The following is a 144,179-nucleotide window of genomic DNA, read 5'->3' as shown; positions in this document are numbered from 1 at the left end:
ACTTACAGAGTACCTACCATGTGCCAGGCATTGGGCTAACATTGATGAATGAGATAAAACACAAAGTTCAAGTATAGTTCAATGTTTATAGAAGAATTTTAATAGGAAAAGAAAAACAAATCTGACTCCATAATAAATCTGTTCCTTTGGCTTTAACCCTGTGCTCTGTTTCCTAGACTTAGTCTTGCTGTTCTGCATCATTTGTAAAAGAATGCTGCCTATAGCCTGAAATATATAGGATAGCCCATTCTCAAGGCTCTGACCTTTAAGGGTATTAACACTTTTCCATTCATATAAAGACAAAAAGGTGCAGGATAGAAAATAACATTTGTTTTGTTGGAGGTGTACAGGGATACCATGACCTGACCCACATAGACAGCTGCAAGAACAAAGGATTCTGACATCAAGTTTGCAACAACTATACCTCCTTCCCTTTTTAATATAAAAGGAGCCTGAATTCTGATGTGGCAAAGATGGCTCTCTAAGATGTTAGTCTGCCATCTTCTCGGTCTGCCGGCTTTCTGAATAAAGTCGTTATTCCTTGCCCCAAAACCTCATCTCCCGATTTACTGGCATGTCATGAGGTGAGCAGAACAAATTTGGACTCAGTAACAGTATGGCCTACAATAGCCAAGATATGGGAGCAATCTAAATGTCCATCGACAGATGAATGAATAAAGAAGATGTGGTGTGTATATATATCTATGCAGGACTCAGATATGGGCAATGAGATTACTGGCCACAGTAGAAGCAGTATGGCAGAGTAGCTAAAAGCCTAGATTCTGGACTTAGACTCTGTGGGAGACATAAACATCATAGCAGCTCAAAATCTCTTGACTATTCACTCCATGTTTTGATAGTTCCTTCCGTTGTCAATTTCACCTTCCCAAGGTAGCATAAAAACAAAAACAAAAAGCTGCATTTCCCATTCTCCTCTGTAGTTAGTGTCTAGATATTAACTTAAATGATACAAATTTGCTGCACCAAGGAAGACCTTGATGTAGAAATGAGCTATGGAAGGAAACAGGCTGGTCACAAGGCATCATTCTACAGGCTCCAGAGTGGATGGCAGAAGCCAACACTTTTTAAGAATCAGCAGTGGTAACAACTTCTTGATTCATCCAGCTCTTGAGTATGATACCGAAAGAATCCTGACTAAGACAAAGCTTCAAAACTGGCTGCCCCAGCTAAAAGCCTGTGCTGTAACACCCAACACAGGTATTTCCTCTATGATACTTTTCCTAACTCTGGTAAATCAATCTCATCCTCCTTTCTGCCCTATTTTAACAGTGATAATTATTTTCAGGACATTGATAATTTTATAGTAGTTTCTTTGGAGACTGTTTATTCTGGAAGCTTATATGTAAAAATTGTCAGCACTGAGATAATTACACAAGGGGACTTTGGCACACAATTTCACTGAACCTAATGGAACTAACCTAATGAACTGAACCTAATGTTTGTGATGTGGTCCCTCTAGGACTCAGCACAGCAATTGATTCTCAGACCTTAGTATCCATAAAGATTATGTGTAGAGCTTGTTAAAATGTATATTCCTGGGCTTTACCCACAGAGATTCTGATTTATTTGGGCTGAGAGGGGGCCCAGGAATTGCAGGTTATGTAGATGGAGGTGTTCCATTGGCTATACTTTCTTTTTCAAATCAAAGTACAGTTGATTTACAACGTGTGTTAGTTTCAGATGTATAGCAATGTGATTCAGATATATATATTATATTCAGATTATATATATCTGTTCTTTTTCAGATTCCTTTTCATTATAGGTTATTACAAGCTACTGAATATAGTTCTCTGGGCTATACGGTAGGTCCTTGTTGATGATCTATTTTATATCTATTTTATATGTAGTAGTATGTATCTGCTAATACCAAACTCTTAATTTATCCCTCCCCTCACGTTTTCCCCTTTGGTAACCATAAGTTTGTTTTCCATGTCTATGAGTCTTTTTCTATTTTGTAAATAAATTCATTTGTATCTTTTTTTAGATTCCACATATAAGTGATATCATATGATATTTGTCTTTCTCTGTCTGACTTACTTCACTTAGTATAATAATCCCTAGGTCCATCTATGTTGCTGCAAATGGCAAATGATATTATTTCATTTTAATGGCTGAGTAATAGTCCATTTTATATATATTCTATATCCATAGAATATAGGAGGTTGTCTTAATATGTTCTGGTTTCTGTAACAAAAGTACTATAAACTGGATAGCTTATAAACAACAGAAATACTATTTTTCACAGTTCTGGATACTGAGACATCCAATATCAAGGCCCCAGAGATTTGGTGTCTAATGAGGGCCCACTTCTTGGTTCATAGACTGTATGTTTTCCCTGTGTCCTCACATGGCTGAGGGATCTGCCCTCATGAACTAATCATCTTTCAAAGTTGTTGCCTCCTAACACTATCACCTAGGGGACTAGGATTTCAACATATGAATTTTGGAAAGACATAAACATTCAGTCCATTGCAGAAGTGTTTGGAGTAGGAAGACATGAGCACTTCACAGAACATATTCTAACCCCAAAATGGACTTAATATAACTGTCTTTAAACCCCCTCTCCACTAATACCAAAGCAATCAGACCTAGCACAGTAAATGCGAAAGCAAAATTACTTCCATCTGCTAATGACCTAAGACCACAAGAAGTAACTGAATTTGTTGACCAACTGCTTCAGAAATTAATGATCCAATATTAAGTATGCCAAGGCCAAAATATTCATTTTCCACATACAAATTTCAGCAGCACTCAAATGGAAAATACTAAATAATTCAATAGGTCAACTAATGTAATTATCTGAGGTTATATCTTGAAGATAACTTGGCAGGCTTATCAGGCTGCAGACCAGGTCAAATTAAAACATTGCACATGATCCCTATTAAAGTTCCATACAAAAAGCTGGTAACTATTGATACTTACCAATGGAATACGTGTTCTTTGCTTGTGATATAAAATTTAGGAATTCAACAGAATGCTTGTCTAAACATTTAAGCACATAAAACACCCCGTGGGATAGATGTGTTCCACTGGGGTGGGTGTTCTATTTTCATAAAAATGTCATCATCTACAAGACTCATTTTTTAGATCATACCTCAGTCCTGCTCCATGAACTTCAACAGTTCCTCCTTTGTTCCTGAGCTCATATTAACTGTCTTGGTAAGGTTACTGACATCCAAAAAACTGCTCCAAGGGGTTTAACAATGGGAAACTATGTACTTTACTTTTGCTTCCAGAAAAAACATGGTTTCTTCATGGTCATTATAAGAGTCAACCTAAAAAAAAAAAAAAGGAGTCAACCATATTAAGAATATTTCTGACTTTTTAAAGTCCTTTAGAAAATGTTGCCCAGTGTGGTGCTTAATGTTCCTATGTGAAAATTCTCACAGAAGACTACCCTCCTGCTTGTAAAAATGTGTAGTCTTCTGACAGGCAAATATTCTTCCATTTATGACATAATGAAAAGTATATAGCACATGCACTGTTCATTTTTATTTTATCTACCAGAAACCTTGAAGCCAAATTTAGTGCTCAATGACAATAATTATCTTTAGCTGTTTGGGGGTGATAATTAACTTTTTTCCTTTATTATTTGGTTCATAGTCTCTTAATAGTGTGTTATTAATTTCAAAGTCTCAAATTATTTTTTTCTACTGGTTAAATCTAACATAAAATTCACTCACTTTAAATGTACGGTTTGATGAGTTTTAATTGTACATAATCAACTGTGGATCATCACTACAGCCAAGTTATAGAATATTTCCAGTACCCTAAAAAATCTCCTCTTTGCAGTTGATCCCTTCCCTTGACACCGAGCCTCAGGCAACCACTGATCTACTTTCTGTCACTACAGTTTTACCTTTTTTAGAATTTCATGTGAATGAGATCATACAGAATATAATTTTGTGACTTCTTTCACTTAGCACAAGTATTTTGTTCCCTTTTTATTACCAAATAAAATTCCATTGTATGGTTATGCCACAAATTTATTCATTATTCAATTGATGGACAACTGGATTGTTTCATTTGAGGCTATTATGAATAATGCAGTTGTAAATTTTTCTATGGACATATGTTTTCATTTCTCTTGGGTCAATACCTAGGAAGCAGGACTGCTGGATCCTGTGGTAAGCATATGCTTACTGTATAAGGCAAAGCCAAGTTGTTTTCCAAAGTAGCTGAACCATTTTGCAATCCCACCATTAATGTATGAGCATTCCGACTTCTCCACATCTTTATCAACACTTTGTTGCCAGGCTTTTTAATTTTAGCCATTCTACTGAGTGTGCAGTGATTTTAATTTTCATTTCCCTGATGACTAGTGATATTGAGTATCTTTTCATGTGCTTATCGGCCATATGGCCTTATTTTTATATTCTTTTTTAAAGTATCTGTCCTTTATCTACTTTTATTAAGTTGTTTGTTTTCTTATTATTAACTATATGAGTTCTTTATATATGCTGAATCCAAGCCTTCTGTCACATATATGTTTTGCAAATACCTCCTCTTACTCTGAGATGCCTTTTCATTTTCTTAACTACATCATTCACAGAAAAATGTTTTAAATTTTCATAAGGTGATTTTATCAATTGATTCCTTTTATGATTCATGATTTTTATTATCTATTTGAGAAACCTTTGATTAACCCAGGCTTTTTCAACCTCTGTACTGTTGATAATTGGGATCAGATAATTCTTTGTTGTGGAGGCTATCCTGTGCATTGCAGAATGTTTATGAGCATGTCTTGTCTCTACTCATTAAACAGTATGCTCCCCACTGCAGTTGTGACAATCAAAAATTTTTTATTTTGGTTATCACAACTGACATTGCCAAATGTCCCTTGAAGGACAAATTACTCCTGGTTGGGAACCACTGGCCTAACTCAATGTCACAAAGATTTTTCTCTTAATTTTTTTAGACATTTTATAGCTTTAGCTTTTACATTTAGGTCTGCAGTCCATGCCAAGTTATTTCCTGTGCAAGGCTGATGTAAGAATCAAAGATCATTTTTTCCAGACAGATATTCAATTGTTCTAGCACCATTTGTTGAAAAGACTACCCTTTTCCTCATTGGACTACCTTGGCATGTTATTGGCAAATCATTTGATCTTATAAATTGGGATCTATTATTGAGTTCTCTATTCCATTCTGTTTCCATATGTCTATCCTTATGCCAATACCACACAGTCTTGATTATTGTAGCTTTAGAATAAGTCATGAAATTAGGTAGTCTATATATCTTATTCTTCTTTAGCAAAATTGTTTTGGCTAGTCTAGGTCCTTTGCTTTTCCATACATTTTAGAACAAGCTTTTCAATTTCTTTTTCTTTAATGAACTTTTTATTTTGTAGTAATTTTAGATTGGCAGAAAAGTTGCTGGGAAAATTGGATAGCTACAGATAAAACAATGATATTAGAATGTTTCCTCACACTATATACAAAAATAAACTCAAAATGGATTAAAGACCATGATGCATGAACTAAAACCATAAAACTCCTAGAAGAGAACATAGGCAGAACACTTTTTGGCATAAATCATAGCAATTTTTTCTTGGATCTTTCTTCTAAGGCAAAAAAAAATACAAGCAAAAATTTTTAAATGGGATCTAATTAAACTTAAAAGCTTTTGCACAGCAAAGGAAATCATCAACAAAACGAAAAGAACCTACAGAATGGGAGAAAATATTTGCAAATGATATAACCAACAAGGGGTTAATGTCCAAAACATATGAACAGCTCGTACAACTCAATGTTGAAAAAACAAACAACCCAGTCAAAAAAGGACCAGAAGACCTAAATAAGACATTTTTCCAAATAAGACATACAGATGGCTAATAGGCACATGAAAAGATACTCGACATTACTAATTATTAGAGAAAATGCAAATCAAAACAATGAGTTATCACCTCACACCTGTCATAATGGCTATTATTGAAAAGTCTACAAATAAATGTTGGAGAAGTGGAGAAAAGGGAACCCTTGTACATTGTTGGTGGGTATATAAACTGGCAGAGCCACTATGAAAAGCAGCATGGAGATTCCTCAAAAAACTAAAAATGGAACTAACATATGATCCAGCTATTTCACTCCTGGGTATATATCCAGAAAAAAAAAAACAAAAAAACTAATTTGAAAAGATATATGCACTCAGGGTTCATAGCAGCACTATTTACAATAGCCACAATACTGAAGCAACCCAAATGCCCAGCAACAGACAAATGAATAAAGAAGATGTGTGTGTGGGGTGTGTGTGTGTGTGTGTGTGTGTGTGTCTGTGTACACAGTGGAATATTACTCAGCCATATTAAAAGAATGAAAGCATGCCATGTGCAGCAATGTGGATAGAGCTAGAGAATATTTGGCTTAGAGAAATAAGTCAGACAGAAAGACAAATACTGTGATATCACTTACATGTGGAATCTAAAAAAATAAGACAAGTGAATGCATATGCAAAACAGAAATAGACACAGAGAACAAACTAGTAGTTACCAGTGGGGAGAGGGAAGGAGGTAGGAACAAATTAGGGGTATGGGATTAACAGATACAAACTATGTATAAACAGATAAGCAACAAAGATATATTGTATAGCATAGGGAATTATAGCCATTGTCTTGGAATAACATTTAATGGATCAAAACCTGCAAAAATACTGAATCAGTATGATGTACATCTGAAATTAATACAATACTGTAAATTAACTATACTTCAATAAAAATAAATAAAATGATTTTATGAAAAGCTTTCACTATTATAATATTAAGTATACATATATGCTGTATGAGTTCAACTCTAAGTTTTTTAAGTACAGAACAGAAGACTAGAAGCTACTATGCCATAATCTTAATGGTGGTTAGTGGGACTGTAGTTGTTTTCTTTTTCTTCTCCCTACTTGCTATTTTTTAACAGTGAGCCAAGAAAACAATAACATTTTTTATTTTTTATAAAAATATACCTTACTGTTGAATTTCTGACCTGGCAAAAAATTTAGAAAGTTAGTTCACTCTATGTACTTCATTGATAAGAAAATTTCCTTATCATAGGAGTCACAGAGAGTTTAAAAAATATTTATCTAAGTATACAAGGTGAGTTGATAGCCCTCTAAAAATTGACTGTCTCCTGACTCTTGATATATCACATTCTGATCATTTTCGTTGTGTTTCAGCTTTCATTTCTAGGGTTAAGGAAATGGCATGGTTCACATGAGCAATATTTAATTAAAACATTTTAAACTTTATTAAATAGAATACCTCAAACAAGCTTAATTTTAATATAAATGCTCTAGAACCTGAAAAATGGAAGGAAATTTAGAGTTGTTTTCCAATGAATATTTTAAATGTAAATAAAAGTGGAGTTTTATTCTAGAAAGCTTTCCAGTTTTGAGATTTAAGATGAGTAATAAAGAACCCTATAGTACATTTTATTTATTAAAAGCTCATTATTCCCTTGTTAGAGTTACTACTGTTTGTTTACAGTTGTCCAAACAGAAATGACAGAGTACAATGTGATCTTATAAATCAGGACTTTCTGTTATAAACTGTTCGACCTTTATGGTTCAACTCTCAGGATTTAAATGATATAGTACCAGAATTACTGATAATTATCTACATTGGACATAACAACCATTAACTTGGTTTCAAATATCCCAAACAATTTTTCCTGAAGTCTTTCTAAATATAAAAAAACATTTCTAGTTTAACATTTCATGGCACTGGAAGATAATCCAAAGAGAATGTTTAAGGTTAGTAGAGTGTTTATCTTATCCAAAGTCGTCTGGTCTCTTTGGGTTACTGTTTGGATTCTAGCTAATCAGGCCTATTTACTAGTTTAAGAACTTTCAGCAATTACCGTATTCAAACAGCACCAATCTGCTATGTTATTTCAGCTGGGAAAGCAGTTATATGAACCAATACAGCGTCCTTACTAAAAATAAATGATAGCACTTTCCACTCCCTAGGGAGTTAGTTTTTAAGTATGTCACACTGTCACACTGCATAACAAAATCAAAGAGTGTGAAACTTCTAAATAATACAAAACCCAAACGACATGCCATGTTTTCAGATTTAAAAAAAATAATAAAGTAACTGCCAACAAAAACATCACTGCAGGAAGACAAAACAAATATAAAGAGAATTTAAGAGGTAGGTTGTGGCCTCTTTTCCTTCATGAACCACTACCTTCCTTGTTTTTAAGACTGCTTGGCTATACTAGCAATTTTTAGCACACAGTAGCTCAAATCAACAATACATTTGCTCTTCAGACTTTGACACTTCCCCAGCTGCTAGGCCTGTGCTTAACCAAACAAGTACAGTAGTGCAAGTAGAACATTTATGTAACACAGAGACTATAAATGTTCTTTGAGAAACAAAGAGATCTACTCATTCTAGAAGATATGACAAAGGGATAAGAACATTACACTTTAAAACAGATTTAAAACTCCTATGAGGAATTATATGTATCTCATAAACTTGTAGCTAAAAGCATCACACCATTTGTTTACTGACAATAAATTATCCTTTCTTTTCTCTAAATAATTTTTAAAAATTCATTTAGCAGCTATCTGGTGTTAGATACTATACTAAGAACTTCACATGCATTCCTTCATTTAATCCTTGAAACAATCCTATGAGGTGTACTTTTATCTTCATTTTGTAAATGGAGAAACTAAGACATAAGGTCATTCAACTATTAAATACTGGACCATGGTTTGAACTCATGAGGTCTGACTTCAGAGCCTGTGTTCTTACCACTGTGGACAAATCAAAATGACACTAAAGAATTTTCAGAATAAAAGAGATATCAAAATACCTGAAATAAACATTACTGATAATAAAATCATAAAACACATCCTATCTATGGCCTTTCTTTTCCCACTGACAGATATTTAGTGACTTCCCTTACCAACACTAACTCCTCCCCCTTTCTGCCTTTTTCTCTTAATACACGTGCACGCACGCACGTACGCACACACACAGCCACACTAATAGTACCTGTCGTATTAAAAAATACAGCAGGAAAAATGTTCTACTTCAAAAAATGGACTAAATGCTAAGTGAACTTATGGGGTAGGGAGACGAAGAGAGATCCTTATTTAAACAATTGATTAGCTGTTCCCACTTGTGTGTTTACTGCTAGGTAAACTCATTTACAGGTACATAGGAACAAGTAAAAAAGTCTCCCCAGACGATCTGGTTCCTGGATTTCCTTCACTTCTCTGCTCAAGTCAGAAGGCCTGCTCTTTACCTGACAGAAACAAATGCAGTGGGTTTTCCAGAACAGAGTTAAAAATGAATTTTCTCTGAATAAACTTAGCTCTTACTGAAGCAGATCCTGTAGACTATCATTTTCCAGCCTACAGAACTTTCAGTGATGAAGGAAATGCTTAACATCTCTGCTGTCCAATACAGCAGCCACTAGCCACATGTGGCTACTGCGCACTTGGTATGTGGCTAGTGCAACTTAGAACAAACTTTTTAACTTATCTCATTTTAAACAATCACGTATAGGTAATGGCTATCATTTGGACAGAACAGCTATAGACTCATCTCAGTAACTACCATACACTGAGTGTCTATTATGTGCTACAAAGCTACCTTTGAGGAAGGTACAATTTTGTCCCCACTTTACAGATAAAGAACTTGAGGCTAAAAAAGATTAAGTGACTTGCTCATGGCTTTACAACTAATAAGTGGTAAATTCTGGATTTTACACCCATGTCTGTCCCTCTCATGGCCTGAGACTTTCACTATCAGTGGTTCCCAACACTGGCTGCATATTAGCTGGTGTGCTTTTCAAAAATGCTCATCCTCAAGTCCCACGTCTCAGTAATTTTTATTTAATTGGTCAGGGACAGAGCTCAGGGACATGCATATCTCTGAAACTTCCACTGTGCAACACCACAGGTGTGACCAAGGCCTCCTGGCAGTGGATGACCATTTTCGAATGGGAGCTAAGATGAAGTTCTACTTCTACCTCTTCTCTTAAGCCTGGTTAACATTTTAAGGCTAAAAAAGGTCCCAGCCCTTCTTTTTGCAGATCAGAGTAAATATCTAAGAGAGTTATTCTGAGCTAGGGTGAGGTCACATAGCTGGTGTTTTGATGGAGAAGAGACCGGCCTTGGGCATGAATTTATATGTAAATGCTCCAGCTTTTGGTGTTGTGGGGACAGCAAACAAGCATAGGTCAGGAAAGCTGTTAAGGGACTAAAGCCCTATGCAGCAACTCAGAAGCCCAATGGCAGACAAAGTCTGGGAGTATGTAGCATTTGACTATTTCTGGAGGTGGGGATACTGGGCTCTCCCAGACTTAGTTTTATCTTCTGCATCCTCTCTTTCTATCGCTCCAGTGTCCTCAGGAGTGGTCTAAGGGCCTTTATTCAACTTTCTTCACTCTTCCAAGGTTACTTCTTTTTGTGTGTGTTAAGATATAGCTGACATATAACATTACATTAGTTTCAGGTGTACAGCATAGTAATTCATCACTTGTATGCCTTACAAAATGACCACCACAATAAGCTTGGTTAACATCAGCATCAAACATCATTACAAAAAAATTTTTTCCTTGTGATGTTATAAACTGTCAACATTAGTCTTTTTTGCTTGTTTGTTTTTCCCTTTAACAGAGGCACTGGGGATTGAATCCAGGACCTCATGCACACCAAGCACATGCTCTACCACTGAGCTATATACCCTGTACCCCTGTTGATGTTATTTTTAACAGAGATACCCTTACCTTTGCACTTAAGCGGTGATTAAAATTATGACTGTGAAATAAATGAAAGCAGATTTTGGGATTCAAGAGACTGAGATTCCTCACTTTCTGGATGAGTTCAGGTATCTGAATATGTATTTGGTAAATAACTTTGAAAAAATCAAAACAAAAAAGTTCCTTCAGAACCTTTGCACGTGACTCACAAAAGTAGGTAAAGAAGATGACATCAGTCTCTAGGGCAGGATTACAGGTTTACCTCCTTTTATTGTACTTTGTAGGTACTGTATTTTATATAAATTGGAGGTTTGTGGCAATCCTGTGTCAGGAAAGTCTATTGACATCATTTTTCCAATAGTATTTGCTCACTTCATGTCTCTGTGTCACATTTTGGTAATTCTCAAAATATTTCAGATTTTCCTTATTATAACAATTGTTTTGGTGATCTGTGTTCAGTGATATTTGATGTTACTACTGTAATTGTTTTGGGGTGTCATAAACTGCCCATATAAGATGGCAAACTTAATAAAGTTTGTGTGTGTTCTGACCTGCTGTTCCCCCATCTCTCTCCCTCTCCTTGGGTCTCCTTATTTCCTGAGACACAACAGTATTGAAATTAAGCCAATTAATAACCATGCAATGGCCTCTAAGTGATCAGTGAAAGGAAGATTCGAACTTCTTTCACTTTAAAACAAAAGATAGAAATGATTAAGCTTAGTGAGGGAGGCATGTTGAAAGCTGAGATAAGATAAACAAGTTCCTTCTATATAGCACGGGGAACTATGTTCAATATCCTGTAGTAATCTATAATGAAAAAATATGAAAACAGATATATGTATGTGTGTGCATGACTGAAACATTATGCTGTACACTAGAAACTGTTACATGGTAAACTGACTATACTTCAATAAGAAAGAAGAAAGCAAGCAAGCAAGCAAGCAGGCAGGCAGGCAAGCAAGCAAGCAAGCTGAGATTGGCTGAAAGATAGACCTCCTGCACAAAACATTTGGCCAAGTTGTAAAGTCTAAGGAAAAGTTCTTGAAGGAAATTAAAAATGCTACTCCAGTAAACACATGAATGATAACAAAGCAAAATAACATTATCGCTCATATGGAGATGTCTAGTTATAGTAGTCAGCATAGAAGATCAAAAACCAGCCACAAAGTTCCCTTAAACCAAGCCCTAACTCCCCTCAACTCTATGAAGGCCAAGAGAGGTGAGGAAGCTGCTGAAGAAAAATTTCAAGCTAGCAGAGGCTGGTTCATTAAAAAAGAAGCCATCTCCATAACATCAAAGTGCAAGGTGAAGCAGCAAGTGCTGATGTAGAAGCTGCAGCAAATTATCCAGAAGGTCTAGCTGAGATCTCTAGCTACACTAAACAGTAGGTTTTTCATGTAGACGAAACACCTTCCCAATTAGAAGAAGATGCCATGCAGCACTTTCATAGCCAGAGAGGAGAAGTCAATGCCTGGCTTTAAAATTTCAAAGGACTCACTTGTTAGGGGCTAAGGCAGCTGGTGACCTAAAGTTGAAGCTAATGTTCATTGACCATTCCAAAAATCCAAGGGCTCGTAAGAATTATGCTAAATCTACTCTACCTGTGCTCTATAAAATGGAAACAGAAAAGCCTGGATGAAAGCACATGTGCTGACAACATGGTTTACTGAATATTTAATACTCACTGTTGAGACCTACTACTCAGAAAAAAAGATTCCTTTCAAAGTATTACTGCTCATTATTATCTGGCCACCCAATAGCTCTAATAGAGATGTACAAGGAGATTCATGTTGCTTTCAATATCTATTCTGCAGCCCATGGATCAAGGAATAATTTTGACTTTCAAGTCTTACTACTTAAAAAAATACATTTCATAAAGCTATGGCTGCCATAGATACTGATTCCTCTGATGGATCTGGGCAAAGTAAATTGAAAACCTCCTGGAAAGGATTCACCATTCTGGATGCCATTATGAATACTGGTAATTAATGGGGAAAGGTCAAAATATCAACATTAACAGGCGTTTGGAAGAAGCTGATTCCAACCTCCATGAATGATTTTGAGACATTCAAGACTCAGTGGAGAAAGTAACTGCAGGTGTGGTGAAAACAGTAAGAAAACCAGAATCAGAAGTGGAGCCTGAAGATGTGACAGAATTGCTGCAACCTCATGAAAAAAACTTAAACTGATGGGGATTTGCTTCTTATGGATGAGCAAAGAAAGTGGTTTCTTGAGATGGATTCTACTCCTGGTAGAAGCAGATTCTGGGGTAGAAGTAGATTCTGGTAGAAAGAAGATAATGTGAAAATTGGTGAAATGACAACAAAGAATTTATAATATTACATAAACTTAGTTGATAAAGCAGAGGCAGGGTTTAAGAGGATTGACTCCAATTTTTAAAAAGTTCTACTGTAGGTAAAATGCTATATCAAACAGCATAGTATGCTACAGAGAATTCATTTGTGAAAGCAAGAGTCACAAGGAGTCACATCTTTGTGGCAAACTTCATTGTTGGCTTATTTTAAGACAGGCATCAACACTGAGGCAAGACCTTTCACCAGCAAAAAGATTACAACTGCCTAAAGGCTCAGATGATAGCATTTTTTAGCAATACAGTGTTTTTAAATTAAGGTATGTACCTTGTTTTTTAGTTCTATTGCACACTTAATAGACTACAGTATAGCGTAAACATAACTTTTATATGCCCTGGGGAAACCAAAAAATATGTGTGACTCACTTTATTGTGATATTTTCTTCACTGTGGTGATCTGGAACCAAACCTAGGATATCTCTAAAGGTATGCCTGTATGTTTTGTTTCAGGGACTGTAAAGGCTTAAAAGTGATAAACTAAGAAGAGAAAATGAGAATACTGGCAAAAAGTTAAACAGAGGAATTGATACTGTGCTCATACACACTCCAAGAGTCCTGGTAAGCACTGGAAACCTGCATTTATCCTTGTCTTGGGTTCGGAGACCTCTAAATCGAATTCTGGGGGTTGAAAAGAAAATCAACAATGCAAATGAAACTCGTAAAAATTTCAAATGCTGCTGTAAACGTTACCCTCTTAGACTAGCCAAGTATGTCTTTCTCTCCTACTATAACAGAGGAAAAATAAAAATAATTTGTGATTAAGATTCTCCTCAGGAATGGTGTGTGGCTATAAAATGCACTATGGAAATCATCTCTCAGTTCAGGAACTCAGCACAGCTGCTCCAATAAGAAGGTTGTCTATGTTCTGAAGCTCAATGAACTTGTATTCTAAGAATATGCCTTTAGAAGTAACAGCTCTGAAAGCCATGAGCAAAAAAATCTCAAGGATGATTGCAGCAAATGGCTTCAAATAAAAAAATCTAGTCTGTTGGCAAGTACCCTTTAGAAGGCAGGACTTGAATTCTCTTGAAACAAAATCACCAATCATTCTTATGGCCTGCTGCTTACGAAAGTAGGGAAAACAGGTTTTTGGAGCTACAGCTGCAGATTCAAAAATGAGTACCAGTAGATTTTGCTTTAGTAATGTAAAAAGTAAAACATTCCCAAAGGGAACAGAAAGAATTAGCTAAGGGTGTTTAGAGATGTGAAAGAAGATAATGGTAGAAAAAGCCACTTCAAATATCTCCAGACTTGAATTTCAAGCCAAGGTTTCTTTTGAATCTTATCTGTCACCCCAGGCCTTTTTTTCTTTCTTTCTTTCTTTCTTTCTTTTTTTTTTTTTTTTTCTTTTTTTTTTTTCCTTTCTTAATAGTAATACATGCCCAGGGCTTAAAAATAACACAGAGGTGTGTAAAACTAAACTGTTAAAATCTTCTGACCTCTATCTACTCCCAATCCTGTTCCAAATCTCTAGAAATTTCTTTTTTTAAATCATTGCCTAGCTCTTAAGGTTAGGTTAAAGAAATACCTAGTCAGATATGCGTAAGTCTGTTTCTCTGATCTCGAATTTTCTATTAGGGGCCAGTTGTGTAAGCTAGAAGATAGGAGACAGAATCAAAAGATGGAAACTCTACTGCTCACTTCTTCCCAATCACTTTTGTGCCTTTGAGCAAAGAACTTCCTCCCTGGAATGCTTTTCAGATGGAAAGTAAGAGAAGTGAAAACACTGATTCCTGGTTCACTTTGAATTTAAATCTTCTGTACCAGTGCTATACAAGAGAAGCCTAAGTGAGCAACAAATGTGAGTAACATTAGTCACTTTAAGTTTTTTCATAACCATTAAAACTAAAAAGAAGCAGGTGAAGGTAATTTTAATAATTTTTTCATAAATATATTCAAAATAGTATCATGTCAACATGTAAACAACGTTAAACATTAAAATTTTAACAACATAAATAATAGTTTCCATTCTATTTTTCCAACTAAGTATTCAAAATCTAGTGTATTTGACAAAAGACATCTCAGTTCAGACTAGCTACATTTCAAGTGTTCAGGAGTGACATGTGGTTAACTGCTACTTTCTGAGTAGCACAGCTTTACATTAGGGCTGGACATTATTTCAGAAAAGCTCTCTTCCAGTGAATAGCTCACTTCTGCATCTCTATACTTGACTGCCTCTGCTGTCAACAAAACATTATTATTGATTATCATTTGTTGACAATATTTAATTATCAACCAGAAAGTGTTGAATCTACCTAGACTTCTCATAGAGATTCAGTTATCAGATCTTTGATTAATACCAGTGCTGTTTCCACATAATATATTTAGTCTTCAAGTGAATTTTTTCTTGTCTGGCTGTGTCATTCCTATTGAATTTTAGATCATTTACCCTGAGCTTCACAGAACAACTGGGACATAGTATTATTGTTAATTAACAATTTGAAAAGGAGCCTAAGCTTTTAAAAGCAGATTAAATCACTCACTTGTATCCTATCAATAATGTTCTCCACCTCTCAATTCTTTCACTAAAAACACACCTAATATTAAAAAGCATAAGCATTACCGAGCAATGGAAGTCTAGTAGGTAAAATAGCATTTAACCATTGTACTGCTCACTTATAAATTCAACAAACTCTTAAATACCTTCCAAAGGCCAGGACCTGTGCTTGATTTTGAGGATTCCTACCTTGGTGGTTTAATTTCAAAGATTCCATCAGAGTAGCCCATTAACAAAGGCTCTGGCATTTATGTATTGGGGTAAGGGGTAGATTTGTAATCTAGGGTATCTTCCTATAGACAAGCCTTCACCCCCACCCTCCTTTCAGACACATTTTTAAGTAGATCCCTTCCTTTCTCTCCAAGTCTATTCTGCCTATAAAACAAAATTCACTGACATATACTATATACCACATTTGGTGTGTGCTATAAATTTAAAAGTAATACATGTTCATTGTAAAAGAAAATATTCAAACAACTCAGAAGTATATAAAGTAAAAAGTTCTCCCCTCTCATAGTGCATTATTCTCAGGTGCACTCTTCAAAGGTGACCACTGTTAAGAATTTTACAAATATCATCCCAGAATTCTCCAAGTATATATAAACATGTGTATACATATGTATACACATATGTATTGAGAAAGTATTTTTAAAGTAACACATGATTATGAAGATAATTCAGTTAACACAGAAGCATATAAAAATGGAATGATCCATATTCACATAGAATATCTGAGGGAGTATTTTTAAACAAAGTACCACAATTATGGAGAAAATGCAAATTATGGTAAAATGCAAATTGTAAAATACAAAGTGAAATTTTCCTTATCTCACATCCCCACTACCCAGAGGTAATAAAAAATTCCCATAGCTCTTTTTGTGTGGCATCCTTTGTGAAATTTTCGATGAATACACAAGAATATATATACACACACATACATATATATGCCCAACATACATATGAATATATAGAGAATATATATATATTTAATGTAGTTATGAAATATAGTTTTTATTATGAAATCAATATATTCATAGGTAAGTGTACAAAACAAAGTACACCCCCTTGCAATCACCACCCACATTGCCAGCCCCTTAGAAGCCCTCTTCATGACTCCTAATCACTACCCCTCCCACCCACCTCTCAAAGGTTTCCACTATTCTGACTTTTAGAGTAATCAATTCCTTGTTTTTCTTTTTAATATTACCATCTAAGCATGCATCATTAAGGACTATAACTTTTCTAGCTTTTAGATTTTTAAATAAATTGAGTCATACCATATATATTCTTCTGTGTCTTGCTTCATTTATTTGTAATATTTATTTATTTTTAGCTTAATACATCTTGGGCATCTCAGTCAATATATAATTACCTCATTCTTTTAATTCCATGATATAAAATTGAACAAATGACCTGATAAATATCAAATTATTTTCACTCTTTTTGGTTATTATGATAATGTTATAAAGAACATCTTGGACATTCATTTTCATAAATCAATTATTTTAACTTAAAAAGTAATCTTGCTGCTAATGTAAAATGAAATGAGGTGGCAGGTTAATTATTTCAGAATTCTTGAACAAAGTTCAGTTCCAGTATAATAAAATTTTATCAGGGGATGACCCTTTTTTCTAAATTCTAGACCCCTTTTCAAAACTTACATTTTGCTTAGAGGCAAGGAGACATCTTTAGACCAAACTGGTGTGTTTTTCAAAGTATAGCACCTAGATTGCTGGCATCACAGTTACAGGAGGTTCTTATTAAAATGTGTATTTCCCAGCATTCAACATCTTTGGAAATGAGCCTGATAAATCAGTTAGGATACAGTCTAAACTGTTCTAACCAAGAGATTATAAAATATAGTGGCATCAACAAAATAGAAGCTTACTTTACTTCTTCTTACTTACTGGACTGTTAAGTCCAGTACAGTACAAGGTGGCCAACGTAGAGAAGGCAGCTCTACTCCATAAAGCTATCCACAGAATCAAACTAATGCTGTCTTGTTGCCTGCATAGTAAAAGCTGGTCCCCAACCATGTCTATGGGCTATCACATTCTCAGCAGAGGGAAGGGGAAAGCAAAGAAGTAGAGCGCAAGCAATTTGTCAGGAAGTGAAGAAGTTGTGCACATTCCATTGTCAGAAAAATATGTACAGCTAGTTACGAGGCAGGCTAGGAGCATGTGGTTTCTGGCTCTGTTGGCCATGTGCCCTTCTAACATTGGCAAGGAGCAGGGTTCAATTACTAAGAGGAAGAAGAGGATGGATATCAGGGGGCAATTAGTAGTCTCTGCAACACCTGGGAATCTACATTGTTAGGTGTTCCAAGTCCTCTGTCTTCAAGGTGTGACCGGTCACTGGGCTGGAGAAATGCTCTTTTATATTTGGTTTAACATCATTTCTCCCAAGTATCCCTGGAACTTCGTGAGCTAGCTATACTTATTGAGAAAACCAGGAACAGCCAAGACATGGAAGCAACCTAAATGTCCATCGACAGATGATTGGATAATGAAAATGTGGAGTGTATATATATATGCAATGGAGTACTTCTCAATCATAAAAAAAGAAATAATGCCATTTACAGCAACATGGATGGACCTAGAGATTACCATACTAAATGAAGTAAGTCAGAAAGAGAAAGAAAAATACCATATATAACTTATATGTGGAATCTAAAACAAACAAACAAAAAGACACAAATGAACTTATTTACAAAACAGAAATAGACTCATATAGAAAACAAACTTATGGGTAACAGGGGGAAAGCAGGGGAGGAGTAAATTAGGAGTTCAGGATTTGCAGATACTAACTACTATACATAAAATAGATAAACAACAGTCATATTGTATAGCATAGGGAATTATATTCAACATCTTGTAATAACTTATATTGAAAAGACTATGAATATATATGTATAACTGAATCACTATGCTGTACATCAGAAACTAACACATTGTAAACTGACAACACTTAAATTAAAAAATTTTTCAAAGATTCCCTATCCTTAAAAATCTATATATGTTCAACATAGAAGTTATTGAGATCAATAGTTTGGATATAAAGAAGCAAAATTTGGGGCAATTGTTGAAAGACAGCATCCAAGGCCAGCCCAGTCCTAACATTCATGATACTATTAATTGACACTGAGCATTTACACTCTGCAAGGCACTGTTCTATGTGCTTCACTCTTGCAAGGATCCTAAGTTAGGTCCTCTAATCAATCATCTTCAGTTTACAGATAAGGAAACTGGGGCATAGAGATGTTAAGTCACTTGACGGGTCACACAGCTGATAAGAGTAATGTGCTTAACCACTAGCCTATACCACTAACATACAAAGAGAAGCAGGCATAGTCTCTTGGAACTACTGATAATTATGAGTCATGTTTACCAAAGTTCTGATATATATTGCCTTTATACAGAGTATTTCTTAAGTAACAAGTTTTATTTTATGCGTGAGGTTGGAAGCTGTTTTATGCACAGATAAAGCAATTAGCAAGTCCTCTGAACACTATGATGACAAACATCTTACGTCATCATTATTAATTAATATTTACCAATTTCTATTCTGAGTCCTGGAGATCTACTGGGTGGATCTGGTTCTTATTTTCATCATGGATCCTTTAAGTAAAATGATGCCCCCAAATCTGCATTTGACTTCAGGCATGCAAGACACACTCCAAGATGAGTGGAGGGTTTACTAGGACAAGGAATGCTGTATTTCCCTCCAAAGGCCAGTGTTATTTTTGCCCCTTAAGCTTCATCTCATTTTATTGCTTCAGTGCACTTAGAACTGTTAAGCTCATGGTTTGCTGCATCCTAGAAACAATTCTGACTATAATAAAAGAATAGACATTATTATTATACAAATTATTGAGAATTTCCAATCTATTGTATACATCTTTGCAGGGCATGAATTAAAGGGGTAGCATGAAGAAGTTCCTTTGTGCTGAGAGAACAGTTTCATACATTGGTTGTGGTGAGAGGTACACAAATGTATCATGGAATGAAACTACATCCCATACAAACACACATACATGCACATAAATGTATGCAAGGAAAAAATAATGAAAATGGAATCAAGTCTGTAGTATAGTTAACATTATTGTACAATGTCAATTTCCTATTTTTGGTGTTATATTACAGCCTTTACATATAAGATGTCACCACTCAGAGTTGGGTGAAAGGTACATAGGAGACTGTGAACTAGTTTTTGCAACTTCTTGTGAGTCTACAATTATTTTCAAATAAAATGTTTTTATGGTGGGGCTGGGGGTGGCAGTGGAAGGGTGGTTCCCAGACCAGCTTTGGCATCAGCTGGGAACTTGGTAGAAATAAAGAAACTCAGGCACTACTCCAGACCTACTAAATTAGAATCCACATTTCAACAAGAACCACATATGATTCATATGTACATTAAAGTTTAGAAGCATTGCTATACAAGAAAAAAAAAGTGATATTCAAGTATTTCTCACTCCTCTTGAAAAGTTTCTTCATTTCAGTGTCAGAAGGTTATTTTAGAGGCCCAGGACTGCTTCATTGGAATGAAACCAGTTCAGCAACACAGCGTACTGGCTCAGAAGACCCTCCTCCTTCCATGAGATTTAATACTCTATCTTGAATTCTTAATAATTTTATCTTTATGGTTTCTAAGTGAAGTACTATGAGACCACAGCACACATACTAGGAGCTTGGAGTATCAGCCCACTTCCCTGCCTCGCTGGGATGGGTTTTTAGCTGCCCTGGAACTTAAGAACCCCTCAGCCTCCCCCTTCCAGGTCCTCACCCAGCCATTGCTACTGACAGCCATTGCATTGCTCCCTGAGATATCTCAGAGCAAGGCATGGTGGCAGCCATCCCCGTCCCAGATGGACAGCACCACAGGGTATTTATCAGTGACTGGTGGGCGGAAGAGAAACTTTCACCCACCTCCAATCCAGGTATCTAGCAAATTCCAGCATAGAAGTTGCACTACCCTCAGGGGTCCCTCATCCACCATAGGTTCCGATGGGCTATAAGCACAGGGGAAGAGATGTCTGACCCGACTTCTCTGCCCTCTGCCAGGACATGGGTCTGTCCAGCAGCTGGTGGAAGGAAGAACCCAGCAACATGGGTGGTTAGTCACAGAATCGGGCCTTATCAGAATCGGCATTTGCCAGGCAAGTGTCCCCAGGCCTGAGGATATGAAACATTAATTAAGAAATAAAAACATTACAGATTGGAAGGACTAGAAGGGGAAAGCTTTATATTTTAATTTTCTAGCTTTTTGAACAAGGGTCTCCACATTTTCATTCTGTACTAGGCCTAGCAAATTATGAAGTCAGTGTTTCAGAGGGTACGGGGAATCAAAAACTGAACTTTCAGCACCTGCATGGCAAGCACCTGGGCCCAATGGTGAACAAACTCTAATGGGTACCAAATGCAGCCTTCATTACAAGATAGCTCTGGGAATCCTTCAGCCACATAAGGTTTTCTTGTCCTTCTCTTCAAAGACTTTCCAAAATGGAGAATATCAGCCAGCACCAAGAATTGTAAGCACAGATCTCCCAACTCTTTGTGTTTATACCTACTAGTACCCAGGTGGGCTTCTATATTTTCTATATTAAAAAAAAAGAAAAGAAAATGTAATATAATCAACAGTAAATCTTCCACTTTTAAAATTCCTAAGTCACAGAATATAGGGAAGGGAAAAGAGATTTTTGAGTAAGTCTGGGGAGAGAGAGAGAGACAAAGAATTTATGGTTTTAGAGGCTATATTTATATTCCTATGTGTTTAGTTCTTCCTTAATTCATTCATAAAATACTCATTGAGCCACTCCTTAAAAGCTCACTAGTGAACCTTAAACTGTATTTTTTCCATAAATAAATTTAAATCCCTGACTTTTTCAACCCTTCCTCATAAATAATTTATTTACAAATAAAAAAGTGATATTCAGAAACAGCACCTATTATTTACTCTTCTGTCTTGTTTTTTTATTTTTCCTTTTACTTATATCCTTTATCTTGAACTTATTATTTAGCGTATCTCATGTATAACTGAGGAGAAAGCAAAAGTTCAAGTCATGTTGTCTTGCAAGGTGCTCTCAGTGAGTTTGTTTAATGTGATAAATGCAAAATTTTATCTGTAGTTACAACTTCTATTTTAATCTCATGAATATACATAATTGTGGCTGGGAGGAGCTAATAAAGTTCTTAGTAATGGTTGTTTTAGGGTACAGAATTACAGGTGATTTTAGTTTTCTTTCTAATTCTGTGTTTTCCCAGTTTGTCTGCAGTGAATATTATAGGGGACATTAGCAACATTAAATGATAAGGCCCTAATGCCTCTGATACTTATTATTCTTTGATATGAACTACTTGGATTTTTCTTTTTTTTTTTTTTCCATAAATGTACTTTGATCTTTTGGATACTGCCACCAGTTCACTAACAGGAGTGATGAAGCTAAGTGTGAACTTTCCACATTTAAGGAGTGTTAATGCATTCAATAGCCCAATTAAGTCACCACTTGATAACCCAATTCATTGCAGCGTATCAGACTCCAAACACCCAATTAATTTGCTTTTCTGCTCTACATGAGCAGACGTATCCTAACTTTGTTACTGAATCATGAAGTTTTTTTTTTAAACCAGTAATTTCCATATTATGTTGTAGGACAATGAGTTGAAGGAGCCTAAAAACTCCTTATTACATTTTCAGTTGAAAAATTTTTTGATTTAGAATCCAGGGGTACCTACCGTAATAACAGTATGGTATCTAGTATGTACATATTAAATAATTGTAACTGTTAACTTGTCCTACTTTTAACAGTTTTCAAATAACTTCTGTCTGTATTTTTCAGATAGAACTTAAACTGAAAGGACAGGAAGCATGAGCACATAAGCTGGTACCGCTGTTAGTGACTTTGAGAATAATCTAGTCCAGTGATTCTCAATCCTCATTGCATCTTAGAATTACCTAGAGTTTTTTAAATAAACAGATGCCTGAGCCCCACCCTAGATCAATTTAACCAGAATCTTAGGGTGGGGCTTGGGTATGGTAGTTATTTTGAATACTAGTTACCATTCTGAGTGCTTTTACCTAATCATTTTCTTCTGCACTTCATGACACAAGTACTATTATTCTCTCCATTTTACTTGTGAGGAACTGAGGCTCAGTGGGGTAAAGTGAGGTAAGTGGCAGATCCAGGATCATTCCAGGCTGCATCACAGCCTGCGTTATGCTATGCAGTTTCACACTATCTTTCCAGAGGCTGGAGCACTGCCATATAATTCTTAGCCAGAATATATATATTCAGCAGATAGAGTCAGAAGTGAATAAATTCAGAAAATGCAGATTGATTTTAGGGAGAATTAAAGGCACCACTGAAAACAGAGATGACAAGAGTCTTGTAAAAGACACCCTGAAATGATGACAATAAAAGAGCATGGGCGGGCTGGTAGTGATCAGGATCATGCTATCATTTACTGAGTTCCATTTTACAGAAAAGAAAACTAAGGCACAGAGAAGTTAAGTAACTTGCCCAGGGTCACACAACTAGTAAGTGGCAGGGCAAGGATCTGAATTGAGGAAATGTGGCAGCCAAATTCATGCAGCTGGAAAATAGGAATGAGAAAAATAAGCCATCTTAATGATCACACTCACAAATATTTATTTAGGCCAATTGTGCAAAATGAAGCCTTCTTCCTCAAGAAGCTGAAACTGATTATTAGCATAATTTCATGTTGATTAAAAATAGGAGCATATGAGTAAAATAGAAATTTCTTCCTCAAGAAGCTGAAGATTAAGTTGAAGAGCTACAGTAGAAGTAAGATTAGATTCAAAAATTAGGTAAGAGATGGGATTGGATATTCTTTAAAGTACCTTCCAACTCCGGAAGATTCTGTCCATCTCTTTGCCTTGTCAAACTTTTGCTTTGAAAAGTTAAGAAAAATTTCATGAGGTAGTACATAAACCACAGGCACAGGGCTTCCAAAGAGGGAGAAAGAACCTCTGGTTTGGATGTTCTAATTCAGCAAGCTGCAGAACTTTGAATTTGAACACCAAAGCAGCAAATCTGCTTCCCTCTGTTATGTACAGGAGAAAAAAAAAAAACAATTTACACAGTATCATATTCATTTGTGCAGTTGCTTTGAGTCCAGAAACTAGAAATTCTCCATCTTATCTAAATAACACTAAAGATAAGGGAAAATTCTACCCAAAATATATTTAAGTTGTTGGTACAGCAAATGGAAAGGATGCAATGCTAGGTCTACAGAATACCTGGTGGGGAATCTGGATTTTGATTGCTTGTGTTTGATGGGATTTTCAAATTAGTTTTAAAAGTAGGTCATAGGTGCCTGCCTGAATTAGAGGAGGGCTCTCCAGGGACCCCTGCTGTGTTTTAAGAAATCTTTGAAACACAGGCAGCCTTGTCCCCAGAAAGGATTACAGGCAGTTTCTATCTCGTCTCCAACATGACCAGAATGGAGTGGAGATACAGGATTCGACACCCTCTGGCTATTGTCTAGGGACCAATTACAATATTCACAGCTAACTTAATGGGATCCTGAGTAACACCATTAAGGGCACAGTAGGCAATAAATGATTATAAAAAACCTTGTGAAATTCCCTAGGTATCTATGCCTGGTCTACCTCCCTTATCTAATACCATCTGTGGATGTGCAGATGACCTAGAAATGGAAATTGGGTAACTAATAACTTCTAATTGAAAGAAATCTAACTTAAGCCTTTGTATACTGCTCATTGCATGTTATATCTTAGTTCACACCTAGGGAATCTAAACTAGTTATTGCTAACCTCTTTGGAACTCTGAAGCTCAATTATTAGGTTTCACAACACCTACTTGTACTAAGTGAAACAGTATTTTAAAAATTTAGTTGAGGAGCAACAATTTTTGTTAGGAGAACGCTGCAACTTCTTGAGAGGTGACTCAGGGTACCAAACACAGTGAGGCTGTTGTTAAAATGCAGATTCTTGACCACTACCCAAACCAGCTAAATCCAAACCTTTCAGGGCTGGAGCCTAGGGACCTAAATTTTAACAAGCTCCCCTGGGGATTCTTATGTACTTTAAAATTTGAGAACTTTTGCCCTAGGGTATCACCAAAACAAAGCTAAAAATCATTTGTTACTACCAAATGTTATAAAATGTTGAATTATAGCACAAGTTTAATTAGCTATAGGAAATCAGCACTCCTTAGTTTTAGAAATAATCTAAATTATTATTATTTAGAAATAATCCAGTCATAATCTGACTTTCTCATATTTAGGGGCATGATTCAGCATGTAGCAAAGATGCTATACAGCATCACTATAGAAATCTGGCCCATCCTGTAGGAGGCTGCACTGCTGTTAACAGGCTCGTTCCCTACCACCTCCCCCCAGTACACACACACACATGACTGGTATGCCCCGAACTTAATCACTGTCTTTCTCCATCATCATGCTCTCTTGTTTTCTCTAAAGTAAGGATGACGTTAATGTGAGGTGACACATAAAAACCAGTATACTGTTTCCTTACCAATATTTAAAATTTTTTTCTTATATTGTACTTTTCAGTGTATTTACTGACTGACTGGCACAAAAAGTTGTCCCTAAGGTAGTAAACTTCTTTGACCTCCTAACAAATATTCTGCTTTTAAATGACATCATAAGTCTATCTGAACTAACAAGATGACCCCCAAAAATCCCAAACAAATAAACAAACAACAAACCAGGGATAAAACTGGCTTCAGCAGCCCAAGAGAAAGATCATATCCTCAAGATATATGAAGCTATCCCCCTAGGCACATGAGATTTATTTCACCAAATCCAAAATGTAACAAGTCATACCATGGGCAGAGAACTTTTTGTCTTTTGGAGAATATCAGAAACTTGAAAACTTGTTAAACTATTAAAGAATTGGTAAAGCAAGAACCTTTTTTTTTTTACAGATGTTTCCAAGCTTGCTTGTTTTTCAGGAGGAAATAACAGCTAGAACAAACACTTGGTGAAAACAACACTTATCCATCTAACCGAATTCACACAGAAACTGAAAACTGGAACATACCTGTTAAAAAATAAAAAGTTCAATTGCTGAGGCACTAGAAATCAAACCTCTTTCATAAAGAAAATTCTCCCAATCAGACACCATTCAGCCTGGCTCTGTTAGTGTCACTATTCAAAAGGCAGAAATCTTAAATGGTATGATCATGACAACTGGCTTCCACCAAATGCCACTCCACCAGACAGGAAGCTGGTTGTCAATGGGTGGTAAGATGTCATTACTGTCCAGGCAGCTCAGGCTGGGTGGTGGGGCCCATGAGACGAGGGGAAGCCCATCAAGGGAACTTTTGCAGGTATTAGCTTAGTAAGTGGTTCTTTAGCACATTTCTGAATTTGTAGAGAAAGCGCTAGTTAAATGTCATAGTTCACAAGGGTCTTTTCCTTCTAGCCAGGGAAGGGATATAAGAAGTATGGCTATAGCCCATTCTGAATTTATAATCAATATATACACTTCAATACAAATGAAGATAGAAGACACTTAAATTATTCAGAAATAATCCATCTGATTGGATAATAAGATTAAAAAAAGAATGCTACAGCGAACTTGTTTATTTCTAACCAAGATGTTTAAAATTAATTCTATAAAGCTACAATAACCATGACAATGTGTGGTATTGGCAAATGGAAAGAGATAGATCAATAAAGAACAGAGTCCAGAAATACACCCACATAAATAGTATGGCCAATTGATTTTTGACATGGGTTCAAAGGCAATTTAATGGAGAAAAACCCACCTTTTCAACAAATGGTGTAAATCTTTATGTAAAAAAAAAAAAAAAAGAAGAAGAACCTAGACATTTTTCTCACACTTTTTACAAAAATTAACTCAAAATGGGCCACAGACTTAAATGTAAATATAAAAAAACATTTAGAGAAAACAGACGGGAAAATTTTTGTGACTGAGCTAGGCAAAGAGTTCTTAGATATAACACCAAAAGCACTATCTTTAAAAAAATTGATAACTTGGACTTTATCAAAATTAAAAACTTTTTTTGCTCTACAAAAAGACAGTTTGCTGGGCAAAAGATACTTCAGAAGAATTTAAAAAAACAAGCCAGAGGTTGGGAGAAATTATTTGCAAATCACATATCTGACAAAAAACCTGTATTCAGATTTTATAAAGCATTTTCAAACCTCACCAACATGAAAACAAACAACCCAATTTTTAAAATTGACAGAAAATATAAAAAGATCCTTCAACAAGAAAATAAAAGAATGACAAACACAAGAAAAAATACCCTACATCATTAGTCACTAGGGAAATTCAAATTAAAACCACAATGAGATACTAATATGCATTCTCTAGAATGATTAAAATTAAAAATGAAAAACAAAAAGTTGACAATACAAAGTGTTGGTAAGTACAAACTGAAAACCTAACTCTCAAAAAAACAAAAAAAAAGGGAAAGCCACTTTGGAAAATAGTTTGGCAGTATATTATAAACTATTAATAGTTTGGAAAATAGTCAGTAAATACTCTGAAAAGGACAACATATACACTTAATATATGAATTTAATCCCACTCTTAAGTACTTGCCCAAGAAAGATAAAAACTTACATTCACATAAAAAACATTTGTGAATGTTTATAAAGCTTTATTCAGAATCACCAAAAATTAGATACCATACAAATGTCCTTCAGCTAATAATCAAACTATAGCACCCAATAATGAAATACTATTCAGCAATAAAAAGGGATAAACTACAGATACATTCAACAACATCAATAAATCTCAAATGTATTATGCTAAGTGGAATAAACCAGACCAAAGAGGCTACATGCTGTATGATTCTATTTATATGACATTCTGAAGAAGCAAGACTGTGCGAATAGAAAACTGACCATGGCTGCCAGGGTTAAGAGTCAAAGGAAGAGGGTCTGACTACAAACAAATGGGATGAGGGAGGTTTTTGGGGCAATAGAACTATTCTGTTTGTCAAATGTATAAAACAAAAAGAGTATATTTTACTTCATGTAAACTAAAAATAAATTTTAAAAAGTTTATTCTGAAGAGCTAACAGTTGAATATTTTACAGTAAACTTCCTGGAATAATTGCCATTCCAAAACAAACAAATAAAAAATGCCTTCAAATCTTCTATTTTTAAAGTAAATTTCCAATGCCACATTTCTTGGAAAATATTCAAAATATTTTTAAAATATTCACTTGATCTATTCAAGTGAATGCTTAGAGAGAATGTGTAAAAGATAGGTTAATTTTTAAACCACAAGATAGAAACTTTTCTTAAAAAGATTCAGGAAACTAAAAATGAAGCAAAGATACTGATCAAGTCAAAATCTATATAGGACAGACTTCTCCATGCAAAATACAAGATATATCAATATTTGACAATGCTAAATCATGCGGCTTGGCTTTCTATACTATTGAAGTCTAATACAATTTGCTGACTCCAGTACCATTTTTTCACCATAAGTCAGAGTTACAATAGATTGTTAACATTCTGGACCATTGTTGTTTTTAAGAAATGTGAATATCCCTATTAGAGGCTAATACTCTTTTTTTTTATGTTGAGATATAAATTATATATAATATTGTGTGAGTATAAAGTGTACAGCATACAGATTTTGATACATTTATTTGCAATTTGAAGCTAATAATCTTTCGCAGATAGATCAAATTATACCTTACAGTTTTAATATTTTTTATGTTGGCTCAATTGAGAAATAGTGAAGAGAATATCACAATTCAAATAACCAGAGTATTTAAATCACCTAAAACAATTTCACACATAAGAGAAGTGATTTATTCAAGGCAAAGATTAGAGGTACAGAATCATCAACAGAGAGCAGTTCTCCTTATTTTCAGTTAATGGCTCTGTTTCCAAGATCAAACACATTACAGATTATCAAACACATTCCTATTAATTAGTCATCGTTAAAATTAATTTGCTATAAAAATGTAAAGGAGGCATTACTGCTTTAAGTACTATAAAACAGCACCAACCCTTGGAGACAATTGTATTCCTTCTCTTTTCCAGTTGTATAATTTTCCCTAGAACTGAACTGAAATTTTAATCCACTCAGGATGGACAGTATTCAACATACAGCCGGGAACCATTATTCAGTAAATATGTGACTACTACCAGTAGCAACAATCTCTTACTTTTAAACGCCTTTTGCAAATTATCACTTCAGTTTTACACTGTTCATTATTTCCACTGAGAGTACCCTATTTCAAATTCCCATATGATATAGAGCCTCCTCTGATCATTGGTCTTCCTGCTTACTTTCTCCCCACAATCTCTTGTTCCTTGTTCATTTCAGTTCAAAGTGCCTTCAGGCTCCCCCCATTACCGCCTATAATACCTACTTTCTGTCATAACATACTCAATGGATGAGGTGTACAAGGCAACATACCTTCATGGTAGGCCCTGAATAAGTGCGATGCCCAAAGCGGCAGCTGTTAATTCCACCTCTTTTTTCTCTACTTCAAAACACATATTTGAATGGCAAGTGACTGAGAGTAATGTTACTCTTGGGAAAAACCTTAGAAAGATACACAAGGACACACACACACACCTTAGGCATAAGATACCCCTGTCAGTAGTGTGGCCCACCATTGGCATGATTCTAAATGAGAAGGGGGTGTACAGCCCTTACAATGGGCATGGTTTGGAAACACTCTTTCCTTTCTTATCCCTTTTCCTCATAACCTCTCTCACAAAACTTATCCAATTCCATGACTCCTACTATTATCTCGATGGGACTGACTCTGAGGCACATTTTTAAAACCCACACTTTCAAATGCTTGCCAAATATTTTCACACATATATCCTACCACTTCTAACTGAAACCAGCTTCTTCTCCTGATTTCCTTATTTCTTTTCCTATCAATGCCATCTTCTAGTAAACCAAACTTGATGCTAGTAGTTATTTTTGGTTTCTCATGCTCACTCACCTCTCTCACCCAAATAAACCTGTCAAACTGGTCAGCTCTACCCTCACAGAGCCCTTCATGGCCTCGTCCTCTTCTCTATTCCCATTATCAATTCCATTGCACAGCCTTATTATTTTTTGTCTCCTAATTCAGCTTCCTTTTTCCAGTATTCCCTCACTCCAATCCATTACTCAGACTGTTATCACCTCGATAGTCCTAATGTATTGATTTAATTATGCCACTTCCTGGTCAGAAGCCTCCAAAGGATTCCTATTGCTCACAGATTTTTATCCATACTCCTTAACCCAATATTAAAAGCTCTCTCTACAATCTGTCCCCAACCCATCTTTTTAGCTCCATCTGTCACAGGCACCTTCATGTGCCCTGTATGCCAGTTAAACCAGATTACTGTCTTTCCCCTAGACCACTTTGTGATAGCAAATCACTGCTTATGAGATTCCTAAACTTACAATGTTTCAATCCTCTCATTATCACAGCCACATACCTTTGATGTTCCAATGTTAACTTTTCCATGAAGCCTTTACCAACACCCTGAGCTGAATATGTTCCAGCACTCCAGAACTCTGATATCACTAAATTAGTGCCTGAATGGTGCTTCCAATCTAATATCCCTTATCCTCATATCTTACATCCCCTATTAGACTATACTGCCCTGTCTCTAATTCTGAACGTATTCTAAACTGTAAATTCACATTGGTTCTTAAATTTCCAAAATCCAAAGCAACAGCAAAAGCTCCCAAATAGTAGGCCATAACAGATCAAAAGATTAAATATGATAAGTATGATACCTGAATAAATGGCTGACTGAAAATAAAATGAGACCAGGGTGACTACAATTCTAATTCTCTAAGTAGAAACAGAAAAGTCTTCTGTGTTCATATGTGTGATATATATATTTTCTACTTTTTGCCATAATATGGTCTGGAAACCATGTTATAAAGTGAGTGGTATTTTCCTATGAGAACAAGTGGTATTAGCAGGGATTGTGCTTTTGACCAAAGGTTCATTATCAAATAAATCATAGCTATGAATAACATACAATAAAAGCAAAGCTATAACAACTGTAAATCCATATAACTTAAAATTATAAAATGAACACTTTCAAATGGGCACATATGCAAATACTTGTGATACCAAGGGCTCCAATATATCACAAATCTATGCCACACATAAAAAGAGAATTAACTTTTGTAAATCTCAATGAAGTCAATATGTTAGCCATAATAAACTAAAGCTAAAGGAATTATTTTATTTACCTCTTAACTGTTTAATACAATATTTAATGTTTGTGTAGAAGGAGTGATTCAAATGACTTAAGACTTGTTTTCAAGATCAACAACAAAACCAACCTCCAATCTGCCCCCAAAAGGAGAACCAACCATTTCCTTTTTACTACTTTTATTGTGACAATCTGACCCATTCTGTATAATTCTTCAGATCTTAGAGCCATGTTCAAAATAGAAGTGCTAGATTTGGAAAAGGAAATTTTAGGTTCTGACCAAGCTCTGTTACTTCCCAGTTGGGTAATACACTGCCTCTCTGAGACTCAGTTACCTTTAAAGGTAAACTGAATACAAAACAACTATCGCACAGAATAGAGAGAAAATTAAAAAAGATAATGTAACTTGTTTTTAAACTGCAAAGCCCCATCAGGAATAAGCTATTATTAATTAGCAATGTTTTTTGATGTTGATGGCATTTGGTTCACTATTAGCATGTTTAAAAGTGAAAAGCTGAAGAGGCATTCTGCCCCATCTAGTCTTCCTACCTCTTCATTTTACTCAGAAATACATATGCTCCTTTTTAGTATAAAATAGTATGGAAACAGGGTTGTGAGGTCATTCTTTACCACCCTTTCTTATTCTCAGATCTTATTTGACACCTTTCAGGGCACTTTGCACTATGCCAAATGCCTTAAAGACAATTATCATGTGGGAGAAAGGATCACTTTTGTCACAATATTGTACAATTCTGTGGACAGGACATTTTTCTCAAACAGTACAGAAGAGAGTTTTCTTGGTGTGCAAGAGCATTAAACTTGAGTCTTTCTGCTTTCAAAGGACATACAACTTCCTAGAGGCTGCTCTTAGGTAGAGAAAGGCAAGGAATAAAGAAGGAAAGATGCCCAAAAAGATGTTAGTCAAGACTGATATCTCTTAGGAAGCCAGAGTTGTATTTTCAATATATCTGAAAGAGTGAAAGATATTCCCGGCCACCTCACCTACAGAGCACCACCAAGAGTTAAAAAGGAACTTGAACTAGAGGGGAGGATGTGGAAGGGAGTGGGAGGTGGGGAGGGGGATACTTTCCTTACTCCTAGATCACAATTTTTGTAAAGAACCAGAGGGTCCTAGGAGGAGGAAAGGACTTTGGAGACTAAGAGAGTGTAGAGATAGTAGTCTAGAGCTAGGATAGCTACCCCCAAGATTGGGAAAGGGCAGAGGCTGCCAGTCCCAGGAAGGTCCACTGTCTTTTCAGCTCCCCAGGAAAGTGCACACCTGCAGAGGACAGTTGGGCATGGTACCGCAGCTCCCAGATGAGCTATACCTTTCAGGAAATCATGTAGACAATCATCATAAATGTTTCAGTGCCAAGCGGTGGCTAGGGAAATTTGCAGCCTCGCTTCTCATAATCCCTGTCAATGCCACCCTCAACCTCACGGCCAAATAAACACATAATCTAAGTAAAACCAGTATGTTTACTATGTAAACCCAGCTTTAATTCAGATCCCCTGGTTCCTTCATCTAGATCGCACCCAATCTCAAACACTTCCTTAAAGGGAAATTCTTGAGCTTCCAATGGATTATATCAGCAGTGATAGACATAGACCAGAGAAAGTCCACCCCATATTATTCTGGGTCCTTTGTAAAACCTATGGATTTATTGTTCTACCACACAGTGAGATGGAGGCTTAGAGCCAGATTTAGCAATAACTATGATAATGATAGTAATAACACCATGTGACATTTCTTACACTTGAATGGAATGGAGTTAAAAATAATCACACATGATACAACAATTGTTCAGCTTAAAATCTGTGTTTAAGCAACAAATACATATGTCCCTCCTGTTATTTCGCTTTTATTCTGTATAAACATTTAGCAAAGTTCCTTTAAAACCATCAAGCTCCTACTTCAGTTGTGTCCAAGGAAAGGAGGAGATTTTTGCACAGGACTAGGCAAAGTCTTGAAAGAATAGTGTAATGGTGCAGGGTCAAACATAATGGGGACAAGGGGCTTCAGCGAGAGAGAATTCCAAGAGGAAAGAACTCCCACCTGGGAATTCTTCCAGAGAGCTTCTCTGCCATACTTATAAGGTTCTCTATCCTCTTTTCATAACAGAAGTCATTGCCTTGTATTAAGACATTAGTAGGAATTATTTTACAGGTGCTTTAAGAAATAACTCACAAAACTACTAAGACATGTATAAAATAGAATGGCCTTCTACACTGGAAATCGCTAAAGCAGAGATTGAAAACTAGAAAGCTGAGGGCTAACTGAGGCCCAAAGAATTTTTCAATGTCCACAAAATGTTTACTGAAATTTTTAGTTAGGTGCCAACAAACAAATATCAGAAAGCTCATGTAAAAATCTTTGATTTACAGCATTTCTTGAAAAATTAGAAGATTGCACAACACTGGGCCCCTGCAGGTTCAACTGACAACAATCAGCTGAACCAGGAAAACACCGAGCCCTTTTAACACCCTCAGCTCACTACAATCCAGCACCTTCAGCCCCTGTGACATAGTGTCTAGTCTGCTTTACTCATTTGGGGTACCTAATGGTCACTGAAGGCATCTGAATCGGTGACTTCAGCTCCAAAGGAGAAGTGAGAAATGGTCGTTAAATATGTGGTAACCAAGAATGAGCAGTGATCCAGCACTTGAAGGCCAGCGAAGGGCTTGATGTTCACACATCCTCTGTCTGCAATGCACACTAGACATCAGAGATGGAGCAGGCCCTGCATCAGGTTACTTCTTTTTTGTCTTTGTCCTGCATTGAATTATCATATAGGATGGATTTCTTCTTAGTTATTAAGTCCAAACAAAAGCTACTCAGTGTATATAGTGACTAGAAGGACTCTTAAAAGAGCTGACTCATATCCTGCCTCTCCCGGTTGTAAAAGGTTAGGCAGGTTGCTTTTAAATTAACGGTGTCTCAGTTTCCTCATTCATAAAATGAATGAATTCAGCCAGAATTATCATTAAGATCACTTTTAGTTGGCCTTTCCTCATGTATACAACCTCTACTTATCTAAAATCTATTCAGCCCTCAAGAAATGTTCAAGTTCCACGCCTCCACAAAACCTCTCTAGACTTCTCCTTTCTTTGAAGTTTTAAGCTCATCACCACCACCACCCAAATTAGCATTTACTAATTCTGTAATTTCTCTGCTTTGAATATCTTGGTTCATTCCCCATATTTAAACATAAAATCTCTTTAAATATGAGACTATGCTGTTTAATTTTCAAATCTTCCACAGCATTTTACATTTATTTAGCATTCAATAATTGTTTATCAATTATTTAAACTGAATAATGATACAGAAAATATCTAAAAAATGGCAAAATTCCCAAAGAGCAACTTTCATCAGCTCCCTCAGAACAAATTACCCTTATCAGCATCACAACTTGCCCATTTGATTCAGGTAGGCATAATGTGTACTATGCAATGAAGAGACACACTACTAGATTACCAAATTACTTTGTACACGGTCATTGCTTCCTTCCATAGTTGAAATGCTGAAAAGGGGGAAAATACAAACAATAACTCACCATAATAATATATTACCAAAAGATTAGGTTACTAACTAAAATAAGGCATGAGAAAAATTTTCCTACCACAATTAAGAAAAGAAAATCAATTACTCTTAAGGGTCTGCAGGTCAGACATTTGAAAACTACATTGAAAACCACCCTTGCTCTTCCCCAACCCCTTGGATGTCATCAGAAATTCTGAGTAAGAGGAGGCCAAGTTAAGATGCCATGTGGGTGGGGATTTACCCACCTTCAACGGAAGACAATGGGATACAGGTTTTACTCTTTCTGGTCAAATCCCCTCCACCTCATCCCTAAATAATTAAAGCTTTAGATATGTGGTCAGTCCTTCGCTATCAAAGTAAAGCAAACACAAGAAAAGAATGGTTCAAGTACAAAATTACTTTTCAAAATTTTTTTGTGACTGCCTTAATGTATTCAATGAACTTAAGATAATTAACACTCTAGTAAACTAAATTAACAAGTGTTAATCACGTCTTAATAGCTAGCTGAATCTAGTGGATTGAAATTAAGTCAATTTTTAAAATGCTCTCCTGTGATGTAACAACATTTAATACAGGCGTTTCCACTTAACCCATATTCTATGCAAGGAGAATTCATTCTGTAATTCATATTACACACATACAATGCTTGAGAGTCTGAATCAAAAGGTAGTGTATATGTAGGCTGGAGGATTTTTAATAAATTGGTGGGAGGTGAGTCATGACAAACTCTCACTTGGACCTTTCTAGAAAAGCATAGCCCTACCCTATTTAAAATGATGGGAAATATTGATTAAATGCCTATCAATTGTTCTGGGGAACCCCTGTAAAACTCAACATTGTTTAACAATCTGAGGGAAACAATCGCCTCAAATTAAAAAAAAAAAGAAAGCAAACTTTAAAAAAACAGCCTTGCAACAGTTTCAACCATTTATTGGTTTGTTTTAATCTGGTGTTTCTCAGTTAATTCACCTTCTCTGACAGGAAGCCTTATCAGTCTATCCACACTGACACAGATACAGCCTGAAGAGGGCTCTTTAGGCTCCTTCCTTTAGCCACGCCTACACAGAGAGCATCGCGAGGAATGGAAGGTATGCCCAGCCTCCGCTCCCCCTCACACACCCACCGGTCTCCTCAACTTAGCATCAATAGTTTAAGCCCTAGCTAGGTTTTCCCACATCTCTGTCAAAGTCAAATAAAATGAACGAAACTCGAACGAGCCAGAGAATGAGAGGTGTCGATGTTTCTCTTAATTTAGGTCAAGGCCAGTTATACTCTTCTACCGCCCTTTGAAAGGAGATACCACCCCAACCCTAACTGCCTCTCCAAGTTCCATAAAAAGGCACAACCCTGCCCCTAGGACGAGCTCTCAAGGAACGGAATATGTTCCTCTGGTATCACAGCAGGGCATGACGTGGGAAAAACCTTTAAATTCCGTTTTCTATAGTACTATATCCACCACACCAAAGGGATTTAAGCCTCAGGCATGGTGTTGCACTTAAGACGCTCCACAATCTAACACAGCTCATAAAGCCCCCCTTGGCTTTCTATTTTAGGCTTTCAAATGTAGGGTTAAAAGAAGGGCGCCCTCTCCAATTTCCTCAGCTCAAGAATAGCAGTTAGTTTTGGGGAGAGACTCTCCAGTGACTCCGCCTACTGCGTCGTTCCTCACACTCACACACCAAACTATACCAGGTAACGCAGCCGTCGGGGGACGAATTCCTTACTTGGTCACACATTTAGGGGGGGCTACTCCTCTCCAAGGATCCTCAGCACAGGAAGAGACTCTCCCCTACCTTCCCGACTTTCCACATCTATCCCCCAAGGGGCGGGTCTCCGACTCCAGGTAACCAGACCAGGCAACCCGGACACCCAATTAGCGGGGGATCCCCCAAATCAGCTTGGCCAATCGCGGCCAGTGAGCCAAGACGACTAGACGTGACGTCAGATGTGATTAAGTTGGCGCGTCACCTCGACGTCAGCCTCTCACCTCTCGGACGTCCCGTCCCGGGAGCAAAACTCCGGCGACTTTGGGCTCCGCCCCCGTGAGAGTGAAAAGCGGCCAATGAGGGCGTCATGAGGGGGATCGGGCCAATGAGGCGAGCCCGGGGCGGGGCGCGAGGCCTGAGGGTGGGGCGGGTGGCGGCGGTGGCAGCCCGAGGTCTGGCTGCGCGCAGTATATGACAGTACGTCAGCAGCGGGATGGCCGTAGCTGTGGCGGCGGCTGCAGAAGCCCGAGCAGCCGCGGCCGCAGTGGAGGCTAGAGCCGGAGCGGCGTCGGCGGCGGCACCCCGGGGAGTTTAAGATGGCGGCGGGGGGGGCGGCGGGCCTGAGGGAGGAGCAGCGCTACGGGCTGTCGTGCGGGCGGCTGGGACAGGACAACATCACAGTACTGCATGTGAAGCTCACCGAGACGGCGATCCGCGCGCTCGAGACCTACCAGAGTCACAAGGTGAGCCTGGCGGCCGGCCGACCGACCGACCTCGGGGAAGAAGAGGGCGTACCTCGTCGCCCTGGCTTGCCTCCTCCTGGCCCCCGCACCTGGCTTGGGGCCGGCGGAGCGGTGGCTCGCTGCGGGTGGCGGCAGGGCTGGGCAGGGCTGGACCGGGTCGCTGACGCTGCCGACCCGGACTAGCCGGGAGCCCGGCCGTTGAGAGGCGGACGAGCGGGCGGCCCCTGGCGGCGGGGCCGAGGCAGCCGCATCCCTGGCTCGGCTGCGCAGCCGCTGCGGGACTTTCCGACGGCGCCCGCGGGTTTTCTGGTCTTTTCTGCCCGCAAAGAAGGAGAAAGGCTCTAGGGAGAAAAGTGAGATGGCTACGCTACCCACGGCGTGGGGGAGTGGGGTGGGGAGGGGGGCAGCGTCCGGGTAGCGAACCCGAGGGGACCGGTGGGCACAAGCCGTCGGCGTTTTGGGGGTAACGCCATGGACCCGCAGAGACCGGGAGGCAGGCTTTCCGCGTATGAAGGTGGGACGCACATTGTACTCACTGGGACTTGGGGACACAGGCGCTTCGCGTATGAAGGTGGGACACACATTGTACTCGCTGGGACTTGGGGACACAGGCGCTTCGCGTATGGGGCGGCGGGAGGCATACCGTGTACTCGCAGAGGCTGAGATACAGACGCTCCGCGGACGAGTCAGGAGGGGGACACACCTAACACTTGCAGAGACTCCGGCGCTTCGCCTTCCCCGAGACGCAACAACACGGCTTACCGGGAGTCACATACACCCAGCGCTCACCCGGGAGCAAAGAAATCAGTTACTGAGGAGAGAGATTTCTCCATGACTCCTCCTCATACCCTAAAGACGTGTCGCGTCTCAGGCGGATTCACAGAGACGTGGGCTCAGGCCGGGGGGGTTGGGTGGCGGAGAATACACCGCACCCCGGACAGACCGCAGCTCGTCCCGGAGAGACCTAGGGACACACACAACTCGAGCGCAGCGAAGGCTCACAGATTCAGCAGTTGGAGGACAAACCAAGAGAAGCGTTTTCACTTTAGAAAAAAAAAAAGTGAGAGGAAAGTGGAATGTATATAGCAAAGGGATGTCGCTACCGAAGTGCCTGGGGAAGCCGTTATGGACATGCAGTACTGTGCATGGATGGGGGAGACAGGAGTAGACATCGCATAGGAGGAAAGATATCCATATGAAGGATGAGTAACATTCACTCTGAGAGGAGAGACAATCGGGAAGGAAGAGATAACCCACGGGGCATCCTGGCAAATAGCTAGGTCCATACCAAGGAAACACGCTCCGATTAAGTGATCTCATAAAACAGGCACAGAGGGACACCCATTTGCAGACTCATTCAGATAAAAGTGGAGAAAGGAATTAACATCTGTTGAGCTCCCACTAGTGCCAAGCACTTTAAATGCTTAGAAGGAAGGCAGAGATGGAGGCAAAACCGCAGGATACATGTGAACCTGGGCCAAGGGAGACTTACCTTCAAAGAAGCCCCCTTTATAAGCGTGAACACAGTGGGAAATACATAATGGTGAATAGCTTGGGAAATACATGAACTCACATGACAGTGTACATGTAAACTGCAGGAAAGACTCCCGGAGATGAACATGCCCTCAGGATGGCACTCACAGAATTGAGTGGACACATGGATGTACATTCCAGGGCACATATGATACTGGAGAAGCATAGGTGAGAACACTCAGACAGGGGAATGGAGGGAGCATGCACAGGGAGAAAAATCCTTTTCCTACATGCCAGGAAATCCCAGAGAAAAGGAGTCTCATGTGTGGTTGGAAGGTCAGTGTACACTCAGCAATAGGAATGCAAGGAGATATAAGAAGTAAAAACTGCATATGTCAGTAGCTACTCCCAGACAGGTGCATCTGCAAGGAAGAGACCAGCACTAGCATGGAGTGGGAGGCCCATATGGGGGAAGCCAGATAGGCAGGCAGAGGGACACAGGCAGACACTGGAGAGAAACTCAGCCCTGCAAGATGGAGAGATAAGCTTGCCTGTTCCAAGGGGAGGGCATGGGTAGGAATGATAGTGGGAAGAAGGTAGGTGAGGGTATGTAAAGAGAAAAACACAGAGGCTAGAGAGAAAGCAACCAGCAGGAGGAGGCCAACCTCCAGTCAGAAACAGATCCAAGGAGCAGATAAAGACTGACACACAGGGGTAGGGAGAGGCATCTCTGAGGACAGCAGGTCAGCCAGCCACCTTGGAGGAACAACTGGTAGACAGCACACTTGATTACAGCAAGATTGACAGGCACTGTATATTTGGCAGGGAAGAGGTGGGTGAGAAGGCCCACACCCATGGGAAGGGATGGTACCCAGGGAGAATAAGGCGACAGAGAGGCCCCCAGTGCTCACTGATGTGCATGACTGTTGGCGCCCAGGGAGAGAGTGCTATTTGTTTTCTACCTTCATTTCTACCTCCTAAATATACACTTTAGTGTTGTTATGCTTAGAATTAAAGTTGGAGTGCTCTGACTCTTAAGAGCCCCACATTTATATACCAGTGTCTTCCAAGAGATGAGATCAAAAATTCTTTCTCTTCTAACCCAGCACTTAGTTCTTGATTTTTTTATTTTCCATTTTTAAACTTTTTTATAGTCAAAGGTACCAAAGTCTATGGGTTTCTTTGCTCCTGACTATTATTACCTAGCAATATCATTGCTATCTGTTCCCATCTCTGTGCATGCAAATTAATGGGTCTGGTCAATCTGTGTAGAGGCAAAGAAGGTAAAGGGAAAAGACTTTTCTAAGTCCTTCTACTTTTCTGAGTGTGGATACAGGTAGATTCAGGTAGTCCTAGAATTCCTTTTCTTCTGAAAAGCTGGTGGTAGCAGTAGTATGCAGAGAAAGAGGAAGAAATAAATAAGCTGACTTGGCCTTTGCAATTGGACACTGCCTTGTTTCTGACTTAACCAGTTTCTGTCCTCAGACCTCATTGTTAATAGTTTGCAAGGGGTTTGGAAAAGCAGGAATTGGGATGAGACTATTCATTTCAGATGGATAAAAAGTGGGAAGAGATTGAAGAAAAAGAAATGTACTGTTGGTACTTACTGCAGTATCCTCTGGCACGTTCAGCTAAGCTTCTCACGAATGTGTCTTCAGTGCCCCTCCTCCTGGCTGGGGCCAGTCCAGGGCTCCCCTATCAACAGAGTAAAGCTGTCAGCAGCAGGCATATGGCTGAGCTTTTATCCTCCAGTAGAAGGATACGTACTTGGTCTTTTACACTTTCTAGCCTGGAAGAAGGGCTCCTAACTTTAAATTGTAGCTACTGTTTGGAAGTATGTTGGCATGCATTGACTAATTGGGAAGAAGTTTCTGGTGGTCAAGCCTATTCTCTCCAGGTGGGGAAAATGGCTTTAACTTCTCTCCTAAAACTGCTCCCACCATTCCTTGTGCTTAGATAGGAAGGTGCTTGATGCTTGACAAGTGGCCTCCAAGTGGCTTTGGCCTGTGGAAGGTTATGACTATTATTCCTCTTCTTCTAATGACTTTCTAAGAGCCAGAAATTTCAACAGGTTAATTCCCTAAATTAAGTAACAGAGTTATTTTTATCGAGATTATTTTGTCCCTTGGATTTACTCTCCTAAACTTGACCTAAGGCTTTAAGGAGGTAAATTTAGGAATTTTAGGAAACTATGATTTAAGCTAATACGGAAGTTCTTCAGATATAATTGAGCAAGTATACAAAATTACTAGCATTTGTGGAAACAGAATCTTTAATTGGAAATAATTTCTCTCTGTTTCAAAAGACAAACATACCTAACTGACCTTCATTATTTAAGTTTTCTGTTTTTAGAGAAGAAATAAAGTATGCTAGCTTGAGAACTTTTTTAAACAGGGCCTGGGGTGGGGGACAGAGATGTTCTAAGTCCAGGAATAGGAGCGATAGTTGGAGCAAATATCTCCTAAAAGTTGTTTTTCACTCAGTCTGAATACAGAAATAGTTTCAAGTTGATTATATATAAAAAAGTATTAACTGGAAAGTTATTTTCATGGTTTGCAGATGAACTCAGACATGCTAATACAGATATTTAGTTTATAATGAAAAACTCCTTTTTTTCTCTGTAGGTTATTTTGAATGAACGTACAAGTTACTAAATAAATTCTCAGATTACAACTTTATAATCATTCTAAATTGATGTTTGTGATTGTGTGCTCTATATAAGCTCTACATATTTTAAATGAGCATATATTAGTATAATTACATATTTCTCCCAAATGTGTCCTAAAACTATACTTAAAATTAAATCCCAAAATTCTGGAATTGATTTTAGCTAATTTCTTCAGTAATGTATAGCTGGCTTTGACATCTGAGTAACTCATTTTGTAGTAACAAAAACCTGATGAAAATGTTTTCAGATTCTGTCATTGCTGACCCTATCATTTTTTTAAAAATGTTTACTTAAAGTTTCAAAGGTGATGCCTCAAATAATATTATCACGTTTATCTAACTATTACATAAAAAGTCTGCATAGACATGTTTGGAGGTAGGGGCCATTCACTCTCTATGCCTGAAAATGAGAAAGGAGATGTCTTTAAGAAGTATTGGGTTAACATTTTCTCTTGTCAACTCTAATTATTGGCTTTAAATGAATTTTCCTGCTTTGATTAGTGTCTTCTAGGAAAATGATAATGTTTTGAAAATGTGTACAAATATACTTAACATTTAATTTTGCATGGGGAACTCAGTCTCAGCATTTGATTCACTGTGGTTTAAGGCACAAAAAAAGAGTCATACTTTACTTTTTCCTATCTCCTCCATTTTGTGCCTGCCCTCAAACAACTTTTGAGTGTGTACATGTGTGTTCAATAATCTGCTTTATAAATGTGGAAGACCCTGTTCTCCTTAAGGCACCCCTCAAGCATCCAGAGCTACCACTGCTGCTGACATGTTTACAAAGTAAAATAATGAGGCTTGCCTTAGCAGATTCCTTTTGTTGCAGTTTTTAAATGTAGCAAGTTTTAATTTAAATAAATTAATCTTACTGACTTTTACCTTAGACTCATCTTTAGGCTTAACTTGATCTTAAAATGCTTTTTATCAAGTAAAGTCAAGTTTGTGCCCTGTTTTGCAACCAGTATTTGAAAAGCCTATTCAAATAATCAGGTGTTCAGTACCAAGAAGGGTGCTCCTCCTAGTGAAAAGCAATAGCCAGATTGCCTACAAAGATGAACAGGGAACCTTGGCACCAGAATTGAGAGGAGAAAGAAAGAACATATGTGAAGGATTGGAACATGTTCAAAAAAAGAATTTAAAAGGAAAGGGGCGTAGAATTCTTGGAATGATTTACAGGAAAGCTTATTGAGGACAATCACCAGATCTAGCCTTTCCATTTGCTCCATTTGCACTTGTAAAAACTATGGAAGCTGTGCTCATAGCGCTTGTTAGGTAATTTGTGCTAAAGCCAGCAGAATGAGGAAAATGAGAATTTCAGCAGAATTAATGCTGGGTCATTTTTAACAATTTGTGGTGACAACAGCTAGAGTCAAGAGCCTGGCACCACAGTTCAGTTCAATTATTCGCCAGTTTGGGTCAAATGTATTTGGAGTATTTGAGAAGATGTCCCTGAAATGTGAATTTTAATGTGAAATGGGCATTTCTCCATGTCAGATGAGCTAAATTTTAGAATAAAGAAAACAGCATGTTTATAACTCCACGTTTGACTCTCCTGCATACTCAACTCCATACGACATATCCCATGACTTAATGCAAAAATCTAGAAAAGCAGGTCTGGAGTAGAAGACAATAAATTAATGACTGTGTCTCTACAGCCAAATTCAAGCTGAAAAACATGGCATAATTCAGGTCAGGTTTACAGAGGAAGTTTGTTCTTTCTTTTCTTTCCCTCTCTCCCTTCCTTTCAATTAATCTACCTATCTATAATTTCTGTTGCGGCATTATAACTCTTGAGAGCCATGTTAAATCTTTAGGAAGAACTGGTTTAAGGGCCTCCAGTAACACTGCCAGCAAAGGCCAAACCTGGAACTTCTCTATAAATTGTACTTAAGACCATAATAGAGTGCAGGTAATATGAAAAGCAAACCAAAAGGTAATCATGAGTCCATAAAGCTTTTGTTATACATATATATTGTCATGGACACAATCTTATGGGTACTTGGTTCATGGTTCATATTTCATGGAGATATCCTTTGCCAGAAGACTCTAACAGTGAACAGCGAGCTTGTTCAACGGTGGAGCCAGGCTTGAACTTTCCATTAAAATTCTCTGAGATACTTTAAGATCTAAATATGCTTACCTGGGAACTTAAGTGTTAGCATATTTTTAAAAAACATTTACTCAATATCATGGCTTTTGGTTTCATTACTGGTTGTCAATAATGCCTCGTGATGCCTCAGAGAACCAGAAAACACATCCATGTAGTAAAAACTCAGTTGAGTGTCTTAAGATGGTTTTTCTTTAAAAAAAAAAGATGGGAGTCAGAATTAGAACTACCGCATATTCATTTAGCCAACATTTATTTATCTTCCAACATGTGCCAGGCATAGAAGTAGGCATTGGAGATAAAAAAAAAAAAAACTGAGTAAGTCATGGATGGTCCCTGCCATCAAGAAAGTGTTCATGCTTTATTAGAAACAAGCATACATTAAAAAAAAAATGCAGTAAAGTCTGTGATGAAGGGGACACCTAAAGAGGGAAGGATTATGTTTGAGAATGTGTCTGACAAGTAGTGTCTGCTTTTTCATCTCCCATCCATCCTCTGCTTTGCCCACTCCACTTAGGTTGTGTTCACCACACCCCTGAGATTGTACCTGGCTATGTCCCTTGTTGTCAAGTCTAGTGATCATCTCTCTGTTCCTATCTTACCTGACTGCAGGAGCATTCCATCTAGTTGACTACTCCTTCCTGTTAAAAACACTTTCCTGCTTTTCCTCCCACTTCCCTGCCCATTCTTTCTCAGTCTTCTCTGCTGACTATGCTCTGCCTAACTGGCCTCTGAATATTGGAGATCCCAACTCCCTTTTCTTTTCACTTCCCTAGGTGAGCTCATCTAGTCCTATGGATTTAAATGCCATCTATATGTTAATGACTTCCAAATATTTATCTCCAACTCTGACCTTCCTCCATTTCCAGGCACTAGTTTCCAACACCTCATCTTTTTATCAAAGTTTAATAGGTTATTTCAAATTTAACAGACCCAAACACAATTCTTCTTTTTTTTAATGGAGGTACCAGGGATTGAACCCAGAACCTTGTGCACGTTAAGCACACTCTCTACCACTGAGCTATATCCCTACCCCCATCAAACACAATTCTCAATTTTGTTCCTCAAACCTAAAACTACCTGAGTGTTCCCCATTTTAGTAAGTGGCAGCTTCACCAGTTGCTAGTAATTGACTAGTATTCCTTAATTAGTCTCCTCTTTTCTGGGCTTAGTTGATCCACCAGGGAGTTCTGTCAGTCTTCAAATATCTGAAATCTAGCCTTATCCGTTACCACCACTCCAGTCCGAGCCACCGTTCTCTCTCAAGGACCACTGCCACGAGCTTTCAGCTAGCCTCCAGGCTGCAACTCTTCCCCTAGTAATCCATTCTTCACACAGCAGCCAGAGTGATCTTTTTAAAACATTAAGTATGATCATGTAGTTTCCAAGTCTCAAGCCTTCTAATGGCCCTCTTTGTTTCAGATGCCTCATTATATAAATTTCCAATATATTAAAAATAATCTCCATCTTCCAACCCAAGTTTATTTTACTGCTTTTTTTTATACTTCACGAGAGACCATGATTCCAAAAAACAAATCTTCATTTGTATTTATAGTGAGATTTGGCGTGTAAGCTTATTATACAATTATAAAGTTCACATTAAGCTCTGTCTTTAAAAAAGTGACAGGATATTATACTTCAAGTATTGTTATAAAGGCTGGTTCGCAGTAACTAACTTGTTAGCTGCTTGTTCAGTTTGGATTTTTGCTTTCTATGTTCCTTTAAAGGGTTGTATGAAATAGTAAGATATAAGACAATAATTTTTTTTAAAAAATTTGGCCTGCATCAGCTACAGTTTTCCAGATGCTGTCTTTAAAAACAAGGATTGTGTTAAATACATTAGATTTTTGACTTCTTCTCACTAATGTTTTGATAATCCCCTTTATATTTCATTCTTTTCTGTGTTACAGTGGTTACAAAGAAATTATTTTTAAAATGTTTTTTGGATTTTTTTATTGAAGTATAATTTACAATGTTGTGCTAGTTCCAGGTGTACAACAAAGTGATTCAATTATATATATGTATTTTTTTTTCAGATTCTTTTCCATCATAGGTTATTATAAGATAAGATATTGACTGTGGTTCCCTGTGCTGTACAGTAGGTCCTTGTTTATTTTATATATAGTAGTATGTGTATGTTAATCTCAAACTCCTAATTTAAATCCCCCACTCCTAATTTAAATTCCCCCACTCCCTGCCCCCTTTATCCCCTTTGGTAACTATAAGCTTATTTTCTGTATCTGTGAGTATAAAGAAATTATTTATTCCATATGCTCTTTAATTTGGTTCTTCCAGATCTGCAGAGGAGTTTTCTCCTATGTGTAAGGCTGGATTCACTCACAAAGCAAAATAATAGATTTTGTGAAACTTAATGTCTCTCTTTTAAGGTAGCTTTGCATTACCCCTAAATTTCACATTCATGTTATTGTTCTAAACATATTACCAGCCTTTGACAAGAGCTGAGTGTATTTGAATACTTCAGGATCAGTTGTTTAATTTCCTGTGCTATTTTCTGCTTTAGCTCCATTTTTTTTAAACTGTTTTGTCCTGCCTGGATATATATTTTTTACAGTGGTTAAAATATAATTATTGTATAGCCATTGGGTTCCCTATGAGTTGATGTTTTAAAGAGCAGAATAAAATGATTTCTTAAATAAAAGAATTATAACATGTTCTTAAAATGGTATAGTACCTCTTCAAAAAAAGAAATCTGTCTTAAACTGTATCCCAGAATAAGTTATACTGTTTACTGTTAATTTGCACAGGAAAACAAGTTCAAGGGCCTGATATTTTCTTTAAGCTGTAGTACAAAACTAAAAAGTGATTCCCCCAAAAGCTATCAATTCTTATAGTTCTTAATTCTCTAGCTTTCAGATGTTTCATATTTTATATAACTATTGTTAAGGAGGAGCAGGAGACGCTAGCTCTATACAGTGGTGGGCAAGAGCACAGTTCTTAAAATGAGACAGGCCAGGGTTTGAGTTCCAGATCACTTATTAACTATGTAACCTCAGGTGATTCACAGGATTTACTTGAAAAGTGGAAATAATAGTACCTGCCCCACCAGGGGTGTTGTGAGAATTCCCAGAGGTGATAGTAAAATGATTACATCAGCCTGACACATTTTAAGCAATCAATGAATAGTAACTAGGTAGCTATAATTGTTTCCTAAAACAATCCCACTTAAAGCTGTCACCTGACCCATCACCATTTATAGAAAGTTTTCTGGTTTTACAAATTTCCAAAATTATAGTTGACTTTGGAATTTTTTTTTAACACTATCTTTATCATGACTCATAATGCAGCTTAGGTAGCCAAATAAATCAAATGCCTGTTGATTGATTTTAAATAATTCAGGAGTTGACTTTGAGTTGAGTCAAAGCTCCATGATGGGTTCAGAAGGGAAGCTGAAAGTATTTCAAGTCCAACTCTAATATTAGGGAATAAAGTTAGAAAGATCTCTCTAATGTGTTTCTTAGAGAAATCACTTTTTTCTAGGCCCAGAATACTATTTCTTATGTTTGTATATTGACAAAACCATTAGTGGTTAATAGAATAAAAGTAACCATAAATTTAATTTATCTACATGGATAAACAGTGTGTAAATAATCAAGAGATGGGTATAACAACTTGTATAGAATAAGTACCTTTTATTCATCTCCAAAGATGAACTTTATTCCTTCTCTCCCACCCTAAAAGAATCATTTCAGAAACTAATATTACTCACTAGAATTAAGATTTCTTAGTAAAATTACTTAGTAAGTTACATATTACTTTTATAGTCCTGATACATTGTGAGGAATAGTCCCTGGAAATAAGTGTATGTAGATCTCTTTGGTCATAGACCAGTTTTTGTTGTAGTAGAATTGGCTTACATAGTGGCAGATGTCAAGAATATAATTAAACTTTGGAGCATTTTAGTATTATCTCCACTTTTATTCTAAGCTTAAGAATGCCCTAAATTCCCTAAGAGATATAGAGGGTTAATTAAAGCAACTCTAAAAACAATAAACCAACTAAGAGTTTAATAGAATCTTTTGACTACAAAGTATCACCTTTATCAACTGTTGAAGCATTTGTCAAAAGGGGTTTCCCTAGCTAGTTCCAGTCTGCATTGTGTGTCTGGGCTGGATATAGATACCAGATCACTATCTTACTTATAATTCAGCTACTATTCATTTAAAGCCAAAGTTACTTGATTTTCAAAAGAGCTACTTGGTGCACATATTTAATTAAAACTAAAAATCAAAAGTTGAAGTCCTATTGAAACTCATTTGTAATGGAAATGTACTTAGTAAGTTAAATATTATTCTGAAACATGCCATATCATATTTGGCCACCTATAATTATGTTATCTTTTAAAATTGAATTGCATTTAAGTTTACAATGAGTTGAGATTATGTTTGTGCAGCTAAACTTAGGCTACAAAAATTTAGATGAAAACATGATTCAGACATTTGTTTATAATGGTACTGACTTTTAGAACTTATACATTAGAACATATAATGGTAACTTTCCCATTAACACAGTGATCAGAAGAGTAGTAAGTGGTGTAGCGTTCTAGCTGTCTCCTCTTTTTGTAGTTTTTAAAATGTTTAAGAACTATAGCCTAGTGCCTAACATCTTGTCTAAAATTGGGATTAACATTAATAAAGGATTTGAGATTCTCTTCTATATTTTTCTCTTCTAGGTTGTCAGATATTTTAAAGGAGTTTTTCAGTAACAGTGATCCTAGCTTGTGCTGTTCTGTCCTGAACCCACAACTATTCCATAGATGAGGGGTTTATTTTTTTAATGAAAAGTGATAACACAAATATTTATATATGTTCCTTTGTTATGCATGGTCCTAATAGCAAAAAAATTTTTTTTTTATTTTTATTTAATCAGAAATTGAACTTTGGAAATTGTAATGATTTTATGAAATTTATTTTCCTTGGAAACAAAATGCCAAAAGAACTGAATGAGCATTTAAGTCCTTTTAAATGTTCAGCACTAGGAAGTAACTTGTTACAGAGGTAAGAGAAGGAAAGAGTATTTGAGATTCAGAAATATTTGAGATTCAGAAGGCTGGATTTGAGGTTCAGCTCTGGTAACCACTAGTTTGGTGATTCTGAGCAATAAAGTTTGTTGAAGACAGTTTTATCTCCCTCTGAAATGGGGGATAATGATGCCTTCTTATCATCAAAGGCTGGTTTTAGGAGGCTCACCTGAGACAAGGATATAAAAATGGTCTGTACGTTACAAAACTGTGTAAACATACAAAAAAAAATTATCATTTTTGTTGAGGAATCAAGCAATACAGATAGCTAGAAGTATAAGTGTATCCAGAGGTTAGGTTCTAAATTCAGGTCATGAGGCAAAAGATTGGGTAATGTTAAAATTACTCTTGAAAATTCCCAAGTTGATGTAAAGCCTAGTTGTTTTGTTTCGTCTAAACACCCCGAATTATAATGTATATAGATGTATACCACATATATAAATGCCAAAATGATTTTATAATACTTTTTATTATTCTGTAATACTTTTTTTAGCATAATGTAGATAATTACTCGTAAGTCAAAAGTCAAATATGTGTTAAACTCTTCTGTATCTTAACTAAGATTAAGACAATCTATGAAAAAATACACCCCCAGTGTAGCGGCACCATAGACACATAGACACAGGCATCTGGAAAAACAGCAATTAATGGTAATTAACTCAAAGTGGGCATAGTTCAGAGTTTAGTGAAATGGTGGCAACTGTGTTTTGTTTGGCTAGAAAAAGGGTTTAACATTTTAAAATTTGAATCCTTTCTCAGTTGGGAATTCATTCTCCAGGTATTCACCACTCCTTGTTGCTTTACACCCAGTCTCTTTCACATTTCCCTGCGTTGGGTCCTTAAAGACCTTGAGTCTTTGATTCCTGATTCACCCAAAGAAAGGCCTAGCTGAGGAAATTAATCTTAAGCTTAAATGTTGAGTGATTAGTATGGATTGGCAAAATAGTGTTTGGGAAGGGATGCCAGGTTGAAGGAACAACTAGGATGTAGAAATAGAGAGGAAATTGTTTACAAAACCAACAAACTAAAAAAGATTAATACTGCTGCACCACAGTTGGAAGTAAGATGAAACTGATTGATCCTGTAGATGCACAGCCTGTTTTTTATGTGGAGGAGTTTGTTTTGCCTTGATAGAATCTAGTGAAGGCTGTGTGACACGCTGGTGGTATCTGAGAGAGCTTCTGCCAGCTATCCTAATGAGCAGCATTGGGAAGAAACTGAAGGAAAGGAGGAAGGCCTTTGTCTAGGTGCTTGATGATATGGGCCTGAAAATGCCTAGGAACTTTCAAAGTAGAGACTAAGCTTAATTTGAGGGAGTCTAGGGCTGACTGGCCACAAATAATTACTGAGAACCCTTAGCACCTTTGCTTCATTTTTCTTTAGTGCCTGATATTCAAGCTTTCAGCACATTTTATCATTCTTTCTTGGGAATATCTGCTTATTCCACCATCTCCTGTTTGCTCCACATGAAGTCTTACTTATTTAGGCCTTTATTACCAGAGTATTTCTAAATAAAATATCCCCTGGAGCTGATGTCTAATCCTTTTCCCTAGCCCCAATTCATCTCTCTCTTTCTTACACATTACTGAAAGAGCTGCTTTCCCTGAAACACTTCTTTCAGCAACTCATTTTCTTATTCCAAAAATCAGAAGAGCCTCCAATTGTTTATCATGTCAAAGGAAAGAAGACTTAAAGGTCATCTCTAAAGGGATAATGGAGGGGATTAGGGCAGGGTTATTTCACAGGGTGATAAACCTTTTGAAATTCTGAGGTCTGAAATTTAAATTACTGTCCTATTTATTCTGCAGTGGATAGAAGCTAAACTGAAGACAAATTTTGAGGTCAAGGAGAAATTAGGCAGGGATCACCAGTTCTCATCTTTTATGTTTCGTTTCACATGTGAAAAGAGGTCTGTACACATACAGAGACCTACCCTCTGCCCACACAGTACCCATTTCTGTCTCCTTGTTTTTTTGCTTAGGGCACTCCTTTCCCCTGGAGTTTATCTTTTCAAAATTACTACTCAAGATCCTTCTTTTCCATAAACACTTTTCTTTTCTAGTATCTCTTGTTACCCATTCTTGTCTCTCTCTCTCTCTCTCTTTTTTTTTTTTTTCTTTTTGAGAATTCTTACTGTACCTCTCAGCAGTACTTAGCCTAGTATTTAATCATTCTCAAATGCTCCCCAACTAAAATATGAACTCTCTGGCATAAAGGAGCAGGCCCCAAAGCTCTTGGTTCTCCTGTAGCAGATGTGTGTGCAGCACAAGATAGTAGAAGAAAAACAGCATGGCAAAACAGGAAGATTGAGTCCTAGGTTCTGGTCCCACCTTAGTTAATGGGACACCTCACCCATAGTGGTTGGGCAGGGGAGGGGAGTGCTGGGCATCAACCGTATTATCTCTGGATTCAGAATTCTGTGTTTCTAGCAGTGCGTGATTACCTAGTAGAATATGGTGATACGGTGAAGGGAGAGAAAGAAGAGACTGTAAGTTAAATTTAAGGTTGTGAGCCTGCAGAACCAAAAATATAGAACACTTTTGCCAGAAAAGTAAGAAAGAGGTGCCAGTTTGGTTGGGGGAGGGAGGTAGTTTAGTGTGTGCCAATTTTGTTGTCACTGAGAGTTTCTAATGCAAAATATCATAGGCAGGGATAAGTTGCAGGTTGTGGAGAGATGGAGAATTGAAGAATAGGAAAAGAGATGGAGAGTCATCACCAAATAGGCAGGGTGAGCCTCCAGGAAGGAGTAGATCTAGAAAGAGGAAAGTGAAGGGCACTAGCTTTTGAAATGAAGGGCATGATCCAAGAGCTAGGAGGACTGGTATCCCCAAGTGTAAGGAAGCTGTGATGTCCAGTGGAGAAGGCAGCAATTTGAAAATTGAGAAAAGTGAGCATTTGTTTGACCAAGAATAGGTGAACTTGATAGAGAAGTTCAAATTCCAGTGGTGAGCTGAAGAAGTCAGACTCTGGGTTGCGAGGAGGCAGGGAGGAAAGTGTAACCAGCCTCCGAGGAGATGTTCAGTGTTTGTGGTTTGAAGAGAGAGCAGGAGACAGGGCTGATTGAAATATTGTAAAACCTACAACTTGGACCTGTGTTACTTAAATTGTAGGGCCACCTACTTCCACATGTAGGGGACCTCCCCAGGGCTTCTATAGGCAAGCTGCCATTGCTTCAGGAAGAGGTTTAGCTGTGGAAGGCAGATTTGGGTGAAGTTTTCTCCCTCTAAGGAAATTCAAGTTAGCATTAATCTATATTTTATATTTTCATAAAAGATCATGAATTAGGATAAATTGCTACCAAAAAAATGTTTTAAAATTTCAAGCATCACCTTTATATCTTTCCTTTTAAAAAAAAACTACTTCTCCCATACCAAGAAATGAATTTGTCACCCAGTAGTTCTTTGATTTCTGCTAAGTCTAAAGTTAAATGATCTTTTTATGGTGGTAGAACAATGATAATAGTATCTATTATGTTTTCTCCAAGAAGATGTCTATCCATGTTTATAAATAATAATAGAATGGTTAATGCTACCACTTGATTTTATATTTAGATGATCTATCTTTTAAAGAAGTACTTACCCTTTCCTTATTTCTCTTTATTATAGTCCTAATTAGTAAACTTTGAAATCTGCAGAGAAGTTTTGGGAAGTAGTAGTTAATGTGCAGTGGCTGAGGGAGGATCATATGGGTGCCTCTGTATCTTCACTTGAGGTAGAGATGAGACCAGAAACCACTGCTTTTGTTTTTGTGTATTAGATTTGGATATGAGGGTGTGAAGAATGGTTTACAGACTGATGCATCACTATTAAATGTTACCCAAATCTGATTTCCCATGAATTTCTGTTAGCATTTTGGGAAAGCGTTCTCATAGAAAAACAGACTGGTGACTTGGGACACAGGAAATCATGCCTGAGACTATGGGAGATATTTACAGTTATAGCTTTTCTTCTAAATAGACAGTTCTATGAGAAAATATTAAAATTATGAAGAGGACAGAGCTCATAGTAAAATAAAACATTGTTCTAGAAATTATATTCTCCTGGTGTGAGAATCTTGTGAGAAAATTGGTAACCTTCTGACCATCAACTAAAAACTAATCTCTGGTAAAATGGGAGAACATGGAAACCACAGTTCGTTCTCAAATATTTTAATTTTATATTTCTAGCATCCTGTTAGAGTTCTGCAAGGTTGGTTTATTTTTCCTTTACCTCTACTCCTTTTAAAAACATATCAAGTAACTAAGCAAGAATTTTTTTTTATGTAACATTGAATTGGTACACTAATCATTTTTTTGCCAAATCATGTCAGTCATTTTCAAGAACCCATTGAGCTACACTGCCAAAAGATAAGTTTCGGTTGTGTGATCCAGAGAAATGTCAACAGTGTGATATCATTAATTATGGCATCTTAATATAATGACATAGAAACCAAAGTATGTAATGAAAAGGTTTTCACAGACTATAGTACTGACCAAATGCATAGGTTTATTTAAAGTTTAAACTTTTAGTTCTGTGTCACAGTAACCAAGGTTGACCTGTTTTTTTCTTAATGTTTCTTTTAATAGAATTTAATTCCTTTTCGACCTTCAATTCAGTTCCAGGGGCTCCAAGGGGTGAGTACTCTTATTGATTTAAAGAAAATCTAATCTTCTTACACACTATTATATTTAACTCTTAAAATTTGTTTTCACCTGTGCCTCTTAATATAATGTCACTCAAACTTTGTGAACTTTGTGACTATAGTTTAATTTTATTTGAAAAATAATTCAAATATAGTTATTCAGTAGTTTTTCCCCCAAATCATAGATAATTGATTTTTTAACTTTTTATGGAAGTGTAACATGTATCATAGTATTATGAGGTTATGTTTTGTTTACAACAATTAAGCAATCATAAAAAATTATTAATTTCAGGCCAGTTATGATTATGATTGTTGTTAATGTTAACGAAGTTTTGCTGTCTGTAGACTTAATTACTTCGATTGTACATACTAGGAAATGAGATGTATAAATAGAAAATTGACTTTTTCAAGTACATAGAATAAACAAAGTGTTCTGTCTGTTTTATTGCTGACTTTAAAAGTGTAATAGCGGGGACATTATAATTCAGTGGTAGAGTGCATGCTTAGCATGCACAAGGTCCTGGGTTCAATCTTCAGTACCTCTGTTAAAAAATAAATAAATAAATAAATAAATTTTATTTTAAAGTATAATAAATGATAAATCCTAATAAAATACACAAATGAATCTTATGTTTATAATAGATGATAAACTTTACAGGAGTAGTGTCTCTTTTATTTTTAATACTTTAATGTGTTAATATTATATTATTAAATATTATTAAAATATTGCTTACTATTTTTAATATTACTATTTAATATTAATAAAATAAATGGTAGACTCAGTTATTCCTTCACTTAATGTGCAGTTCTGAATTTGTCTCTATAAACTGGCAAGAGTATGGAGATCTGGAATATCTGTAAATGGATTTTAGAACTATAGAGGAAAGGCAACCTGGTGGGGAAGATCATATTCCTGCTTATTATAAATCTGCATACTTGTGAAGTTTTATTATGTCACAAAATATAAAAAATCAATGTAAATAAGTACAGGCTTTCTAAACTTTATAACTCAAAAACATTTCAAGAGTCAAGAGATATAACTGTATCATTCAGCACCAACTAAGAGTAATTCTAAATCTTGTGGAATGCTAACTTGAAGGAGATGTTTGTGTGTGGATGTCAGAACTTTGCTTCTACATGATAGCCTTACAATGAAGTCCTTTTTATTCTACCCCCAGTAACTGAGTGCTCATGAATGGGATCTTAAATGGAACAAGTATTCTTCTGAATTTTGTTTTATAGCTTTTTAGGTAGTCTTTATAAAACACATGATGATTCTATTTTTGAGGTATTAGTTTCAGTTGTTTACTTAAGGCTTCTTGAGTTTCCTTACAAATTTAAATGGCATCTGAAGGGTTGTTCCAGAGGCAGCCTGGGTTCATGAGCTCTGCAGGGCTACAGTAAAGGGTTATCTAGGCAGACAGGGCAGTACCTAGGGGAAGAGGGTAAGATTTGAGATGCTTTTCCCTCACTAGCAGCTGACACTTGGTTTGGTGTCTGCTACTTCCCTTAATTCTGTCATTCTCCTGGTCGGGACATGGAAGCCAGGGAAATGCAAGTGAAGGACATTATCTTAGGAGGCACCATGTTAGGCTGAATAATGAGGAACCAGTATGTGTAGGCTTCCAGACTCTTAATTCAGACTCATGCAGCATTTAGCAGTCTTAGAAGGAATATGGTTTTCTCTGGCATACCTGTTGCCCCCCAGGCCCTAGGCACCACTGCAAAGCAGGCAGTTTCTATTTGAAAACTTGGACCTCCTTTTCTGAAATCTCCTACCTCCTTCCCCCAAACTGTCCCATCTCCTGTGTCCAAGCTTCCCCAGTTTATCTTTGCAAGCTCCATTCTCTTACAGCTCCATTCTTTCCCTGAGTACAGTCCACTGATATAAGTAATTTAGATATAAATGACTGATAGGTTTAAATCTTAATGGGTATTTGAGTTGTAACAGATAAGTTTTTTAAGCAAATGAATGGTTATTGGATTTGGTAGAGTATCAGTGTCAGGGGAGAGTGGTGCAGAATGAGAGCTCTGGGATACTTGGCCCTACCTTGCTTATTCTGGGTTCTGTCTTCTCCATCCCCGCCACCCCCCACCGCAGTCCCCTTTTTATTATTCTAACTGAGAACAAAATATATGGACTCAGCATTGTTTCAGAGCCTGCAGCTGCATTCCATCTACCCCTCCCCCCTTCTCTTTGCAGAGCACTCACCAGCCCTTTGGGACTTAGTTAAAAACAAAGAGTCATTACAGGGGAGAGAGTGGGTTGGCACAGCCCACAGGGAATATGCAGGGCCACAAATGTGAGGGTCTTCTGTACAGTGTTCTTCTGTTTTTTCTTGAGACCCATGATAATTTAACATTGCCTATGCTGATTGCTTTAAAAACTGAAGAAGTACACTTAAGGGTTTTCCTGTGTGGAAAACGTTTAGGACTTTAAAATGGAAAGTTTAAATTTAGATTTCCCACAAAAGATAGTTTTTCTTAATGAGAAATTTTAGTTGTCTTTTAATACAGTGTTTCAGAAACTTAGAAAGTTTTCCTAGAAAGAATTTGGCAAATCCAACAAATTTACAGTCTTTACATCAAACATGATTGAAAATACACATTAACTCTTATGATAGTGTCCTATGTAGGCATATTTGAAATATAATTGAAGTATTGTTAACATATGATTTTAAAAGTGAACATTTATTAAGATTATTTTCTATTTCCCTGTTGCTAAGCACTGCATGGTTATGCTGTTCCTTGATACTAATTCTAGAATTTTTTCCCACTCAGTAATGTCTTTAGAAAGTCAGACTTTGGGTCTTGGCAGGTTGGCTTTTGTGCCTGAACATGTTCTTTTAAAGTTTTCTTCTTAAAAAAAATGCAGACTAGAACATGAAAAAAGTATAGCAATATGCTGTAAAAGAGTAAAAATTCTGAGAATCACTGATTACCTGGATTTTTATTATCACAGTTGGGCAACAGCTTTTATAGCATAGAAAAATGTAAATTTCACACTGCATCTCATCCCTTTCCCTTAGTGGAAGGGGTTACTCAGGAAATGCAATGGTCATTGAAGGCATTTTCTGGATTCAGAAAAGACAAGGAAATATCTATGGGAGCAGTTGCTTGTGTTTTCTAAGCTGATGAATATCAGGAGCTGAATATATCAGCCAAAAGTACCTTGTTGACTTTTAAGAGTATGGCTCAACAGATTATCCTCATAGTTCCAATCCATCCCGAGGATACTCATAACTAAAGGTTTAACTAGGGTTATACATTTCTATAACCATTCTAACTGAACAGGAAAGGTAGCTGGTAAGATTCACATGGCTGCAGTTTTGAGGTGTTCAAATTATAACATTCAGAGGGTGTATTGCACGTGGTTTCCAAAAGCTGCATCTTTTTTTGTCAAGTAAGCTTTATACAAGTCAGGTTAGTTATATTTTAATTGGATACTGAAAATGTGGCAGGTGAAAATTTTCCCGAAATGTACGTTCCAGTACAATTTTAAAAACTAACTACTCTGTATTTTTACGTTAGCTGAAAATTTCTTCTCTGAAGACACACAGCTGATGAGAGACAGAGCTGTAACTATAGTCTAGGTCTTCATACTGCCAGGGAAAGTTCTCCCCACTATACTGCACAGCTTTAAAAGGAGAGTGCTGGAAGCAGGTTAACTCAGTATTTTCAAATAATGGTGGTTGTTACTGATGCAATTATCTACTAACATAATTATTCAATAAACTATAAACAGGTGCTTAATCAATGGATGTGCCAATAGGTTTATTGTTCTTTTTGTGTCTTACTTACTGAACATTCTTTCAGCCCTTACTGGTGCCAAGTACTTTCTAAGTGCTTAGTGGGCAAAGATACAGGGATGGGTAAGTCATGGGCTCTGCCCTCAGGGAACTCAGAGTCTGACCAACATATATAGACTAATATTCAGGAAAGAATAATGTAGGACTTACTAGAATCTTCCTCTCAGAACTGCTATAGAAACAAGGGACTCTCAGGAACAATGGTATGAATTATGGTATGAATCTGCCTTTTTTTTTTCTTTTTTCTTTTATTCTTTTCGGGGTTTTTGTTTGTTTGCTTGGGTTTTTGGGGGTTTTTTTTGTTTTTTTTGGGGGTTTTTTTTTAATTTGACTTTTAAACAAATATTTCAGTAGATGCAAAATATTATATCCTGGACATAGGTATGTGAAATATCAGAAGGCCTACTAAAATCTGTGTACACACACATATAAAAAAGGTAGATCTGTGGTCTGTTTATAACTCAGATAAAATCTGAAATGGCAAGGTTTTCAACAGCAAATAATGGCCACATCAGTTGGCGTGTGGCAGCCTTGCAGAGTGGACTTGCTTGTGGCATCAGGGACTCATGTCCAGGGAATGATTGTCCCAGGGCAATGAGAAATAATGTTAACTTTGCCACAGTAAATAGGATTCCAGACCTCAGTATTAACTCAGTAGTTGTTATGAGAATGTTATTCCAAAATTCTAATTAAATTGCTTGCTTCAGACTCAGCAATCCAAAAGGCTTTAGAAAACAGAAGTTTGTTTTGCACATATAATTTAGAAATTAATCTTAAGATGAGGACTGAAAATAGAAAATATTTTCTGTAAGTACCATGTTGCATCTGCTATAAAATACTGAATCATATATCCTTTTTCGGGAATGAACAAGAAACAGCCAGCCAAACAGGTTTTAAATGTATGCCTTCCAAAGAGGCACAGTGACCTTCTGAAGATGAAATCAGCATTTCACTGCTAACTTTAAAGGCTTGAATAGTCTTATAAAATTTTTGCAGTAGAGCCATTAAATCTAAAGAACAAAGGGTTGGATTTTTCTCTTTTTTCCTTCAAATTTAGCAAAGCATTCAGAAATATTTTGTTAATTATTTATTTTCCTTTTTAGGGGCTGGGGAGAAGATTGGATTTGAAAAACTAAATTATACAGTATTTGAAATTAGTAGGCGATTTCAACCCACCTGCAAATGCTTCCCGCAGACTACCCTTCTCTAATCTACTTGATACCTGGGAAGCAAAGATAACTATCTGCTTGAAGCAGCAGCAGAGATAAAAATAAATCCCCAGCACTGGCATTCCTTCTTAGATGATATGCCTGCACTCTGCTTTCCCCTGCTGTTTTTGGTTTGGCTAGTCCACTGGTTTTGCCAACAGTTGTGTTTAGTCAGTCTGCTCAAAGGTTGCTGACTAACAGCTACCTTTATACATTCAGCTCTGAATGTAATTAATACTAGAGGATGTTAAAATTAAATTCTTTTGTAATGGCAGTTCTGTTTTAATTTTTTAGAATATTACAGGGGCTGACGTGTTGATAACACTTTAATATTTGCATCGAATTATAACCCTTTAACCACATGTTAATTTACTATGGTATTTATCAATAGTAAATTACCTAATTTGAAAGAAATACTTAACTTTGATATAGATCAAAGATTATATTATATAATTTTTGTATGATATATAGTATTTAGCATATACAATCATATATATATGTAAATGTCATATTTGGTCAGGGTATGGGCTGACATTCTGGAAATTTGAATCATACTTTGAAGCTATTATAAATTGATCAACTTCTCTATTCTATGTTGCCACATACCTCTGCTCTCCTTTTCTTTCTGGATAAGAACTACCTGCGAGATTTCTAAATAAGGAGAGCAGAGAGTTAAACTCACATTATGGCCAGATACCACTCCAGGCACCAGTGACATAAAGGAGACCAGCCCACCCCCTGCCCTGTAAGAGTGCAGAATGGTAAGGGTGAGAGGGTGACTTTGACTGTAAGTTTCTTCAGGCACCACAAACAATCTCAAAGGATGCCACACAGGCTCCAGTGTAGGCTATAGCAGGACAAGCCTTCCAAAGATCACAAAGAAGTTGAAGACAAAATCATCCTGCTCTGTCCTTCAAGCTGCAATCACTTTGGAAAGCAGCTATTGGAACTGTGATTGAACTCTGAACTTGCTACAAATATCATGAATTGCATTCTTAGTATTCAGTCAGGCTTACTGTATTCATTCAACAAGCGTTTATGAATATCTGCTATGTACCAGGTACCATGGTAGACTGTGTAGACTAAATTAGGTAAATAGGACCTTGAAACGCCAGCTCTTGTTCTCACCATTGATTTGTCAATAAAATCGGCCACTGATGGCTTTGCCTTTTTGTTCCCCAGCAAAAACTAAAACTTGTGAAATTGAGTTGTCTTTGTTACATTGTCACTTATTTAAGCTTGGAAAATAATCATCTTTAACCATTCTATAACACCTACGGTTCTTATACCCACCTCATCCCTAAATTTGAACCATGAGCATTATTTAAATATCTTTTGACCTCTTACTATATGCAAGGCCCTATCCTTATAAGAGCTTTTCTTTTAGAAGGGGGGAATTAGATTTGCTTATTTATTCATTCATTCATTTATTTAAATGGAGGTACTGGGGATTGAACCCATGACCTTGTGCATGCTGAGCATGCACTCTACCACTGAGCTATACCTGTACCCCCATAAGGGCTTTATTAAAGAGCTTATAAGCTTTATTAAAAAGAAAAGTCAAAATTTAAAGCAGGAAAAACAATTTAGCAGAATATGTCCAAGCTCTAGATCCTATTTCAAACAATATTTAACATGACAACAACAATTACTGTATGTCACTGATTTCAAGGCATGTTTTCTTTTTAACATTTAATGTCTTTGGAATTTGAATGTATCTCAAAAACAAGCAGCATCTTAGTATCGTGTCTTAGTTTGTCAGCATTTTATGTTATGCAGTGGTACGTAAAATCATGAATAGACTTACAGTTGCTGTCATCTTAGTCAATTAACTACAGCAATGCAGTGGAAGTATTTAGAGAGTTCCTGTGTTCTGCAGTAAGACTTTATTTAACTAGAATCTTTTCAAAAATTTTCTTTCCTGACCCACCCTTGACTAGTTTGCTTGTTAGCACCATATGTTAGATAATCTGGGGAGAATTTACAGGGAAGATATATTTTTATAACCATTCTTGAACTGTGATTTAAACTGGAAGGAACAAGAGTATGAAATTAAAATGTTCTCAAATTTGTTTTTAGACTAAAAACCTTTCCTTATAAAAGTAACTTGTTAAGAAATCAAGTTTAGAAGAAAAGAGTTTTACTGATTTAAAGACTTAAAAGCCAATAGACATGCTTTGAAGCTAATGAATTTGCTCCTATCAGGCTAGGAATTTTCAAATCTCTTAAACTAATCTTATAATTTGTACTATATTTAACATAAATGCACAGTTATCTGCTCTATTATTTTGTTTCTAAATTCCAATTATTTTTCAATAATTATAACTACAATTTATCAAATATTTATTCCATGTTAAGAATTCTATACTAAGCACTTTACATACATTGTTCTCATTTAATCCTCACAGGGATGCCATGAAGCAGATACTCCCATTCTGCTAGCATGTTCACTATGGCTCTAAAGTTAAACCACTTGTTGAAGCTCACACAATTAGTGAGGGAAGGAGGCACACAAATCTAGGCATCTGGTTCTAGAGCCTTTTCTTATCCTACACTGACTTACCTGCCTATAATAAATGTTCAGTGAGGTTTTTATTCTTGCATTCACATAAACATTTGTTGAGCACCTTCCAAACCAGCGAGAGGAAGAGGGACAGTCACGGAGGTCTCAGAGAAGTGGTAAGCACGTGTGGCAAATGTTCCACCTTCCTAAGGAGCTTCATTTTCTCCTTGGAGATCAGTACTTCTTATCTATAAAATCTCCCGGGGTGGGGTCTATGATGAGGTCTGAAAATCTGGACTTTTTAAGGCTTTTTCCCTCTGTTTCCTTACGATAGCCAGGTTCACTATGATTAAGAATACACACATTTATGTATGTATACATTCTCTTCTCAGGAGAAGGTTCATAACTTTCATCATTTTCTGAAGGGAACTGCTGACTTCCCCAGTCAGAGAAAACTACTGCAGTAGATGCTTTCAGACACATTTAGTAACAACTCACAGTAAGAAAACCCTGTACACATATAGGTGTACACATTCACAAAGCTGAAATAGTTCCACAGCATAGTATTTTACCCTTTATCAGTATACTGGTAATAATGGTAATTAAAATAGCAGTATACTGAATATTTCCTATTCTATTTCATTTTAAAAGAATCCTGGTCACAATCCACCAGTTGTAACCTTCCATTGGATCACAATCTATGGTTTATAAAAAACACTGTGGATTATCCACCACCACCCCCCCTTCTTTATTTTAAACATTTTAGTCTGGGAGTTATGTGATTAGATTTGCATTTTAACATGCTTATCCAGTAGTTATGTTGACTTAGTTATTCCTTATATATGGGAAGGAAGGAAAGGGAGGAGTCAAGGATGGCACCATATTTATGATGAGCATTTGGTTGGATGGTGAGGCCATTATTCAAGATTTAAAATAGATGAAAGAACAGATTGAGGCAGGAGTCATGGGATGTATGGTTTGGGACATGCTGTACATGAGATGTTCAGATATTACTCTGTACCTCGTTCTATGTGTTGAGATAGTACTCCGCACCTCATTCTATCAAGATGGAGCTATCCAGGAGTCATTGGCATTGGTGGATTTGGAACAAAAGAATTTTCAAGAAATAGCTCCAAAGGACATTTTGTAGGAAGTTCAGCAGTGAGAAGGGAAAAGGGTATATTTACAGGTGGAGTTTTGGTATAAAGCTATATTTAAGGGTTTTTTTTTTTTTTCAATCGTTAAGAATACTTGTTTAGTTGTGAATATTGAGCTCTGTGCAACATGGCAGTGAAAATTCTCAGTGGGCAAAAGTCTACATATGGTATAACACCATTTTTATAAAATTTAATAACAGGCAGAACCAAACAATATGTTGTATAGGTATACACATGTGATAAAATTATTAAAAACAAAAAAGTAACAATAATCACAAAAGTTAGAATAGTTGTTATCTCTGGTAGAGAAAGATAGGCAGAAGAGGTAGGAAAGGAGCAGATGAGTAGATGTATAATTGGTATGTTCTCTTAAGTTGGGCAGTGAGTTCACAGGTATTCATTATGTCATCATAACTATCAAGCTGTATTTATTTTGTAGAAACAAATGTTATGTAAAGTTCTCAGTATTATTAACTTTAAATATAGTAATAGAAACATGTACACTTGTATATTTATAAATATAATCTGTCATCCTCATGGATTGAATGAGAAAAACCAGAACATACTTCAATAGATGCCAAAATGGCATTTTTAAAAATTCAATATTAAATCTGGATTTAAATTTAGGTAAGTAGAGAATAGAAAAAAGAATTCTTCCTTAACATGATGAAAACTATCTTTATCAATCTAATAATGAGTTACCATACTTGGTAATAAGACAGTAGAAATATCCTTACTAATGTTAGCAATAAAATACACATGTCCACTATCATCTTTATAATTTAATATTGTCCTGAGAATGTTCAGTAATGTAATGGGAAGGAGATTAACTAAAAGCTATGGGTAATAGATAAGTGGGGATAAATTTGCCAGTATCTGCAGTTAACCAGGTGGAAAACTAGAAAAACATACAGGGTTTCCTCCAGTAAGGTGGTCAATTCAGAAGTAACTGTTTAAAAAATCACTGGCTTAATAGTGGGAGGGTGGGGTAAAAAGTTTCTTTTAAAATAGGAGAAATAGCAAAACATTTGTAAACTGATGGGAGTCAACCAGTAGAAAGCAAAAATTGATGTAAGAGAGGAAGACTTGCTGGAGCAATGTCTTTGAGTAGGTTGGAGAGATGGGGCCTTGTTGCTCGGAGAAGAGACTGGCTTTAGATGGAAGTAAAGAAAGTTCTTGTATGGTAGCCAGTGGGAAGGTATGTATAATGGGTCAGATTTTGAAGTTCTTATTGTTAAACTATTTCTTTAGCTCAATCTCCAATCTAATGTCAAAACATATAGGCCAAAGTCTTTTATCATGTTAGAGCTTAGCAAAGTGTTTAATACATAGATAGTGCCCAATAAGTGATAAACATAGGTTTTAAAAAAAATCTTTGTCCTCCCTAAGCACTAACAATTAGGAATTTCAGTGTAAAAATGATCTCATTTATGTTAGCAACAAAAATTTATCAAATGCCAAAGGTTAAGCATACCCATGTTATTCTAAAGAGCTACAATACTTTCCTGCTAGGTATAATAGAATAAGTAATAAATGGCAAGACTTTCTATGTATTTTAAAGTTGTTGTTTCTTCTTTCTAATTAGTCAATATGTAATGACATCATATATACCATTATACCAACTGAAAAAATAAAGCACACAAACACAGATATAAACCTACAGAAATATGAAATGCTGTATACCAAAATGTCATTGCGTTACTGGTGGCATTATTGAGATAGATAGATTTGTTTGTCTGTATTTCCTAATTGTTCTGTAAACATAAAAGAAATGTTTTGAGATGACAAGTTTAAATATGTCAAGAATCCAGGAGAAATGTTGAATAGTCAAGGTTTAAAAAACAAGTTGACAAGAGAAATAGGGAAGGCAGTTCTCAAAGTTATCTATACCTAGACACCAGCTAAATATCTTTCTAGTCAGCTACTTAATGAGTTGCTTTGTCATCTATCAGTGGAGAAAGAAAGTTTTCTCCTTGTCTGTGATCTTTCTCCCCAGTGGAAGGAAGGTACAGGCAGAGTTGCTAGTATTATCAAGGACACGGGGAGGAGAGGCCACTTTCCTCTCTGAGTTAACAGTTGACATTTTGGAACAGTGGTATTGTGAAGTCTCCTGGGAATGGGTCCAGTTGAGAGAGGATAGATTATGGGAATGAAAAATGTAGTCAGCTGAATTTAAAAAGATATGATTCTTAGGTAGCTTCAGGCAATAAAACAGAATTCAACCGAGAACTGATGGAAGATAACTAAGTTGGGCCCACAGTATTAGAGGGCTGGTACTTAATTAGCAGCCATAGGGAAAGGGCAGTTTTTTATAATACCTAAAGAGTTTAGTGTTTCATAATCACTCAGTAAGTTATGTTGGGGATATGTTTCTAGAGTGAGAATGTAAGGCATACCCATATTTATAAATGTAGTAATACTCTACTAATCAATACTAAGAAATTCTTTCTTAAGACTAATCTGAGTGCTGTTTAGTTTTTTCTTAATCTGGTTGCTTTAGTAATTCATTAGAGTCACTTTTCACAGATTAGGAAAGAGGGACAGTACTTGAGGGTGTGCCACTTTAACTGACCAGTAAGATGATGCTGACATTATTTCCATAGCTGTTTAAAAGTTTTATATTGGCCTATAAAGAAAAACTCTACTAGGGACGCTTGGTGTTTTGTTTTTTTAAGGAAGATTGTGTTCTGTTCCTTCAAGAACTTGAAAAATAAGACAATTATGAATCTAGGATTAATTTTAGATAGTCTTAAATTTTGCAACTTAACATTCTGTAAAAAAAACTCTAACTTTTTTCAAAAAGATTTAAGGCTATTGAGTCATGAAGGGCAAACTGTGATAACTTAAAATCTAATTATTATCTTATTTTTTATTTTTTAACATTTTTTATTGATTTATAATCATTTTACAATGTTGTGTCAAATTCCAGTGTTCAGCACAATTTTTCAGTCATTCATGGACATATACACACTCATTGTTACATTTTTTTCTCTGAGTTATTATAACATTTTGTGTATATTTCCCTGTGCTATACAGTGTAATCTTGTTTATCTATTCTACAATTTTGAAATCCCAGTCTATCCCTTCCCACCCTCCACCCTCCTGGCAACCACAAGTCTGATTCTCTGTGAGTCTATTTCTGTCCTGTATTTACGCTTTGTTTTTGTTTGTTTGTTTGTTTGTTCTTGTTTTTGTTTTTTAGATTCCAATTATTATCTTTTAAAGCAGTCTTTGTTTTTCCTGATTGAAAAACAAATGAATGCACATTTTTAAGTTGTATAAAGTATGTACAAGGATAAAAATGAATAAGTGTCCTTAACAGTGAAAACTAGTTAGAGTTGCTGAATTTCTTCTAGTTCTTTTTTCATATTCACCCATGAATTTTTTAAAATTGCAGTGTTTTTACTGCTTTTTTTATATTCTGCTTTTTCCTCTTACCATATCATGAGCATTTTCCTGTGTCATTAAACAGTAAAAGTTACTTATAGTTACCTAACCTTTCATTTTATACAGTAGGATTTCTTTAGCCATTCTATTATTTATATAGTTTCTATATAACAGTGATGGTTTAATGAACATTGTTGTGTGTAAATCTTTACTTCCATTTCTGTTTCCTCAGGGTAGGTTCCTAGATGGGGAATTACTAGGTCAGAAGGTATGAATGCTTTTAAAGTTTTGGGTAACTGTCCCCAAAATGTTCCCCTCACCCTCACCCCTAGCAAGCTGCTGCTGGTATTTCCACAGCTATTTGAAAGTGCCTGTCAAGAGGCATTTCCCCTGGCTAACATTGAATAAATGTCATTTAAATTTCAAAATTAACCATTTGATACTGTTTAAAAACTGTTTGACAGTATAATCTGCTTGATAATATCTGGCTCAGATAAAATAATGTAATATTTAAGACATCATGAGGTATCCTCAGATGTTTTACTGTCTCCATTTGATATTGGAAGGAGTAGTTGTGAGATTTGTATTTCTTTGTGTTATTTGTTTTTCCTAATATAGTGGAGAGAAGCTTTTATTTTAGTATTTCATGGACTTTCTTGAAATTATTACTCTTTAACTTTTATAAATAATTATTCTACTTCTCTTTTTATATATTTTACTGTTTTGCCATTTCTCTTTACCATTGTTTATGGTCTCAGTAATTTAGTGCTTTTGAGTTTCCACCCTCATCTTTAGATGGCTGTGTTCTTTTACACATTTCTCATGAAGCCTAGTGATATGGTTATCTTTTGTCAGGGGCAGTACAATCAATTATTGCCAAAGGGATACAATGTTTTGCTACCTTGTATAGTTTCATCATTCTAGAGGGACCTGTGGTGTTTGCCTTCTAGCAGAGTCTATAAATAACTATCCAGAAGATGATCAATCAAAAAATTTATATGAATTATTCAAATACAGCAATTATCTTAGTTGTCCATATGTAAATATTTTTGCCCTTTCTTTACCAACATAACTCTTTCTCTATTTGAAGGCACAGGTTTGATGGCTTTGCCAATAACCTAAGCATACCATCCTTTGCAATGAATCTCTTTAGTCCTGTATTTCTTGCAATCATAAATCAATTGATCTAAGAGACTCAACAGGTCCTCTTACTTGCATCAGACCTGCCAAGTCTCTTAGAAATCAGAACTGCAGTTTCTAATGTAGTTCTTGACGCACCGTGCATATCAATAGCTTTATACATATAAAATTAGAAATAGTTTTACTTCTTGAAAGCTTGAAGAAAATTAGCAAGTGAATTTGACTTAAGAGAACTGAACAGAAATAAATTTTATGAAATGAACCCTACCTTGGGAGTGTATTTTCAGAGTAGCTATTTGGAAAGAGATCTATAAAAATTAAAGTATTAGAGGTTTTGTTCATTTTTAAGGCTACCTATAGCTTTCTCACACACACACACACACACACAAATACCACAAACTAAAATATTGTTTGCATTTATGAAGACTGAATGCTTCAAAGCCATCATGTTGTAGCTCTCATGAGAACCCTTAATTCTATTTTCTTTGTTTCATTGTTGTGCCATAGCTAGCATCTGGGGCTCTGAAGGCAGCATTTTTTTTTTTTTTAATGGGTAGGGCACTTGGGAAGCAGTGTTTGCTACCCTTCTAAAGTAGCTGCAGGCTTCTGTAATTTTTCAGCCTCCCTTGGACACCTGTTGTGGCTGATTCATTCGGGTACCTTATCTCTGTGTACTTTGAGTTTAGAACAATTACAAATATTGCTAGTCTTTTTGGCTGTTTGTTTTCCTAGATAGCTTGTTTGGCTTTAATTTAAGCTAACACTTAAGTTTTGACCTTGAGGGTTTCTAGCTCCATTTGTAAATAACAAGGATTTAGGATAAGTATTATCAATTTTTGATTATCCACTGAGTGCCTATTATCAGTCCATTACCATTTGAAAATTACTTTAAAAATCAAGCATATCATTATGCTGAGGAAGGCATGTATGCACTTGAATGTAACAGGCCAAAATCAGAGTGGGAACGCCCCGCTTTGGCATATTGGGCATATTCTCTGTGCCGGACATTGTGTCAAGTACTTTAGATGAGTTATCTCTTTAAACTCCAACAGTCATATGAGGTGAATAGTATCACTGTCCACATTTTACTGATGAGGAAACTAAGAATTAGTGAGGTTAAGCTCCATTCCCAAGGTAACAGGTGGTAGATTCCAAAGCCAGCATTGGAAACTGGTCAGGGTTGCTCCAGAGCCTGTAATCTGGCACACTAGATGTGGCCTGATAGGGCCCTGTTCCCTTGTCATCTGCATGTAAAAGAGAAGTTCTCACTTTTTGTTCTCAAACCATTGAGGGATATCCAATTTAGAGCTGGAAGTACAAAGGGGATCCAACAGTAAAGAAAGCATTTTAAAAAGGAAAGAGAACGAGACGGAAGGACACGATTTCCTATCTTTGGCGTCCTTCAAATATTTGGCACTAATGCCCATTAGGAAGTGGCACATAAGAATTCATATTTGTAAACACTCTTCCGTAATAGTCCTTTAAGATGGTACTAATTAATAAATAATTATCCCCTGTAATTAATAAAATAATATCCCCTGACTATTGTACATCTTGTTGCTGTTTCTCTTTCCTTAGCATAGAGCCATGGTTTAACGTCTTCTGTGCCCAGAGCCTGTGGCTCTATGATGTTCACAGCGGCTGCCTCAGCGGGCCCAGTCCCTCGTCGGCCCTTTCCTCAGCCAGAGCAGCTCTGACTCTTTGTAATACATGATGGGTTTCCCCATAAGATTTACTTTTTTAAAATGCATTCTGTAGCTTAAATTTGTTTTCAATATGTTAATGTTAAAAAACAGAAAATTAAGAGTTGAATATACTATATGGAAATATTCTTTAGACTGAAATACCATTTATGTTATTGAATTTATAAGTTTTCCTCGTAACATTGATTGGGTTAGAGTGAAACCATGTGTTTTGCAAAATCTAGGACGTGGGCCACTTTTTAGCAATTTATGTTAATCTTCAGTGTTCACATCTGTTAAGTACCAGTCTCCCCTCCCCCCTAGATTTACACAACTGTTGCTGACTGCCATACATGATTTCTGTTCCCAGCCAAGTTTCACCAGCAGTTCCTCCTGGCATATCACAAAAAGAGCTTTCCTCAAGACTCCAGGGGAACAAGGAGAGAAGATTAGCAATGAATTTGGAAATTGACATTTATATTTAAGTTTTTTTTCGTTGTAGAGTTTAGGTTTCGGCTTTGTTTCCAAGAAACAAACTTTTTCTAAACAAAATTCTGCTTCCTACTTAACCAGGAGAATTACTAAGTTTAGAATTATTTAGTGTGGTTTCCCTAAGTCCTTAAAAATGAAGAGTGGTTTTAAAGATGCTGGGTCATATTTTCAAATGGAATTTGGTAAGACCAGAGTATTCTGTGAGTATTTTAATAAAGATGAAGATACTTTTTTAAAAAGAAAAATGTGTAAGTTCTACAAACCCAGGCACCCACTTGGCCTAGGTGTAGGGGCTAAACGCAGCACAAGGAGGTAAGGAACTTTCTCATCCTGACATGTGTACCACATAGTGCCGGCTGTTTGGGCTGTTTGGGCTTCTTTTTCCTTTCTTTCATTATTTATTTACTTATTTACTTATTTAGCCTCTAAAGTGATCTTTTCCAGATATATCTCTAATTTTTTAGTATTCCTGATGTAAATCATCTTCTGAGTGAATTTAATCTAGTCCCATGTTTCTTCAGATGAATTCAAATATTTATTAGGTATCTACTGTGTTGCAAATATGTATAAAAGTAAGACCATGGTCCTTGCCCCCAGAGAACTCATGGTCTAGTGCAGAGAAAGACACATAAACAAGTACTTAGCATGCCTGTAAAGCATGTACACTGAGGGCAGGAGTACAGGTGAGCCCAAGGGGCTGGGGGGACAGAAAAGGGGTTTCTAAACACATTTTACTGAGGAAGGGAAGAGCTCTTGGGCTGAGTCTTAAATAAGGAATAAGTTAGCACAAGCCAGGACAAGAAGTGGGGACATCAAATGCAAGGTGGAGAGTGAGGCACAGGTCTATTGGGAAGGAACCACATTATGTCCTATTAAGGAGCTTAGATTCTATTGTGGATCAGTAGTAGGAAGTCATGAAGAAATGATGCTTGGGATTGACATGGTCAGGTTGGCATTTTAAGAAACTAGTTTTGGCAGCTGAATGATTAGAGGATGGGATCAAGAACAGACAATTTGAGACTAGATCACAAGATGTCCAAGCGAAAGGTGATATTGAGCCAAAACAGAGGACAGAGATGAGAAGATACATTTGAGAGATAATTTGGGAAGTAAAAGCAGTAAGACTTGTGATTAACTGGATGCTGAGGGGTGGGAGGTGGTGTGGGAGAGAGAAGAGTCAAGGTTAACTCCCCATGATGCCAATAATTGCAGTAAAATAGATGAATGAAAAAAAAATAAGATGATGTGGGAGGGTGGGCAGATTTAGGTATAGGATGAGAGTTCCTTTCTATATAAGCATTGCTGCCATGGAATGTATTTAAATTTCAAAAGGGACTGGTTAACAAAATGAAAGTGTAAAGCAGTTTCAGGATAAGAGTTAGGGAACTCAATGGGAAGTTTTAGTTTTTGCTGCCAAAGACAAACTTGTGGATTAGCCCAACCATGAAGTTTGAACAGACTTCTCAGTTTCTCTTGGTGGCTCTCTCACTTCTCTTCTAAAAGCATTTGGCATTTAGCTCAATTTTGCATTCTTTTTAAAATATACATTTTCTGTTCTCTCATGCTCCATAGTCTGTACACCTTTTCCCTGATCTCTGGTATCTGCTATTTGCATCTTTCCCCTGCCACTAACTGTCATCCCCCCTTTTCCTGGAAATACCCAGTTACCAGCCAACTACACCCAGCCACCTGGGCTCTTCTAAATAATTTTTAGCCATGAAGCTACAAAATGAGTCATAACAAAACTCACTTTGAAGCCCCTTTTTAGCTGGTGAAACCAGCATTGGTCAGTTGTATTTTACTGCACCTAGCTGGTACGGATTCAGGTACGTAAGGTTCTCATCATATCCAGGAATATGTATGCATGTATATGTGTACACATGGACACACGCTCTCAAACAACTCCATTCTTCCGGGGGAAAATGACTTATTGTCATCCTTGATTTCTCTCTTTATTTCATTCCTCACATTCAGTGTGTCTAGGAATCCTGTTTCCTCTACCTACAAAATATATCCCGAATCCCTCCATTTCTCCCCATCTCCTGGTGGGAGCCCTCATCATCATCCTGAATTTCTGTACATATGTGCCACAGTGGCAGGGATATTTGTCAATTTTATTCATTAATATGTCATAGAAACATAGAAGACTGCCTGACACAGTAGGAACTCAGTTAATATTTGTGGAATAAATGAATTCAATGAACAAATCAATGTCATCTTACCAGATATACCAACATTTAAAAGAAGGCTGGTTCATAGTAAAGAGAAAACATATTAAGAGGACCAAATATTACTCAAGGCAATTTTTTCAGTTTCAGTTACACAGCAACTTGGGTGTATCTGACTTCTAAAAGTTAGCACTTTACTTCTGTAGATGTTATTGCTTACCTGTAACCATTTAAAATTAGTTTTGAAATGTTGCCATCAGTGACATTTTCCCCAAAACAGCTGTAAATATAGAAGAATACATTAGGTATGAGAATACAGTTCTCAGGAATGGTTTTTCTAATCAGACTCTATCCCATGGAAGTAACAGAACCAAGAAAGCTCTGTATTAGCCTACTGTACCCTTTAATGGAGAATTTTTAAAGTTCTGATACTAGATTTACAGAAGCTATATGAAGAATATTAGAAAAAGCTATCTACTTTTACTTTTTTCCTTAATATTATACATCTTGCTAAAGAGGAAGAATGCAAGGAAACAGATGGATTTATTTTGTCCTGGATTATTCATATTAATTGTTACATGGCCTGAATTTTTTGGATAACTGCAAATATTTCTTTTTGTGCAGATAAATTTAGCATTTTGCACGACTCTCAGTCAAGTCTCTATATGTGGATATTTCAGATGTCTACAGTACATGTGGGATCCTCCCCACCCCCTGCCATCCCTTGTCAGTAGGAATATTTATGTCCTACTGATTTCTCTAAAACTTAACTTTTTCTACTGCCAGTAAAAGATACCCTCCCCTGTATCCACCTCAGCATCAGTTTCCACATCTGGACTGGTCTGAAAGGCTTTTTTTCCCCCTTCCCTAAACCCATAATGTTAGGCCTAAAGTCATAACTGCAGCTCTGGTTTGAAAAATAGGACTTGTGGTTTTCAGGTTGAGGTTTCCATTTTCTGTTTTGATTCTAGGTTTATTCTGCCTTTAAACTCTGGAACCTGAACAGTACATGCAAATACACTTCTCTAGCTAAACTGAATTTTCTAGATTGTTAGGAAATCACAGAATCATTAAGAGTCAGGAAATTATTTGAGAACAACAGAGAATTCTAGTGTTTAAATGTCTGTAGGAATTTATATATTAAAATAATAGATATATTAGTCAAATAATATAAAGAGACAAGGTAGCTTCCTAAGATACTATAGAAATGCAGGAAAGTGGGCTCTTCCAAGGATTATATTCTAGTCAGGGGAGAAGACAATAAACATAATCTGTAAGTAGTACAGGTCATAAGTATTTTAGACAAACATGGAGCCAGGGCCACCGGGTCAGCTGGACAGGGATTATAATTTTAAGTAGAGTCATAACCTTGAGCAAGGCACTTAGCCTCTCCCTGTTTCTAATCTGTAAAGTGAAGAAATTGAACCAGATGATCTCAAAGGCCCTGCTAGCACCAGTTTGTTTTAAGGACCAAGAGTTGTCATATCAAACTGCTGGTTCTGAATATCTCATTGACCATTTGCAATCACCGTAGTAGAAAAGACTGGATATTAAAATGTATAGAATTGCTGTCAAATAAAAGCTTCTGTAAGTTTAAATCATTTGTAATACCCACAAAAGAACAAAGCGTTTATTTTAAATAAATGAAAAAAAAAAAAAAACAAATCTTGATGGTCCTATTTTCATCCAATGTGTACATCAATCCAATAAAGAAATGTCTGCAGTAAAAGTACCAGAGGCTTTTAAGCAGATGTTAGCATGCCTGAATGAGAAACATGCAGCAGTGTGCACACTGCAATTCTGCCCTATATCCTTATGTAAATAGGAGGTCTATGACTTGATGTTGAAATGACCTTTCAGACAGTATTCCATTGCCACATGCCCAAACTTGTGTCTCAGAATAATTAGAAGCTTTGACTTACACATCTTGGTATACAGTGTTTATGTTAATTATAAATGTCTGAAAGTTTCCTGAAACTTTGTCTTCGTAGCTTTTTATCGAAGACAGACTGCAGTTTGGGAGGAGGGTTGTGGATTGTGGTCCTAAGCCTTTGATTTTCAGCCTCTCATATTTGGAATGAAAATTAAAATCTACTTTTCCAGTTGCCCAGAACATGGTAGCATATTTTTATATTTTTCAACATGAATAAGAAACTGTTTGGAATCATAGTATTTAATACTTTTAAAACAGTGTTTCATTCTTAAGGCATTTAGCAAAACATTTCAAGTAGTCCATGGGTCCTTAAATATAAAGGTATTCCCAATGTCATACAGGAAAAGCTCAAAATATTATAATTAAAATTGAGAAGTTCCTGTCATACAAAGGGATGATACTCTTCCAAAATTGTTTCTAAATCACACCTCAGAATTTCTTTTTCCCATAGTGGTCAAGCCCAGTCTACAGAAGCTGACTCTAACCCTGCAAATAACAGTCATTTCATTTTCATCTCCCCCTCTTTATATTATATAAATGCAAAGGCCAGTTTACAAGAAAGTACCATAACCATTCTGGAAGAAAAGACTGACTCCCTATTTCACTGTGTAGACAAGCTGTGGAGTAGGTTCCTGTATATCAAAGAGAAGAGTGAAAATCTAGTCTCTGAAATGGCTCTAGATTAGACAAAGTCTTCAACCCCACCTCACCTGTGGCCCTCAACAGTCCCTGTGGTCCACTTGGAGGTCCCCATAGCCACCTTCCTCTCCACCCTGCCCCCACCTGCACTAACTGTTGTACACAACTTGCTCCTGCTTTACTGCCCGTGGGGCCAAACTGTTATGCCGATTTACCAACTATAAACATAACCTCTGGGGGAGGGTATAGCTCAAGTGGTAGAGCACATGCTTAACATGCATGAGGTCCTGGGTTCAGTCCCCAGTACCTCCTCCAACAATAAATAAATAAACCTAATTACCTCTCCCTCCAAAAAAAAAAACAAAAAAAACAAAAAACAAAAAACCTCTTTGTACATACATTTCATTCTTAAAAGTATATTTAGATGTTGATGCAAATAAAATTTGTAACTAATTTATACCATCTCCTTCAGGAAATTAGATCTACTAAATCTATAGACCGTGTAATTTAAGCTTTTGAAAATTTAAAGATATGAAATTGCTTGGTGACATCTTGTTCTCAGATCTTTTACAGGAAAAGCCTGATACTAGGTCAGGCTGCACCATCTGCATTGCTGTTCTGAAAACCACCGAGGAAAGGTGATGTGGAAACTCAGAACTCCATGTTCTCTCATCATTTCTTTAACCTCCGACTGCACACTGCCCCTTGCCACCCAGCTACTCAGCTGGAAAAAGTGATATGCACCATGATACGTATCAAGATTCACCTTTGGGTCTCAAAATGAACATGATTTGCCCTGATTCCTGCCCCGCCCCCATCTGCACACTGCTTGTGTACACATACCACAAAGTGGGACAGTGGGCAGGGGAAATTGTTGAGAAACCTGCTGTCGTTTTCCATGTTACTACCTTTCCTCCAAAGAATTGGGGACAAAACTTGCTTGTTGGTTAGCAGCAACATGTGTGCTGTGTGTAAGAATTCAGAGAAATGGTAGGGATTGTAAGCACTCTCCAGATAAGTGTTACTCTGTATCTTTTTTAACTGAAAAATATACTAGTCTTTTCTAATTGTTATTGCCAATTAAGTTTTGAGAACCTACCAGCAAACAGAATTCACAGAAACTGTCACTACAAAGATTCACTTTCTTTATCCTGAAATGATCCTTTCTCATTTTGAGAGTTTGTTCTTAGTAAATTAGTGTCTCTTCAAGGCCTCCTTTTAAAAAAATTAATGATTTATAAAGTAGGCATTCCAAAAGAAGGACTTTTTTTTATAACTTCTATTAAGCTATTTATTTGCTGGCTTTGTGATGTTTGGAAGTTGCAGAAATTAATGTGTAGTTAGTACTTAATCTTCACATTCTCTCTCTGGCTAAATATAATTTAAATATGGCTCAGATGTGGTTATCTACCTGCTACTGTCTTGTGATTGGAAGTTATAAAGCTGGAATAAGTGTTTCAAATAAGTTAAAATGACTCTTTTTATTTGATATGAGCACTTTTATTTCTTTAAGGATACTATTTCTCCCCTACTTCTTCGTTAATTTTCAGAAGTCAATGAAGTCAAAATTCTCTTACTTCTTTTATAAAGTACTGACCTACCTCTACCTCTAATCCAGTTTCTCAACCTCAGCCTTCCTGATATTTTAGACTGGGTAATTCTTCATTGTGGGGGCTGTCCTGTGCACTGGAGGATGTGGGACAATATCTCTTGTCTCCAGTAGACCCATAGTACTCTCCCACACCAAATGTTCCCTGGGGTAAAACTGCTTCTCATTAAAAACTGCTGTTCTAATCTATGTGAAATACATGCTTCCAAACACTTCACTGGGTACGTAGCTTGGGTCGTGTATTTTTGTTTGTTTTTTAATCTGATTCTTTCCTATTCTGTCGATAATTTTTAAATCACTATAGCTTTTTTTAAATTTAAGAATCTTTTAGAGAATAAGAATATGAAAGCCTTCTAGGCCCACCATCAGACCAGAGCTTTGAGTGGTGTGTATAGTTAATTCATACAGGATATTTTTGTTATTAAACCTTCTAGATTTACACAAAACACTCTGTTTTTAAAAATGAAAAATTGTACTGGAAGATAATTTTTTTAATCTTAAAATGTGTGAATCTTAAGAAGAATCATAGTGTAGATGATGAAAAAGGAAAATTCTGGATTTAAGTATTATAAAAGTTTGTTAAAAGCTTTCCTGAAATGTTCTGTTTGGTACATGTCTGAGCTTAAGGACTCCAGTAATTAAGTTAATTTTTTCAGTGAAAGAATACTGAACATTTGTAGAATTTGAAAACAAACTCTAGTCACTCCTGAAAGATAGAAAAAAACTATATGATTCTACTTTTTAAAAATACAATGTAGAATCTCCCAAAAGGGACAGTCTTCCATACTCTGATGTGAAAAGTGCCTCTGCATTCTCAGACATGAGCTGCACAGAAAGGAAGACCTTAGGTCTAAAATGAAGACAGAGCCTGGCTTGGAGATGAGTCTGCAACCACTATGAAAATCTTCCAACCAGGTTCTGCAGATCTGCATGGGGGTTGAGGGGAAAGGTGAATGGAAGTTAAGTGAGTCCTGACTGATGACGGGATATCATTCAAGTGTTCACAACTTCATTACCTGTCCAACCACCTCTTACACCTTAAGGAGGCTTGAAGCTACAGTGGACATCCCTTCTGTCAGCAGAGCCCTGCTATTATCAAGAAAAGCAAAGCAGCTCTCAGTAAGTGCTGTTATACCAGCCCATGGGCAGATACAGTGTTCCCTTGCATCTCACATGAGCATTTCTTTGGTTCCTGCTCTCCTCCACCTCTATAGGATTAAGAAGTGAAGTGTTCCATTTCATTTCACTGGTGTGTGTGTGTACTGGCCAGGTATTCAGTTTGCATGCCCAATAAGACAGCCTGATAAATACTCACAGACTAAGTTACAACTTGTTCATGAAGTTCCAGCATTTTAGAACTAAGGGAAATAAAAGAATAACTTCAGGCCCCCCAAAAGATACAATTTATAGAGCAGATAATAAATATAGAAGCTTATTATTCTGGCAGTTAGAACTAATTTAAAATAGGGAGTCAAAGATAGTTTAAATTTATGCTTAATGGAGACCCTTTGGAGTATTATCTAATATTCAACATCTTTGATAAAATTTAGTCTCAAGCTCTACATATATCTTCTGAATCTCCTTTGAAAAGATGTTTATCTTTGACTTCTTATTTCTTCTTGTTCATTCATCCCTTCAAACATTTTATCGCCTATCTACTATGTACCAAACACTGCAAACCGTCTCCCTTCTTACCTTTCTTTCTTTTAGGGGGATGAGTGTGGGCTGGAATTGGTGGCTTTAGATTATTTTCTGTAAGTAAAAGATTAGGAGTCCTATAGAGTGAGCAAGTCAGAGTTGCAGGATGTCCTGCAGGCTAGGCAGAAGTCATACCAGCTTATGTTTACTCGCACATTCATGAGTATGATATGTATATATTTCTGGCAGCCAGTTAGCTCTGAGTCTTAATCTTCCAGTGATGTAAAGGGCAGAGTTGAGGGAGAAGAAAGAGAATTAGAAAATACTTTCTCCCTCCTTACCTGTCTACTAAATTGCTAAGACTGTATATTTGGAGGCTTGAGAACAGGAAGTTTTGTTTTATATTCTTTGCAATGAATCATAGTCATAATTATCACCTAACACCATGGTGGCACCTGTAGACCCAAGAGAAGAAAGGTCTTGGAAGCTGGGAAGAGTGGAGCAGTTGAGAGACAGAAGTTTCCAGTTCACTTGTTCACAGATGTTTGTTAAGCTTCTACCATGTGCCAGGAAAATATGCCCAGTTCAGAGGCTCAGTAATCTAGAGCAACTCTGATCCTTCGCTTATGAGGCTTCCAATCTAGTAGAGAAACCAGACCTTGAGCAAGAGCATAGAAAACATCTGCCTGTTCCACAGTGTTGCCTAGGGCTCAGTCTTGGAGTGCCCTGCAGATCATCTCTATAGGCTGCTGACCCTGTTCTGTAAACATGAGGATAAGTAAGGGAATCATAGGGCAGGGAGAAACACCCGGCTGTGCTTGGTGTGAATGTAATTATGGTGCTTACCTTACGCTGCTAGTTATTCTTCAAAAATATTACTCAAAAGAAGCAAGAATTATCATGAAATGGGTATATAATAAGACAGCAAAAGGTAAGGATATGGACTTTATCTCAGAGATCATGTAAATAGCTAGAAGCTATTTAGTAGGGAATCATGTAGCCAAAGACAGAAACTGTGTATCTCAAAACAGGAGGTGCTTTTTAGCAAGTTTACTAATAACTCTTTATGTGAACTGTAACCATGTGCTAGTTTGAAAAGAGGGTTCCCCTTATAAACTAATTACTGACCAGATGTGGTTATTGATACTTTAGGGTAGAAAATGGAAATAAGAAATGGTAAGTTGTAGGCATGCGCATCAGATTCCTTGAACGATTTGATAATTTAAATGCTATAAATTTAAATGATTAAGAGGGATTGAGTTAAAAAGGAATGTCACTTGAAAAACAGTTAAGTCAGTCATCAGATCATTCTATGGCAAATTTATAATTTGAGGTGTTTCTTTCCCCCTCCTTTTAGCTTGTCAAAATTCCTAAAAACGATCCCCCCAATGAAGTGCATACCTTTAACTTCTATTTGTCAAATGTGGGTAAAGACAACCCCCAGGGCAGCTTTGACTGCATCCAGCAAACCTTCTCCAGGTAAGTGTGTTTTCAAGATATGCTGAAGTGAAAATCATTTTTCTTTGAGGGTTTTTTAAATTAATAAAATACATAGTAGTCATTCCATAAATATTTATTGAATTGAATTGCAGAACTCATTTATTTATTTGAGAAGTATTGACACCTACTATGTGCTAGAAATTATATTTGTCACTGTGGGATACAGTCACAGAAATTTTAAGATTCTTGCCCTTGAGGAATTTTTCAGATACTCATTTTGTACTTGTAAAACATGGTTTGTTTTGTTTGTTTCAATTAAAGACAAGTTTGAGGGCTTTTTTTAAATGTTTTTATTCATTGACTATAAATAAGAGTGCTTTATAGTATCCTCAAGGCTCACATTCACAGATAAAGGAGGAAAATGTATATATATCTTGCATATCCCCTTCCTCCCTCCCTGTGCAAGGCTTGTTTTAAGACAGATTTTTAAAAATCTTTATTCTGCAGGAAATGGAAACTAGAAATTAACCTCTGTATAGCAGACAGTTCCGATTTTAAGGGGAAAAAAAGGAGGGAGGAAGACAAAAATACACACCCACAGCCCAGGGAACCCATGGAACCCTTATCTACTTAGGTCCTCTGTAAACAATAACCTGCTTGTTTCACTCTTCTTTGCTGTGGTTGTTTCTGATTAAAGAATGGGCCTCTTGAGTAGGGGGAGTTTGTTCTGCCTGTGGATAAAGACAAGGCCTTAGAGCCCCCAACCTCCCAAGAAACACTGACATTGGCCCAGAGTTCCCTGGGGCAGCCTGTCCCTATCTCTCATCTGTGCAGAACTTGAAACTGTAAGCACTTGCTGTGCATGGGAGAAAGAGGAAGGGAAAGCTGTGTTTCAAGTGAGCACAGGAGGCGAAGATACAAATAAGACACGGAAAGAGTTCTGAATTTCTCCTCCCATTAAAGGCTACTGAATAACCTGTTTTATCTTAATTTGCCATTTTCCCTAAGTGTATGTTAATTTTATTTACTAAAAATTGACTGCCCCCAAACCTATATTTTTATATGAATTGCATATGTTATCGATTATATAGACTTTTCTGTAGTGTCTACTGTGACAGCCATTGGCCACATGTGGCTATTTACACTGCAATTGATAAAAATGAAATAAAATTAAACATTTAGTTCTTCACTCTTACTAACCACGTATTACAGGCTCAGTAGCCACATGGCTAGTGGCTATCACAGTGGACAGCACAGATACAAAACCCTGTCAGTTGCATAGAGCTCTGTGGGAGAGCACTGTAATAGACTACAAAACCACCAAGTAAAAGGGTCCTTGGTGACTGGGTATTTCCACCCCTTCATTTCACAGGTGACTTATCCAGTTACATAGCTGGCTAAGTAGTGACTGGGCTGAATGAGAACTGAGTTCTCCTAACTCCCAGTCCAGTGGTATTTAGAGAATTATTTTATTATAGTGAGAAGATTTTGACATCAAATTGAACTATGTTTCACTAGGAATTTTATTAAGGAATTTAATCCCCTCTTCAAAACCAGTCTCATCACCATAGGTAATATGGTTTCTCCCTTACATCATAAGTACCCTGTGAGTTTATTTCTACCTTGCTTGTTTGAAGAAGGATTTAGGATCACTTATAAAACTACATATGATGCACCAACAGAAAAACAGTTACTGTGAGAAAATTGGCACAAATGCATTAGTATGATCCAAGTGTGATATGGATAGAAATTGAAATTTGCAGCTATAAAAACTGAAGCACCTTCAGTTCCCAGCTTGGCAAGCAAAGCTTTTTATAATCTGGCTCTACCTTTTCTATTCAATTTGATTTTTATTTTCCATGGATCTTGTCTCTCCTGCAGTTGTGCCAGTCCCTCAAGGGTGGGGGCTCTGTTTTACGCCTTTTCAGTCTTCCAGTGCTGGCTGAGCTCCATAAGTAGATGTTCAAAAAATACATATTAACTAGTCTCCTTTCTTATCTTTCTTCTTAAATCCCCTTGGTCCTCACATTTTCTCATATGTAAAGTGGAGGAAATCCCACAGTCAAAATTACCTTTCAAAAATTCCTTAAATCTACGCATTCATAGGCCTAGTGAAAATACATAATTTGGGGCATACAGCTCTGTAAGTAATGGCACACTCAAGTATAGGAAACAGTGAGGTAGGCTAAAGAAATACTGTAGGAATGTTTATAAGCATATATCAAAGTATTTAAACTTATAAAGAACTCATTTGAAAAGGGATGAGTGGAGAAATTTGGAGAGTACCTTCTTGCCCACAGGGTTTATAGCTCCATTTTGTTTCCATATAAAGATCTGTTTCTTTGGATGGTGTAAACTGTAACATCATTATCTTTGGCAATAAGTTCAGCTCATTTTCACTCTAAATTACTTAGTAAATAATAAGGGGAGATGTTGAAATTCAAACTTTCTGCTACCAGACCTTCATTCTGCAGTCTTTACTGCAGTCTTTCCTTCCTCTCCTTCATCCTCCATCCCACTTTTCCCCAGAGGGTCAGACCTCCCTCCCTCCCCACTTCCTTCCCCTCCTTTCACTGGTTTTTCAGCATTCATACATGCTCAGGTCTGCCTCGTTTAATAAAAAAAAAAAAAACCAAGCTTGCTTGCACTCACTTGTGGTCCCAAAGTCTGGTTTCAGTCCCCACCATCCCACTGAGACATGCTCCCCAAAGAGAGCCTTGACCTTCTTGCCCCTGAATCCAGTGGACGCTTATTGGTTTCTTATTTTTCTGGCCTTGTTGCCAGCATTTCACTGTGGCCAACTCTCTAATCCTTGAAGCATTCTATTCAGATGGCTTCCATGACACAGTGCTCTTGTGATTTCCCTCTATCTCTTTGTCTGTACCTTTTCAGTCTCCTGTGGTCTTCTTTTCATCTTCCTATTGATTATTTTAAATATTAGTGTTATTCACAGTCTGTTCCCTCCTGAAACTGTTCTTCACTTCTTCAGCGTCACCATGTCCAAAACTGAAATCCCTTTCTCTCTCCCAACCCTACCCTAGTGTCTTAATAAATGGCAGCTCCACACACCCAGTAACCTGGCACAGTCTTTAACTCTACCTCCAGCCCCTTATTGCTGACAAAATTCTGTCAATTCTGCCTCTTCACCATCTCTGGAATCTGTTTACTGTTCTACATTTACACTGCTCTTACCTGGTCTAAGCCATCACTTCTTGCCTGTAATCCTCAGTAGCCTTTTAACTGGTCTCCTGTTTTCAGAAGAGTGCCCCCTTCCTCCCAATCTGTTCTTCATCCAGATTGATCTTTCTACAATGTAAATGAGATATTTCCTCTCATTGTTTTCAGTCTCTTGGGATAAAGTCCAAAATCCAAAGCCCTGAGTGATGTACTTCTCATACCCTCTTTCCAGCCTCATCTCTGACTGTCCTTTCCAGGTCCCTTTGGCCAAACTGAAAACTTCCCCCCTTGCTCCCTCTGGGCCTGCACATGTTGATTATCCTTCTAGAACACTTCTGCCCTTCCCCTTGTCTAATCATCTGCTCAGGCATCACTTCCTCTAGGAAGCCTTTACCTTGCCCACAAGTCCAGGTAAAGTATCTTCCTGGGGTCCCCTGCCTCCTGGCATTTGTCACACTGCATCATAATTTCCAGTTTGCTCATCTTTGTCACCCATTAGACAGAGAGCTCCGTGAAGGAAGGACCACCCACATCTGTCAGTCCTTGTCATAGCCTGTGTACCTCACACATTGCCTGGCATGCAGTCTCTGCCCAATAAATATTTATAAGATGAAGGAACTGATTTTTAAAAAATTGTTTTTGTACTACTGACAGTTATTAGGAATTTACAAAAATTTTGTCAACCCTTATTTCTTAGCATCATAACAAAGCTACTTCTAATTAAGTTTAGAAATAGAATATCCAAGCTGTAGTGACATTTTCATTACTTCTATGTTCTAGTCTGTTTTAAGGCCATAGTCATTTCTTTTTAAAATACTAGTGTAACTGTTACGATGATCCCCTAATATTAGCATAATACTCTGAATACAAAACTGTCTTCCTGGCCAGTGTTAGTATTCATGATTGTTTAAATAAAAGGTTTTTTAAAAATATTTCTGCAAAAATCTATTGCCCAATATTTTTTCAATATTTGCTATATCAGCAGATCATCTTATATTTAACAAAATGGTAAATATAAAGTTATCAATGTTTAGGCTCTTTGGGCTAATAACAATAAATTAAACTATGATTGGTGGGTTTTTTATCCTTAAAATTAATATCCTATTAAAAATAAAAAGCATTATGGTGGGTCTATTCCATCTAGTCAGTTCTAAAGTATGCATATTATGGTTCCACTAAAAGTTAACTTCGAACATTTCTCACACCAATGGTAGACAGTTCTTTTCAAAATGAAAGTAGAACTACAGTGTCCATCAAGACTCTGGTCTTTGAAGACTCCAAATACTGATTTTTCAAAATTTTATGGATTTGGTCTCTGAGAGTTTATTTCACCCATTCTATCCAGAATAGGGAGGGGGGGTGTGATATGAGATGAAGAAGAGAAACTTAAAATTTTTTAAATACATTTTTAAATGACTAACGTGAGTTATCTTAAATTGCAAAGCTATTAAGGCTGCTGCTCTCTCTTGCCTTTATTGTACAAAATGAGGGACATCCCTAACAAGCCACCGTCTTACTTGACAGCTCTGGAGCCTCCCAGCTCAATTGCCTGGGATTTATACAAGATAAAATTACAGTGTGTGCAACAAATGACTCGTATCAGATGACACGAGAAAGAATGACCCAGGCAGAGGAGGAATCCCGCAACCGAAGCACAAAAGTTATCAAACCTGGTGGACCATATGTAGGTTTGTATAGATATCTTTTTCCTTCTCGCTGATTGATTGGAATAATTCAAGATCACTATAGGTAAATATTGGCAATATTAACTTAATGAAAACACAGAAATTAGTTTTCAGAACATTTTGAAAAACGTGGTCAAAAGTCGTTTGTTCTCTTCATACTGCTGGTAAATGGTACACATTGAAAAGTTTTGCTTTTTTCATAAATCCTGAATCCTCTGTTGACTATTTGTTATTACTTTATAATACTAGAATCTAGTCGAGTTACTTTACTATGTGAGATTGTAATGGTGGTATCCTTGTGTTTTCTTTGTCACTGGATGATGTAATTTCAGTGGTGGACAGTATGGTTCTTACTTTACACTTCTGTAGAGTTATTTTTATAGATAAAATCTGTTAGTAGAATTTAAGAGTTTTCAGTCAGTAGAATTTCAAAGGATCTTTGTACAACAAGGAATTTTTATTGCAAAAGTATAAAATGTGCCTATTGCAAAGCATTAGGGTGATGCTTCTTTGGTACCTCAATTGTGATGTCATTCCTCATCTATCCATTAATTAAGAGCCTGCCCCACCCCATCATCTTCATCATCAGCTCACTCAAATATCCATCAGATGGAAGGGAGGTAAGACCAGACCAGCAGGATGAGTCTGTCCTTTATGAGCAGTGACCCTGATGACTTTAGAGTTAATTCACAGTGACTATTAACAATAATATAGAGAACTATCAAGAGTGAGGATGAGCTCTTTGAGGCCTTGGTCAGTTGATAACACTGGTCACTGGATAGTAAGTGATGAAAGGATATTATTTTGAAAACGTAAATGCTCACAAAAACAGTCTCTTAAATTACCAGTCCCTTAATCAACATCTTTCCATGGTTTGGTATAATTCTACTTCTGTATTTTCCCATTGCTGATCCAGCTACAATACACTCAGCCTTGAGAAGCTCCACTAGTATCTTTAATAAGTATTTCTTTGGAACAGAGCCAGTGCCCCTGGGACTTGGTGCTTAGCTTAGATACATTTAGTTTGGTTTAACAACAATTCATAGTTTCCCCAGGTATCTATACCCACCGGGCCTAGTTCCCTGCCCAGTAAGTTAACCAGCAATGAGAGTTTTCATCTTCTCTTTCCTACTGAATGAGGTAACAACTTCCAACCTCCTTACTTCTTTCTTCTCACAAGTAACTTAGTTAACTTTAGTAGGCTAAATCTCAGATTGTTTTTAAAATGTGCAAGATCTGTGAACTTAAATTTAAGTTGAAGCTATGAATTTGCTGTCCCTGTTGCTTTGAGATTGTTTTTTTTTTAATCTGCCCAATATCATCAATTTATAAACACTGAGACAAATTGGTGTGTTTAACAAAGGATAGAAGACTCAAGCCATCAAAATGATGATTTCCTTCTCCCAGTATAACTAGCTGGAAACCACCACCTTGATTTATTCCAAAGCTTGAAAATCAGCAATGATCACTGTACTTTTCTATTGAAAGATCCTTGGATGTCCCCTACGTTCATGTGTTTTTGTTTGTTTTGATAAGTTCAGTACAGTTCATTCGCAGTTTACACAACAGACTTTTCACCACCCAGAATCACACAGGCCATACACACTAATTGAACAGGAATTTTAGAACTTGCAGAATTTCTTACAGGGACTACAAATAACTTACATACATTTTTGAGAGTGACCACATAAAATCTGAGGCTACCTAATTTTAAATCTGAACCAGATCACATCTACGCACATGTATGTTCCCCCCCCCCCCAGCCCTCCCTGCAGTGATCCCTGCCAGCCAGGTGCTCTGTTTAGCCTTCTCCTCGGTGCTATGTCCTCAGTGCCCTGGGCTATTCACCATCACAGCACAGTGTTCTTCTCTGGTCTTAAATCTTGTCATTAACCTCCTCAGCCTTTTATTCTCTAGGTCAAATAACCCCAGCTCCTTTCAACTTTTCTTAATATGGCCTGTATCCTAACCCTTTAATTACTTTTATTGCTCTCCTCTGGACTGCCTCCAGTTCTTCACCTGGGGATTCAAAACTGCACATGCTACTCTTAAGAAAAGTCTGATCAATTCTGAATACAGTAGAGCAAAAGACCGGTATCCTCATTGGCTTTTCTGGTGTTTGTTTCTCATTTTTTACTTTTCTTTGTTTACTCTCTTTGTTATTCTTCTTTGTTGGCAGGTTTTGATCTTCTTCTTTTAACTTCATCCACTTCCAGACCTTTACCATGTTTCTTTCCTTCCAGGCCATTCAGTTTTTACCCTCCAGCCTTTTTTAGTATCTCCAATACTAATATTATTCAGCACTTATTGAGTGCTTGCTATGCACAAGGCACTGGTTAGCACTTTACATGTAGTTACTCATCTAAATCTACCAATCGCCCTATGCGGTAGGTTACGATTACATCTCCATTTTGCCATGTCAAGTTATTGGTATTAGCCAATAGCAAACGATATGAGCTTGGTCTCATTAACAAGTTATGTTTTTTTCATAAGATAATAGGAGATACATCTTTAGTTCATAATGGAATATATCATACAAAATGATACCAAAAGCTCACTTCTGCCAGCTTAGAATCCCCTGTAGAACGAGATTTCTTTTAATAGTGTCAGCCCGGATGAAGGACAAATAAGAATAACGCTGGTCTCACTGCAGGGCTGTTGTGACATCATGACCGGCCTCTGACAGTTGAATTAGGGCACAAGCCCAGTTTAAGTGGAGGAAAATTGTACTCCTAGGGGTCAGCTGGCCCAGGCACCCAGGAATATGAGCTTCTGTGACTTTCTGGTGGGCTGGGGAAAAAAGCCTACTTTGCCTGGAGAAGAGTAGGAGAAGCTTTAACCTAGAACACATTGTTATTATTTCTTCAGTAATATTTCCACTTCCGGTCATGCCATTTGTATCAATGATGAGCACTGTTGAGTTGTTACAAGCTTTTCCCTTTGTTTAAAAAAAAAAAAAAAACTACTTACCACTTCTAGTTTACCAGTATCTGAGGTCTATTCACTGACTCCTATGTAAATTCTGGAAATTTACTGAATTGTAAATTTGTAAACATGCTAGTATTTATTTAGGTATATAAAATAACCCAACCAACCTAATTTCTAGGATCATTTTTCCAATATTCCCAACTTGTGCCCTTATCCTCCTTATTTTTGATGAGTTGGTACATGTTTGAGTGACCTTGGACAAATCACTTAACATCTGGAGACCTTAATTCTCTCAAATATTAAATAAGGGGTTTTTGAACGTAGATAACATCTAAGGTCCTTTGTAGTAACATTCGGTAACATTCTGTGACTGTTGTGTGTATATGTTTTGCTAGTAAACCTTTTGAAGAAATGATGACAAGCAAATGCTAAATAGTAGAGATGGATTCCATTGCAGTGGATTATATTAAACCCCGACAGAGTCACAGTATCATCAAGGTCTTGCCAGTGTTTTTCAGACCTCAGGTCAGTGTTGCCAGGGTTTCTGGTTAGGTTCCACAGAACAGAAAAACAGTTGCAGAAGACGGCTATGGTCCCCATTCACTTTCTGACAGTCTGTTTTAACACCTTCCTCTCAGATTGTTTGCTCAGTCATTAGACAGAGGGATAAGTACTTTTACCGTCTCATATTAAATGGAGAAGCTAGAAGTGGACTCCTTGTTATGAAACAATGGTTCAGATATGGTCCCAGATTACCCAAGCCTGTCGGACCCGCTGCTGCTGTTTATATAAGGAGCCCAGGGAATTGATTAGCAGTTGGGTCTGGGAAGAGAATTAAGTTCTCCCACAGGCTTTATTAAAAGAGCTTTTCTGAGGCAAATGTAAAAAATAAAAATAAAGCCTTTCTTCTGCCCACTTTGAACCTGAAATTTTGATGTGCTACGTTTTGTTTGTGTTTGTTTGGTTTTGGTTTTAGCACCTCAATCTGTAACTACTTATATAGCACTGATATTTTCTTCACTTACAGCCTTTCTTACCTTAAACCAGAGGACTCCTTCCTGGTTGAATAGGCACAAATTGATGGAGAGACAGGGAGAAAGCGACCTTTGTGTAAAACTCCGTGGCCCAGTGTGGCTGGATTGTTCTTTCATGATTTGAAAGAAATGGGTTACCCCATGACTGGCTGTTAAAAATGAGGTAAAGGTGAAGTGAGTGTTTTGAGGGTGGGAGATTTTATGGACTGATGACAGCCTAGCATCAGGCCTCAGATGAGACTCCAGTGCTGTCATGTCGTTGACCAGATTCTAATCTCTTGTCAAACACCACACTTTTTAGACCCCTCTTAAAGGCTAAGTGAACCTCCCTTATTTGTCTGCCCTATGTCTACTTCAGGGAAAGGTGAGGGTAAACTCTGGAGACCTTGAGGATCAGAGGTCAGTTAGATTACCGAAGAGGTAGGGTAGCCTGGAACACAGAGGTAGTACTGTTTTCATTTTTATTGCCTTCCTTGCTCATCTGAATTCATTCTAAGTGACCAGTCATGGTGTGTGAACTTAGCTAAGAAAATTCCCTGCCCATCCCCCTCCTCAGAGAAGGGTGTAGGGGAGGGCTCCACAGTCACCTTGGTTTGGGGAGTAGAAGTCAAACAGGTTTCAAAGGGGAGGGGACTGTGGAATTTATAGCATGTGCTAAACTTTTGTGACTCTAACCCTATTCTTTCCACAAATTCCTATTAAAATTTCAAGGAATAGTACTGCTTGCTAACACTATTGCAACTGAGAAGTGGTAGGTTGGAAGGTTTTCATTTGCCATGTTAAAAATTTCAATGTGTCTTCAGACTCTGGCAGGCTGGTGATAGGGGAAAATACAGGATAAGCCACCTTAATTCTGTTCCTCAGCTGTCTGCTTGTTCTTTTCCTGTCATTCACTTGCTAGTCATTTCACTTTGTGAGTCATCAAAATCTGATTTGAGGTCTGCTGATAGACAAAGCAGCCACAGCCCTGCCTACAGGAAGCTTGTAGCTTAACATGAAGTGACGGCAGACATTAGGCATTTGTTCATAAAAACCTTTCCAACAAAGAAGTACAAGTAAGAAAACTTGGGTATTAATCACAGAATCTTCCAAAATGCTAAGTGAGTGCTTTGCCATTTGAGCTTAGCCCATTGAAAGCCTCAGTTTTCTCATCTGTGAAATGGGACCAATGCCTCCCTCATCAGGTTACTGTGAGACTTAACATGTGGAAAGCACTTGACATAGTGCCTCACATAATTGGTACATGACAAACAGTTCTCTGCCCATCTGACATTGATCTATCCATCGCTAAATGAAGAACATACAGAAACCAGGTCTAAAACAGCCTCCCAAACTCTAATTGTATCTTAAGTTAATAGGTTTTCTTGGCACCAGGCAGTGACCTTTGAATGTTGAGTTCCTTTGTTGTGCAGTATTTTGGTTTGATATTTACAATTGGTTATGTAAGCAGCCCCTCTGGCCAGGCCTTGGAGCCCAACGTGAACAAAACTACCATTCAGTAAAGCTGTTCCCCATTAAGCTGTTTTCACCCAAAACCGCAGCACCTAAGAGACTGCTCTTACTTATCCACTGTTTCCAGTTGCTAGTCTTGTCCCTAATGCAGTCGCTCCACATTGTGTATCATGACCAGTTCTTCCCCCTCTATAACCAGTGGTCATAGAGTTGGAGGCTTTGGTAGTGAGTTATGAAATTTCACCTCAGAAATTATAAAGTGAGGGTCTTAGACAGTTTCATTCTGTTTCTTCAGTAAGGAATGATTACCAGGTGTTGTCAGTGACAAGCCATGTCCTGATAGTGTCACACGTCCACATAGTATCCAGGTCACTACAGCCCACGGTATTTTCTACAAATAGCCACTTGCCAAACACTTGTCATTGTGAAGTTTAAGTGGAAAGTAGGTTAATTATATGAATGGCACTGGCCTGTGCAGGAATGGTGTGGAGACCTCCTTTTACCACTTTCCATTCCTCTTAACTCACCAGTGTAGTCTCAGCACCACAGAGGGGAGACCTGCTTGTGTAGCCCTCTGAGTCTGTGTTGCTGGTTGATTAGTTTTGTTTGTTTTACTTTTTGACTCCTAAAATTTGTTATGGTCTGTTAAAAAGGAGTATCACTTGTGGATGCCCTGGTGAACTGACCCCAAATTATGCCTGACTCCCCTGTTTGTGGCTTCTGAATCTGTGAAATTAAGATAATGCCTGAGCTCAGCCTGGAATGTGTCCTTAGTGAGATAGGTATTTCTCACATTTTACATGTTCCTTCATTCATGTCTGCCAAAGAAATGACATATAATATGTAGATTTAAGTTCTGCAAATAGCTCAGGTAAGCATGGAAATTACTTTATTTCTATTTAATGTCAAGTACCTACAACCTTCAAATTTCCAGTCTGTTATTATGGTATGGGTCACTCATTATTATCCATTTATAGCTAAGTGGCCAGAATATTTCTAAAATACATGTTTATTCCAATAAATGATTCCATCAAAAACTCCAAATCCATATTTTAGGTCATTTATTCAGAATGCTTTCTGTTTGCATATTTTTTCAAAGTAAAAACTGAAATATGAAGTCTTTACTCCCTCTAGAAATAAAGAGGTACCTAAATCAGAGTTGTGGAAATTGAGATGTATATTATTATATTATTACCCGCAAATGTGTAAGTGTCATTTCTACTGGACTTAGGGAAAAGAGTACAAATTCGGAAAGCACCTCAAGCTGTTTCAGATGCAGTGCCTGAAAGAAAAAGGTCAACCCCCATGAACCCTGCAAATACGATTCGAAAGATACACAACAGCAGCAGCGTTTCCCAGCGGCCATATCGGGACAGGGTAATCCACTTACTGGCGCTGAAGGCCTACAAGAAACCTGAGCTGCTGGCTCGACTGCAGAAAGATGGTGTCAATCAGAAAGACAAGAACTCCCTCGGAGCAATTCTGCAACAGGTGAGGACAGCTGGGGACAGCTCCTTCCACTCACCTTCTTGTTGGGAAGTTTATTTAAGAAGGCTTGTTGTTGTTTTCATCATTAGTGAGGTAGAGTAATTTCAGAATTATTTTGATCAATGGCATATGAAATATACCTCCTGATTATTAAATCTCTTGTCTTAAACATTTAATTAAACAATAACTGAAATGTGGGTATTTATGCCAGGTTTTATAAGTTAGAGGCTTCTTAATTATTAATTTAAAAAGCTTTGAGTCATTGTCTTCAAACAAATTTTGCCCTGAAATTCTATGAGAAGAATAAACAAGTCTTGAATCACCTAAACTATTGTCATAATTTTTATTGGTTTATGTAGATGAAGCTATACAATTTTTTTTTTTTAATCACCCTTTGGTTGGTGTTGGCTAGAATGTCTTTACCTACTGAATACCTACTGAATGTGTCTTGCCCTGCTTGCTCTTTTTGCCTGTAATACTCCGCCTTTGGGTATGCTGAAATCAATCACCTGTCTTCATTAAAGAATATGAAGGTGAAAACTATTAGCTCTGGTCAGTTACCTTATAATCACAAGCTTAAATATAAAGTTAAAGTCAACAGTTCACCAGACTGTGGCTTCCTATATTTTTCAGACTGACTTTGGGTCATAAATATTGATTAGCATTCAAATCCACCTGCTTTAGTCTACTTTGTCTATTTTTTTTCTAAAGCAGTAATATTTCCAAAGTTGTTCTTAAATTTCATCATTTAAAAAAAACCCTGCAGGTTTTCATCTATTATTCAAATAATAATACTTTTAAGTCTGTTTTTTCATTTATTTTCTCTTATATTCAAAACATGATACCAACTGTCATGAAAGAGTAAAAGTGTAATCTCCATTTCTGGGTTAGCCTATCCTCAAGATTATCTTGGGCGATCTCAAGGATGTTATTAATCATTCGAGCACTTTTTGAAAACACTTAATTTAAATCCATATGTTACATAACAGTTTTAAGAGCTCAAGAGACAGGATGAAAGAATGGATGAGGATGAGGGTGTGGGTGTGTGTGTTCAATTTTTTACTTAGGGAAAGGGGGCAGTTCAGGTCACTAAATATTTGGTGAATGAATCTTCAGAAAGGTTGTAAATTACCTCCTAGGTTAGAGGATAAGAAGGCAAAATGATGGCCGTACACACAGAGGCTACTACTGACATATGTCAGTGGTTACAGGAGTGAGTGTATGAATATAGACAGAATTTTAAAGTGTTAGGTATACTTAATTCCTGAGCAAGTAGGACATGAATGTCATTACTGTTGATTATTTGGTAGAATCTAGAGCATAGTCTCACCCTAGCTGCCTATTAGAATACCTTAGGGAGCTTTTTAAAAATGCCAGTTCCTGGTCTTCACTCTAGATCAAGTAAATGGAGCAACTGAATGGATATTGAGCCTTTGACTGATGGAGAGGGATGGAAAAGGGACAAGTATAAGGGGATGGGGGTGAGAATCAGGAATCCTGCCTTACATACATTCTGTTTGGAAAATGTCTATTAGACATATCCAAATGGAGATGGATATTCAGTAGGTAGTTACATATAAGAGTCTGGTGTTCAGAGGACATTTGGAGCTGGAATTGTAAATTAAGAGCTAGCAAAATACCAATTGGATATTGAAAACCTTAAAGCTGAGTGAAATACTCTTAGGAGGAAATGTGGATAATGAAGAAAACAAGGCAGAAGACAGGTCCTAAGCACTCCAGCATAGAAAGGAGTGAGCAGAGGAGACTTGAGAAAAAAGGCCCTGAGGGAGGAGGCGGAAACAAGAAGATTCCACTACAGAAGTCTAGAGAAGGGTTAGGATGTTGTCAGTATGTGTGGTGCTGGGGATAATAGGAAGTCTTGAAGATTGTATTTATTCCACTTTGAGAAATCCAGCTATATCTCATGTTAATTTATTTTCAAATTTGAATTTTAACATAAGCCTATCATTTTATACTTAAATCAACTTTAATGTTAGTATTCAGCTTAGCTATGAGAAAAGCATGAACTACTATAATATATTTGATAGTACTTTTAAAAGACACAGAAATAAGTGAAGTTATTTAAAAAAAAAAAAAAAGACCATTGCAGTGGGAAATGACCAGAAGAATATCTTTCTGCCAGACTCTTGGTCTGGCCCCTGAATCTGTACATTTGTGTTGTTAATGGAGCCTAGGTCTTCTAAAAGAATTATAGTTAAGGGATAAGAAAAGATTACACTTGGAAATAAACTGGCTGACTAATCATAGTAATTTGGGGGTTATTTTGGTTTATATTTATATTTATTGGTTTTGAGGCATTTTGAAGACTTTGAAAAAGTGGTTCTTCAGGAGAAAGACAGCTTTTAGGTGCAAACTTTAGCAAGTCAAGAAAATGACAGACAAGGTTATCAGAAATGACACTATTTATGGAGATAATTTCTGGAAATTACTGAAGGGAAAGTTTGTAAACTAACGTATGGGCACTATTTGGTTTCTGCTTAATGCAAGTGATCAAGGACTTGTACTGTGACTCAAAAGTAATGGAGTCAATTGCCAGAAATAAATAATGAAGTTGTTAACAAAACTATTTAGATTCCTTTAACTAGAAAAAAAGAATTGATTTAAAAAATCTTCCTCTACTTTTTACATAATGTAGGGTTACTCTTTGACAAATGCAGTGGCCATCCAGGGGGAAGATTTTTTTTTAACTATTTATATAAGGTTTTATTTAACTCCCCAAGTGAAGTCATATAAGCTTTTATTGAGATCTGGTATATGCAAAACTAGCGGTCCCTTTGGGACCAATTGGTATAGTTATTTTCAGTATAAATCCAAAAGGTTTCCTGTTTTAGGTTAGGAAATAGCAAAAAGATCTAATGCTTTGTTTTCACACTATTTACCAGGTAGCCAATCTGAATCCTAAGGACCTCTCATATACCTTAAAGGATTATGTTTTTAAAGAGCTTCAAAGAGACTGGCCTGGATACAATGAAATAGACAGACGGTCATTAGAATCAGTGCTCTCGAGGTAAGTTCTTTTTTTTTTTCCTTCAAAAAATTATGCAAATAATTTTTTAGTCACTGTTATTTTAGTGTTGAGATAGGAAAAAAGAAGCAAGGGTAAGCTTTCTATCATGAACGTTCGAAAATTGTCTCCCTAACTGGAATATGTGTGTCATTTACAGAAAACTAAATCCATCTCAGAATGCTGCCAGCACCAGCCGTTCAGAATCTCCTGTATGTTCTAGTAGAGACACTGCATCTTCTCCTCAGGTAGTTCATAAAATTATCTAAAGCATAATGGACTTAAGTGGCCACTTTGTTTAGATTGTCTGATTCATACAGGAGAGAAATGAGGCCCAGAAAAACTCCACAGCTTCCCTACCCAAAGTCACGTAGGTAGTTCATGACAGAGCTCACTCTAGAATACAGGCCCCAGCTCCCAGTCCAGAACTCTTTTCCACTACATAGCACTGCTTGTCAAAGTACTTCATGTCTACCTGGCTTTGCAATTCTTAAAGTTTACATTTTGTTGCAAGATTATCTACTTTTCCATTACACTAACTAGAAGATGTACCCAGTCCCATATCCAGTCTTAGATCATATAGAAAATTGAAGATACTTAAATTTATCTGAAGCACGTTCCAGAAAAATATTCTTAGGGAAAAATGTTTTTAAAATAAGCAAATAAAAAATTCTGCCATTTTCATGTATGCTTTCTTAAAGCACTTTTTGATTAGACCCAAGCAGAATATTCCAGTTAAACTCCATTCCAGCATAGAGTTCCCCCAAAGAGATTCCGTTTGAAAAAGGTGGAGAGATCCTGGGCAGTCTAAGAGTTCAAGCCCACCTGGTTCTCAGACAACCTTGACTTCTCTCAGGTCTTTGGGACTGGCAGGGAGGCAGATCTCTCTATCCCAGGACTGCCGACAGAGTGCTCCTCTCTCTGGACCCCCTCCCAAGGCTTAGGGAGATGGGACAGATGTGTGGAGAACAGTAAGCATGCCCTGGGCAAAAGGCTATTCACATGTCAGAAAATGTTAGAAACCTATTGTGAGGAACAGAGGAGGAACAAAATAAAAGCAGCTCTGTCCTTGCATGTATGTTGTCTGTAGAAGCCTCAAATGCCAACTACTATAAAGCTGCTTATACTCTGATCTAATTATATACTGGGTGTGAGATCAATGGTGCTGAATTGAACACAGAATAAATTAATGTGATGATTAACTATTAGTCTCTTCCAAGCTGAAGTTTAAGCCACAGTATTACATTGGATGTATGCTTTGTACTTTTCAACTATCTGAATTTACTTTTTAATTTAAATAGTTATTGTTGTTGCTGGATTGGGCCAATATTAGCATAGTTTTTAAAATTTTTTGAAATGGTAATTCCACATCATTTTTATGGACCAGTTATTAAGACTTATCTTCCAATCCAGCAAAGAGATATATTTAAGGAGGAAGAAATTGGATAGTATTTCAGCATTGATAGACATACATAGAGCAATTATTCCGAAGATGATGGTTGTTCTTATCTTAACACAGGTGACATAACAAATGACAGCCAAAATATTTGTAACTGGAGCGTCCTAAAACATTAGAAGACATCAAAGAAGTGTAGACTTATTGCCCTTTACCTACCCTTGTTGGTTCTGACAACCGACAATGGTAGAAACTGCTCCCTCATCTCACTGAATATAGCTAGGTCAGCTCTGGCCAGCAGAGGAAGGAGGCCACCTCTATTTAATACACTCCTGAGTAGTATAATCCACATAAATTGGGCTAGTCTCTCAAGTCTCTTAGGGTGGGGCTGTATTATCTGAAAGTGTTAAGTACTCCAAGAAACATATTGCCAGATTCTGCTTTTTCACCTTAGACAGGAAAACTTATTGTATATTGTTTGTGCTTAAGCTTAGAGAATGGTTAACACAACACTGATGATGAATTTAAATTGGTTATAAATTTAAGTATGAATAAAATTGTTCATATAGTAACGAGTAACACATATATTGAATTTTAGTGCAAACTGGCTCATTTTTTTTCCCTGTTTATTCCCCCACCAGAAACGGCTTTTAGATTCAGATTTCATTGATCCTTTAATGAATAAAAAAGCTCGAATATCTCACCTGACAAGTAGAGTGCCGCCAACATTAAATGGTCATTTGAATCCCACCAATGAAAAATCTGCTGCAGGCCTCCTGCCGCCCCCTGCAGCTGCTGCCATCCCTACCCCTCCGCCGCTGCCTTCAACCCACCTGCCTGTCTCCAATCCACCTCAGACTGTAAACTCTAACTCCAACTCCCCTAGCACTCCAGAAGGCCGGGGGACTCAAGACCTACCTGTTGACAGTTTTAGTCAAAACGGTAGTATCTATGAGGACCAGCAAGACAAATATACCTCTAGGACTTCTCTGGAAACCTTACCCCCTGGTTCAGTTCTACTAAAGTGTCCAAAGCCTATGGAAGAAAACCATTTGTCTCACAAAAAGTCCAAGAAGAAGTCTAAAAAACACAAGGAAAAGGACCAAATAAAAAAGCATGACACTGAGATGATTGAGGAAAAGGAGGAGGACCTTAAAAGAGAAGAGGAAATTGCCAAGCTGAACAACTCCAGTCCAGATTCCAATGAAGGTATTTTACATTTGTAAAAACCGACTACATGGATTAAATGAACAGGAAAGGGGGACTGTCATGAGTGTGAGATTATGCTGTTTATAATTAATAATGCTTCATCAAATGACCATCCATTTAGTTATTAATCTTAGTATGGTGCTATTGAGCAGTTCTTTTTCTTGCAGTTTACAGCAGTTATTTTCTGTCTCTTTTTAGCCAACTATTAAACTTGATTTCTATATTTGTTAATAAAATGGTGACATTTGAAAATGACCCTGTCATCCTCCAGAGACCCCCTCTTAGAAGATGGACTTTGTTGCTCTTTTCAGAGCTGTCGCAGTATTGTGCAGCCTCAACATGACCTATTATATGCCATTCTTGAACTGATTTAACCAGACATACAACTAGCAATAAAAATATTCATTTCCTTCTATGCCAAAGAAACAGGGTCAGTCCTGCTTTAATTAATAATAGCACAGGGGAAATGTCAAATTCTTTACAAAACAAGGAAGGTAAAATTACATATGCATATCCAAAACATCATCTTCATTCAATGTGAAAGCAATTTGTCTTGTGCAAGGCTGTTGGTGATTAACTCGGTAGATCTTAGAAAATTTTTTTTTCCAATTTTGAGAACACCGTTTTGGTAAACATCAATTGTTTTTAATACATTTAACCATTTCAAGCTTTTGGAAGCTTTAAAAGTCAAATATCTGGAGACCAAAAGAACCACAAAATAATGCTTTACCTCTAAAGAAAAACTAAACAGTACAAGACTGCTTACTTGAAGTGTAGTGATCTTTAAAACCTAGTGACACAATTAGCTTTTTTTTAGATAGTCTTCTAAAACTTAATATCATGCATACCAGCATATAGAAGATCCTAGCCCATCATTTAGCATTGCTTCTAGTTTTAAACATAGCATAACTATGGCAGAATTCCCCAGGAAAACACAAATTTAGAAAAGGTACTTTAATGATTAGAGTTGAAGGAGTGTTATCTTTCTGTAATTTGCCCATAATACTGAAAGTCTGTAATCCTTAGATTTAACTGACCATTTTTGCCATAGGAGAGCAGCTTTGATTATTGAATAGTATAATGCAGTGCCTTTATTGACCTAGACTGAGTGTATTGTGTGTCAAAGCATATCTGTTAAAATATTTAGGTCAGTATGGTAGCATATAGTGGCCCAAGAGGTAGGTGTAAGCTTTTAACCACCAACACTAGCGTACTTGAATTTGCCAGATCAGAAAAAGGCAAGAGTTAATAAAACCTCATGTTCAGAGTGAGTAAGCCAGGTTCCTAGGTATGCCCCGCTCTCCACATTTCAAACCGTCAGATGGTAATCCTGAGTCAGAAGCTAGTTAGTGCTGGGAGGACTTCATCTCAAAATGCTGAGACCTATAGCACAGTTTGAGTTTTCTCAGAGTTAGAATCCTAGAGAAGCAGACCCAGTCTCTGAATCCTTCACTGAGGGTGTAGTACCTTTCTCAGCCAATTGAGAGTATCACAAACTGAGAATAGATTCAGACCCATATCTGCTGCGTCTGTTGGAATTTATCTGGTGTCTGTGGCAAAGGAGAAGCCAGGTGACATGCACTTGACCTGACATCTTTTCCTTTAAGACTCAGGCTACTGTAAAAACAAACTTTTACCGAAACCTGAATTAATGTCTGTTTCTTTCTTTCTTTCTTTCTTTCTTTCTTTCTTTCTTTCTTCCCTTCCCTTCCCTCCCCTCCCCTTCCCTTCCCTTCTTCCCTTCCCTTCCCTTCCCTTCCCTTCCCTTCCCTTCCCCTTCCCCTCCCCTTCCCTTTCCTTCCCCTTTCCTTTCTTTCTCTCTTTCTCTCTCTCTCTTTCTCTCTCTCTCTCTCTCTCTCACACACACACACACAGCCCGCAGAGTCTGCATAATTTGTTTAGTGTGCTTTGTCCTTTAAAATATTAAACCAAGAAATCGTTAAATGCTTACTCTTGTTTTATATTGAACATGTGTGTTTTGCCAGCAGGTAGAGTTAGGATTTGAATTATTAGTTTAATTCTACTTTGAATGAAAAAAAAAATTACCCTAATTAAAAAGTCTAACATACCCTCTGGAAATGGTATGTTCAAACAAATGGAATACTGAGGGATTTTACACACTTCCACAGTGTAGTCCTGAGTGACTGGTCCTTTATTTATTTATCTATTTATTCTGTCCCCTTAAAAACAAATCTGTATAGTATTATGAGGGTTAGAGATTAGAGTAGAAATTGGGGTCCACTAATATCTTATTTTAAATTACTTTAAACTAATGGGGAAACTTCCTGCTTAATCCACTGTCTGCATACGAAAAGAATAGCAGTAAAAATACAGTGATCGAAGCAGTCTGCTACCTGACTTCATTATCTCATCTGCCTTGTTTGAATCCTATGAAAAGTAGATATTGATGTAAAATTTGTATCTCCCATTGTCTGGCTGCATCTGCCACCACAATCTTTGAATTGCTGGGCAGATGCCACAACTGTTGTTGAAAGAATAGAAGGTTGACCTTGGGTTAAGATGGAATTCCTTTATTGTGCAGACACTGCAGTAGCCAGGGTGCTTTCAATGCCTGGCGTCGGTTCTGCTGGCGCTGGTCATAGGGCCTCTATTGTTCGTGTTCAATTGTATTCCTTGCTCACTGTTGCTCATTGAGATGGAAGAATAGAATTTGAGGAAAAGTGTTCCAGATGTTTCTGATCCATTTTAGAATTATAGGCAGTTTATAACCATACTGTTTGGTGAACGCTTGAATTTTTTTTTCTTTGTAGGAGTTAAAGAGGGTTGCACTGCCTCCATGGAGCCTTCCTCAACAATTGAACTCCCAGATTATTTGATGTAAGTTCAGATGTCTGCTGATGGGAGAGAACTGTTTAATTTTAGAAAGTTTGCAAATTCTTTTCCCATAATTTGCAAATGAGAAAAGAAGTTGCAGAAACAGAGTCCTGGAGCCACCCCTGCAATTGAAAGGCTGCCATTAAGCCTGCTCGTCCCCAGTCCACCCTTGTCGGCTTGAGCAGGTTGTGCCTCCCCCTGCTCTGAGCTCTGCTCCGTAGCCTTTAAATATAGAGAAGCTTGTCCTTTGTTCCAGAGCCAAGCCAAGCTTTTGATTTTAGAAGATTTCAGGGATCTGACTCTTCAAAGCTGACAGTCTATCAATGCACAAGTCATTCACTTGAGCCCCCCAAAGGGACAGTTTATTACTGATAAAGTGCTTAAACCTCTTAGAGGTTTAAGTTAATTAGAGATAGATGGAGTTTTATTTACATAAAGCTTTGCCTTCAAATTAATTTTAAGAGGAGAGGACAGTAAAGTGTGATCATTTCATTTCAATACTGGTTATAATGGTCTTCTTGTTATGACAACAAGTTGCTAAATGCTGAGCTGGGGCCTTTTTTTAACTGGTTATCACAGAAATTATAACTTGGACACATAATTCTAGCTTTTTGATAGATTCAAAGGCTTCTATATGAAGAAAATAATTAAATTGCAAGAGCCTGGAAAAACGGAGAGTGAGAGAGCAGACAGATTTGACTGCAGATAGCTTTGAAAATGGACAAATGTGCACATAGCTTGAATGTAGACTGGAAAATGGAATCTGGACTGTATGAACATTTACTAATGAACATTTAGTAGCGCCTCATGGTGGACAAAGTTAAGCTATGCTGTTTAGTGTTCCATGTCCCATAAAATGTTCATTTCTAGAGTTGAGAACATTGTTGTTACTTTTGCTTAACAGTAGTGGTGAAAGCTTTACTTATTGGGGAATGATATAGCATGAAACCATAGTGCTGGTTATCATCTCTTAACTAAAAGGAACCCAAGAAACCATGCTGAGGACTCTCTCATCTGAGGTCATACATGGTTTTGGAGTTCTGTGGGGAAGCGTGAAAAGCTGCTACTACTGAGTTGGCCCAGGCGGGGACGGTTGGGGGATAGTGCCTGGCTGCACTGATGAGGGGGTTCACCTCTCCAAATGCATTTCCTTAAAACTCTTGTGAAAGTTGGCCCCCTCAAATAACAGCTGCAGTACTGTGCTCTCATTCTCTTGTGACTGATTTTGAATTCCTCTTTTTTGTAGTAATGCTGTATGCCTGTCACATAGGACAGCATCCTATAGGGAGACTGAAAAATAATTCTAACCTTTCCCCTGTGGATTCAGAGTGTTGCTGTGTTTTGTCAACTTAAGCAGTTAATTCTGTATTTAAAAACTTGTTTTTAACTAACTGATCTACGGATGGTTGGATGGTTGCTGCATCTGCCTCAGCTCATTTCTGTATATTTGTCATGTTCTCTTAAAAATCATGAAAGCACATAACCTATGTGATTGTTTGCTTAATTTATTTAAGCAAAAGCAATTTATTTTAACGAAAAGCTATCATTTAAATCTGCAGATTTTCTTAAAATGGTGAGAAAGCATGAATTTTCAGAAAAATCACCAAAAATACAGAACTTAGACTTGTTTCTTAAGAAAACCAAAAGGACATACTATAAATCTTTCATGATCAGCTTCTGAATAACTCATACTTAACCACAGAATTCCTATTTTTTATATAATAAGAATAATTCTGTTACTTGTGGTTATGAATTATCCAAAGTGTTTAACATTTTATTCCATTACCACATTGAGAGCCAACTATAGAACTGCTAACAATTTTTGTTAAAATAGTGAAATACTTTTCATTTCAGTGCCAGTGTAACTAAATAATTTTCTATAATAGCAACACAACTCTTGGCTAGTTTGGCATTTTCCCCTACGAGGACTATTAAATAAAATACAGAGGGTGTGGCCTTGGGTGTAATTTTGAGAAAGTGGGATAAACATTTTATATAACAAGTTGAACCTGAGTTTCACTGTTGCTTCAGCCGTTTTGCTTGCATATGCTTATCCCCAGGAACCTCTTTCTCCCCGGGGCCCTCTCGGGTGTGCAGTCAGGTCAGCCTGTCTAGAGAGGACTGCTTCACTGCTGGCTGGTGCTGTTCCTTTTATAGCAAGGACACTAGCAGGGCAGCCTTAAATCAGCATAATACCACTGTCTCAGTTACACTTAGGAAATTAAACCCCCACACTGTCTAACTCAGCACAAATAAAAATATTAATGAGGACATTAAGGTTGCTAATTAAGGACTTTTCTCACATTTCCAACTAGGCATCTGTGCTATTTATTGCATTTTAATTAAAACTTGTAGGATTGTCTAAAACCATTTCAGAAAGGACTGAACTCCCAAGGTCTTCCCACCATGAAGAATATATGTGCACCCCCTGGGAGCAACCTGAAGCTCCTTCCACCTACCTGAAATTGCTTTGGAATCTCAATTTTTACCTCAAAAAGTCAAGGGAATTTTGCATTCCATGACAGGAGCACAGAGTGCAAAGACTCAGGCCCAGATCTACAAACAAATCATATTAACTTTAATATTAAAATGCTGTTTCAATGTACTTAACCACCACTGAATAAACTGACACTCTGGGAAGATGGCCTTCATTCACCAGGTCCCTAGAGGTATAATCACACCCTAAGGTAAAACATCTGTGGCATTTTTATTAAGAAAGTAAGTTAAATGAATAGTATAAAACTGCCTTTCTGTTATACATAATATGACACTTCACTGTTTGAGAAGAACTAGAGAAATATACCTTTTTTTCCTTTATTTTTCATGGTCTAACTCTCACTTTTTAAAAATGATAAAAACAATTCCTCTTTTGTATTTTATGTTTGCCCAGTCAGAAATGGGAGGAAAGGGAGAGAGGGAACAAGTCTGAGGCACCTTGCTGGCAGCAGGTGTGAAAGACTGAAAGACAGACTCTCTCTTATAAAGCAGTAGGTCTGGAGAGAGCTCTGACTTCAGCACTTAGTGACTGTGTGACATTCTCCTGGTTTCAATTACCCCCTAGGCCTTCTGTCTCCATGTGACTCGTAACAGATGGGCTGGCTGCTGCCACTAGCATGGTAGTAAATTACTTGGGGTGGAGAAAGGTTTAGGAAGCTACATCTGTGTAAGTGTTTTCTTCTGGTTGCACTTTAATTCCAGTCCCACCATGTTGTTTTACACTCTCCTTCACCGACATTCTTACGTTCTGTGGGATAATTTCACCTGAAACATCTTTGAAGGAGTGGCAAGGCAGCAGGCAGTGGCAGGGTGGCATTCAATGTCTGGTTTAAATCTCAGACTCAGGCATCATGTCTGTTCTGTACTACTCTCCATTTATCTTTCTTCATCTTAGAAAATACATTGCTATTGTCTCCTATGAGCAACGCCAGAATTACAAGGATGACTTCAACGCTGAGTATGATGAGTACAGGGCCTTGCATGCCAGGATGGAGACTGTGGCTAGAAGATTTATCAAACTGGATGCACAACGAAAGCGCCTTTCTCCGGGCTCAAAAGAGTATCAGGTAAACACATTTGTTCCTAGATGGACTGGCTTTCATATTTTACCTTCTTTCTTTCTCTGCCTTGCCCATCCCCAGGCATCCCACTGGTCTTCAGAGCAAGTCCTCTCACAGACCAGATGCTCTGCAGCTTTTGTCCTTCATTTAAAATTAGCTAGGAAAATCAATATTTGAAATAGTTCTTGAGAATAGGTAAACACCAGCTTCTGTTTCTGCCAGTGAAGGGAAAAAAATTTTTTATATAAACATAATATGTATAAAATGTATAATACATACTTAAATAAATAGCATAATGTGCATTGAGAAAAATGCAGACAACTAAATAGTGAGAAAAGGCTGGATTTGGGATTCATCAAAATATTTGACTGCATTACCAACTCAACTTAGACTATAGCTCTTAGATCTGGTGCTATTTCCCAATACTATGTTAAGGTTTGGGGCTTAAATGAAGAAAAACTTGGTGCTATTCCAGAGACTGACGTTTGTTACCAGGTATTAATCTGTTTTCACTTCCCTGGTTTAGGTGGTAATGTTATTGCAGCTGACAGAGAGCAGTAGAAGCCTGACCCGTCTACTGATTGTTCTTATGGTTCTTAGCCAAAGGCTTGATATAAATGGGTGTTTCCCTCCTTGTGTAGGACAGATAACTTTGTCACACTTCACAGCCGTCAGTGGTGCCTCCATCCTGGCCCACTGTTCTGATGGGAACTGACGAGAGAGACTGGGTGGGTTTTCCCGCATCGGGGAAAACAGCCTGAGAGCATCTGTGCCCCAGGGACTCATTATGTCTTCTATCCGTGGGCCTTACTCTTTTAAAATAGCTGCCTAGAGTTAGAGAAGACTTTGCCAGAGTTGAGTGGCTGGGGGTGCAAGAGGTCAGTAATATGGTGGTTCAGGTCTGTCTGTCTGTCTGTCTGTCTATCTGTTTATTTACTTACTTTCTTACTTACTAGTGCACCAGTGAGTATATTTAAACTGAAATGTAATTCTAAGGATTGCTCAGTGGTTAGGAGCAGGCCCTGAAGCCAGACTGCTTGGATTTGATTCTCAGCTCTACTCCACTTATGTGACCTTGGGGAAGTTACTTAACTTGCCTTAAGTTCTCAAAATCCCTATCCATAAAATGAGGTGATTATAGAGTTGTGCAGAAAAAATGTAAGCATTTGGAAACTGCTTAGATCCATGGTGCATCAGGTTATATGGCACACCAGATGTGAGCTATTTTCCCCTGCTACCCGATTCTCCTCCCTAGAGACAGTTACTGGCTTCCAGAGTATTCTTTCAGAGGTCTGTGTGTACATAAGATGTATATACACAAACAAATTTGCAAATATACCCTATTTAATTGAATTTAAGATGTCATCAATTATAAGATGCACCATTGTCTTATATTCCAGTAAGTTATGATTCATTATGATTTATCTGATTTCATTGAAATGAGAAGAAATGTGCATCTTAGAAGTAATGAAATTCTTACAATATCTCTATTTCTCCCTTACAAAAATGATATCAAACTGTATAAATTGTTTTGTACTTTGCTTTTTTTCACTAAACAATATATATCTTAGAGAATTTCTTTATGTAAACCCATAAAGCACTTCTTTAATGGCCTCTTAGTATTCCTTTGTATGGATTAATGGACATTTAGATTTTGTTTACTTTCTTTTGCTTTACAAACAGTGCTGCACCAGGTAACCCTGTGAATGTGTCGTTTCACTCAGGCACCAGTACATCAGAAAGAAAAGCTCAAGTGCTGAGTCAGTTTTATATTAGCTATTTTGATAGCAGTTGCCAAATTGCCCTCCTTAAATAAGACTGTATTCATCATCAATATTTCCCACAGCCTTGTCAAGTGTGTTAACTGTTTATATTGCAAAAAAAGTTGTTCTTTTCTGATATCTGAATATTAATTTTGTAGAATGTTCATGAAGAAGTCTTACAAGAATATCAGAAGATAAAGCAGGTAGGTAGCATCACTGTTGGCTTTCTGACCTGTAGTTGGGAAGTGTTACAAACTCCATGGTCTAATTCCTCACTTCTTTTCATCTGCAGTCAAGTCCCAATTACCATGAAGAGAAATACAGATGCGAGTATCTTCATAACAAGCTGGCTCACATCAAAAGACTAATAGGTGAATTTGACCAACAGCAAGCAGAGTCATGGCACTAGAGCTCTGCTTGGACCAGAAGATGTGAATAAACTTAAGCTTATTTATTTAAAATTCCAAATGAGTTGCTCTCAAATTCTAAAAAAATGAAACTTTGCCTGTTGAAAGTTTCAGTATTAGTAAACTTGAGTTACCTTTTTTCCCCCCATTTTACTTTTTGCTTCCTTGCATTTTTGAAGCTGCTTTTTTGGTCCTTTTTTCCCCCTCAAGACTTGTGTTTGTCAATAGAAATAATTTTTTTTTAGATATTGGGGATCCAGTGTCTAAACTTCAAATCAATTTTTTTCCTTAAAAAGCTGTGTTTGTCATTAGACATGATTTTTTTTTAAGATATTGGGGATCCAGTGTCCACACTTCAAAGTTATGTGTGTTTAAAAAAAAAAACAAACAGTAACGTTCAAGGTGAAATGCTTTTGGATAAACATAGGCCTATTTTCTGATCTTTCTTAATGCGAACTCTTTGCCTTAAATGGTAGACTATTTAGAAATTTGCACAAAATACAAAAAAAATTAAAACATTGTTTTGGAGGGTTAAGAAATAGAAAGGTGTATGAGTATGTGTATGTGTGTAAGTCTGTATACACATATGTATATACAGGCTGAGTTAATCTAGAACAGTAAATCCGCCCTGCAAGTTAACCCCCCATTGCAATGGTTGCCTTAAGGTGTTTGCTAGTTGTGTACCTAGTGTGGTTAATCATTAGCTACACTGCTTCCCACTTGAGTAGAGTAGTGGGAAGCACACTGTGGCCTACCAGCGTCTGAAAGTGTGTGCTCGACCTGTATGTGTGCAGAGGTGATGTGGATGTGAGCGTGCATGGAGGAAAAAAAGCTGCTACTCGCAGTAGGCCAAACGCTCAGGTGAAACAACTGACGAGTGTTACTGTAGGTTTTTTCTTCCTGTCAAATTACTACTTCTATCGTGGAAGACAAAAGCATTTCCATTTCAACAGTTTGTCAGCTTTATTAATGTTGGGCAAAATTGATATGTTATGAAAATGAAACAGATCTATAGTTTTGGGGCAAAATTATAAAATTAAACGTGTAGGTAACCTATTTATATACTGCTATAAAGTATTTTTTGAAGAGAGATATGCAAAGAAGCTATTACCTACATGAAATGTATATTTAAAGTTTTTTTTCATCCTGGGTACCAGGAATATAAAAAAGAGTGGATATATTTAACCATAACATACTGTGATTCATCAAACAGCACAAACTTTCATTTCATGGAGTTTATCTGTTGACGTTGATTTAAACTATCACTTATTTTTCATGTGGGAACATAAGTTATGTGGTCAAAAATACAAGGATTTTGAACTAATGTTGATTCAAGTTGTGTTGTCTTATCGTATTGTTTTTCCAAGTGCTGCCAGTTTAAAAGGGAAGCATTATGTTTACAAATATGTTTTGAAATGTTTGCCAAAATTTTGGTGGTATCTTTAATAAAGATGTTTGTCTCCAGCATCCAAAAAAATAAATAAGTAACTTTGTTGTGTATCGCTGTAAACCAGAAAATGTTGGGATCTAGAAAACCTGAGATAGCATGTAGAGGAAATTTTCTCTTTGGAGTTCTTCTAAAACTTTAACTGGAAAGAGTAGATCATAGAGGAAAAATATACAATACAAAAGCTGAAACAAGACCCTGTGCACTATCATTATCACAATGACCACAGAAATTTGATTTCTATGTAGTGTGGAACCCCTAGGGAATTCGATTTCTTTTAGCATTGCAATCCCTGGTGCTCTTCCTTTTACCTCAGAATTGGTACAATCATTATTAAATGTTCATTGATTTCAAACTTTCAGTTGAAATTTTAAAAAAATAGGAAAGGAAACTTGGGTAAATTTGGTCCTCATATCATTATGGTGGAGTCTCCTGAGAGATTTGTCTGGTGTCATTTCTTGGACATCTTGACTTTTTAATCAAAGATGAGTGGTGTCTGTCAAAAGCAAGGTGCTTGGACCACTTGCATCACCCAAATTAGAATCTCTGGAGATGGAGCCTAGGTATCCACTTTTTCCTCAGTAACCTCCAAGTGGCGTTTGCAAGCTGAAGTGTGAGAACCATTGGCTTGAAAGTAACGCTAAACTTTTAGGCCTCTAAATCTCAAAGTCTTGAACTGAAGTTCAACTGTTGGCTTTTTTTTTTTTTTTTTTTTAAACCCATCCCTGTCAGCAGGTGCAAATCACTTTCCTCTCTACATCATTTGAGGCACCCTCTCAATTGTTTCACTGCCAACTTATCTCAGAACTTGTTTACAAACACACCTTCGAGTTGGTTAATTGTTAGCCTTTGGAGCTCCTACCCACCTACGTCAGCACATCTTCTGGTTTACAAATTGGGTAATAATGGAAGCTGGAGATGCTTTATGAAAATCCAGCATTGCACACCCATAGACTTGACCACCTACCTATATAAGCCTTAATTTAGATGTTTGTTGTGTACATTGGGCAGATCCTTGCAAAATATTTATCTGTCTATCAGTTGCAAATTTGAGAATTGTAAATCTCTGAATCTGCTATTACCCGAGGGTGCATCTCTTTTGAAGATGGGCATGAGCCTATTAAAATATTTATAGTCATTCTTCATCTCTGACTGCAAGATTTTTAGATTCTCTCAAATAATTGCTGCAGGAATGGGTGGCCACTTAGTATCAGTTACTCTGGTAGAATTTAGTTTTTGGGTATTTTTTTTTTCTTTTTAAGAGAAATAGTAAGTGTAAAACAGCATTGTCAAGATGAGAGAATGAGATGTGTTGTTTTTCATCACATTTCATCCAAAATAGTTTGAAGCACTCTTGAAGATTTTTACCAACACCCATAGATTAATGAGCCACTGATTTAATACAAACCAAAAATAACATTAACTTGATGTGGTTTTGTTTTATGTAGGGATTTCATTTCCTATCTCGTTGGTTATTTATTTCCCTTGGAATACTTTCAGTTCTAAGTAGTGATAGATGTTCAGCACTTGCTCTTACAAAAGAAACTGGTGTGGTCAGTTTATATCATTGCTCCACTTGCTGATTTTTTTAAATCCAGTATTAATTTTCCTTCAGCTCTGATTGATCTTTCAACCTTTATAAGAGTTTTCTTTTCCCTTAAAATATTTCACTTTATTATGTAATACAAATGCATATTTTCACGTTGGAAGCAAGATGTTGAAACAAGGTTTAGGCACAATGGTCCATCTGTTCCGACACTCCGCCTGGCTCCCTCACCCCTTCCATCAGCGCGCTCTTTGCTTCTGGAGCTTGGCAGGAACTCTTCAGCCAGTTCATTGTCTTTCAGGCAGTGTGAGTGTTGAGTCACGTATGTGTGGTTTTTGCCTTTACTACTTTTGAAGTTCTTACAGTTTATTACTTGCCTAAGTGTTACTAAATCCTTTTCTTGTGTACCAGAGGGGGGAAATTATAGCCAGTGCTTTGAGAGGAACCTTTTGGGAAAGGATATTAACCGAAAACTACTAAATGAAGGCAACAGAAGATGTTAATGTCCTTTGTGACCTAAAAACTGAACAAGGCTGTCAGGCTCATTTCAAAATATTTTGAAGTGTTAAAAAAGTATATATACGTATATATCTGCGCTGTTTCTCAGTTGTTCCACCCAAACCATGTTAGGACTCTCGAAGGCAAAATGTCACAGGGACTTGTCAGTTGTTAACTGAGCTCAGCAGCTGTGGTAGCCCCTGTTGTTCTACACCAATTTCAGTTCAATAAAAATGTTAACTTTGCAATTCTGGTACTTGTTTTTCCTTTGTCTCATGTCAAGTCTCTTCACTTTTCTCTTAAAAAAAAACAAAAAACAAAAAACAAAAAACCTCTATAAATATCTTCCTGGGACAGAGAAATTACTTGTTGGTGACTCTAGGAAGTGGGCACACAGGGCATTTGCTCCAGGACCCTGCCTGTTTATAGAGGAACAATAATCATAGTTAGCTTTACTGAGGATTCCTGTGTATTTGTATGCATTGTCTGATTGCTCCTCAGCACAATCGCATTATCCCCACTTCATAGGCGAGTAAACTGAGGCTTAGAGAAGATAAGACACTTGTCCATCACAAGGCCGGGAAGCCTAACTCAAGTATCTGTTCTTAACCACCTCGCCATACTGCCCCTCACATGTTGGTACCTGTTTAGGTTTAGGGTAAACTTCACAGAGTGACCATTCCAGTAACACCACACAGGCTACACTGTGGATTCAAAGGAGACTAGAACATGGGTGTTGGGGTAATAGCTAATGGAATATTCTCTGAGTTAATTTTGTCCAAAATGAAGAGCTTGAAGGAAGGCCAAAATACTTTTTCTATTTCCTTCCTAATGTGTGCTGCCTTAACTGTGGCTATATGACAGGGATTGGGGCAATGCAGGTAGAGAGACGAAGCAGGGTTACAGTCTTGGAATCACATCATTTTCTCTGCATGTTAACAAACTGTCTCAGTAACAGACTCCAGCTCTGGGGGTATGCAGTGTAAATTAGACGTAAGAAGATTCTGGTTGGGTTCTTAGCACCCAGTTCCTACAAATTTTCTGAAGGAATAATGGAGGAGGAAAGGAAGCAGGCCTCAGTTAAGCATTAGTATTAAAAACACAGAGTGGTCAGTGCCAGCCGTGATTCTGGTTGGGTTTTGACAAGCCACAGGGATGAATGAGGTTCCTGGTGTCATAATTCTGTCAGCAGCCCTCCTTCCCCCATTGGACATTTGACACTGGACTTGTCTTTTAACACAGCTTCTTTCCTCACCTGTCGAGTGAAAATATGCCTTCTTACTAAGGTAGGGAAGAGACTCAATTGTTTGTAAAGCACTAGGCAGTTCTGAAAAACAGCAATCTGCTAAAGGTAGTGGGGAGAGTTTGTTGGAGCATTCCTTTTTTAGGTGAGAATGAGCCCGATTTGATTGACTGCAAAGAGATCAAAGGTTGAGCGAGGCTTGAGGTTTCAAGGTGGAGTGTTTGGGGTTTGTTTTATTGAATGCTAGACCTACACGTACCTGCCCCACTGGTTTCACCTTCCTGAGGTTGGGGCGGGAGGCTGGCAATGGTAGTAATGCCAGCTCTGATGTTTCATGATTGCTTTAATGTTCAAGTGGGGGTCAGGTGAGTCTGCTGTGTGACGGTGATGTGTCATTTACACCTCCTGCCTGTTTAGTTCAACAGGGCAGCCAGGCTGGTTTGACTTACTGTGATTAGATACTTGGTACAATTTGGGCATCTGTAGATGGATGATACGAATTCATTTGGTCTATGAAATAGAGGAGAGTGCTTCCTAAAGATGAGCCCACATAATCAACTGCCATGTTTGACTTCTAAAGCTGGGGCTTCTAAGAAATGGCTGACTGCCTTTCTGTACTTCACAGATTCCAGTGGGCTTACAGAACTCTGCTGGTGTAGACAGGCAGTAGGATCTACCTTGCTGGTCTCATCTCCTGCTACTCCCGCTGCACCCCAGTCATACAGGCCTGCCTCCCAGTTCTCCAGTCGCCCCTGCTCCTCCCATCCCAAGGCCTTACTTAGTACGTGCGGTCCCTTCTGCACCACCATTTCCACCCTCCACCCCTTCTCCTCACTTAGCTAAGTCCTCCTCACCCTTAAGATCCCCTCTTAAACATCACTTACTCCAGGAAGCATTCTCTAACCTTTCAGGCTAACTCGAGTCACGCAGGTGTATGTTCTTTTTCGTATTATACTTCTCCTTTGTGGCATTTATCACAATTATAATTAAATACTAATCATATTATTTATCAAGTAAGTTCCCTGAGAGTAGAGACTGCCTACTATTTGTTCACTAGTGTGTCCAGTGTCAAGCCTCGTGCCTGGCATATAGAAGGGGCTCAATAATTCACTGAAAGAATGAATGAGGCAGGCTATTCACATATGTCATTTAAAATTCAGGTGGCCAGAGGGCTTAGATTATTACAAGGGTCTGCTATATCATTCAGGTTTGTGTGCCTTACCACTTGATCTTCCCAAAGTCATGATGTAGGAATGAATTACTAATGGCAGACTGACTTTACTTTGGGAATCCCTTTGCCATGATTAACTAACTGGACATCTTCAAAGGGTGCATCTCTTTCCAACACTGGCATTCATACCTCTAGTATCTCTGGAATCTGGTCATCTAAACGGTTGATAATGGTTTGGACTATAAAATGGAATGGCTTAAAAAGTTACTTTTATTGTTTCTCATAACTGACAGGTTCTGGTTTCATTTCCTAATATATTTTTTCAAAAGCCTTTCTCCCACTTCTCAGGGACATGGTAGACGACAGCAGTCTAATCACCTCTAGCCTGATGTTTCTTTAAATTTGACATGTGCTTTTATTGACTTTTTTTTACACCTAGAGCTTCCATAACCTTCCAGACAGTAGATATTTGAGGATAAACACAGGACTTTGGGACCCCTATAACGATGGAGCTAGCAGAGCCCATCAACAGCATCCAGAACAACCAACCGTCTTCACATCATATATGAAATGAAGATGTTCAAATGGCAGCCACCAGAGCAGGACGAGACCCAGAAGCTAACACTCTTCCTAGGATGGAGCTCAGAGCAGCCTGGCACCACTACTGGAAAATAATAGGAGGACAGGGAGGCAGAGGAAGGGGCCAAACGAGAGATGCCGCACCCCCAGCGGTTCGGGGCACAGTCAGGCTGCAGAGCGCGGGCGAGTTTATAAAGCCTCTGCCTCAGCGTCCCACCCATATGCGGGGTAGCACCTGCCTCACAGGGTTGTTGTCATAATGTTTACGCAGAGTGGTGCGTGGCACCCAGGAAGTTTTCTCTGCGTATTTTTTGGTTTATTTTCTAATTACTTCTTTCCATCTTTTATTTCGACTTGGAGAGTTCTGCAGCAATATACCTGACAAACAAGCAGCCAGCCCGAACTGAAAACCCTATTGGGTTCATCTCAATTTTTGCATAAATTGGTTGAGTCCCTCTGGTAGGTAAACACAACCCAGAACATTTCAAAGTCTCGGCTCCTGATTGCTCTGTGAAATACATTTTCTCTGTGAACTTTTCCAAGTACCACATTAGCTTCTCCTAACATCACGACCACCAGTAACTTAGATATCGTGCTGGTGCACTTGTTCCAAATAAGTTACCAGAGGGCCTTGAAACGGTTCATTTCTGGTACAATGCTTTGGGGAAAAGTCTCCTGTGAAAATGACTCCCTCTCACGCCTGTAAGCTTTGCCTTCTCCTCCCAAGGAACAGAGTTCATTTAAGTCAGCCTTGTCAAAGGGGTACCAAGAGGGTCTCCAGGGCTCTCGTGGCCACCTGAGCTGTAGACGCTGCAGCTGAGAGCAGCTGTGAGGGGGCACTGGGGACTGTTGGCAAAGCACCTCCCACTACCCCCATGCTCCCTTCCCTCTCCACCCTGTTGACAAGCCTTTATTGCTGCGGTAGCCAATTATCACCACCCCACCTGCTCTTCCCTCCTCTTAACTCACTGTTCTCTCCTGAATGACCTACTGCGCTCCTCCCTTCTGTCAACCTGCCTCACGTCTTATCATTTCTCCTCTGATCTTTGGTTAAAGATGTCTTGCTTATAGATAGTGAGAAGGCCAGTTCAGAACCAGGGACCTACAAGCAAGACATGCAGAGTCTGGGAAGTAAAGCTGAAAATGCTTTGTGGTGTAGAGAGCAAAGAATGGAACCTGGAGTCCTACACCCTGGGTGGAGTCCTGGTTCTAAGATTTACCAGCCTGTGACCCAGGGCAACCTGCCCAGACTGAATTGCCCTTCCATCATCCCTGATAAATTAGGATAATATCTACGGACAACGGCTATGTAAGGATGAAACAGAGACCGTTGCATCCAACTCAAGGGACTGGATGGGGCAATTTCACACCTGCCCCTGCAAACCCACTTTGGTGGCTGTTTATCCCCAGAGATGAACTCTCTGGCAGTTCTCATAATTCCTACAGGACAGCTACTCTTAGATGATGAATCCTGTGGTCACTTTTAGCATAGGTTTCATTTCAGTAACTAATAAGGCCAAAACTCTGAAATGCATTTAAAATTAAAGCTTCTGCCCTCTTCCAGCCTAAGTCTGTTTTAAGCTGGAAGTCAAGTCCCTCCCACCTCTCGGTATCCCCTAGGGTTGCAGGAGCAGAGAGCAGGGAGATGTCAGGGGAAGGAGAGGGCCTACTTGACAGCGCCTCTGAAATCTGGCCTTGGCTTTCGCTGGACATCGTCAGAGCCTGTTCCGGGTGCCTCAGAGAGCGCACTGCCGAGCTCTCCGGCCTCTCAGGGTGTTAGCAGAGCATCTCCTTTGGCCAGCCCTCCAACTGCACACCCCACACCTCGTCAGGCAGGGAGCCAGCAACTTAGAACCGCACCAATATGCCAACTAGAGGTATTATATCTGGTTTCTCATCACCCTCCCACCCCAGCCACGAACAAAAATATGCACTTTTGGCTGGCTACCTAGTGACTTCCAAATGCATCGTCCACTCTGGGGTTTTTTTCAGATATGAATCAGATACCAGCCCCTTCTAAGCTGCATTCCCTAAGCTTGTGGAGTCACAAATCAAATTTTCTTTTCTCTCTCTCTTTTTTTTTTTTTTTTTTGGCTCTCTTGAAGTACTAGTTACATGTAAAAAGTTGTACATATTTAATATATATAACTCAATGAGTTTGAGGATAAGTGTACACACATGACACCATCAAGGCCACAAACATATCCATCACTTTCCAAAGTTTCCTCTTGCCCCCTTTAGTATTTGTGTGTGTGTATGCACATGTGATAACATAAGATCTATCCTTTAAGCAAATTTTAAATATACAGTATACTGTTGTTACTAGAGGCACTATGCTATACGGTAGACCTCCAGAACTTATTTATCTTGCATAACTAACACTTTGTTCCCTATAACCATCATCTCCCCATTCCCCCCGCAACTCCAGCCCCTGGTAATCACCATTCTACTCTGCTTCTGTCAGTTTGACTATTTTAGATTCCACACATAAGTGAGAAAACACAGTATCTGTCTTTTTCTGTCTGGCTTATTTCATTTAGCACAGTGTCCTGCTGGTCTACTCATGTTCTCACAAATGGAAAGATTTCCTTTTTTAAGGCTGCATAATATTCCATGATATGTATACATCACATTTTCTTTATCCATTCATTCATCTCTGAATATTTAAGTGGTTTCTGTACCTCAGCTACTGTGACTAGTGTTGCAATGAACAAGGGAGTGCAGGTATCTCTTTGAGAACTAAATTTCAGTTCCTTTGGATAAACATCCAGAAGTGGGATTGCTGGATCATATGATAGTTCCACTTTTAATTTTTTAGGAATTCCTATACTGTTTTCCAGGGCAGCTGCACCAGTTTACATTCCTACCCACAGTGCACCAGGTTCCCTTTTCTTCACATCCTTACCAATATCTAAATGGTTCTCAATTGATCCTCCCTTTAAAGCCTTTATAGCCTGAGGTGGGATTTCCCACCAAGATCAAGCTAGAGAGTCACGTGCTATCAGCACTAGGACAAGAATACAAATCTGGTCCCCCTACTGCTCCCCACTTACTGTCAGTGTGCCTCCAGAGCTGGCCCTCCTGGACTTGGCGCTGATCCCCAATATTTACCTGGTGATGAAGGGGACCCAGCAAGGTCTCCTCACAGCCCACTCACGTCCTGCCTCCTTGAAAGTCAGTATTCCTCTAAGAGTATTAAACCCCTTTTTACAGGAAGTAAAATATCCATTCTTCTGGCTGTGCTCTGGACCAGGTATTCCTCATTGCCTGGGCTCCTTCATCCAAATGAACACCTCAATCTGCTCTGAAAATGCCTTCTTCACTGCTAACACCACCTTTGAGTTTAGGCATCATGGAAGACCTCCCAGTAACCATCCCTCCTCCTGAGCTCTGCCCGAGACAGGGTGCGCTCCATCAGAGCCACACAAACCTTCCACCTGGGAGTGGGAACAGACTCTTAAAGGACACTCCTAAGTAAATCAGTTTCCCCAGATTAGCTCTCTAACTCACTGACACTGTTATGGTCATTCAATAAACAAAGTTTGTCCCTTGTCTTTCCTTTTGTTTAAAAAAAAAGTCATTTCTACTCTTGCAAAAATTTCAGATAGTACAAAGTAAATAAATAAAAGTAGAAAACTGTTCTCTCTCACCTCCAGGGAGAGCCACTAAGGGTACATATTCATGCATGTTCTTTTCTTTTGTTCAAATAGAATATCAAACTGTAGGTCTGTAACTTAATTTTTTACTTAACAACATTGCTTGAACACCATTTCATGTTAGTCCATGTTGATTTGTTTCATTCTTTTTAATAGCTGCATGGTATTCCACAATTTATGTCATAATTTTATTTTATTTTAATTTTGTTTATGAGGGGGCAATTAGGTTTATTTTATTTGTTTTGTTTGTTTAACGGTACTGGGGATAGAACCCAGGACCTCGTGCATGCTAAGCACATACTCTACCACTGAGCTATACCCTCCTCCTCCCACAATTTTATAATTTAATCACTCCAGACTGAGATTCAGATTATTCCTAATAGTGAAAAACTGAAATCATCACTAACACCAGCCAGATAAATTCTCTTTTTCAACTGAATGGCTTAACATTTTAATCACTATCCTTGCTGACAATCTCTACATAGCTTGCCTTCCTCACTAAATCCTCTTAAAGCATGAGAAAACCAGAAAATATAAAAACTGTTTACAGGATGTTCAGGAATCATTTACAAATGGAAAAATTGTTTATTTTGTGTATCAATTTCTAAAAGTGATCCAGCATATTTTGCTTCTTGAATTCTGCAAACTTTGATGCTATGAACGAGGAGAGAAGAAAAAATGCTGATTTCCCTATTGACAATTTTGGTCTATTACATCATGTTATATGTTATATTGTATGTTTATTTTATACGATTATATGTTTAGGATTTACAATGGTTCCATTCTGTTCTCTAACTATAATTTTGCATTCGGTTTAGTTCTATATTTAAATGGATTCAAGGCTCTACCTTGGTCCTTTGACACAAAGCCTTCCCTTGTCCTCAGACTTAATTTTGATTCATCTTGTGATTACATTTTGTTGTCCGCTTTTTTCTCGACTTGAATATCTCTGTTGTGAAATCTGAGGCCAGCCTGCTCTTTCCCCCTTTACAGGAAATTTGCTTTTTCTGCCTAGATGTTCAGGAATTCTTACACTGTCCTTAAATTTCAGTAACTTGACTTACTGTGTCTTTGTGTTGATTATTCTGTTCTTAGTTTTTTCCCCTGAAATACCTTAATCTGCAGAGTCAGATCATACTTTGTATCAGTGGAGTTTTCTTTAAATTTTATTTTTGACATTTTTATTTCCAGCTGCATTTGTTCTGTTCTTTACTACAAGGACACCATTATCCTATATGCTGACTGGCTGTTGGCTGTCTTTAATAGCTGTCATCTTCTTTCTACTTAATTTCATTTGTTTGGAGTTTTTTTATCTTGTAAATGCTATTTTATTCTCTCTAGTCTGACCTCTTCATCACAGAATATGTTTTCAACAACATCTGTTCTAACTTGATTTTCATTTCAAGGATGGTTTATTATCTTCAGTTTCTTTCATAATTCTCAGCTTACTGTATCTTCTTTTGCCTTTTCTTCTTTGATCTCATTATTTCATTTTTAAATTAGTTCAAAAAGTTTTTTTTTAATTTTCTTTGGGAGTAGAAATAAATAAGCATCTGAGATTCTTTAGTTTGCTGGAATAATTCTTAATAGTATTAGTCTTCATCTGCATTTTGAGTGTTGAGTTTCTTTCCCCCTTCTTTTGTTTTTATTTGCTTTTGATTTTATCAGCATCCCTAAGTCTACATGAAAACATGGACTCTGCTCTGTAGGCAATACAGTTGTCTCCTGACCTGGAGAGGAGAGTAATTGTGGAGAGGAGTTAGTGAGTAAAGCCAGACAGCTGTGGGCTTCAAACTGGGTCTGATTCCTCACAGTAGTTTTTAGCCATATTTGTCATGTTCTGTAACGTCTTGAGTGAGTGGATTCCCCAAGCAAGATGTCAGTGAGGATTATGGAGGATACTCCAGCTCTCGAATCTTTCGTTTGGTTATTTATGTTTATTTGTAGCTCCTTGTTTGAATCTGATCAACCATCGCAAAGCACGTTGCCGTTACTACTTTTCCATCCTCTCTGCCTCGCCTCCTCAATTGGAATTCTGTTTGGGGGAAAATAAACATGTCTTGCCCAATAACTTCCCTTCCATCTGTCTGACCATACTCTCTTCTCTACAGTGTAGAACGAGCTCCCCAGAGGGTGCATTTCTCTTGTGTCCCATCCACACCTTCAGTCCTTGCTCTGAGTGAAAAAGCAGCACCTGTTACTTTGACAGAAATCTCAGTCCTAAGTGGAACCTGGAAGGTGTGTGTCAGCTCTCTAGAGCCTCCCTTGACTCCATCCTGATTCACCAGATTTGGCAGATAATGTGATTTTCTAGTTTCATTGCAGATGGACTTTTTCTATTAAAATTTCATCCTTTTAAATTTCGCCCCTTCTGTAGGTTTCATGGAAGGGGGTAAAAACATATAACTTTACGTTACCATCCTATGGCTAGAATATTTTTTTTTCAAATTCTCTAGTTAATAGGCTCCCTGGATTATGAGTATTTTGCTTCACTTAATTTCAACTGAAACATTTTTATTGCATAGATATTAGATGCAGAACAGTATGTAAGAAGCTACGTAAGATTTAAAAATGAGTAAGACTCCAGACCCACTTTCAAAGAACATGTAGTATAATGGGGGTAAGGCGAGCAATCTATAAGCAACAAGCGTAAGATAACATTAAATGGGGTCAGGGAATGATGGCCATTATTATGACGGTGATGGTAAGGAACAGCGCTACTGAGAGCGTGATCACATTCAGTTGAAGGGATGATAAAAGTTAAAAGGAAAGAGAAGAAATGATGGGCAACGTTCATCCGAAATAACCTGAGGTAGGGCAGTGTGATGGCAAGACAGTGGGCTCGCCTCTCAGATCCTATGATTACTTTACACCCTCAGTGATGCCACTCCTCTCTGACCATCAGTTTTGTCTTCGGTAAAACACTTAATACTTCCAATCTGTTTTAAGAATCAAGTGGAATAATTCATGTCAAGGTCACTACACAATGCCTGTCTCATAGTAGGTGTTTCATAAATGTTTATTTTCTTTCAGAATTAACTCTGTTTACCATGATTCATCCCTTAATTGCCACAGCTGTCATGGTAACTGTTTAACACAGAGGAGGATATTTTTTAAAAAGAAGAGTGTTCTTATTACATGTTATATAATTGTATAACTCAACTCCATCATTGCTCTATTAACCTCATCTCTAAAAAATCAAATGAGACCATTGTGAAAGTGCTCCGCAAACTGTCAAATAATAACCGGTGTAAGGAAATGGTATTAACATAATGTACATCTTATCTTATATTCTGTCTTTTAAAAAGAAATCTCAGCCCTTCCTTTGGATGGGAGACGCCTGTACAGCTGTGAAGTGGGTTACCCTGGTGTGTATCTAGACAATTTCTCTACTGGCTCAAGGCCATCTCTCTGGGAATATTTAGCATCTGCTTGAGGCTGGTTTAGGACCTTGTCGGTGTTTTCCACAGAGCTGCAATATTATACACATAAAAAGAAAATAGGTCAGAACCTCCTGTGGTTGTGATGCCTGGTTCCTCAGCTAAAGGTCATACTTAATCCTCCTGCTGCTCCCAGAACGCTGTGTTCAGTGGGTTTTTACATGTTCCAGGAAGGAAATGGCTTCTATAAAGAAAAGCAGAGAACAAAGGTTTCTTAGGAGCAAAGGGCCTCCCCAATGTTTCACAATTTCATTTGAAACACTGCAAAGATGAGTTCTAGGGAAACTTCATGGTGGTATTTTTCCTATAATTAAATTTCGAGACTACATCCTTGGATAGAACCATGGCTGGGACTTTGACCATTATCCTTCAGTGAAAAGGAATGGAAAATGAGAGGATTCCACGGGCCAGTGTCACCACACACGAGTGCAGAAAACGGCATTAGCGTGGCTGGAGACTTTCCGCTAAACCCAGTGACAACGGAGCTGGACTAAAGTGAGACTACACCACTTCTCAGAATCAGGAAACCACAGGAAGTCTGGAAATGCCACGGGCATGCTCAGACCGCATCAAACAAAGGGCACAGATAACAGCAAGACTAACCTGGAGAGCTTTGCCCCCTTAGCATCCCCACTGCTCATGGGGAGCACCAGCTGCTCCCAGATATCCACCTTCAGCCACCAAGTCCATCTCCCAGAGACACTGGCAGTTCCTCCATCACCCGGAGTTCTGTCCCCTAGCTCGACAACATGTTATTCAGAATCGCAGTTATTTTCAGAAGTAAATTTGCTGTTCTCTGAATATGATCTCATTTCCACATTTCCTAAACCTACCATACAACTTGAATTCCTTTTTTTCTATTCATAGCAGTTCCCTCATCCAGTTTTGACTCAACCTTTATCAAAGCATGTGTCGCGCCCTCAGACATTTGGAAACACTGGGTGTGTGACTCAGGAACAAATAAGTAAGTAAACATGAGCACATGGGTGTCATCCCTTTGATTTACTATCCTTCAGTTTCTAAAAGTGATGCTTCTTTACCCAGGTTTTAGGTAATAACATGTACGAAACAAAACTATACATCTCTACATACATATATAATAGATATTTTACATACATACATACTTATATACATGCTTATATAAATTTTATATCCATACATAAGCATGTATGGATATAAAATTTGGCTAATGCCAGTATAATTTACTGCAAAAGTTGTACACATTAAAAGAAAAACACTGTAGCAACAAACCCTAAAAAATGATGTCAACATTTAAAACTATATCACTGAAAGGTTACAGCATTCTTCTAAGATCTATTACATCATTTTGCTTCCTTGAGCACACATTCTGTACCAACATTGCCTAATTGTGGACATCAGGACATTCTCTGTTTCCTTTAAGCTCCTAAAATAAAACAAGTTCCCCCAAACCAAAACGGTAGGTTTTGAATTGACTATACTTCAATTAAAAAAAAAAAGTAGATTTTGTTTTGGTTTCTACTGGCATGGTATCTCAGTTCCTGCTGGGGGAGTGATTGCAAATGTGTTCACTGTGAAATTGGTATAAACACCTTGTTGGGCCCACACTCTGTGGCTGCCCAAGGCCTGGAGCTTGGGGAGGCAGTTGTACAAAACTCTGCCCAGCCTGCCCTTATCTCAGCACCTGAACCCAAACATTCCTTACCTTCTCCAGTTCCCACTCTCAAGTCGTATCTTAATGTGGGCCTGAGCTTACTTTTGTCTCCCTGGTAGCCCACATTTATATTAGCCTGCTCAGCTTCCCTAAGGGCCCTGGAAAGCCCCACATAAAGTCAAGATGACTCTCAAAGTTTATTTTGGCAAGTACTCAAAAACCTTGGCCACCTGTTGTAGGGATATCTGGTCACCTGAGGAAAAGTACAACACAAGTACACATTGACTCTAGTTCCCAAATGAAGTCTACCTTTACTTCTCACCATTAAATAGAAGTATGCCAGGTGGAGAGGAGCTGTGAAAGTCAGGTTTTGTAAGTAAGTCCACCAAGAAGATACAAGTAATGCTGTTCTTCTCAGTCCATGTGGCTGTCCTTTGGGCCAGAAACAAAGAAGCCACTTTGGTAGCAGGGCTTACCCTAGGTCCAAAGACACCCAAGGAGTTCTTGGATGGAATTTCAGGGATGGAGATTATATACATACACACACACACATATACATACATATATATGTGTGTGTATATATATATATACACATATTTGGATAGGGGAAAGACTCATTCATTTATATTCACCAACTTGTAACTGAAATTCAGCATTTCTTTCAACTATGAAGATAGGTAACAAACCACAATAGTTACCTGTGACTTTATCACCAACCATCCTTGTCAATACCTTAAAATATCATTAACATTCAGCACTACTTGGAAGGTACAATACTTACTAAATCCACCAGTAGATCTTATTTAATGTATTAACTAAGAAGCATCTATGTTACTTTATCACTTACTTTTAAAATGTGTTTGAAAACACATTCTTCAATATAGTTTCCTTAATAACCTATGTGTCTTGTTTCATACTTTTAAGAACATCATTCTGTCTTCAGCAAATGGTATTGGGAAAACTGGACCACTGCATGTAAATCAATGAAGTTAGATACTCCCTTACACCACACACAAAAATAAACTCAAAATGGCTTAAATGCTTAAACATAAGACAAGACACTATGAACCTCTTAGAAGAAAACATAGGCAAAATATTATCCAACATAAATCTCAGCGATGTTCTCCTAGGGCAGTCCACCCAAGCAATAGAAATAAAAGCAAAAATAAACAAATGGGACCTAATTAAACTTATAAGCTTTTGCACAGCAAAGGAAACCATAAGCAAAAGAAAAAGACAACCTATGAAATGGGAGACAGTATTTGCAAAAGATATGACTGACAAGAGATTAATCTCTAGAAAATATAAACAGCTCATACAACTTAATAAGAAAAAAACAAACAACCCAATCCAAAAATGGGCAGAAGCCCTAAACAAGCAATTCTCCAATGAAGACATACAAATGGCCAACAGGCACATGAAAAAATTACTCAATATCATTAATTATCAGAGAAATGTACATCAAAACTACAATAAGGTATCACCTCACACCAGTCAAAATGGCCATCATTCAAAAGTCCACAAACAATAAATGCCAGAGAGGCTGTGCAGAAAAGGGAACCCTCCTACCCTCTTGGTAGGAATGTAGTTTGGTGCAGCCATTATGGAAAACAGTATGGAGATTCCTCAGAAAACTAAAAATAGAATTACCATATGATCCAGCAATACCATTCCTGAGCATATATCCAGAAGGAACCCTAATTCAAAAAGACACATGCACCCCAATGTTCATAGCAGCACTATTTACAATAGCCAAGATATGGAAACAACCTAAATGTCCATCAACAGATGACTGGACAAAGAAGCTGTAGTATATTTACACAATGGAACACTACTCAGCCATAAAAAATAATAAAATAATGCCATTTGCAGCAACATCAAAGGACCTGGAAAATGTCATTCTAAATGAAGTAAGCCAGAAAGAAAAAGAAAAATACCATATGATATCACTTATATGTGGAATCTAAAAATAAAAGACAAACAAACTTATTTACAAAACAGAAATAGGCTCACAGACATAGAAAACAAACGTATGGTTACCTGGGTGGGGGAAGGGGGTGGGAAGGGATAAATTGGGAGTTCAAGGTTTGCAGATACTAATATGTAAAAAATAGATAAACAACAAGTTTATACTATATAGCACAAGGGAACTATATTCAATATCTTGTAGTAACTTATGATGAAAGAGAATATGAAAACAAATATATGTATGTTCCTATATGACTGAAGCATCGTGCTGTACACCAGAAATTGACTCAACATTGTAAACTGACTATACTTCAGTTAAAAATAATATATAAAATTACCATAAATAACAAAAAATTTTAAAAAAGAACATCATTCTGAGAAGTGGTCCATAGGCCCTACCAGACTTCCAAAGGGGGCTATGGCTTAAAATCAAAGACTGAGACTCTCTGCACTAGGGTTGCACAGATGAACTGGAATTGCTGGTTTATAAATACATCAATTACAACTGAAACATAGTGGATGATAATGACCAATGCTTAAGGAATCTGATTTAGGCATGGGCTTCTAACAGGTGTTCAAGTCTCCTAGATCAAGAAACTTCAATGAAAGGGTGGAGAGAAAGAGAACCTATTGTCAGCAAGCTTTTGGAACTGCAAGGCAAGCCATTGCATAACCATAGGCTTGATTCACTGGTTGACCTTCTTTATTCAGCTTGCTGAGATTGTGATATTCCTTTCTTCAAGGATGATTACAGGTTACTAGGTCTGCAGGTTCAAAATTGCCCTCTGCAGCTATTTGTAAATTCCTCTGACTCTTTATTCACTGCCTATTGAGTTCCCTGGTTCTTTGCCCTAGAAGTTCTAGCTTATTATTCTGACTTATGGTTTCACTTAGAACTTTACAACAAAAGACAGTTTTCTGTCTTCAACAGAAGTTAACTCCATGGTGTCAGGTCCTACTGGACGTAAGACAAGCCCTGCCTTAATTTCAGCTGATTCATATTCTCAACGGCTGACTCAGAGTCATGATTCAATAATGACGACATCATCATTTTAAACTTATGAAATTTGAAGAGAACCATGGACAGAAATAGGAATGGAAAACATGTAAAATGAGTGACATGAATAAAAGAAATACCCAAATGAGTGACTACCAGGGTTCCTTTGTCCTGGAAAAAAATAGAAGGCTTACTAATAATAACACATAATTTGCATCTGAGTCGTGACTTTATAGTCATTATTTTGTTCAATTTCTGTAACAACTCTGCAAATGGTTACAAAAGCTGAATCTCTGAGAACCTAAAGGACCAGCCGTAGGTCCTAGACTAGAAAGTGGGGCACCAGCCAGGGCAGGGGCTAAGCCTTCTGCCCTTGGGGCAGGGGCTTCTCCTCAGAACACAAAGTCAGAGGAACCCAGAGCCCTTGAGGGTGCTGCTTGAGGAAAACTAAGTCAATGAAACAAATAAGAATTGTGTGCTGATTGAAACCTAAATGAGACTGGGGTTGTGGGGGTGGCAAAATTGTAAACACAGGCACAAATCCCAGGTTGTTCTGAGAGAGAAAGTTCCCACTGTTTGTAACACTCACTGGAGGTAGGAAAAGGACAGAGAATCATTATTGGCCATTCTAAACTAAAGAAAGAAATGATAATATACACAGAAGATAGGATCCAGCAAAAGAAACTAGAAGTCAAAAAACAACTGAGAATCTACTTCAAGTTATATTTCAATTTTTAACATGTTTATTGCTGATGTAGTCGTGGGTTTGGTTTATTTCAATATATATATTTAAACACTATCTTGCATTACCCACTAGGCGGTATGATCTATCATGTAAATATCAAAGTCTTAAATGACTTTTTAATATATTTCCTATATAGTTTTCTGAATGATATCTGACCCAAAAAAGTGTGTTATTCTTTGATGTTATTCAAAAACAAGTAAATAACTTCAGCTTTTGGTTATTTTTGTTTTGTTTTGTTTTTTAATCATCTCTTTCTCAATGACAGGGAAACCTTAATGCTCATTAAAAAAAAAAAAAAAAAAAAAAAAACCAGGGGAAAAAAAAAGGATGGAGGGCCCTGGCTGGTTTCTAAGCACTGTGCGTATGAGCAGTTGCTACACAAGTTTCCAGATCCTGAATTGAATCTCAGGGGCCAGAGCTGTGTCTGTTCCACAAAAGGCCCTTTGAAACTGCTTTCCCTTCCTGGTCGGACAAAGCCCTAGATGACTGACCTCTGAGGGACGGTCACATTGGTTTGGCTCTGAGCTCCCAGAAAGGACTGTGAGCCTTGCTCATCTGTCTGGGATCTGCTGCCTACTTCCTCCATTATATTTAGCTCGTTGGTTATTTTCCTAATGAGCTGTCTGTTTGCCTCCAGCCTTCCAGCCAGAAAATGAATGTGGGCAAATCAGACACTAAGTACCCAGTGCTTAGGACCTACAAGGATCTGTTCTATACATTTTGAAGCCCACCCACCCTAGAGCTCTGGCTGGGTCTGTCTCTTTATTTCGTTTGCCCAGTGGCTGGACCACAGTGCTGCCCTCTAGCTCGAGCTGTCCCCAGCCTTGCACCTATATTCTTTCAAGTGACATCTCCATAGCTGCCTTCCCCTCCTCACTAGGTGTGCTCAGGTAGCCAGCAGGCAGGCCAACACGCATTCAGGATGGCAGCAATTCAATGAGAAAGTAAACATTTTTAAATATTTTAATCAACCAGGTAGTTACCATGGGAGAATTGTTTTCATTATGTTATGGCTTTGAGTAGTTTTTACTTTGAATTATATATAGCAGGAGGGAATGAATTTTATTATTTTTGATTTGTGGGGACTCGAAAGGTCATTGTCAGGCCCTGCTTTCTAATGTCAGACTGATCGGTTTTCACCCCTCCCCACTCCCCAGTGACTTCCACCTAAAGTGGATGTGACTCAGGGAGTTCAGTCCTGCTGGAAATTTGGAATTTGTTGAGCCTCAATCCACATTACTATGAACGATTTAGCACCTCTGGTTCCACATTTCCACCCCAATTATCTAAGAAAACCATAGATGACCAGTAAACTCAGTCTTTAAAGTCAAATGATATTTTGGTGGTGGTTTGGAATCTTTACTTTCACAGAGTTGATGAACACCAAAATATATAAGGTTATCTCTTCACACGTGTAAAATATTGCATGTCTCCTCTCATGTTCCCTGAAAGACTTAGGTACATATTTTAATTATGTCCCATAAGACCCACTACATAAAATAGACATTGATTTTTTTCTTTTTTAAGACCTACAATGTACTGTGAAACCAAACTCTCCCTCAACCTTGGAAAGCAGTTTGCACACCATGGTGGAAAAGCCCGCTGTCTCTAGGTCCATGAGAGAGACCTTGGATGGGCGGCAGCTGCTGTTCTTAAGTGGATTTCTGCTCAAGGCAGCACCCAAGAGTGAAAAAACCTAGAGAAGGTTTGGGGTTGATTTAACAGCTATTAGATATTGTCAAATATCATGGAATGCTTGATTTTAAATGGCTTTGATGTACTGATATACAAATTTGCACAAAAAATAAACCAGGTGGAGAGCATACATCTTTCAGAGGATTCACAACTGTACTTCTTAAAACAAACAAACAAAAAACAAAAGCAAAACAAACAAACCTAACAAAAAAACCCACTACATTGCCCAGAGCGTTTAAAATACAGTGTAGGTTTTAAAATATAATTTAAGAATAGTTTTGAAAAAATAAAACTATATACAAAAGATCCAATGATTTGATTTGCAGTGAGAATTTTTAAATTACATTTTCAGAGCTCATACAACCAGTGCCTCCCCTCCCCCCTGACTCCCCCCTTGCCTGTTCTTTCCCTGGTAACTTTATACTGGGCAGAAACAAAGACACCAAAGTCTGTAAGGTCTACTTGATATTATGTGCCTCCTTCCATTCCTGCTCTGACAGGAAGAAATCCTGAGGCTGGGATCTGGTAAACATGAGTTCTTGCTCAATGCTCTAGGGAAGGTAAACCCAAGCCCTGGCAGAGGGGAAAACTCCTCCCAGCTTCCAGAACTGGACAGTCAGACCTAGTTTGAACCGCAGCATCCAGCTGCCCCCAAGTAAGCCTGGGTGGCCACACCGTGGCCACATCAAAGCCAAACACCAAGCAATGTGGGTGTATTTCCCCTGCAAGTTTTGGATGGGAATGCAAGTGGGTGGAAAGGCTGTGAGGGACCCAGCCTCTTACCCTCCAGGTCCCAGTCGCTTAGGACCTGCAGGATGCTTTGTGGTTTGGGATTCACTTGTTGAGACAAAGAGTGTTTTCAGCCTCACACATGAATGAAGAGCACATGGAGGAGTAAGCCTCACTGACCACTGCTTCCCCAAGAGATTTCTCTCCCACGCCCCTCATGGAAAGCCCTCCTCCAAAAAATCAATCTTCTGGCCTTTAAATCTGCCTTCTGTCCTGGTCAGAGGTTGCCAAGCGCAAAGTACTACGGGGGCTCCTATCGCAAAGCAAACAGGGCCTAAGCAGCCGGAAGGAGAGAGAGCTGCTCTTTAAAAGCTTTTAAATGCGGTTATATTTTCAAAATCACTCACTGAAGAGGTGAGTTATTTTCTACTCCTCCCTCCCCAGAAGCACAGCCATTAATGTTACCTGGAAACCTGTCCAGGAAGCATGTGGCAAATAGCAACCAGGCAATAGAAACATCCGGATCTGTCATCTAATAGGAGATGGTATTGGCAAGGTCATATTTGGGTAGAGGAGGAAGAGGAAACTGAATTAGTTTGCATGCCCTGGCTATTTTGGGGACTGTTCACATGTGCATCTGGAAAGGGGGCTTTGTTCTTAGCTCAGCTGGGAGGGCACCTGGTCAGTCTTAGTTGAAAACGAGAGAGATTTGAGATCAGATGCCACTCCTAGTGAAGACTGCCCCACGGAAGGAAGCAGCACAAAGAGAACAAAAAGAAGGTGTTGCCTCTTCTCTGGCAGAATTTCCAACCTGTCAGAGATGTGATGCACACAAAGAACTACCTGACAACGCTGGTTTTGAAGTTTCAGGAGCAAAGTAACATAGCATGAAGGCATCCCTACTAGGGGGATGGGAAGATTTCACACTGAAGGTGATTCTAAATAGACTTGAGTGACAGTGAGAACAGCCAAGAAGGCAGGAGAAAAGGTGGGGAGGGTATATCAGCCAGGCACGGCGCATGCACTGAGGACATGAAGCAAAGTAACTCGAACATGTGTTGATAGAACTGGGAACCGTGTAGTGTTGTGTTTTGGGTGTTTTCATGTCCATGAATGTACAGGTGGACAGGGGAGATGACTCCTCCATCTCTTTATAACCTCAGATCCAGACATTTGAAAAAAAAGTCTGTATATTATAAAGTCCACTTTTTTTTTTTTTTGCTGTTTTTGCCCTTTTTGTGTGTGCTGTTTCTAAAGCTTATTCTTAATGTGTATTTCATTCCTGACCAACACCCTTTCTGTGTCAGATGAGGTGATAAAATTTGTAATTATAGAGAAGGAGCCGAGCTGTGACTCAGCTGTTTCCCCACGCAGCCTTGCCCACAGACACAGGGCTTGGGGAACCCTACGTGGCATGAAAAAAGCAGCAGGGAGAGGCATCCGCTGAAAAAATGTTGTGTGAATATTTGCTGCATCCGTCCTCTTGGCTTTACCCCCAGAAAAATCTCCTTTTTCTGACTCAGCACGAAGAAGGGTAGCTAATGAAAATCTGTCATTCTGGAAGGTAAGCTAGCTGAAAACTTGTGAAAAATCAGCTGAAACCAATAAGGAGATCCGTGGGCCAATTCCCGGGCTTGCCACGCCGCCTGCTTTCTGTTCAACAGTCATCAGTTCTATGGGGGGCACCTGGGTGAGTCCATAAACCATGGAACAGACACTTGAGCAACCATGGAGAATCAGACACTAAAAATACCGCCAGGAAATCTCCACAATGCAAACAATCCTCGGGAAAAGTAGAGGGGTGCATGATAAAAGCCTGGCTGACAGGCCACAGTCCTCTCAAATTACTGAAAACCGATGCTCTCAACCAGACAATACTGAGCAAGAGTCCAGCCATTCTCTTGACCTACGTGTTTCACACATGCCGGCTTCATCAGGCGCCCTGGCCAGGGAAGAACACTCACCTGAGCGCTGGGGAACGCCGTGTGGCCTTGGCAAGCCTTTTTGGATTGCAGGAGGCACTGGACTTCAGCTCCTCTGAAAAGGGAATGAGGCAGTTATCAGATCCACACCTCGTCTTCCCTAGGCACCTCGCAAAGGACATGAGGCAAAATTTTACGTGCATGAACTAGAAGACTTAGTTGTATCTCTGACATACCATGATCTTGGGAGATTCACTTAAGCCCTCCGGGAGTCCAATTTCCTGGTATCCAAAATGATGCAGAGTAGATAACCTCTGTGTGCACGCGTGCGCAGGCCTTAACTGTTCTCTACCACCCTCGTGCATTGGTATCGATCACAATCTATTACTTAGCAAGGTCTCAGTTTGCATTTGTTTCTGCTCTCACATAAAACACACATGCACAAACACAGACACTCATACAAAATGAGAATTCTTTCATTTTCTTCAACCCCAGTATGTTTCTTTGAGTGAAGAGGGTAGAATTTGCATGACAAGCCACAGAATTGCTCATGAGGTTGCCTACCTCCATAAGAATATATTACACAAATAAGCATCACTCTTCCAGTGTGCCCCCAGGCATAGGTTTGGGGGTGAGATTAGTTGGTCAAAGCTAAACTCTGCTGGGCTTGATTTTCAAAGTATTTGGGGTTTCTTGTTTGTTGGCTTGCTCACTCACCTGAAACGTCCATAGCCTTGTGTCTGAAAGGAGCTCAGTACATGTACTCACGTCCCTCCCGTGGGCCCCCAGCCAATCCTACTAAAGCAAGAGATCAGCAGGGCAGCTGGAGACCCACCTCCCTCCTCCCCTCCGAGCAAGAGGCCTGGAAGGAAAAGGGGGCTCAAGATAAAGGCCACAGTTTCCTACCTTCTCTGGCCCCTTAAGATCCTTTTGCTCAGTGAAAACTTAAAAGGACCAAGAAAATAATAATAATACATAAGTAAAAGCGCAATAATTTCAACCAGGCATAGAGATGTCTGTTGGAGAATTTTCAGGAGACAATGAGTTTGAGATTTCACGAGGTGAGAAAGGGGATTGGATAGCAGTTAAAAAAAAAAAATCCTGGAAGAACACTCAGCTGAAACTAGGAATGAGGCTGCAGGGAACTTCCCGGGGATGTATTTCCCTTTAAATGTGGCTTAAAGTGACCCATTCTATAAATTATCAACTATGGTACCAAAAAATAAGTAATAAATCTTGATCTTTAAAAACAAAACACGGCCAGGAGCAGCCCACTGGAGAGGTGAGTAAGAGAACTACCTTCGCACAGCCCAGAGACACCACCTGATGTTCCTTCAAGTCTAGGCCAGTGCTGGTCCCATCCCCCTCCTGCTGATGCAAAGATGTCTCTTGCTCCCAGGGCCTTCCCCTTCATTCTCTGCAGGAGCTTCAGCTGATGTAAATCCAGGGTGCTATTCAGGCTCCTTCTTGTTCACTTGTTCAAACCCCTCGACCCCCTCCCAGGTTTGTTGTTTCTCTCCAGTTTTAACCCCATCTTGTCTCTTTCCCCCAGTATCAAAATTCCGCCAAACTCCTCAGGACAGATCAACTCCAGTTGCCTACTTTTTTTTTTTTAACTAGGTACACACACACACACACACACACACACACACAAAATGCCCTGGGCTGGCTCACCACAGTTCACTCCCTCCTCACCTAGGTGTCTTGCTCCCAAGCTTCATCCAGTCATCACTGTCTCCATGGACAACCCCTCCTGGGCTTCCCACCAGAAAAGAGTTTGCAAGTTTCACTTGAATTTCTACATGGCATACTTCTGAACATGTAAATAATATATTAAGGCCAACCTATTTTTGTAGCTAAGAGTGATAAAAATCTCTAACTACAAATCTGTCCCAAGTTGGTTTTGTCCTTTAAAAAAAAAAGTGTTTATGAAATACTCAGATCTCTACAGTGAGCACAAACACAACTGGTGACCTAAAAGTTCAAGTTATGGCCCAAACTGAGGGGAAATGTAATGCTGACTCTGATTTACAGAAAGTGAATCTGACTCATGGCACGGTCCTGAAATTTCACATGAACTCATTCTGCCTGTAAATGCCCCGGAATTAATGGTGAGCAAATGTCAACTCCGGGCAGGCAGGCAGAAGCTCTTTGTTTTCCGTTGACCGGAAACGCCGGCTCCCCATTGCTTCTGACAAAGGCCCTCGTCAAGCCAGTGTGTCATCACTTGCGTGTGCCACGGCAGCAGCTGGACGTGCGCGGGGACCCGCTTCCCGACTTCCCGGTATCTCTTTGGCGTCCTCAAGAACGAAGGCAGGGGGGCCGGGCCCACGCGGGACGCAGCGCCACCTGCTGGAAGCCGAGTGATGGAGCCGCACGCGGAGACCAAAAAGATCTGCCAGTGCCCGCAGCTTTAAGGCCAGGCTTGACTGGAAGGAGAACAAAAACACTGGCAGAGACTGTACCCTCATCCGAACCGTCAAGGCCACACGCCATCCTTTCCTCACCACACAATGTGGTAGCGTGTGTACACGCGCATGTGCGTGGAGGTACAGTGAGGTCGCCCATTTAGGAGTGTCTGTAGTGACCTCCCAGGGGCAGGGACAGTGATATCATTGCCATCCTCCTTGCTGGATTCATAAGGAATTCCACAGCTGACAGAGACTTTTACATAGAGTATCCCAGTTCATCTCCCATTACTCTGCACTCAGAGATAAAGCTTAAGGAGCTGTCAGCTTCCTGTCTCTTGTAGTAGAGTTACTCATAACCTAACCATGTTTGAGGATGACGGCTAACTAATGAGCTCTCCCCCTTTCCCCAAGACTTCGCACACATGGAAACAAAAGCTGTCACAATCCCCCAGCCAGGCAGGCCTGGCTATCAGCCTGGAAGAGATCAAGGGCTGATTCTGAGATGAAGTCAACTGCAGCCAAACCTCCGCGCTTCCACATGGCTGGTGGTGGGGATGTCAGAAAACTCACGGCCTCTGCAGGGTTTTGCCAGAACTTCTTCGGCTCCTTAGAGATGGGCTCGCGCACGTCACAATCAGGAGGCGACTCTCCCTGCCTAAGGTTACTGACATAAATCCACAGACATGTGTGGAAGCACAGGAGGCCTGAAAGACAAAGCAAAGGTTCTGGATAAAAGACGCTGCTGCTTTGGCAAAGTGGAAGTGTTTGCAAATGGTGCTAGGAACACCAGTGACCCAACAGGCTGATTCTTTGGGATTTTCCTGGAGACTGAATAATAAGAACCACAGTAGCTTGAGAGCTTACACCAGGGCAGTAGGCTGAGTGCTTTAACTCTGGAGGTTTTTTATGTGTGGTTTTTTGTTTTTCACATAATCCTCACAACAGTTCGATATGGGCTGTGATCAGCCCTGTTTTACAGATGAGGAGACTGAGGCCCAGAGAGGTCAAGATGCCTGCCTAAGGTTACACAGCTCGGATTCAAGCCCAGGTCTCTCTGGTCCAAAGACTGTGCTCCTAGGGTTCACTCTACTGTTTCTCAGCTGTCAGTGCCCTCCAGGCCCTGCATCATAGTATATTTTACTGCTTGTTTCAGGGCCAACATGACTCATCAGCCACATGACCATACCACTCATTTTCACTGACCCCTTGAGCACTGAGAGCAGGGCTTGAAGAAAGAGCTTTCCTCCACTTTGTTTTGAGCCAGGACAACAGCTTGGGAAGGGTTGGAACAATAGTTCTGGGTCAGAGGTTAGAGGACAGACTGGACTCTGACAGCAAAAACAAAGCAAGCCTCTCACACTGGCTCTTGGTGCCCCGGGGGGACCCCCAGGCTGGGGCTTGCACAGGCACCTATCTCTCCATGATAGACGGGGTCTGAAGGGTGGCCAGCCTGTTCTTGGGTGGCTGGGGTGGTTGAGAAGAGCGCTGTCCTGGATTCAGCATCCAGGTCTGCCACCTACAAGCTGTGGAACATGGGACAGACACTAGAAACCACATGTGGCAGTGCCAGCTCTGAGAACTTGAGAGATTCCAGTGTGGCGCACGGGGGAGGGGCACCGATGCCCTGCCACGCTGAGCTGTGGGCTAAGGAGCCCACCTAGGAAGCAGTGCTGTCCTGCTCCTGGGCTCTGCAGATACAGGGTTTTTTGGTTATCAGTTTCAGCACCGCCACCACAAAGTACTATCGTTCTCATTAATTCTGGCAAGCACTTCTATGAAAAATGGCAAAGGGATGTTACCCTTGCAGTCTTTTGCCCTGGGGTGAAAACTTTCCGGACAGTGTTACACAGTTTGAAGTTTCCGGGAGGCAGTTTGACCTAGCTGGGTAATCCAAGTGACACGTTCCTTACAGCCAGCCCATGTGGCCTGAGTTCACTTCCACCAACGCCAGTGCTGACTTCCCCATGAAGCCAGCCCCTCCTAAAGGTGAGAGAAGATAGTGCCAGGTTTACTAAAGATGTGGAAGGGCACAGATGGATGGGGTGAGGGGGGTGACGCAGAGGCACAGCCCTCCCCGAGGAGCTAGGAGGCGGGAGACCCACCAGCTCCTCCTCCCTGGCCTCCAGCGAAGGCACATCTCGGGGCGGGGCAGGCAGCCCTGAAGAACCGGGCACTCAGGTGTCACGGGTCTCAGGCCTTCAGACAAAAGCCTTTTGTCTGGGAGGTGCTGGGGGACGCCACACAGCAGCGTTTCTTCCTAAATTGATATTTTTTTCCCCTGAATGTTATCTAGATCCTGAAAAGCTATTTCCAAGAAGGAATTTTTAAATATCCCACATGATAAGGGAAAACCCTTCAGCAGGATGAATGTAGTGGAATGGTTACGTGTAGGCTGATGTATCCTACAGTGTTTAGGAGTTTATCAGCACGTAGGCGAAGAGGGTGATAAGGTAAAGGAAGGCTTCTTAGGCTGTGATGAAAGAAACAGAGAAAAACAGCTGCATGCTGAAGTGTATTCTGGAGGATCTGACAACATAAAAGAGCAACGGCGACCCTAGTCCGTGTGCCACTGTGGGCGCATGATCTTACACACGGTCAAAACCCATGGAACTGCACACCACGAGGAGTCACCCGTAGTGGAAATGATGGACTTTAGTTAATAACAGTGTTTCTATATTACTTCACCCATGATAGCAACTGTACCAACCAATGCAGGATGTTAGTAATAGGGCAGAGAAGGAGGATATATGGGAAATATTCTTACTATCTGCTCAATTTTTCTATAAACCTAAAACTGTTCTTTAAAAAAAATACAAAATCTATTACTTGTTAACTAAAAATTATGAATCAATAAATAAGTAAATAAGTAAGTGAAAACCCAGAAGAAAAAAATCAAAATGTTAATAGTGCTATTTGGGGATAATGAGATTATGCCTAACTGCTTTTTTGTTTTTACTTTTCAAATTTCCTACATTCTAATTTTGTCTATGTTTGTGTGTCACTTTATCAGTCAGGTAAAACAAATGTACAGTTCTAAAACCTTGTGTGAGGCAGAAACTATTTTTTCAAAGTGATCTGTTGTCTATACACAGTAGCAACTTAATAAATTTTGCACCTCTGGATACACCTTCAACTTTGTCAGCCTCATAGCCTGAAAAGTTGCTGTCTCCTGGCTCAGAAGAAGGCAGCAGATGAAAGCAATAACTATGAGAAGAAGGAATAAGAGCCTTCAAGGAATAACCAGGTAGGTCACTGTAAATTAAAAATCTCTTTTTAAGTAGCCTCTGTGGGTATCTTGAGAAGCATCTATTAAGTGGTATTGATGAGGAGAGTGATGGGTGCCGATATAAAACAAGATCCCAAGATGTCATGTAATTAAACAGGCAGCATTGATTCTACTGTGTAGAAGCTGCAACAGTTGAGTTGGTTTAAGAACTAGGGACAATTAGGCCAGGAAAACCCTTAGCTTTGTTCCTGATTCTTGGCACACCTGTCAATAAATGATTTATGATATTTTAGAGCACCAGAGGAGTTTGTTATATCCTCATTTTATAGCTAACCCTTCCTATTAGGGTTGTTTTGCAATTTACAGTGCATCTTTGCACTGATGTCATTTACTGCTTTGATCTGTTTGCCTATCATGTAACTTGATATGACTGAGCATCTTGAAGACGAAGACCACGTCTTAGTTATTTTTGTATGCCCTGCTCCTACCCAGGAGCCTGACCCATAGTTGGTTTTTATGGTGGATTAAAGATGGCTGCAAATTCGTTGACACTTCCCATCAAGAGATGGAGTCTATTTCTCCTCCTTTTGAATCTGGGCTAACCCCTTACTGCTTTGACCAACTGAATACAGTAGAAGTGTCATTATGCCAGTTCCAAGTTCTTAAGGAGAACCTTGCCTCTTGGAGCCCTGAGCTTTCACATAAGAAATTCAGCTACCTTGCTGGAGAGTCCACGTAGAAAGTCCACAAGGAGGGAGAGATGAGCCCCACTGAGCCCAGCCTCCCAGCCATCCCTACCAAAGCAGTGGACAAATGGGTGAAGCTGTTTTGAACCCTCCAGGTCAGATCAGCCACCATCTGAATGTCCCAAAGGACCCCCGTTGACTCCATATGGAGCAGAAGAATCTGTCAGCTAAGCCCTTCCTATATTCCTGACTCACAAAATCATGAGAGATATTAAAATGGTTGTTTTAGCCACTAAGCTTTGGGGCAGTTTGTTATGAAACAATAGATAACTAGAACAATAGAGACACAGAACTAGAACATCTCAGTAAACATTTGCTATTGGATGGACCAATGGATGACCCAGAAGGGCCATTGTCTTTCCCAGAGGAATGATGCTCAGAGATAAAGCAACTTGCCAGAGCTACTACGGTAGACACATGTCATCTCTCTCCTCCACCAGCAGCTGAACCTCCTTCTCCTTTTGGAGAACTTCTGACCTCATAAAATAGATCCATCTCACATTACAGAGGCTGAAATGCCAAGTGCCCACTTCCTCAGTCTTCCTCAAAGCCAAAGTGCAGGCACGTGGTACAGGATCCTCCTATCAGACACTCCGCCCCTTACTGTGAATCAGAAGCTGGAGGAGCAAAGAAGCAGGCTCCATCCCAAGCAGGTGGGGAGGCGGCAGCAGGAATCTCAACACCACGGACCCTCTGGGGGCCCCACAGCCGCAGCTCCAGCAGCAGGGCCCATATCCAGGCTCAGTGGTGTCAGTGGGGTGAACCGTGGTCCCTGTGCCCAGTCACAGCAGTATCTTCACTGTTTCCGTCTGCAAGCCTGTTCTCTCTCCCATGTGGCGAGCTACCCTTTTTTTTTTTTTTTTTTTTTTTTTTGATAAACCCGTTTTCTGCTTATAGACAGGAGCCCTGACTGCTGGTCACACACTCAGATTTCTCATTCTAGACCCTACACTCGACGTGACAACAATTCAGATGGTGTCCTCAGAGAGCAGAGAGTTTGCAGGGGGAAAGCAGGAGGGCAGGAGATCAGAGCTCAGAGCCCTCTCCCTACACTCTTCCCAAGACAGTCCTGCTTTGGTGTTTTTCATACTGTGATCCTTTTTAAATTTTCTCTCTATTCCTAAAATGTTAGTTTGAAAATGACCAGGGACACATATAAAATGATAATCCATATAATGGATTGTTTGGTAAAGAAAAATTAATCAAAAGGAATAGTCACTTTAATGTCACAATGAACCCTTAAAACAGATGATCTTTGTTCCAGAGCAGATGCCTCTAGGCATTTCTCTCGGTGAAAGTTTGCTGTGATAGAAGAGGACACGGGGGAGGGCGATCACAAAGGCTGCACAAAGGTGATACAGAACAGCAGGTCCAGAAAACAACGGGCCTTACTCTGCACACTTACTGAGAAGTACCCTCAATATCTCTTTGCTTGGAGGGACAGAGCCATCTCCTTGGTAACAAGGGCCCAACCTTGTGTGGTGCGCTGGGAGTTTATGGTGCAGGGTCAAGGCCGTATGCGTGTGGGCACAGGTGGGCACGAGTGTGCACACACTGAGCTCTGGAAACAGGCCTTGCAGACACTCATATACCAACAAACTACCTTTTAACCCTGTTTTCTTAAAACGTTCAGAGTTATAATTTTCAATATTCTATAAGTTAGAATTAGAATGAACAGTCATTCAAACCTCAGTGTCTGACCTTGAACTTGGACCTGAATTTATCAGCCTCCTTCCCACTGAAGAGGCTCAAAACTTTCCCAGCCATCTTTCTATATGCCAAAAAAGGCATTCCTGAACATCAGACTGTTACTTACAAACTTGGGTCAGTAACATCCTATCAGCTGAAGTCTATGACTCTTATCCATGTATACTTTCACAGAGAATAAAAATATTTCAGTGACGTGCTATTCTTATATACACAAGATAGCATTGAGTGAATAAGATAATAATGGCTCTCACATATCAGTGTTTTACATACACTAATTTCTTTATGCCCGTCAACAAATAAAGACCACCAGAGCTAATAATTAAATAATAAGTGAAGAGATGGGTGGATAACGGAAGAATGAATGGATAGACACATAGATAAAAATAAAAAGCTAAGTCTATTGACTTCCCAGACGAAGGAACACAAGCTAGTGAGTAAGTAGAAGTTCACTGAGAGGGAAGAGTTTTTAAATGCTAGCCAGGAGGGGGTTCATGTGGTTATTGTTAATGAAAGGTCAAGATCCAGTACCCTAGAGAGGACAGAGTGAGTCCACATGTCTAAACACAGTTGGCTAAAGCAAACCTTATTGCTCACTGTTTAGGAGGGTCTTAAGTTAGGACCAGTAAGTCTGGTGTGCCAGGGTCTCTCCAAGTTCATGGTCCTATCTCAGCTTCAGCTGGTCAAAGCCAGCTGTGAGAAACACATCTTCAGCTGTGATCTCTCCTAGGAAAGTGCTGCTGTAGCAGAAAACTTTCCTCTACATTCCTCACCACAGCCTCTTCAGGGAGTGCAGTTATCATCCTCATTTTACAGAGCAGGAGACAAGGCACAGAGGTGTTAAGTAACTTGCCCAAGGTCAAGGTAGAATTCAGACCTGGGGCGTCAGAGCCCATTCTCTGCACCTCTCTTCTCAGCTGCCACCAATTACTGAAGTATGTTGTTTAAAATTAAGTTATTTTAAGTAATTTGTTATTAAAATCATATTTATAAAATTTATTTTTCATTTCTACTAAATTAAGTGAACAAATATTAATTCAGAGTACCATGATTAGTACCATGACTAGTTAAACAGTAGGTTGAATTTAAGATCTGACTTTAACCTTTGCAAACTGCTTTGTAAATGTTGGATAGTTTATGAAGAAAATAAAAGATACATCTGCCTTTTAAGTTTTACATTTTCTGTTGCCATGGGGACCCAGCCTTTCTCTCTACAACCATATACTTTATACCAAAATAATCCTGAAGGCTGAGTAGGATTCCCCTCTTTAAAGACTTTCGCATTCTCATAACCCCACCCACCCTACCCTACTCCCTCACTTTAAAACTTCACACAAAGAATATTTCCTAATTGGAAATTAGGTGCACTTGTTTGCCATCTAGCCCTTTCCTTGCATCTTCAGACCCTTTGAAGGCTGTCACCTTAACCCATTCAAAAGTGAACTGTATCCTGTAGTTAGCGAGGAAGAGTGGTGCACTGCAGCAGCTGTGATCTCTCATTATTTGGGGAGAATTAATTTTTGGAAATAGACAATATATCTCATATATCTGATGACTAAGAACGTCGACTGAGCTATGTAATGCAGTTTTTAGTTCCAAAGAAGTGTAATTTCAAAGTAATATGACTTTCACATCACCAGTAAAAACTGATATGAAGGAATTCCAAACGAGGAGACCCCAAATTACCTTGATCAATGATAGTAGAGTTGAAAACAATTCAACTGAATAAATTAGAAGGTCTAATTGGTTTTTCAGGTGATTCATGAATTGGGCAGCATCCCATCTAGCAACTAGAAAGAACTCTCAAGGGGTGGTACAAAATGGAAGGTTTTTAGAGGGAAAAGGGTGGGGCAAGGGAGCCATTAGCAAGAGAGAAGAAAGGATTATTTTTAGGCCAGGACATCTTTGGGTCACAGAAAGGAACAGTAAGGGTTTTATGCAGATTGCCTCTTCTTCCTCTAGGGAATGGAGAAGGCCCGTGATCACGTTATTGGTGCTGACCAGAAAATTCAAGACTGGTTAAGATTACACTTCTGGTGAAGATCAAAACCACACTTAGGTTAGGTATTAAATCTAGATCTGGTATCATGGGCTTTAGCCCAAGTGACACCATTCTGGGCCTGTGGTTTTTCTCTTTTAACAGTATCGTTGGAATAAAAGTACTACTTCGCAAGGTGATGACTTTATGATAATTATCAGATGTGTATGTTTTAGTATGTTCATTTTAAAGCTTAGTATGATGCAGCATTAGTTACACCTCATATGTACACTAAATTCAAGCATGCAGATAACTGCGTGGCTTCCTTTATTGCCAACTGTAAGGGTTTGTTAATAAAAATTTAATCAATAGTCAATCTAAGAAAGAAATAGAAAATTTTGTTTGAGCCAACTGGAGGATTATAATCCAAGAGACAGTCTTTCAGAAAGCTCTGAGGACTGTTTCGCCTGTTAGAGGTCTAAGCCCAATTATATAAGTTTTTGAGACAAAGGGGTATACATGAAATGAAATATTGACAGTTGATACTATCCAGATCTGAAATTACAACATGAGTAGTGGGGTCATGGGTAACTGTGACCCCTTACAAGATTAAAAGGAAAGTTATCTCCTAAAGACCTATCAACTAGTGGGTCATCCTAACTCTTTACAAGATTAAGAAGGAATGTTATCTCCTACGGAGGTCTGGTTAATGCAGACACACAATGCACACTAAAGGAGAGGGAGGAGACCCAAATGGGCAAAGAAATTTTATGTTTAAATTTTTCTTGTTGTGCCATAAAATAAGAATTTTATTTCATCAATTTCCGCCTTTGATTATTAATCTTTCAATAGAAAGCATTAGGTGATCAAATATTTGGTCCCTGGATGCTAGAGTGGTTGTTCACCTGCCGTGGGTCCATCACATCCCTTGCTATCAGGTCTTAATAGCCCGGTTCTTTCTTTCCTTTTAGGGGATTACTAGTAGGATGTCAGGCAAGGACTCATGGTCAGTTCCAAGTCGTCCAATAGGAAGGACTTAAGCCAGTTTTGCCTTGCATGTGCATTGTGCATGTTCATTAATTTATAGAGAACTACAGATGTGATCAGTAGCTTCAAGTTGTTTAGATATCATCATCTTAATAGGAATAGGTGACACACAGCACAAAAGGCAAGAAACTATCTAAGTCACACAAACTGTAATCAAAATAGCCAATAGAACTAACAATGTCACAATGTCATTAGTAAAGGTTTAAGACAACATTCCCCTAAACAAAATTATTTTCCTAGTATTTCCCCTAAACAAGGGAGAGGATCATTCAGAGTGGAAATTTGATTCTTCATGTGTCATAAGGCAAATTACATCAGAAGACACATCAGGTATAAAAACCCAACATTCATCATGTATTATACTACAAGTTCCCCTTAGGAAGCAAATAGAATATCAAGAGTCATGCGATTCTACAGGACTGATTTTCTCATCACGGAGTCTTCTAACTGGAACAAGCTAATGGCTTGATTGTTATCATTCAAAGCTTGCTGAGTAAATTTTGTTAAAGTTTCTGTAATGAACAATATCTTCTATTCCAAGTGAAGGGATAAATACCTTGGCCAAATGGTCATACCATTAGAAAACTGGTCAACATCCAGAATGCTAGCATTAAAAGCAGATTGGCGGGGGGGAGGTTGTAGCTCAAGCAGTAAAGTGCATGATTATCATGCATGGGGTCCTGGGTTCAATCCCCAGTCCCTCCTCTAAAAACAAATGAAACTAATTACCTCCCCCTGCCTAAATAAATAAATAAATAAATAAATAAATAAAAGCAGATTGGCAGAGGCTGTTTCCAAGGCTAACTATAGGTGACCTTGAGCCCGAAGGAAACCAGCTGTGCATCTCTCTAACCAACCTGGGGACAGCCAAGGCCATAAACGTGTTATTTATGGCCAGGTTCAGAACAGGTATCATTAATTGGCCAGGCAAGAAGGTCCCACTTAGTGATACTGGTGGTAACATTAGCTTGCGTGGTACTAGAGTTTCTTTATTCTAAAATAAAGGGGCATCCAATTAAGCCTTGGAGAGGGGAAATCCACCACAGTAACCTAGGAGTACTGGACATAGGTAATTGGCTACAATCCCAGCAACTGGATTGGTTTTTGAAACTTGCAAATGATTGAACCCAAGGAAGAAATGCATTTGGTTCATAAGCAAAAGTGCAAGCAATTGTCAAAGTAATTAGTATACAGGCCTGGTCCAGCATCAGGAGTCAATTGTCTACTTCAGATTTCATCTTATTCTCATCCTGGCCAGGTAGTGATAGTCTAGTTAGTGAAAGTTTGGTGTCAGAAATAGGCATTGCAGTTCATTCAGGAGAGGAGATGTGATATGGTCCCTTTCAACATGGCTGGGAAGAGTCCTTTATTTGACGTCTTTTCCAGGATGCATAATCTCCCGGTTTCAGATCATGGTGCATCTGATCTTAATCCAAAGATATATTACTGCGCTAAACTTCAGAAACAAATTTTGTAATAATGTAACAGAGCCACAAGGAGCCATCTGAGAAGGGAGTCTTTGGCAGTAAACACACACAAAACAAACTTTAAAAACAGTAATACTAGAACTTAATGTCCACTGAAATACAATTTTTTCCTCTCTAGAATCACTTTAATTTCTACCAAATATAGACAAATTAAGATTAATTTATTTGCAAAATAAGTCTGGTTTCAATAAACTTAGCCCAATCTTTTACATAAGTGTAATTGATCATACAGGCTCTTTAAAGTTGGCTGAGCTGGAACTTTTTACAAGGAATCTCAAATTAAACTTCTAAAAGTTCTCTCAAGGCCAGGAAAGCTGTGCTAAGGGCTTGCCATCAGATTCTGCTTGCAATATTTACAGATCTGGGTGGATGCCTCTCTTCTAGAGGTCCCCAAAATATTGAGATTCCTCCCAGGAGGCAGCCTTTCCTATTCACCAGATAAGGCTGCTAGGAACCTAAGTGTTTCCAGTTTCTGGAGGGATCAGATAGAGAGAAAAGATAAATGTTTCAACCCTACTTACCAAGGTATAATTTACTAAATTGCTGTAACTCATAATTAGCTTGAGGAGAAGGGTTTCCTTATATCTGGAAAACACACGTTAAAATCAGTAATATTTCAGATAAAAACCAAAAATTATACCATATTCATCAATTCACTCAGTCCTATGTGACTAACCCTTGATCTTAATCTTCTGTTAACAATTTTATGAAGCTATCTGATTTTCCATTAGAATTCTTAAATTTCTTACCCAGTTCAGTGGTATAATCTGAGAGTCACCAGAAACCTCTACTTGTCAAAAAGTCATTTCTATGAATCTTCTTGAAGATGAAGCATTTTTTGCAAAAGCATCAGAGTAGAACAAGAACTGTCCATGAATGACAAAAGATTTAAAAGGGCACCGTTAAAGTTCTGAAACAATGCAATGAACCAAGAAACTTGGTTACTGCTATGATATGTAATATTTTAAGACAATAGCTAGAATTATGACTGATAACATTTTACCAGGACACATTAGATTTTTAGGAGTTCCATATAATTTCTAGAATATCTATATTAGTAACATTTACTCATACAATACAACCTAAGAAGGCTTATCACCACTCATTTAACAATGCTTCCCACATACTATAATATAGCAAATAAGCCTAATTAGTTTAATATTCCTCTCTCTGAGATGTTTCTGGGGCCCTCTCTGATTAGTTAGCTAGAGGTCAAGAGAACTTCAGCTAGAATTTGGTATTTGGGAATTTTGTCAAAAATATCAAAAAGGCAAAAACTAAGAAGTAAGCAATTATGAACTGCTTGTCATACCAGCACTTCCTGGTTGGCAAACTTATGAAAATATTCTATAACCTAACTTCTTTCCTCAATGTCCAATGAACCCATACATCATAATTTTTCTCTAATAAGATAAAAGCAGGTAAGTTTAGACTTGTTTAGCAATTAATGTTCCAGTATCTTATTTGGAAATGATCTGGATATTCAATGAAATCCCATCATTTAACTTCATTTAGCAGTTTCAAGTAACCAAAATCTGGAGAAGCTATTTTAAGGAGACAGTCCTAAAACATAATTATTCCTGAAGAGTTCACCTAAAAGCTCTTACCTTATTTACATTTAATTTACCTAAAAGTTTCATCATATCAAGCTATTTTTCTTGTTGACGAGTTTTTTAACAGGAATAATAAGATCTTATTTGATTTCTAGTAAACTTAGGTACAATAAAAGTATGATGCTTAATGTTGATGACTTTAAAGACACGTCTGCATTAATTAAACCAACAAACCAACAAATCTGAACTTATTTTCATTTCTTAAAATTAATCCTAGATCGCGTGATCCTGAAATGCATTTGGGTTAGTTTCTTTTATATTTCTAAGTATTTATATACATGTTTAATTTCCTTTAGGCCAATTAAATACAATTTTTTTAACAAATTAATTTTGGCAATACTACACATCTACAACACACATATGTAGATACATATAAACACACAGACACAGAGTTCTCACAGTTCCCATTCCAAAATTTCAGCCATGAATCAAGTATAACAATACAAAACCATCAGTTCAAACTGGATTTCTGGCAGATAGAACAAATCAAGGTTACCTGTTTAGATGGCTAAACCCTTTTTTTACTAATATTTATAGAGAAGACACTTAAGATTTGTATTTGTCCTTGACAAGTCAAGTTCCAAATTACCTATCCTCATTTTGTTTTTTCTTTCCACAAGAGTTACCTTCCTGAAATTTACATTCTAAAATTGGCCTACAGAAGAGTTCCTGCAGAAGACCAGGTGGAACATTTGCATCTCAAAGGCATAGGAGGAGAAATGTAAGTTCCTCCTACGAGGACTTTGTTTCCTTAAGGCAGAATTTTTGTCTCAATACTTAAAAGCAGTTTCAGATAAATGGAGGAGGTTTGGGGCTTTGGATTATTTCTGGAGTCATAACTCTGGTCCTGTTAAGACTGAATCTGTAAAACAAGGACAGCTTTCAATTCCTCAAAGAATTGGGTGACCACCTTAATGATAGCAAAGGACTGACATATCCATTCACCTATGTTGGAATTTTTTCTTTCCCTCATTTAGCTTAGGAAAGAAGGCAAAAAAAAATCTTATCAGGCTCTGAATATCAGCTATGTTTAGGAGTTTAGTTAGACTGGTGGCCTCTCATCTTGGTAACTCATTTACAAAAACTTTTGCAGATCCTCCCCTGCCCCCCGGGGTTTAAGAAATTCTTTGATTATGGTCCTCAGTTTGGCCTTTGATGTGAAGAGTTACACCTATAGCCTCAGGTGGTCCCATTTCTAAAGTAACCATTTAATCATCTCTCCAGAGTGGACAGGCAATTCAGACAGAGGAGTACTAGACTGAGTAAGCAAAGGAGGACAGAGGCAGCTGTAGTCACATCAGTCTTAAACTTGTTTTGTTTTGTTTCAGATACCTTTTATATCATTAATCTTTCATTAGCCTTCTACAACAAATCTTTCAATGAGGCTATTTTGGAATTTTGAAGCCTTTGGGGGCTTCTGCATACCAATTAAAATAGGTACAGTATTTTTAGATGAGCGCTCTCTAAAATTTTAATAATTTAGAAGGTTTTCCAATTCAAGATCCAAGGAGTTAGCCCGACAAATATTTTCTCTGACTAATCTAATTTTAGAAAAGAGAAAAATCGTTACCACTCTTGTTTCCAGTAGACGCTGCAGGCAGGGATCCAGGAGACTGACTGACATGGTAAGAAACTGCCTTCTGCCAGCTTTCTCTAACTGTGCAGGAAACAGTCCATTTTGGAGTGCCAAGAGAACCCCATCTTGGCCATTTCAGGGCAGGATTTCCTTTAATTCCCAATTAAGTACTTGCAAGCATACCTAAGCCTGGGTGGTGTGCAAACAGTGGCTGTCTATCTGGGAGCTGTTTGGCCTTTGAGGCACAACTTCCCATTATCAGTTTGGTAATCTAATTCAGATATGAGATATGATCTGAGCAGATTTCTGAGGACAGTGTGGAGGAGCGGACGTGTGCTCCTTTTGAGTCTAGCTCCCCGAGGAGTTACCCTTAGGTTAGTTGGACTCTTTGACATGTCTCCGTTTCTCCCTCTGACAGTCTAAGAACACTGTGGGTGCTCAGAACACTGAAAGATCAGTCCTGATATCACGCATCCCCAGAAGAGCAGTATTTATTTAATGGTTTTAGTGGGGTTCCCCTATGGGACCACTACACATCGTGAGGACTGAGCCTCAGTCACTACTGCTAGGTTCTAAGTCACCTGAGAACAACTTGTGGCCAGAAGGAGCAAATGTCCCTTGTTCCTCAGAACTGAATAATTCAATCTTATTTTACTGGCAAAAGTTTTGTTTAGACCAAATTTATAAATCTCTCTCTATATATATATAGAGAGAGATATAGATATCTATATATATATCTCCTCACGTGTTTCTCAGACAAATCGTAGCATTCTATTGATACTGTTCTACACCCTAACTCTTTTAATATTTCTTAGCCACTTCTACACATAAACCTATTTCTCTTTAATGGTTACATGGCACATTATTTCTAGATACACAATTTTTTTTTTAAATAAAAACTTAAATGGGATGGAAAACTTCTTAGAGATGTTTCCCAACCTCATTTATAGCACCCTATAATAATAACTAGCATTCATTATGACACAGACATGTTTTTGGAATCACTAAAAAAAGATTAAATTTTATGATCAGTATAATTTTGCTTTAAAGCATATTTTCAATGAAATTGTTTTTGGAGATCAAAATCCCTGAATTTTATTTATCATACTATCCACCCAAGATTTCTTACATTCATTCATGACATGCACTATTCTTTACTGCCACTGGGTGGTGCTCCAACCACAGTGTCTCCACCTGAGCCTCAGGAACCTGTTCCATACGTGGTCCTAGGTTTGGCCCCACACTGGACAAGGCCAGTGCTGAATGAAATCACACTGTGTGAAGTATGTTTCTAAGCCAAATAAAGTTTACACAGAACCCCAGAGAGGATGACAACTGTAAAGCACTCTATTCAGGAAAGCAGTGGTAAGGAAATAACTAAGGCAGGTGGGGTACTAGTAATGGACCCAGTCTTTCCTCCTGGAAATGGCCTCAACAGTAAGTTAATCCCCAGGGGGGAAGGTATAGCTCAGTGGTAGAGTGTCTGTAGCCTGCACAATCCCCAGTACCTCCATTAAAATAAATAAATAAATAATCTAATTACCTACCTCCCCCATGCAAAAAAAAATTTTTTTTAATTAAAAAATAGTAACTTAACCCCCCACTGCAGGGGCTGGCCCAGAGATGCTGAAAGGTGAGGCCACAACCCAGCTCACACAGGTATCTTCCAGGACCTACCACCACCACAGCCT

At 38.3% G+C, this 144,179-nt stretch overlaps 1 protein-coding gene across 1 annotated transcript; it reads left to right on the top strand.

Annotated features, from left to right (window-relative positions):
* Positions 1-36,458: 36,458 nt before the first annotated feature.
* Positions 36,459-107,167, top strand: ELL2 (elongation factor for RNA polymerase II 2). The gene is made up of 12 exons (XM_074360393.1): positions 36,459-36,756; positions 52,612-52,659; positions 77,390-77,511; positions 82,174-82,337; positions 88,980-89,239; positions 92,140-92,264; positions 92,422-92,509; positions 94,299-94,866; positions 97,638-97,704; positions 101,093-101,264; positions 103,180-103,224; positions 103,314-107,167. Exons 1-12 carry the CDS (start codon positions 36,610-36,612, stop codon positions 103,428-103,430), a joined length of 1,923 nt encoding a protein of 640 aa, XP_074216494.1. The 5' UTR covers positions 36,459-36,609; the 3' UTR covers positions 103,431-107,167.
* The last annotated feature ends 37,012 nt before the right edge of the window (positions 107,168-144,179 follow it).

This window comes from Camelus bactrianus, chromosome 3, assembly GCF_048773025.1.
Source record: "Camelus bactrianus isolate YW-2024 breed Bactrian camel chromosome 3, ASM4877302v1, whole genome shotgun sequence".
In the NCBI taxonomy this organism is placed as follows: Eukaryota; Metazoa; Chordata; class Mammalia; order Artiodactyla; family Camelidae; genus Camelus; species Camelus bactrianus.
Note: the sequence above shows the minus strand (reverse complement) of the source record. Positions and strands in the feature narration are given on the sequence as shown.

Coding starts and splice junctions, on each gene's coding strand:
- ELL2 (XM_074360393.1), top strand. CDS start 36,610: ATGGCGGCGGGGGGGGCGGCGGGCCTGAGGGAGGAGCAGCGCTACGGG. Junction 52,660..77,389: donor AGTTCCAGGGGCTCCAAGGG/GTGAGTACTCTT, acceptor CCCTCCTTTTAG/CTTGTCAAAATTCCTAAAAA. Junction 77,512..82,173: donor ATCCAGCAAACCTTCTCCAG/GTAAGTGTGTTT, acceptor CTTACTTGACAG/CTCTGGAGCCTCCCAGCTCA.